The sequence below is a fragment of the Tachysurus fulvidraco genome, chromosome 1, assembly GCF_022655615.1.
Source record: "Tachysurus fulvidraco isolate hzauxx_2018 chromosome 1, HZAU_PFXX_2.0, whole genome shotgun sequence".
Lineage (NCBI taxonomy): Eukaryota > Metazoa > Chordata > Actinopteri > Siluriformes > Bagridae > Tachysurus > Tachysurus fulvidraco.
Genome location: NC_062518.1, coordinates 50717800 through 50840299, shown reverse-complemented (window position 1 = coordinate 50840299; position 122500 = coordinate 50717800). Strand labels below are relative to the sequence as shown.

Sequence of the window (122500 nt, the reverse complement as noted above, 5' to 3'; positions counted from 1 at the left end):
TTTTTAATTATAATTCCGGTGTTTTTTCTGTTTGTATATCTTGTTGTAAAAATGTCCTTTTGCAAATAAAGTCGACACATATAATGACAGACCTGACACATATAATGACAGACCTGACACATATAAGGACAGACCTGACACATATAAGGACAGACCTGACACATATAAGGACAGACCTGACACATATAAGGGCAGATCTGACACATATAATGACAGACCTGACACATATAAGGACAGACCTGACACATACAGTATAAGGACAGACCTGACACGTACAGTATAAGGACAGACCTTACACATATAAGGACAGACCTGACAAATATAAGGACAGACCTGACACATATAAGGACAGACCTGACACATATAAGGGCAGACCTGACACATACAGTATAAGGACAGACCTGACACATATAAGGACAGACCTGACACATATAAGGACAGACCTGACACATACAGTATAAGGACAGACCTTACACATATAAGGACAGACCTAACACATATAAGGACAGACCTGACACATATAAGGACAGACCTGACACATATAAGGACAGACCTGACACATACAGTATAAGGACAGACCTGACACGTACAGTATAAGGACTGACCTTACACATATAAGGACAGACCTGACACATATAAGGACAGACCTGACACATACAGTATAAGGACAGACCTTACACATATAAGGACAGACCTGACACATATTAGGACAGACCTGACACATACAGTATAAGGACAGACCTGACACGTACAGTATAAGGACAGACCTTACACATATAAGGACAGACCTGACACATATAAGGACAGACCTGACACATATAATGACAGACCTGACACATATAAGGACAGACCTGACACATACAGTATAAGGACAGACCTGACACATACAGTATAAGGACAGACCTGAGACATATAAGGGCAGACCTGACACATATAAGGACAGACCTGAGACATATAAGGACAGACCTGACACATATAAAGACAGACCTGACACATATAAGGGCAGACCTGACACATATAAGGACAGACCTGACACATATAAGGACAGACCTGACACATATAAGGACAGACCTGACACATACAGTATAAGGACAGACCTGACACATATAAGGACAGACCTGACACATACAGTATAAGGACAGACCTGACACATACAGTATAAGGGCAGACCTGACACATACAGTATAAGGACAGACCTGACACATATAAGGACAGACCTGACACATATAAGGACAGACCTGACACATACAGTATAAGGACAGACCTTACACATATAAGGACAGACCTAACACATATAAGGACAGACCTGACACATATAACGACAGACCTGACACATACAGTATAAGGACAGACCTGACACATATAAGGACAGACCTGAGACATATAAGGACAGACCTGACACATATAAGGACAGACCTGACACATATAACGACAGACCTGACACATATAACGACAGACCTGACACATACAGTATAAGGACAGACCTTACAAATGCTTTCAATAAAGTGACATTGTGTAACTGTTTTTTATATGAAGAACTGATTTATGTGGAAAATCATTGAAACTTTAAAAAAGAAAAATTCATCAATTATGTAAAGTTTCCTGTTGTTGGTGTTTTTTAGGTCAGTGTGTTGTGAATGAAATGTGTGTTTTCTGAATGAGAATTGTTGTGTGTTTGTTGGTCTGAGTTTTGTAGGTGAGACTAACTGTTTTGCACACATTAGAGTTTTGGAAATGTGGTTTGGGTATTGAACAATGCTGTTATCTTCTTAAACACTTTTACAAAAACATAGTTTTGTCTTTCTTAATAAACAATGAATACATTCTTTATTAAATGCTTTACAAAACCAGTTGTCTCTCATTTTTAATGAGTAATTAATATACGCTTTAATAAATTTGTTACCCCAATTTTCTTTTTTTCTAAACCGAACATCTATTTCTTCTTTAAATAAAAAGTTATCTCTTGTAAATCACTAATGTCTATTTTTCCACACAGACAAGCTATTTTTTCTTTATCTTCAAATCACAGTTGTGTTTGTCCATATTATTACTTTTATAACTGATTTATCTCAATAAGTGTTTTTGTTCTTAAATCTCAGTTGTGTTGTCATTATTATTCTTTATAAGCACAGAAGAGTTACATTTCCTAATGAAACAGGATGTGGCTGATAACAACACTGTACACACATGAGGAAGGACCATTTTTAATTTTGTGTAGTTTCCAAACATATAATGTATTATTTATTACTGATGACAGGTTAGAATGAAACAGAAAAAAAGGCAGGCTTGTATGAATCAATAGGAGAATTTATTGGATCATCATCATTATAAATATAAACCATATGAGACACGGTACATTTCATTTTTATAAAAAAAAAAAAAAGGTTCTGTCTCGTTGTACATTCGTGAAATCAACGTTAAATTATTAAAAATATATTATCAGAAAATTCAATTAACCAACAATTAAATAACGATGAGCTACACAGTGATTGTCAGAGGCTCTAAGTTCAATTTCAGACAGCTGAAATAATAATAATAATAATAATAATAATAATAATAATAATAATAATAATAATAATAATAATAATAATAATAATAATAATAATACATATTCACATAGTAATATAAACACAGTGGCGAATCCCACACAGTCTGTGCACTGAGTAAATAACGGGATTTCCTCAGCCAGCTAAAACGGAGGCTCGTTCTCGATGTTAGTGAGCACGGATTTGAAGTGCACTTTACGGGGGTCCTCCGGGGTCCAGACCTTCGCCCTGCGAATGATGTTCTGTTCCCGGAGCTGCTTCTCATCCGTCCAGGACAAAGAGTGACCGGCCAGAGGGGGCAGGCCGTAATCTGGGTCATCAGGAGAAGGAGACCCTGTAAAGAAAAAAACAATTTATAATAATAATAAATAATAATAAATAATACTAAATAATAATAATAATAATAATAATAATAAATATTAATACTAACAACTGCATGTTAAGCATGCGTCTGCGTTCGCGCACATTGGAAGCCTCGCGTGGACAGACCTGACACAGTCTGCCCTTAGTTGAAAGACTAGTCAGAGACTTCATCACCTCCTCACTGCCTTACACACTTGACCTCAGCCCGTCTCTGTGTTCACTGGATATCTAACTTCCTGTCAGACAGACCACAAGCAGTTCAGGTGCTCCCCTCATCCTCAGCACTGGAGCACCGCAACGTTGCGTAGTGAGCCCCCTGCTGTACTCACTGTACACTTGTGTCTGACATCATCATAAACATCATCAAGTGTTGTGGTGGGCCTCATCTCCAACAATGATGAGACCGCCTACCTACAGGAGATTAAGACATGGTGCCAGACAAACAATCTTATTCTCAACGACGGCAGAAAAATAAAGGAGCTCATAGTGGACTTCAGCACGAAGCATTACATTATATTGCACAATGCACACATCAGTTTGGAACTCTTTTCATACTGGTAACTTTACATACTTTGCACATTATCATGTATATAACACACCTAAATTACATACACCATACTTATCTGCTTTCCATCCCATTCATTGCATGTTGTGCAGATATGTTTTTATTTTTACTTGTTGTATTTATCCTCTTTTTAAATCTTCATATATCTATTTTTATTGTTTCTTTTCTCTCTTTATCTATCCTTTTATTGCAGCTTTTCCTCTCGCTACAAGGAACAGTCGTAAAACACACTTCACTACATGTCATACCGTCTATGTTTATAGTCACAAATAAACACTTGAATTTGAGATGTGGGTGTAAATTAAGTAAAATTAGGATTTTTTTTAAAGCACAGTTTTAGTAGAGCAACCATGACAACTTCTGGAGTAATCTGTGCCTTCTAGGATCATCTTTGCATTAAAAAAAGCTCATCATTCATAGTAGAGAGAGATGTGCGCACCCTGGTGGTCATCAACATGAGAGATTTCAGAATACATTTGTAATTTAAAAAAATTATTGTTTAGTGGTTGTGCATATGTGCGTGTAGATTGATAGCAAAAGTTTGTGTCCATTAAATGTAGTTTAAACTGTAGGCGATTTAACCAGAAAGTTCAGTTTAATGCGCTTTAATTATTGTTTATAACCGTGCTTTATAATAAACCTTTATAATGGAGATTCCTCACCTGACAGAAGACGAAATGGCCGAAGTGAAGAAGAATGTAAGTGTTTAACTTTATACCCCAGGGTTAGGGTATATAACCCTATATATGCCCTTTATACCCTCTACCCTGACATGATAAAGAAACACAAATAAAAGTCATTATTTACATTAATACACCTTTGTATTGCTGTATAAACCTAATCATACAAATAGGTGCTAATAACTGCGTGAGAGTGTGAACACATTAGTCTGTAGCTTAGATGTGAGAATCCTGAAAGTAGAAGTTAGAGTAAAATTAAACAGAAGCTAGTTTAGTGTGATAATGGTGAGGAACCGCTTGTGGGCGCGCACGCGGTCGCGCGCACTCTCAGGCGGGTTGCCGTCATTTCCAGGTCAGTCAGCATCAAAACGGCGCTTTGGACCTGCTCATGACGTCACGAATGTTTTCAAGCCAATCCCAGATAGGTAGGGGCGTGGTCTACATTGTCAGGTACAGGTATGAGAGGTGTTTAAAGACTGGAACACATTGTCATCTGTCCTTTTTGTGTTGGTAAATCTGACAAACATGTCTTCTTTGTCTCATGTCTTCATTTATGTCTGTGTTGGTACCTGAATCTATAGCTGTTTACTGCTCCACATATTCATATTTGTATCTGTATGTACATTTTAAACATAGTCCATTTTAAACATACTTTTAAACAAAAACACCTTTTTAGGCAATTTAGTAGATCAGATTTTCTAAAATCTAATCCTAAAATGGAAGTCTGATTTAAACCATGTCTGAGGACATTAACTCATTTATAACATATAACCAAACATATGTTGCTATTCTTCTCATATAGAACCTGACAATGTTGTGCACTGACCAGGGCGATGATCACCACCCTCAACACCATGTGGATGGTGACGCAGCCCAAGAAGGCCCTGTTGATGACTGCAGTGCTCCTTTGGCTTCTTTGTGTTTTCCACACTGATAGAGGATAAGAAATAAGAAAGTTCCTTCTGAAAACATTAACAGCCAGAACATATCTGGGAAGCTTGTAGGTTTCTATATATACACCTTTATGGCTGAAAAAGCAATAATGCTGCAATACTCACACATGAAGCCAAGGAACAGGAGCAACAGGACCTCCAGAGCAATAGCCACAACAGCCAGGCCAATGATTGTGGCCACACCTCACCTCCCTAGCAATGTGGCCGATGTTATCACCCAACATTGTGAAGCCCAACACCACTTGTGCCAGGGAGGATGTGGCCTCTACTGTGTTCATGTCCATCAGCTGTGACAGAGAAGCACCACATGACCACATTAGCATGACCTACATTTTAGACCATAGGTCACTAACAGACAGACCGTGGTCCGGACCCGGGCCCAGAAGCTGCCCAATATGGACACGGACCTACAGCCCAGACAAAAGGTTCTGATTTAAAACTTGACGAGGCGCTTCTATTTTAACCGGCGCAGCTTTTGTATCTTTACAGTAGTGGTAGTGAAAACACACAGAGCAATCAAGGGACGAGTCAGACGGAGAAAGGGAGAGAGACAGACGAGTGAGACGGAGAAAGGGAGAAAAACAGACGAGTGAGACTCATTTCTGTTCACACTTCCCACTAAACCAGTGTGTCTCATATGTACAGAAACTGGGGCACTTATTAAAAGTGACAATGTGAAACACCATTATGAGACAAAACATAAAGGTTTTAAACAAACATATCCACTTAAATCTGAGACAGCGTCCCTGAGACAGCTTTCCCAGGTCTGAGGACAGTAGCCCTATACATCCTGACCATGTTTGGCTCTACATACAACTGTGAGGCAGCTTTCTCTACAATGAACATAATCCAAACTAAATATGGTTCCAGGGTCACTAATGAGCAGCTCCACATGTGTATGAGAGCGGCCCTGACTCCATTCAAGCCCAGGTTTAACCCTAACCCCAACCCTCGCGCAGGTTTAACCCCAACCCTCGCGCAGGTTTAACCCCAACCCTCGCCCAGGTTTAACCATAACCCAAGCCCAGGTTTAACCCTAACCCTCGCCCAGCTAGAGCTCAGTTCTCCCACTGAGATATAAAAAGGAAAGTTAAGCACTTTATTTAAACATACACAATTTTCACATTTTCTTTATTTTCTCTTATTTTGAAATGTAGCCCTACTTTTATTTATTTAATGAGAGTGATGTTATGCCTGATAACGTATTATGAGTTCCAGTTTGCTTGTTTCCCTACCGGACGTTAGACGAGGGAACAACAGAAATATAAGCAGCCTGCGGTACTGAAGTGTGCTAAAAGTGGTTATTAATAAAAGTTGTGTTAATGCTGAAGCTCCTGTTTTATTTGGACAAAACATAAGCTGGTGTAGTGTCTTGTACCAGTCATTTTAGATTTCATGTCCCAGGCACCCTAAATTTCAACATCTACTCCTCAATTAACCGATGAGCAACCCAGTTTTACACCCACACCTGGCTCCCGAATGTCTGGAGTCTCCACAAAGACCAGATAACCCCATGCACACACACACACAACACAATGAGACATTCCCTTTACAAATAAAACCCAAGATAAGGTACTCTAAGGTTCTCATTCTTATAACCCTTTTTGTAATGTGTTTCTTCTTTTAAGGCTTGCCTGACTTAAAATTATTTGCTCCTTAATTTCCTGACAAGGGTGTATTTTATTCATGTGTCAGAAAACAACATTGTATTTTAACATCCGTTATACTCTATCATCATATCTTACTGATCATGGCATGTTAATGTATACCTGTTCTAATGCCGTATGCCCCTTTAAGGTCTGATGTCAGAATGTATACGAAGCTATTGTTTTCTTTTTACTTCCCTAATGAAAGTGCATCTTGTTCATGTTTCATTTTTGTTTCTTTGCCTTTATCTTTGCCTTGATTAATGATCTATGTATGTAATGGCCATTACCCTTCATGTTTAGTATCCAAATGACCACAAAATTATCAGTTACTCATTTTTCAAGCACTGGTGTATTTTATTTGAGCACGAAAGGCACCATACCATCTTAATACACCCTGGATCAAACTTTAAAGTCATCTAAAAGTTTGATAGCTAAACCACACCCACAGACACCTGAAACAAAGGGAGTTTTTCCCTTCAAAATCCTGACCGAAGTATTGGTCATCTTCCCAAAGATGGGTGGAGTTCGTGACCTTTAAATTGTCACAAACACCACTAATCCGTTGTCAGACTTCAGGAACAGCTTCAAGACGACTCCATCTTCCTTCAAAGAAATTCCAGCAAGCTTCACTTCCAAGAACGACAACTGCTCTGATCTTCAGGAGAACTTGGAAGAACGTCTGACCCCACCCTAACTGACTTTTCAGAGATTTCTCTGTTGCATCCGGACTCTTGTTCAGTAAGCCAATGCAAGTAACCGTTTCCTTTACCAACCAATTTAGATGCGTAATTTTAAGTAGGAATCTTTCATTGAATCTTAAGGTGAATTTAAGTTTCTGTGACGATTTCCCAGTTAGGGTGTGATTAATTTTTGAGTCTAAGCTTGCCATCCCTTTCCTTCCTTTCTCTAATTTCTTCTTTCCAGTCTCTTCCTCCCTTTCCCCAATTTTAATTTCTTTTGTTTTATTTTATTTTCATTTTCGTTTTCCCTATTTCTTTTGTTTGTTTGTGTAGTTAGTTTTATGTTGTGTTTGTCTCATTCATTAAATGTCATAATTTTGAGCCACAGGTGATTTGTCTCTGAGTCTCGCTCACAAATTAAGGTACCTGCAATATCTGGTCTGAACTACATGCTCTATTGAGTTAATTTAATTTAAATTTCGGTATACAGTAAAAGGAAAGCGAATCTTTCTTGGCCGGGAAGATACCGCCTTCATAGAATTAATAAAAGGTACGCGGCCTGTTCACCGGACGAACAGACCAAATAAGCGTAACCTTAATTCCAGTACCGTTAATTTCAACTTAGGTTAAAATATTTGGAAGTCACTATAACACGTTATAGTCGCTTATAAATATTTACCTTGCTTCGCGAGCCAAAATCGCTACACTGGTGTCAGAATACAGGACTGGTGTACACTAAAGAGTGTGTGAGGAAATCACCAGCACAACCTGAACCATGTAGAGGGAAACAGACACGTAAAGCTTCCATAAATGGTCATGTACACGTGAGCTGCCGGGTGACGAGCCAAGTGCAGGTGAGCAGCGCATTAATACAATCAAAAGCAGTTGGAAGAGTCGGCGTCAAAACAAACAGAGAAAACTTTAGTGTTTGCCGTCATGGAAAAGCTAAATCCACCATCGCCAATGCAGCTTAGCGGCAATCTTGCTGATAACTGGAAACGTTTCAAACAGAGATTCGACATTTATCTCGCTGAGAGCGGTGCCGGTGGAGATGATGATGAAAAGCTAAAAGCATCCATCTGTTTGCATGTGATGGGTGAAGATGTACTGGATATATATATATAATAGCTCTCAACTCGATGATGCTGATTTAACACTGACTCTTCTAATGCAAAAATGTGAGGAATATTTTGTGCCACGTAAGAATGTCACATTTGAGAGAGACAAGTTTTTCTCTGCTGACCAAAAACAAGGAGTAAGTTTTGACCAGTACCTCGCTGAACTGCACACTTTCAGTAAGAGCTGTGAATTCAGACATTTAAGAGATTCACTAGTGAGAGAGACAGAATAGTCTGTGGAATTCCCGACAATGCTCTCAGGGAAAGATTGTTAACGAGAACCAGCACTGACACTGCATAAAGCTGTCAATATGTGTAGAGCTGCTGAAATTACTCATGCACAAGCTAAGGAACTGCACAGGGATGGCGCTGTTGTGCATGCAATTAAAAGAGAGGAGCAGCACACAAAACAGTCTGCTAAGCTAAAGAAACACAGGAAATGTGGCAGATGTGGAGGAGTAAACATGCCAAGGTCATGTCCAGCTTTTGGAAAAATCTGCAGTAGTTGTGGAAAAAACAATCATTTTGCAAAATGTTGTAAAGAAACACAGTACATACTGTCGAAGAACAAAGAGGACTTTCTTGTTGATTCTGTACAGAACAACACTCTAGATAAAGCTGAATGGCTTGTACCACTGACTGTAAATGAAACTATAATCCCATTTAAAATAGACACGCAATACTGAAAGTGACAGGATACACTGGTGAGAATGTTCCAGTTAAGGGAATATGTCTGGTGACTCTGAAACACAAAGGAGACGTACTACATTTACATTTACAGCATTTGGCAGATGCCCTTATCCAGAGCGACGTACATAAGTGCTTAAATCTCTGACATTGACTACATTAATTCTGGTTCACTAGGTTACATATTTACATACTCTACAACATTTTTGGAGGAGAACAAAGATGTTTGAAGGACTCGGATGTGGTACATGCATGCAGAAAAGTTCCATTTGGACTACGAGGTAAATGTAAAGAAGAGCTGACTCACATGGAAAAGCTCAATGTTATAAAGAAGATTGATGCGACTAGTTCAGATATCGGCAGATGAAGATATGAAGGCAGATATCGGTTTCTCCGTCTCCCGTATGGCATTGTGTCAGCACCAGAAGTTTACCACAAGACAATTCACACGATCTTTGAGCATTTAACTGGCTTGGAGACTATGATGGATGATATAATCATGTGGGGTTCCAGCCAACAGGAACATGATGCATGGCTAAGGCAGGTCCTAGATTTCATTAGACAGTTTTTGTTGGAGATGTACTGTCTGAGGATGGCATCAGGCCAGACCCAAGAAAGACCTCAGCAATCGTTAACATGGAACAGCCACAAAATAAAGAGAAACTGAGAAGATTCCTTGGAACGGTCACATATTTGGCCAAATTTATTCCACAACTGTCTACACCTTCTGCACATCTTCGATGTCTCCGGGAGCAAAAGACTGAGTGGGTGTGGTCTCACGAGCAGGAGGGATGCTTTCAAGATCTGAAGCGCATCATAACGGAGGAGCCAGTACTCAGATATTATGATCCACACAAGAACATTAGGATCTCAGCAGATGCCCCCGATACAGCGATGCCCAAATAGAGAAAGAACTTTTGGCTAGCACATATGCCTGTGAAGGATTCCATCAGTATGTGTATGGGCAGACTTACAGACCATAGTGGAAACAGACCCAAGTACTTTATTGAGAGTGTAGGCATCTTAGGGACCTGCTAAGTTATCATGAAGTTAAACTCACCGTAAGAACATGGAAAAAAGCCTCACTGATTGGGACCAGTTTCTTGGGCACTGCAGAGCCAGATGGGAAGAGCAGTGGCAGGGCAGTAAACACAGTGATGGCATGTTCAACTACATACAGAAATAAATAACACACAAGAGAGGATATCGATATGCACTAAAGTAAAGAGCTTAATTAATGACATTTTAATGACAATATATATTGGCACCGTACCACGTGCAGGCCGCACCACGTGCTTCACAGACAACATAAATTTAATCCAATTATTTCTCCTATAACACTCTGTTCGATATACATCAATTATCAGTGAGCTAAATCTCTTTTCTTTCTGAAACACAACTCATTAAACAACATACCTGCAAGAAAAGGACATAAACAGCTGAGACACGGGGCGTCAGCTTCTCCCTCACTGCTACACACTAGTACATATAATGCTAAACAGTTAGCATTAGTGATGGCCAGTTCGTGAACGAATCGTTCTTTTGAACCAGTTCTTTTTAGTGAACTGGATGAACCAGTTCACCAAATCGGACTGATTCGTTCTAAACAGTTCGCGACTTGAGTCAGCGCTGATCCACAAGTTATTAAAGTTACTCACTTTCAGTCATGCCTGGCAGTCGGTCTGAATCTAAATAAACTAATATCCCGGAGTATATGTAACTCCTGTACACTGAACTGAGACATGTTGTGCTGAGAGAACTGTGAGCACGAGCTGTTGATACTGCGCATGCGTGAATTACTGAACCGATACAGCGAATCATCAGTACATTGAACTGAGAACTGCTTGTTTCGGATGCATCCGAGAACTGATGAACTAGTACAGCGAATCATCAGTACCACTGAACTGAGAACTGTTTCTTTCGGACGCGTCCGAGAACCGATGAACTGTTGATACTGCGCATGCTTGAATAACTGAACTGGTACAGCGAATCACCAGTACAATGAACTGAGAACTGTTTCTTTCGGACGCGTCCAAGAACCGATGAACTAGTACAGCGAATCATCAGTACACTGAACTGAGAACTGTTTCGGACGCGTCCGACATACTGTTGATGCTGCGCATGCGTAAACCTTCAGAGCAAATTATACATATTGGGATATGCATAGTAACTAGTCATAAGCTATTAAACATTTATATATAAAAAAATAAATAAATCAATATATGTCACTCAATATATGTCAGTTAATTTTACTATTGACTATTGTGCAGGTTAGTCTGTATTTTTATATGCCGCTTTTTGTAAATTGATGAAGATTAGTTTATTAACTTTATATCTTTAAGACACGTAAAACATCCACATTTGCACATAAATGCCTGTACTGCGTGTTTTAGTTGCAAAACTTAAATGTAAGAAACGTATTCAACTAAAGTTATGATTACAAAGAACTTTTCGAATGTGTTAAATTGATTGTATTAATATCTGCCGGCAGATAGATAATGGAATTAGCGTCATTATGTCATTGTGAATGACGTCATTACGTCAGGACGTAAAAGAACTGGTGAACTGGATTTTTGAACTGGTTCATTAAATCGAACTGTCCGAAAGAACCGGTTTGCGGAAAAGAACCGAACTTCCCATCACTAGTTAGCATCACAATCACGACACGATATATCGTTTTGAATAATTAAAAAAAAAAAACACATTAACCGATACAGTTTTAACATAACTAACACAATCAACTGTCATCATGTTAATCACATTCTCTTAGCGTCAAAAATGTGTTTCAGAGAAGAAATATTAGCACAAGAATATATTGAGGGGAGGAGCGAAAAACAGCTGCGTCATCATCGGCCTCATACGCAACATAGACTGAGGCGACCGCATGGTGCACAAGAGGAAGCACCACAGAAGTGTCCCACCGATAACATTCCCTCCACAAACAAATTCCCAAAGAAAAGTTCTGCTACTTTTAAAGTTATATTCTATGAACACTAATTAAGGACAAAATTTTGTGGAGTTCACTAAACCATTCTTTTGTAAAAAGTAGGAAGATATAAAACATTAATAAACCAATCTTTAAATAAAACAATAATACAGGAAATAGACAAGGGTCAGGTTAAATCAATGAGTTCACTTTTTACATCAGTTACATTCTCCCCCTGAACTTCACAAATTTTGTTATTACAGGGATTTTACACGCATTAGACCAAATTATCCAGAACATTGTGCAACAAAATATGTTTTCCCACTTGCAGGGAAAGGTGAGTACAGCAGGTTGATCAGGCCTAATGTCATCACCTGCAAAAGGTGCCTTAAACACCATTTATCTCTGAAGTTACTAGTGTGTATGGCAAATGCTAGTAGTCTACCAGAATTTGGACTTGTGAGGAACATATTTGTCATAAATTCATCTTTGTATTGTTTTGAATGTCAGATGTACAGTACAGTCTGTTTTGACTGAGACTACATGTCTTATAAAATTGAGGTTCCCAACCTGGCAGAAACAACTGAACTAGTAAATGCAGACAACCTTGTAGACTTCACACCGTACTACAGTTTCAATCACAGGGACGTTACATACGTTCTTATGAAATATTAATGTGTGTTCTAAATTTAATACGTTTTGACTTATTTTGGATGTATAACAGTGATGTTTTGGAATAATCTGCTTTAAATACAAGTTAAATCGACAGCAATATTGATCAAAAAAAAAGTTGTCAATTATATAAATATATATATCAACAAATGCTGCTTATGAGCTCACCCAGAATATTTCTTGAATAAACTTTAATAGTCATGTTAAGTGCTGTCTGTTTTGACAGCCCCAGGAATAAATCAATCTGTTACTCCTCTTACCGTTCGCCGTGCCGTGCATGGCACGAAAGTCAAAATGACCACTAGGGGATGAGCCAGAAACAAGATTCGTTGTAGCTTTTAAGCATTAAATCCTCTAAATACACGGTTAAACTTATTTTTCTAGTAAAGCTTAGACTCTCAAGATTTTTTTAAGCCCACACACAAAGCATAATAGGATTCATAGCCGTCATACTATTTGAAACAAAATTTGGAGTAAACTGACCTAGGTGGCGCTAGACCAGTTGTTCCCTTACCTTTAGACGTTTCCCTTTCTTCACTGGGGTTATATTTTCCAAAACAAATGCTTCACAAAAATCCCCAAAGGTCCAAGGAACTGGAATCTGTAAGCCTTTTAATCCAAAACGCCTCGCAAATATTCCACATGTGATCCGAAAACTGGAAACAGTAGTGCGCCACCATACTTTGTTTCGGCTCTAACTTCTCATTGGAGGTTTCAAAAATTACACTGATGTGTCATTTATAGCCCAGGGCCTAACGAATCAAACAAGCCCTCACTTGAGCCAATCGGTGCTTGTATTGCAGAGATAGACGGCTGAGAAGCCAATGATGTCATGACATCATTTTTGGGAACCCTCCCTTTGACTGACAATTGCTCCTTCCAATAGCAATGAAATGGTCCGGGACCTCTACAGCTCTTTAGCCAATAAGGAGTCGATTCGAACGGTATGCAACATGCCACGTCTCCGAGGCCTCTGGCTGCGCAAACAAGTTGCGCAAAGGATTTATTGCGCAATCCTCGACCTTTTCACACTCTCACAGCTCAGGGTGTCAGGTTACAGGCCTTTTTTCACACCAGACTTGTAGACAGAGAGGCTCTGTGTGTTTTAGGCCTTTTAAACTGAGCATGCAGTCTTTTAATTCAAAGTTATACAGTAAACAAGTACACAAAAACACATGACCGGACGGACATGTCCGTAGAAAAATAGTTTTATTGAAGCCATTTTTGGTTCTTTTGACTTGAATTTCTTTTGGTGAAAGCCAAGACATGTGGCTATGACCCTCAGTTGTTATTTGGTCCCTAACATGTTCCAGAGCAATAAGATTAATCAGTTTATCAGGTAAACAACTAAGGCGGAAATGAAAACCTTCCATTCTAGCCTCTGTAACTTTGTGCCAGTAAGGCCTAGAATCAATCTGAAACAAGTTTCTGAAACTAGAGAATATCTTCTTTTACAGGCTCACCCCTGTGTGTCAAAGTATGTGGGAGCTGTACCACTTTTTGTTGGGTAGGTCATATACGCGAAAAACCTGCAAAAAGGGGGCGAGGTCCTGAACAGGTTAAATTTGTATTTGTTCTGAATTCTGCGTGATGAGATAGAAAGTCTATTCCAAATAGATATTGCTCTGTAAGGTGATGTGCGTTTCAAAAAATTTGTCCTGGGAAGCGTAAGTTTTATATCACCACCTAGTGCCTGCCTGGTGGCGTATGTGTCCACTTCCTACAAAAACAAACTGCTCAGAGAGAAACTGTGGCTGTTTCATGTGGCTGTGAGCCAAGAAAGATGTTTATGCATCAGGGTCACGTTAGTCTTTAACGAGCACTGGAGGACAGTCCTTGCCACCCTATTTTGTGCCACTTGAAGCTTAAGAAGGTGTGGTCGATGTACTTCACTTCGTATGGATGAGGCTTCACATGGGCCCTCTTCATCAAGTTAACATACTCGGCTGGGAGATACACATCCTGGTCCCTCAGACGCCTCTCGATGACGCCGTGAACGGCGTCGCATTCCATCTGAGTATGCCCTTTCTCGAGGTACTTCTGAATGACGACTTTGTTTTTCTTCATGGAGAACAGAAGTAGTGCGTTGCTTAGAACTGCATTCCTGTTCCGATACCCACAGCTGTCACTCCACAGAATAAATGTGTCAGGCTCGGTTTGTGCAGAGACATAGTCAACAATGCATGAAGCAAACTCACTGGCAGACAGGGAGGTCTAAGTTGTCGGTCTTGAAAGCACAACAGATGTTGCACTGGTCCTTGTTTGGGTGGAAATGCCTAGATTGAGACGCTTGAACTCATCTGTGAACACTTGCGTTGACAAAGGTGTTACATTCTTCTCTGCTGCAGCGCAACAATACACTGCATACAGATCAGCCATCGACTGAAACACAGGTTCCAGAAACTGTTTGGATGTTGTGGATCTACAGTAGTGTGTGGGCACCTTTGGCAGGTCATGCAGAAAGCTGCGAATGAATTCATGTCCTGCCGCTGAATGACGTGCGTCACTGTGTGTTTGTCCCTCAGTGTCTGCTTGCGTGTATCCCTCCTTTGCCCAGTTTAGGGCAGACCACTCGCCTATTCCTAGGGTAGACAGAAACATACTTTTGCAGACATGTCTTCTCTATCCGCTGACCTGTAAAAAAAACAACAGGGAATTTTATCTTTGGGAATTTTCAGCACCCCTTCTCCTTTGCACGGGGACCACGTCAATTAGACCATGCACATACATCCTCTTCTCCTCCCAAGTCATATGTTGCCAAAAGTAATTGAAAATGCTATTCCTCTCAGGCTCACTGATTGGACTGCAGTGATGTTTAGCTGACTTGGCACATGCTGCTGATGAACATCTAGGCCCCATAGCCTGTGGCTCCCTCATTATTTCCTTCTGCTTCTGTTTTCCAGTGCATGAAAAAAATAAATGTTGGGGAGGCGGCAGGGTGAAGCGGAGGAAAGGCGGCAGCGTGTAGAGGAGTCGCCGCTGCAGAATGAAAAGAATCCAGTAAGTCTGTCTTTATTTGTGCAGAAGTATAGAAATTTCTATGTAATTTATATATTTTCTCTCGTTGACCTGGTGCAGAATAGAGAACTACATATTCTTGCCTTGGGGGAGTCTGTGGACAAACTGGCGCTCCATTTGGCCAACCTGGCACTGAATTTCGCCAGTCTGCAGCTGCATCGCACAGTAAGTCTGTCTTACAGAATTGCTTTAGAAGTCTGTCCATGAATAAACTGATGAACAACTAGTGAGAATTGGACAGTTTACCTTTTAAATCCATGTGCATTTGTTTTTACTCTCTTGTCGACCCACCACAGGATATATTCGACCTGGCGATGTTGGCGGTCTACCGAGCACAATACATTCTGTTCTTGTGGTGTGTAGGCCCAATATTTTCTGACAACCAGCAGCGTGAAGTGCGTCTTTATTTTTGCAGAAGTGCTTCAAATGTACATACAGATACAAATATGAATATGGTAACGAGCTGGTAATGAGCCGGGCACAAGAAACCATTGCACTGATACGTCAGTATGACCCCATGTGGAATGCCTCCGAGGTGCTCGAACTGAGTGGGGTCCAGAGAGACCACCTGAACCACGAAGTGGGTCTTTATTTGTGCAGAAGCATAGAAATTTCTATGTAAATTATATATTTTCTATAAATTTTATTTTTTCATCAACTAAAGAGATTATTGTAAAACATGGTATAGCTGTTTGGAAGACTGGTGTCTGCACTGAGGTAAAGCTGGTTTTATATTCACACTTCTGGGTTCAATAACTTTCTAATTTAATGTGCAATAAAGTCATTTTTGACTAATAGACGTGTGATTTTAATGTAACAGTGTACATACTCACTAAAATGTTCTTTTTCTTACAAAATCATATGTAATTGAAGTAAATTACTGTATTTTATGTTGTAATTTTACTTTTGGATGAAAAAAATATATTTTGTTCCTGTTTATTTAAAGGCTTTCATGCCAAATGTCCTGCGGTGTGACTGTAACATAAATGAGACATGAAATATAAACAGCTATAAAATAAACCAGCAACAATTGGAATAATTTATAAGAGCTTTGGCATTATTTTACAAATATTAACTTAATAAAAAAAGGTTTTTACATACAAAAACAATATACAGGAATATTTACAAGCAAAATTTTGTACCACAAATGCCGTCCTGTGGCGTGACGTGGAAATCACGTGGTGTGACATCGCTTTAAATGCAACTAAATGCCTTAATTAAGTTCATTCAATTTTTATCATGATGTAGCTTTTAAAGCACTGCATAATTTAACTATCACAAAAAAATAAACTGCAGTAAGACTCTCATTTTACAAAATATTTCTATGCGAGTGTGTGAGAAAAGACGGTGCAAGTAAGGAGTGGAACTGAAAAACAGTAAAAGGCTTCTTAAACTTTAACATATATGATTTGCAGTTGAAATCAGTAATATCTGTATATTTTCTCTTTACTGTAGTTTGGTTTCACACCGCAGGACATTTTACCTCTGTCGCTGAGAAAAAGGCTTAGAAAATAGCATAAAGAAAGGGAAATTCTATAAAACAGCAACAGTGACACCAACTTCAGCCTTTGAACATTATAATTTCATATATTTTGTTTGAAAAATATATATTTTGTTTGTCACATAGAAAAAAAACCTACTGTTTCACCTCTATTTCTGAAGTGCCCTAATTCATTTCCAGCCATTGTGGAAACTGATAAACTGATCTCTGGGATGCCATCAGGACCCGCAGCCTTGCGGATGTTTACCCGTCAGAAGGATCGGGTTACATCAGAGACGGAGAACGCACTCACATATTAACAGTAGCTGGTTTGTTCCCTTTAAAGTTTGTGATGTTGCTGATGACCTGCCAAATGCTTCTTGCATCGTTGGTGTTGAAATGTTCTTCAACTTTATTTTTATATTGTCTTTTTGCGGCTTTGATGGTTTTTTGATGGTTAGCATGTTAGCTTGTTAGCATTAAGTTTGATCAAAACTAATAACTATTCAGCATAGGCTCTGATTTGGCCACGTGTTGTACTTGACTATCAGCCTAGTTGAGATTTAATAGTCTGATATTTTTTTTAGACTTTAGATTTTTTTAGATTTAGAGTTTTTAAAAGATCAGATTATTGGTTTAAATTCTCTGTAATCTGATTTATTGATCACTGAAGCACAAAGAATAAACAATACAGTGATTTTAAATTTAAAAAAGTAGCAGTGCATATCATTTAAAAACAGTCGAAAGTAGAAATTATAGTGCTGATTGTTAAATGACATTCATTGATTACATATTAAATAATAATAATGTTTGTAACTTGACGCTCAGTCCGCTAACTCCGGATACGGCCAGCAGGCCGCTTCCTCAGTCCGCTAACTCAGGATACGGCCAGCAGTATTAAAAAGTTGTAAGTGCAGAAGTTGCTGTGAAACCTTTAAATTAGTCTCAGCATAAGCAGTTATGTGCTATAATAAGCTTAATTCAGTGTTGTTGTTGTTGTTTGAATTAAAGATCACATGATCTCACTACAGATACATGTTTATGGTAAACAACATGAACTCCAAGGAGCAATAAAAAAAAAGTCAAAGTCCTGGAAAAGGATGAAATGAGGTTGGATTATTAAACAATTGTACATTTTACACACACAAATAAAAAATAAAATCTATTATTATAAATGTAAAATACGGTTAAAAAAAGATTAAAAGAACAGGGGTCTTCTGGAATTATAGTTGATGGACATGAAAACACTGAAGGTCACAAACTCAGTGGCACAAGTGTTTCTGGGCCTCACAATGTTGGGTGATAACATCAGCCACATAGCGAGGGAGGTAAAGTGTGGCGGCAGTGTCGCAATCATCGGCCTGGCTGTTGTGGCTGTTATCCTTGAGGTCCTGTTGCTCCTTTTCCTTGGCTACATCTATGAGTATTGCAGCATTATTGTTTTTTCAGCCATAAAGGAGAATATATAGAAACCTACAAGCTTTCCAGATATGTTCTGTCTGTTAATGTTTTACAGCGAAGGAGGTATTTAAGAATTTTTTTTAAAGGTATTTAAAACTCCGAAATTCCGATCACTTATAAAAGTCATAGCACAGCTCTCCTCAATGAGCCGGTCGATTTGACACCTCATTCATGGGTCTAGAACAAAAGCTGCGGGACAAGTTACAGCACAATAACAAGAATGTTGCTTTGCAAGCACCATTAATAATGTGGCGTAGAACAGAATGACGGACTGAGGCCGTAATTCTACGGCGTGTTTCGGATTGGTCACAAGGATCTTAGCCAAGTGTGTAGGAGGAGCAGGAGGAAGAGGGATAATGAACAATAACACACATTTGATTTGTGCTTATAGATAGAGCAGCCGCTAGGTGGGTGTTAGACATTCTCTCACAATTCACCATGGCATGCACGCACAAAAGGAACAAGTAAGTCCGTCTTTATTTGTGCAGAAGTATAGAAATTTCTATGTAATTTATATATTTTCTATTAGTTTTATTTCTATCAGCTTACTCTCGAGTTTCTCTCGAAGATGCACTAAAATGTAGGTCATGCTAACGTGGTCATGTGGTGTTTCTCTATCACAGCTGCTGAACATGAAAACACTGGAGGTCACAACCTTGATGGCACAAGTGTTGTTGGGCCTCACAATGTTGGGGGATAACATCAGCCACATAGCGAAGGAGGCGAAGTGCAGCGGAAGCGCTACAGTCATCGACGTGGCAACGGTGGCTATTGTTCTGGAGTCCATGTTGCTCCTATTCCTTAGGCTTTATCTGTGAGTATTGCAGCATTATTGCTTTTTCAGCCATAAAGGTGTATATATAGAAACCTACAAGCTTTTTACTTTTAGCAATAACTTTCTGTTTTTAAATTTAGCTTTAACAGTAACTTTCTGTGGTAAATTAAGCTTCTACAATAACTTTCTGTGGTTCATTTAGCTTTAACAGTAACTTTCTGTGGTAAATCTAGCTTTAACAATAACCGCCTGAGGTACATTTAGCTTTAACAATAAACTGTGATACATTTAGCTTTAGCAATTACTTTCTGTGGTAAATTTAAATTTAATGTTAACTTTCTGTGGTAAATTAAGCTTCTTCAATAACTTTCTGTGGTACATTTAGCTTTAACAGTAACTTTGTGTTAAATTTAGCTTTAACAATAACTTTCTGTGGTAAATTTAGCTTTAACAGTAACCTTCTGTGGTAAATTTAGCTTTAACAGTAACATTCTGTGGTAAATTAAGCTTCTACAATAACTTTCTGTGGTAAATTTAGCTTTAACAATAACCGCCCGTGGTACATTTAGCTTTAGCAATAAACTGTGGTACATTTAGCTTTAGCAATTACTTTCTGTAGAAAATTTAGCTTTAACGTTAACTTTCTGTGGTAAATTAAGCTTCTACAATAACTTTCTGTGGTAAATCTAGCTTTAACAATACCCGACCGTGGTACATTTAGCTTTAGCAATAAATTGTGGTACATTTAGCTTTAGCAATTACTTTCTGTGGTAAATTTAAATTTAATGTTAACTTTCTGTGGTAAATTAAGCTTCTTCAATAACTTTCTGTGGTACATTTAGCTTTAACAGTAACTTTCTGTGTTAAATTTAGCTTTAACAATAACCACCCGTGGTACATTTAGCTTTAGCAATAAACTGTGGTACATTTAGCTATAACAATAACTTTCTGTGGTAAATTAAGCTTCTACAATAACTTTCTGTGGTAAATTTAGCTTTAACAGTAACATTCTGTGGTAAATTAAGCTTCTACAGAAAATTTCTGTGGTAAATTAAGCTTCTACAATAACTTTCTGTGGTAAATTTAGCTTTAACAATAACTGCCTGTGGTACATTTAGCTTTAGCAATAAACTGTGGTACATTTAGCTTTAGCAATTACTTTCTGTGGTAAATTTAGCTTTAACGTTAACTTTCTGTGGTAAATTAAGCTTCTACAATAACTTTCTGTGGTACATTTAGCTATAACAATAACTTTCCGTGTTAAATTTAGCTTTAGCAATAACTTTCTGTTTTTAAATTCAGCTTTAACAGTAACTTTCTGTGGTAAATTTAGCTTTAACAGCAACTTTCTGTGGTAAATCTATCTTTAACAATAACCGACCGTGGTACATTTAGCTTTAGCAATAAACTGTGGTACATTTAGCTTTAGCAATTACTTTCTGTGGTAAATTTAGCTTTAACGTTAACTTTCTGTGGTACATTTAGCTTCTACAATAACTTTCTGTGGTACATTTAGCTTTAACAGTAACTTTCTGTGTTAAATTTAGCTTTAACAATAACTTTCTGTGGTAAATTTAGATTTAACAGTACCTTTCTGTGGTAAATTTAGCTTTAACAATAACTTTCTCTGGTAAATCTAGCTTTAACAATAACCGACTGTTGTACATTTAGCTTTAGCAATAAACTGTGGTACATTTAGCTTTAACAGTAACTTTCTGTGGTAAATTAAGCTTCTACAATAACTTTCTGTGGTAAATCTAGCTTTAACAATACCCGACCGTGGTACATTTAGCTTTAGCAATAAATTGTGGTACATTTAGCTTTAGCAATTACTTTCTGTGGTAAATTTAAATTTAATGTTAACTTTCTGTGGTAAATTAAGCTTCTTCAATAACTTTCTGTGGTACATTTAGCTTTAACAGTAACTTTCTGTGTTAAATTTAGCTTTAACAATAACCACCCGTGGTACATTTAGCTTTAGCAATAAACTGTGGTACATTTAGCTATAACAATAACTTTCTGTGGTAAATTTAGCTTTAGCAATAACTTTCTGTTTTTAAATTCAGCTTTAACAGTAACTTTCTGTGGTAAATTTAGCTTTAACAGTAACTTTCTGTGGTAAATTTAGCTTTAACAATAACTTTCCGTGGTAAATTTAGCTTTAACAGTAACATTCTGTGGTAAATTAAGCTTCTACAATAACTTTCTGTGGTAAATTTAGCTTTAACAATAACCGCCCGTGGTACATTTAGCTTTAGCAATAAACTGTGGTACATTTAGCTTTAACAGTAACCTTCTGTGGTAAATTAAGCTTCTACAATAACTTTCTGTGGTAAATTAAGCTTCTACAATAACTTTCTGTGGTAAATTTAGCTTTAACAGTAACTTTCTGTGGTAAATTTAGCTTTGACAATAACTTTCTGTGGTAAATTTTGCTTTAACAGTAACTTTCTGTGGTAAATTTTGCTTTAACAGTAACTTTCTGTGGTAAATTTAGTTTTGACAATAACTTTTTGTGGTAAATTTAGCTTTAGCAATAAACTGTGGAACATTTAGCTTTAGCAATTACTTTCTGTGGTACATTTAGCTTTAACAGTAACTTTGTGGTAAATTTAGCTTTTACAATAACTTTCTGTGGTAAATTTAGCTTTAACAGTAACTTTCTGTGGTGAATTTAGCTTCTACAATAACTTTCTGTGGTAAATTTAGCTTTAACAGTAACTTTCTGTGGTAAATTTTGCTTTAACAGTAACTTTCTGTGGTAAATTTAGTTTTGACAATAACTTTTTGTGGTAAATTTAGCTTTGACAATAACTTTCTGTGGTACATTTAGCTTTAGCAATAAACTGTGGTACATTTAGCTTTAGCAATTACTTTCTGTGGTAAATTTAGCTTTAACGTTAACTTTCTGTGGTACATTTAGCTTCTACAATAATTTTCTGTGGTACATTTAGCTTTAACAGTAACTTTCTGTGTTAAATTTAGCTTTAACAATAACTTTCTGTGGTAAATTTAGCTTTAACAATAACTTTCTGTGGTAAATCTAGCTTTAACAATAACCGACTGTTGTACATTTAGCTTTAGCAATAAACTGTGGTACATTTAGCATTAACAGTAACTTTCTGTGGTAAATTTAGCTTTAACAGCAACTTTCTGTGGTAAATCTATCTTTAACAATAACCGACCGTGGTACATTTAGCTTTAGCAATAAACTGTGGTACATTTAGCTTTAGCAATTACTTTCTGTGGTAAATTTAGCTTTAACATTAACTTTCTGTGGTACATTTAGCTTCTACAATAATTTTCTGTGGTACATTTAGCTTTAACAGTAACTTTCTGTGTTAAATTTAGCTTTAACAATAACTTTCTGTGGTAAATTTAGATTTAACAATAACTTTCTGTGGTAAATCTAGCTTTAACAATAACCGACTGTTGTACATTTAGCTTTAGCAATAAACTGTGGTACATTTAGCATTAACATTAACTTTCTGTGGTACATTTAGCTTTAACAGTAACCTTCTGTGGTAAATTAAGCTTCTACAATAACTTTCTGTGGTAAATTTAGCTTCTACAATAACTTTCTGTGGTAAATTTAGCTTCTACAATAACTTTCTGTGGTAAATTTAGCTTTAACAATAACTTAAGATATACTAAATAAATACCTAAATAAATACATAAATACCCATATTTTTTAATTGCACTTATGCCACATGGTGTTGAGGGTGGTGAACATCGCCCTGGTCAGTGCACAACATTGTCAGTTTCAATATGAGAAGAATAGCGTTTAAAATTGCTTCAAATGTACATACAGAACAAATATTTATATGGTAACGAGCTGGTAACGAGCCGGGCACAAGCAACCATTGCACTGATGCGTCAGTATGACCCCATGTGCAATGCCTCTGAGGTGCTCGAAATGAGTGGGGTCAGGAGAGACTCTCTCACTCTCTCACTCATTTTCTACCGCTTATCCGAACTACTCGGGTCACGGGGAGCCTGTGCCTATCTCAGGCGTCATCGGGCATCAAGGCAGGATACACCCTGGACGGAGTGCCAACCCATCACAGGGCACACACACACACTCATTCGTCAGGAGAGACTATGCTGTAAAAAATCTTAGTAGAAATAATTAAAGTATTATTCCTTACAATACTATAACCAAAGTAAAGTATTAGGCCTTGCAAAATATTACGATTGGTGTCATAAGACATATGTAGGCAATGTTGTAGGCCAAAGATGTTTATTGTAATCATAAACTTAGTAAAAGTAACCAGATTCGGGGCTGTCAGGCCTAGTCAGTCTGAGCACATTTGTAATAACAAATACAAACTTGTTATGTAAAATGGAAAAGACCTTGGTTCCCAGACCTTAGCTCATAAATTGTTATGTAGAATGAAGAAGACCATGGTTCTCAGACCTTAGCTCATAAATTGTTATGTAGAATGAAGAAGACCAGGGTTCCCAGACCTTAGCTCATAAATTGTTATGTAGAATGAAGAAGACCATGGTTCTCAGACCTTAGCTCATAGCTATAAATTGTTATGTAGAATGAAAAAGACCTTGGTTCACAGACCTATGTCCTGAGAACTAAAGGGAGGAAAATCCATGAATGGGCATGTGAGAAAAAGGTGATGGGAAATAAGGGGAAATTAGGTCAGTGTATTTAGAAAACATAGGAGGTGATGCCGGTAAATAAGGTGGTATGGCACCGTGGGACTCCAAGAAATACTGGGAACCAAAGAGGAGGCTCTCAGGAGCACCAGGGTATTTATTGAGAAGATATCTGGGGCTTGGGGGTGTTTTTTTTTTTACTTTTGCAAGAACATCGCTAGAGTTTTTGTTTTTGATTGATTTTTGCATGACATGCTTTTTTTGGGGTTTTCGTTTGTTACTTTCAACTTGGCAATTTCTCTTAGAAGATTGTTGGCTGATTGATCACAATAAAGAAGTTTGCTCATTCTCATCCAGGTCTGAGGAGTTTTCTCAGTGATTTTTGTAGTAATTATAGAGTTATCAGTTAAGTCTAACTAAAACAGTTTTTAGTAACCAAAAAGTCTAAGTGTAAAGATCACCCTGCGATGTGTCAACTTGGAGGCGGCTCTAAGTTCCGACAACCACCTGAACCGCGAAGTGCGTCTTTATTTGTGCAGAAGTATAGAAATTTCTGGGTCCTGACCCAGACCACGGTCTGTCTGTCAGTGACCTATGGTCTAAAATGTAGGTCATGCTAATGTGGTCATGTGGTGTTTCTCTCTCACAGCTGATGGACATGAACACAATTGAGGCCACATCCTCCCTGGCACAAGTGTTGTTGGGCCTCACAATGTTGGGTGATAACATCGGCCACATAGCGAGGGAGGTAAAGTGTGGCGACAGCGTGGCAATCATTGGCCTGGCTGTTGTGGCAGTTATTCTGGAGGTCCTCTTGCTGTTTTTCCTTGGCTTCATGTGTAAGTATTGCAGCATTATTGCTTTTTCAGCCAGAAAGGTGTATATTGAGAAACCTACAAGCTTTCCAGATATGTTCTGTCTGTTAATGTTTTCAGAAGGAACTTTCTTATTTCTTATCCCCTATTAGTGTGGAAAACACCAAGAAGCCAAAGGAGGACTACAATTATCAACAGGCCTTCTTGGGCTGCATCACCATCCACATGGTGTTGAGGATGGTGATCATCGCCATGGTCAGTGTACAACATTGTGAGGTTCTTCTGTCACAAGGATCTTAGCCAATAAGTGTGTAGGAGGAGCAGGAGGAAGAGGGATAATGACCAATAACACACATCTGATTTGTGCATAATTATGATGTCAGCTTATAGATAGAGCAGCCGCTAGGTGGGTGTTAGACATTCTCTCACAATTCACCATGGCATCCGATCACACAATAATTTTCGTTCAGCCAAAGGTGGTGTAGGACAAGAGTGGAGGAAGGGTGTCAACCGACCAAACTGGGCAGCCATTTCCACCTGTCTGCAACTGCAGTGAGATGACTTACTTCCCAATGCAGTGAAGCAGGCGGTGGAAGCGGCACAGCCGACAGTGTGGCCTAATGGGGCAGTCGTGGCCTAGTGGTTAGAGAGTCTGACTCGTAACCCGAAGGTTGTGGGTTTGAGTCTCGGGCCGGCCATGACTGAGGTGCCCTTGAGCCAGGCACTGAACCCCCTAACTGCTCCCCAGGCACCACAGCATAAATGGCTGCCCACTGCACCGGGTGTGTGTTCATGGTGTTTGTGTGTGTTCACTGCTGTGTGTGTGCGCACTTTGGATGGGTTAAATGCAGAGAACAAATTCTGAGTATGGGTCACCCTACTTAGCCATATGTCACTTCACTTTAATAAGAACTTTTTTTTGCTAAGGTTTGCATATGGTGGTGTTCTTGACAGCTTCCCTAAAACTTTATCCTATAATTAAAATAAGAAATATCCCAATATATCGCCTTGCTTACAATATTGCAATGTATCACAACATATCGTAACGCAACCCCATATCGTGATACGTATCGCCAATACACAGTCCTATGGGATATGTAGTTTTCACACAGTGTAGATATCTATGGCTGCTTACCGAACATTAGCCACATGCTAACAGTAGCCCGCCCACAAAGCATATGTTCATGGGATATGTAGTTTTCACACAGTGTAGATATCTATGCACCCTTACGAGCTGAAATAAAATAAACAAATCACCTGAATGGCTTCCCAGGCGGCTGGAACACCAAATTCCCTCCTCTGAAGCTGTAGATCTTTCTGTAGTCCCTCTTCTACCGAACCGATCCTTTATCGCCATAGCAACGATACTCCAAAGCACATCCGAGGTAAGTCCCAACTGGTCCATGAATTCCTCCCAGTCACATCGTTAACTAAACTAAAGTGTAGGAAAGCAGTTAGATAGTCACGAGAATTAGCGTAGCTTCGGCTGGCTGTCTGTCTCAGAAGAAACAAGTCCGGATCAATATATTTCAATATATCAATATATCAGAAAAATATTTAACATAATTTCTTAAAGCAAATTTCAGACACTGGGGAAATACTTGTACAATCTACCCAGATTTGTGTCATGTTCTTGATGTTCTGTCAGCAACTTTTGGGGTTTTAATGTTGTAATCTGTGTGTTTTTTTTAGTTTTGAACCTTCCATAAACCTATGTTTCATCTTTGTGGTTTTTTTAATTCTCATAGGCAGTTATACTGGACATCAGAACTACATTTACATCTCTACTACTATGTCATGGCTTCAAGCTCAGACTTACTGTAGACAGCATCACACAGACTTGTCAAGCTCAAGTGATGCAAATGAAGACTCAGTTATAAAGGGACTGGTCTCAGGCTGGGCTTTAATTGGTCTGTTCAGAGACTCCTGGAAGGTGACAGACCAAACCAATTTTCTCTACCATCAGCTGGATGACTGGAAAACCTGATCATGCCCTGAAGAATGAAAACTGTGGTTATATAAATAACGGTCAGGCTGCTGATGCTCTGTGCTCAGACATAATGTGTTTCTTGTTTTTGTGATTTTTTCCATGTCAATGTTTTTTTTTTTGTCATTTTGTTTTGGTTATCCCTGCATTTGGGTTGTTTTTTATTCTTGCCATGTCAACTGCATCTCTGACAGGATAAAGGAATCTGCCAAGTGTCATAAATATAAATGTACTTTATTCTTTTGAGAATAAAGACTTGAGCAGTTTCACCATCCTGTTTTCTGTGTACAACAAGACTCGATGCTCCCAAACATGTTCATGCTATTGCCAAAGAAAGTGTCACTCACCAAACGCTTCCAGTCACACTCCAGGTCAGACTTGTTTGTTTTTCTCCAGATTAAGGACACCAGGCCTAAATCTCTGTTGGGAGGAAATATAGCACACACACATTTTATTAAACAGAGTATAAAATTGGCTGTCACTTCCTTGCTGTTATTTACTATTCCACAATATGTATATATTTGTATTAATGTGTGATATTTATGTACTGTACTGTGTTCTGTTGTTCCTCACTCAACATATTTGTGGTGAGATAAAATGACAATAACGTTGACCAAAATTCTGATTTGGTTTAATCAAATGTTTATGTAAAGTAGCACAAAGGAAGTAAATGGTTTGCATAAAACAAAGAAATCATGAAATCAAAATGTAGCATTTATTTTAAAGACTATAATCACATGAATGCCTTTAAAGCAAAAACATTTCCCAAATATAGATTATGTTCAAAATCAAACAATTATATATAAACAAATTAAAAATAATAGATACATTGTGCTGTTCAAAATATGAAGCAAAAGACACACAGCTCTTCTTGACAATAGCCTATGGGACCTCCGTGAAGTTGGCACCCCATAAAAAGAAAAAGAAACTATGCCATTCGTTTGTGCCGCAAAAACGAACGATTGTGCTGGTTTGGTGTTTGACATGTTAAACAATATTTTGATATCCCAATCGCTCAATACCGGCTTAGTTCGTTTGTGCTCGATTTGTGCACATTTGTGCCGTTAAAACAAAACTGTATCTGTTTTCCTTCCTGAGATATAACCAAAATATTTTCAGGAACTGTGAATAACACTATACTATACAATACACACATAACACTATACTATACAATACACACACAAATAACACTATACTATACAATACACACACAAATAACACTATACTATACAATACACACACAAATAACACTATACTATACAATACACACACAAATAACACTATACTATACAATACACACACAAATAACACTATACAATACACACATAAATAACACTATACTATACAATACACACACAAATAACACTATACAATACACACACAAACAACACTATACTATACAATACACACACAAACAACACTATACAATACACACATAAATAACACTATACTATACAATACACACATAAATAACACTATACTATACAATACACACATAAATAACACTATACTATACAATACACACATAAATATCACTATACAATACACACATAAATAACACTATACTATACAATACACACATAAATAACACTATACTATACAATACACACATAAATAACACTATACTATACAATACACACACAAATAACACTATACTATACAATACACACAAACAACACTATACTATACAATACACACACAAACAACACTATACAATACACACATAAATAACACTATACTATACAATACACACATAAATAACACTATACTATAAAATACACACATAAATAACACTATACTATACAATACACACATAAATAACACTATACTATAAAATACACACATAAATAACACTATACTATACAATACACACATAAATAACACTATACTATACAATACACACATAAATAACACTATACTATACAATACACACATAAATAACACTATACTATACAATACACACATAAATAACACTATACTATACAATACACACACATTTCTGTGCTGCCCTCTGGTGTCTTCTCTTGTACCTGTCAATTGTTTTCAGGAAGGCGGGCCCTGGAGTTAATATGAGGAAGGCTCTGATTGGTTATCATCTCCACCTGTTCCAGATAAAAGGACTGCCTGGATCCCTGATTGAGGCCTCTTTACCTTTTTGTGTCATCGTGATTGCTTTGTTTGTGTTGTGCTTTAACATTGCACATTTGTATGCTCTATTCTCTAACTGTTAATCCATTTCATGTATCGTTGATTGTCTCGTCTGAGAAAGTTTGTAAATTTGTGTTCAGAGTGTGTTGAGCCTGTGCGTTTTGTTTTGTTCTGTTCTGTTTATTCTTTCAACTGATAGATTTGTTTGTGCTGGACCCATGCCTGATATTGAGAGGGAGTTAGGTAAGTGATGATTGTATTTTATTTTCTTTCATTTTGGGTTAGTAAGAGAGAGGGATTTTGAGGAAGATTTGTTCTGTTAGTTATTTTGGCCTTGTCCTCCCCTGAAGCCTAAAACCCTTGTCAAATAGTGAGTAAAAGATTGTGAATTATAATATTTCTGTATGGAGACTTTTTCATTTGTCCATTCTGTTGCGATTGACCCCTGTTACGGTCGTAACAAATATAATAAACACAAATACATTTAACTGTTTTCATACAGAATCAAGACTAAATCCAGGGCTAAATGTGTAGGGATTTAAATGTTTTAACCTGGTAAGAAAAGAATGAAGCCACAGAGAAAAGACAAGGACGGAACCAGAGCAGGACTCTACCCCACTCAGTGAGACACAGACACACTTGCGGCATGTGGCAGCATGGGCCTAAATTTCATTTAACAGTAGGGGGGACACAATAAATAGAAAATCTCATGTGCAATTTTTGAAGGGGGGGGGGGGGGACACAAATAATAGTGTAATTGTACTTAAAGACATGTCCCCACAGTGAAAAACTTTGCTTTTATTATTGTAACATGGAGACGTGTCATTATGGTTATTTTCAAAGTTTTTCTCAGGGTCAAATTTTCCCTTCCTCTGTCATTTTATCTAGTCTATTACACTGCAAGGCAAGTTTATTTATACTGTAGCACATTTCATACACAATGGTAATTCAAAGTGCTTTACATAAAGTAAAACTATCATAAGTCACAACAATAAAAACAAGGAATTAAAAAAGGTTTAAAATTTTAAAGTTAAGACACAACGTTAACTAGCTATTGTAAAGTCAGATTTTAATCACCAATATAGCAGATTCATGGAAAATTACATCGGTAATCAGTAAACTAATTTATGAATGAATCTGCATCAACTACATTAAAGAGAATCTCTTTATTTAAAGTGAATAAAATCCCTGACTTAATGGAGTAGAACATTAATTGAGCTGCAGCCACACACCTGACTCGTGTGTAGAGTAGGTGAGATGTACTGGGAAAGGAGGCAGTGGGTCAAACCACTGTGAGGAAGGGGAGGGGGGAGGGTCTACATTGTCAATGTTTTAAATCTAATGCAATGGAGAGAGTGCAGTAATGGTTATCTATATAACAGGTATAACTGTAATATCTGACATTCGGAATATGTTTTATACATTATGAAGTAGTTATATTGATATACGTATCCTCTAGTGACACTTGTTTTCGGATTGCGTGGGAAACCCTTCCACAATCCCACTAAAGGATGTGTCCTAGTTTGCACGGGTTAGTATTGAAAACAAGATCAACAATTAGAGTTGCTCTTACCTTGAAAGCAGGAGTCCTTCGAAGTCCCTCGGTCTTCTAACAAAGGTTCTGCTCCAAGTTCTTCTACCTATTCTATTGATTGAATCTTTAGATGAAGGAGTCAGACTTAAACCTTTTTGTCTTTTCAGGATCCTCACAATGGGAGACCTTTTTGTTTTTATTAAAATAAATGTAATACAGATAGATGTGTGTGTAATATATGTAAGGTAAAAGAAAAGAAAATTACAAATCTCCTTCAAATAGTCAAACAATTCTAGTGTAAGTAGAAATAAGTAAAATGCAAAGATAAAACAAACCAAGAAACTCTCTCCAAGTGTAAGCCTGAGTTTGTTCTCCTGATGCACCCTCTATAAGCAATAACAGAGTATAACACAATGAGCTTGGCTCTAGGTGAATGCACACCGATAACTGGTTCTAAAACCCTATTTATACCATTTATTAGTATGATCTCATAACGTCATTCTGCTTCTTGTCAGCTATTGTCAGGTCTCTCATGATCTCATGCTTCTGCAAAACATCCTCATTAGTCTCCTAGGCTGCACGGCCTATTGTGTGTTCTTATGCTGCTGACACAAAGCCTTGTGATTTCCTTTTTAAGCTTTCACTGTTACTCTGTCTTAATATCTAAACATACCAATGAAAATTATATAATTTCTTAATCACATAATGGTTACATAAATTCATATAAAGGTAAATGAAACTTGTCATTATGAAAATGGAAAAGAAAACTTAACAATTCTATAATCTTCTTTCAGCAAGATGATGGGTCTTGATCCAACTGTCTAGGTACAGTGTCTGTTCCTCCTTCGTCTTTTTCTTTACAGTTTTTTAATCAGATATATTACATTTCTTTGTCAAATAACATTTCTTTGTCAAATTCCCCATTTCTATTAGTTTATTTTCCACAGCTTCCTTTTTCCTCGCTCTCTGTCTGTTGTCTTTTATTTCTTTTCTCTCTTTTTGCTCCATTAATTTCACTTTGTTTCTTTATAGTATTGGATGAGATGGTTATCCTTATCTAACAATGTGTATGTTGTATGGCAGTTACATGTGATATGGCAGTTACTCCACTCCTAACATTTCTATTCACAATTAGTAACTTATATTATCGCCAGAGGAGGGAAGTAACTGAGTAAAAATACTTCGTTACTGTACTTAAGTACATTTTTCAGGTATCAGTACTTTACTCCACTATTTATTTTTCGGACAACTTTTGACTTTTACTCATTACATTTTTACACAAATATCTGTACTTTTTACTTCTTACATTTCCCAAACGGACTCGTTACTTTTAGTATTATTCCTTCTCATTGAGCGCTGTTTCCAGCCTATCCTTGTGCGGCTTTTTCCCCATGTGACTGGTGTACTGTATTATTTACTGGCTATCAGACATAGACTAAGGATAGCGGAGCTAACAATGAGCAGCACACCTACAAAAGGAATGGCTAATGTTCATTCAGAGGGAGTCACCGATGTTAAAATAACTAACAACGAGGACATTCCTGAACACACATGGCCATATATGAGGGAGATGTTTGTAATAATCTGCGTCAAAAAGGATTCCTGGCGAATGCGTTGTGAATTGTCAACCAGGGGGGGTTCTAGCCCTTTATAAGGGTGGCTTCAGCCCCCTGTCTGTAATCTCAGCCACCCTAAAACTATAAGGATCATTTTTACTTTCATAAATAAACAATAAAAATGACGTTAAAATGCAGGACATGTCGTCGATGGGAAAGAAAATTATCAGTTTGATCCAAAAGCGATTTTTTTACTTTGTTTTTACACGCGTGTTGTCTTTCGAAAGTGCGTCTTCAGCTGTCTGCTTTATTAGAACAGAAAAGCACAGGTACGCGCAGCGTGCACGCGCAGTCAGAGCTGGAGGCGTTTATCTATAACGTTAACCTGTTACCTCTCGCCCCCCCATTTTCATGATTTTCGCCTAGATGACATACCCACATAAGTGGAACAGCTCCCATATACTTTGAGGTGAGCTTGGTCTCATTGGAAAGAAGAGAGTCTCTAGTTTCTGACACAAGTATCAGGGTGATTCTAAGCCTTACTGACAGTTATAGAGGCTAGAATGGAGGATTTTTATTTCCGTCTGAGTTGTTTACCTGATAAACTGATTACATACATTGCTGTATTTAATGATGGTTGGTAAACAACAACTGAGTCATAGCCACATGTCTTGGCTTTCACCAAAAAAAAAAATGAAGTCAAAAGACTCAAAAATGGATTTTATATGAATATTCTTCTACGGACATGTCTGTCCATTCATGTTTTTCTTGTTTACTGTATAACTTTGTATAAAAAGACTGCATGCTTAGTTCAAAAGTCCTATAACAGAGAACCCCTCTGCCTAGAAGTCTGTTTTGAAAATATGCATCGGTAAATGTTCATCTGTATATAAAGTGCAACACTGAATGTGTACTTAACTCCTTATTGATTTCACTTTTACATTGTTAGCTCTTCTGTTTTAGCTCAGATTAGCAGTTAGCACATCGCAAATCACCTCCGGTTAGTTACCTCACCAACCTAGTTTATATTAATCACCTCAGGTTTACCTCAGAGTTGTACATTTCATGTTCACATAAACGTATGAACAGCTAGGGAGAATTGGACAGTTTACGTTTTAAATCAATCTGCATTTGTTTTTACTCTATTCTGCACCAGGTCCAGCCTTTGGATATTTCTGAAACAAAGGACGGAAGTGAACTACTGTTTACAGTTTTCGGTCAGAAACATAATACTTGTGAGGCGAGCAAAGCGTTTTGGATTAAAAGGCTTACATATTCCAGTTCCTTGGACTCTTGGGATTTTTTTTTTTACAAGCATTTGTTTTGGAAAATACATTAACATTAGTGACAATGTGAATTTGTTTTTACTCTATTCTGCACCAGGTCCAGTCTTTGGATATTTCTGGGTTTGGGGAGGCTGTGGCCACTCTGGCCCTGTGTGTGGCCAACCTGGCAGTATTTGATCCAGTAAGTCTGTCTTACAGAATTGCTTTAGAAGTCTGTCCATGAATACATTGTCAGTTTAAAATCTAATGCAGCAGAAACTGGAAACCAATGAAGAGTGCAGGGATGGGGGGGCAACAGTGTCCATGGTTACCAATATATAACAGGTGTAACAACTGTAATATCTGACATCTGAAATATGTTTTGTACATTGGTAATTTTACTCTCTTGTCGACCCAACGCAGGATTTATCGGACCTGGCTCAGCTGGTAACGAGCCGGGCACACACCACAATTTCGATGATGCGACAGTATGACCCCATGTGGACCCATGAGGTGCCTGAAATGAGTGGGGTCCAGAGGGACCACGGGAACAGCGAAGTGCGTCTTTATTTGTGCAGAAGTATAGAAATTTCTATGTAATTTATATATTTTCTATAAATTTTTTTTCATCAGATTAGGTGGTTGTTACGAAGTTCGGAGCAGCTGGTCGAACGGATGGCGGAACCGTCTGCACTAAGGTAAAGTTTTATATTAACACTTCCGGGTTCAAAAACTTTCTAATTTAGTAGTAGTGTGAACGAGTAGTGTGAACACTCAAATCTGGCCCAGATCTGTTTTTTTTTTTTTTAAATCCGATCTGAGCCACTTCCATATGTGGTCCTGAATCAGACCCAAATCTGATTTTTTTTTCCAATGTGGCCGCAGTGTGAACAGCCAAGGCGGATTTGATGCAACTTTTACATCGACATTCATCACAATTATGCGCTGGGCGAAGACTTTTTTATTTTTTTTTTTTTTTTTTTTTTTTTTTTTTTTTTTTTTTGCTTAACACACACGCGTTACCAGTCACGTGTTCGCCGGCGAAAACTTTTTTTTTTTTTTTTTTTTTGCTCCGGCGAAAACGTGACACAAATGTGACTGGTAACGCGTGTGTGAGTGTTATATAAAGTGGTTACGTGAACCAGCTAATAATGTTTGCATTGAATACATCACATTGCTTCCTCCATAACCTCGCCAACTTTTTAGCACAACGGCGTGCTGCGTGTGACGTCATTGTTATTGTTCGTTTGCGCATGCGGGTCAGTTCGAAACCACAAACTGTTCACACTGGTATCTGATATAGGTCAGATTTTAAATGGTAATGTATAATCAGTGTGCGTTGTGATGTGTGTTGTAATGTTGTGTATGTAACCCAGTTAAAAAATGTTAGTTTAATTCTTAAATATATAAAAATATGATTTTTATTTGTTGTTGTTTATTATTTTAACTTTAAGACCAGTAATATTTCACTGTGATACTTTGTCCCGTGTTTTCATTTTAAACCAATCATATAGTGATCTAACACTTTGTCCCGCCTTCTGGCGTTGCTGATTGGTTAGATGAGTTTTGTGAGCAGCGGTGTAGGCTGATACTGCACAGATGGAGCATGTTTCATTGCAGCGACAGGTTTAAGAGAGACAAAGCTGGATTATATTGATGTTATTGAGATTTCTGGTGAACCAAGTTTCATGTTTATCTTGGTGAGTTTATATTCTGAGTTTGATTATGCTTTAATAATATTGTTTAAATGACTTGTTATAGACTGTGCATCATAACTGTGGATTCACATTACAAAGTAAAGATAATTCATTTTAATGACTTCTTATTTAGTTGAACTCTCAAATTGTATTTTTCTTTTGATTATATAAATCGTCTTCTGTTGGTTTTAGTTATCAAAGGAGGAAATATTAAACTTGGAAGCAAATGGTATGGGCCGAATGGGCCAATGTTGGGAATGTATGTATATTATTCCTTAGTTCTTATGTATGTGGATGCATGTTTTCTTTTCATATTTTCATTTCACTGTAAAAAAAAAAAAAACTAGTGTGTTTTTTTTTTTTTTTTTTTTTTTTAAACTTATTCAATGTTCTGCAGCTCAGCATATATTTAAGTCATTAATGGTCATACATACAGTATTTCTCGGTTTATTTGAATGTGATTAGGCCCAATAGTAATGTAAATGAGGTTTAAATGAATGCTCTACAACTGTTTTGTACAAACACCTGTTTTGTAAATGCAGGTCAGGTCTTTTGTAGAGGTGTTTGTTCAGCACAGAGATTTGGATGGTGAACCAGATGGCGAGCCACCCAGTTTGATGAGGAATCTATCGTATCCAGGAGGAGACTTTTCCTTACAGGTTTTCCTTACAGATCCAATTTTGAGACCTATCAAAGGAACTGCAGTGTTTGGTATGACTGTTACCTACACAAGTCCATCTCAAGTCTATTTGGAAGGATGTTGAGGACAAAGGAATTCAATTCTCATATTGACTATTTTGATACACACACTGATAAACATTCAATTGTTTTTTTGCCGGCTAATGTTTTGTAATTTGTACTGTTTTGTTAGCTCACTAAAGTGAATCTATTTGTTGTGTTGCTTTGTCTTACTTGAACTCCAACGAACCTAGCAGCGGTGTATTTTTCCCATAGATGGGTTACATGTATTTTTATAATCTGTGTTTGTGTTTATAATCAGTGTGTTGTGATGTGTGTGAGTATTGTGATGTTTGTGTGTGTGAGTATTTGTTCTCTTGTGCATAATTTTAATGTCAGTTTATAAATAGAGCAGCCCCTAAGCTGCTGTTACTCATTCTCTCGCCATACAAGTCACACGAGGAAAGCGCGAGTGAGCCGCATGCAAAGGCGAAACTGCAAAGAAAAGCAAATAAGATCCATGAAAAGAAGGCAGAAGCAGATAAGCAGCATCAAAAGGTGGCAGTCCTGCGGAGTAAAGCGGGTGACTTGCTTGCAGAGAAGGTGAAGCTGCTGTGTGATGTGGATACGCAGCGTATAGAAGAGGAGCGACTGCTAAGTACAGCGGATACGCTGCGTTTAAATGAGCAGCGGCTGCGGAATGAAGGGGAAACTGCGTGAAGATTTTGTGGTGCTGCGGTTTCAAGCGTGTATGAAGAAGAAAAAGGAAGAACAGCTGCTGTGTAAAGTGGATGAGCTGGAACAAAAGGAGAGGCAGCTGCGGAGTAAAGCAGATGAGCTGCATACAGAGGTAGTGCAACTGCAAAGTAAAGTGGGTGATGTTCGTTAAGAGGTGGTGCAGCAGCGGAGTAAAGCGTTAAAGGTGGCGCTGCTGCGGGTTAGAGCATATAAGAAGCGTGTAGAGAAGGAGCAGCTGCTGTGTAAAGTGGATGAGCTGGAACAAAAGGAGAGGCAGATGTGGAGTAAAGCGGATGAGCTGCAAAAAGAGAAGGAGCAGCTGCAAAGTAAAGTGAATGATGTGTGAAGAACAGACGCTGCTGCTGAGTGGTGCGAATTTGCAGCGTGAAAAGTTGGCGAAGCTGCTGCTTAAAGTGAATTCGCTGTGTGAAGAACAGGTGAAGCTGCAGCGTGAGATAGATGCGGAGCTTGAAATTGAGGCGGCGCTGCAGAGTCAAGTGAATGTCCTGTGTGAAATGGAGGCGAAGCTGTGGCATGAAACAGATAATCAGCATAAACTGGATCCGAATCTGTGTCCTCAAGCGGCTGCGTGGCAAGATAAAGTAAGTCTGTCTTTATTTGTGCAGAAGTATAGAAATTTCTATGTAATTTATATATTTTCTATTAACTTTATTTTTTCAATAGCTTAGGCGGTGGTTGTTCTCGGCATCCTGGTGGATGTTGCTGGCAGCCACATGTATTTTATACATCAGTGTGATCCTGGACGGCGAGGTCAACATCCACAAGGCCGTGAAGAGCAAGGATCCCTCCATTAAATGGCTGACCATCTGCTGCGTCATCTTAGAACTCACCAGCTTGATGTGCTCTATTTTAATTGGTGAGTGTTGCAGCATTATTACTTTTTCACACCATAATGTTTCTTATGTTTTCTTATCCCTATCCCCTATCAGCCCTTACAGAGCATTACATTATCCAGGAGATGAAGCCACACGTCACAATTCTAATGAATGTTATTTTACTTTCCATTGATTTATGTTTGCATGCTGTGCTGCTTTATTTTGACATAAATGGACATTTTTGCTCTAAATTAATATTCAGAATCATTTTTATTGCTAACCCGAAATGTTATTGTTCATTTTAATTTTGTTGAATATTAATAATGAAATAAATGTTTTTAAAAAAATTGTTGTGGATGCAATTTTTAATTTTTTTTTTTAAATGTTCACTTTTACTCAAGAATACTCACACACAATACTCTCTCACACACACACACACACACACACACACAGAACTCACACGCACACAGAGAGAGAGAGAACACGGTCAGCTTCAAACCAATGACAACACTGAAACAATGGCTTCACACTGCACCACTTAATTTTAACTCTGAGACATGAGAGATATTGCATTATTCATAAAAAATGCTTTTATGTCAATATTAATTTACTCCTTCATCACAACATCAGCATCAGAATTTAACTAAATTTCTTTCACATCAGTGTTGAGATTGAGGTTAGAACAATAGTGTCCTAGTGTTCAGATATAATAAATATTAATAATAAATAAAGTCCTGCATTGTGTTACAGCTACCTGTATTAAAAGATCTTGCCTTTTATCTTGTAATTATTTTTGACAATTTCTCAGAACTTTTTTTCCTCAATCTATTCAATTTTATTCTCAAAAAAATTTTATTTATAAAAACCCCACTGACCCTAAAACCCCACTGTTTTCTGATTCCTTCCTGGTTCTAGTGTTAATAACAAGGCAAGGACCTAAACCGAAGCCCAGTGTCTTGGACCTTAAGAAAACAAACTGATCCAAAGTGCTACTGAGACTATGAGGACGCCCTCCTGTGTTCTCTGGATGCGCTCGTCCACTGAGGCATGGTTGGCTTGGTCTTCTGGAGGCGAGTTCTGCTGCATAGCTGAGGACAGAGAAAGGAGAAATAACTACATCACGCCTCATTCGTGGCCTGGAAATTATTCAGGCAGAAAATGCAATTTTTATACAGTACAGTTGAAGTGTTTGACCTTTGACCTGCAGATCACAAACAATGCACACATTGGTAGGAAACTGAAATGAGGTGTAAGGAGTTTGTAATCCTGCAGAGGTTAAACAAGTAAAAACATACTTGAGTGTAGACCAGAGGTTTACGTGTATTATTGAGTGTGTACGCACTTTCGTCAGGGTTGGGAGCTGAGAGGATCATACTGTGCTTCTTTTTCACTTCGTTCACCTGCGAGGAAATTTTATAAATGTTAACACCTTACTTCCTCCACCTGAAACACATTCAATACTTTTGGTGGTGAGTGGACAGATAGGGTGGCAATACTTTTGGTGGTGAGTGGACAGATAGGGTGGCAATACTTTTGGAGGCGAGTGGACAGATAGGGTGGCAATACCTTTGAAGGCAAGAGGATACGAGTACGTGACATTGCGAGAATGCACATAATCCAGCTCACCTTATTACATCGAGTGTTTTCATACGTCACACGTGAACGTTGCGGCAATTTTGCGATTCAGTTCATATAGGGGGTTGACGTGCACGTGTGTGTTGTCACGTGACATCATTAGAACACCCGTGTCGAAGTTCTCGACATTGTGCTGAGCATTTTAAGATGTCACGTGTGTCTGGTGACGTAACATTGTGTTAGCTGGTGTTTCTAACTAACAAGACAGGAATAGTGCCAGTATGTTCAATCAAGATTGCAGCCAGGCCTTTTCACATGCTTGTTGCAGATCCCATTTTTGACCACAAGGTGCAATAATAAGTGTCTGCAGCTACATGGGGCAGACTGCAAAGCTGCCCCTAATGATTACGCAACATCTAGAATAGAAAGAAATCAGCTTGTAAACAGATAGCAACCGTTTTACAATGGCTGGTCACTCGAAATATGTCTGTATTATTAGTGCCTCATGTAGGGAGCTGGAATTAAGGACTTTATGAAGATTAAACTTTTGACTCTGAGATATCTTGAACCTTTTAGAGGACGTGAATTTCTCCAATCATAGTTCTTAAGTCTGCACACTGTACACAGTCAGTCAAGGTGTGAGTCAGACATTCAATCAGACAACTAATTAAACCTGTCCATTAATCAGTCAGACAGTGATAGAAAGCCAGAGAACCAGTCAGACACTCTGTCTGCCATTCATTCAGTCAGATATTCAGTCATACAAACTTTAGAAAAACATTCAATGCTAATCCTAAATTTCACAGAATGACAAAAGTGTTCAAAATATACAGAGAAGGTACAAACAAACAAGATCCCATACTACAAAACTCTTGTTTTTGAGTGTGTATGTAAAAATGTGGGTGTCACTTAACCCCCATATGCTATGTGTAATTCACTGCGTAAATCCTGCGCTGCTCTGCGCTGCGTAAAAGCTGCGCTACTCGAACACATCCAAGGCCAAATCCTACACAATTCTCTGATTCCTTCATAACCGCAATTCCCCACGGATCACAACTGTGTTCTGTTCACTATTTAGTGCACTACTGATCAAAAATGGCCGTCGTTTGGGCTTCAGCCTGGATATTAGAACTGACCTGACGATAGCATCCGAAAAACAGTTTAAACCCGGCTTTAAACAATAAAAAACTGTTGGAATTTAAATTTTTTTTTATTAATCCAAAACAACAAACACAAAAAACACATTTTGTTCAATGCCATACAAACAAGAGGTATCAGTCACATTGGTCACCAGAAAAGAAAGGAAAAGAAAGGGGGAAAAATGACAAAAACTTGAATTCTTTTAAAATATCACGTTTTCTGAGCTTTTTTGTTTTTTACTTTCTCCAAAAGATTACTGTATAACTTGAAATCATTTATAAAATGGGACAGATGTGGTTTACAAAGGGCCCACTTTGTTTTGTGTATATGGAATGTTCCTAATACAATGAATAGTTGTATTATAATATGTATTATGTAATATATTGTTCATTAATTTCCAAATTATCTCCCTCAAAATAAAAAACACACCACATACACCAATTTCTACCACCCAATTTCTACGAATATAATTTTCCATATCCTTCCAAAAAAGTCTTGAGTAGATACGATGATAAAACAGATGCAAAATTGTTTCCTTTTCATGACCACAAAACAAGCATAAGAAATATTAAGCTTAAATCTTTCCAACACATGTTTAACAGGATAAATCCTATGTAGAATTTTGTAAGACACCTCCTTGATTTTATTGTTGACACAAAACTTGTTCAGTATTTTCCATGTTTTGTCCCAGTATATATGACCAAATAAGGAAGACCAAAAAAACCTTGCAGCAGGGAAATAAAACACAACAGAGGGCATTTCTTATAATATTATTGTTACACTTTTGTTTCAAGATATTAACATTACCGATGTATAAACAACCACAAAAGTCATCTATATTAATTTGCAAAGAACTCGAATTATTTAAAAGAAATACAACACTCTTTGTAATTGCATCGAAACAATAGCAAGATCTCTTGGTTTAACTGGTACAGTAGTTGGAATTTTTCAAGAAACTCTGTAAGACACGGCTGGGTGTCTTTCGGTGTCTGTTTCAGCCCTTCCAATTACGTCACGTTTTGCCTGTAGGGGAGACCAGGTATGGTTGTAACACTTTTTTTCTTCAGCACCTAAAACTACCTTTTTTAGGCTACACGTCTGAAACTTTTAGGCAAAGTACCCAAATTTGTCTACTACAAATGGCAACAATTTAAATGTATTCAACTATGTCACAGACTTTGTGAGATGATGACAAATACAAGGTGGTCCTTTGTTACAACCTATCCCACTACTGGGGTAGGTTGTAACACATACTGGGGTAAGTTGTAACAGGTAGACAAAATGCAGGTTTGTGGATGCTGTATGTTGAATTCCACCGCGAGTTGATAGGCAAACTTTCTGACCTAAAAGAAATCATAACATGATGTCTGAGTAGGGACACATTTTTTAGAAATTGTCTAAATGTCAATCAATCAATATAGGACGCGATTTGTCCCGTATGTTACATAAGTCCACATTATACACCGTCCCATGCAAATCACCCCACATAGCTCCACATTAGACGCCGCCTCGCCGGGTCTTTTGACAGAGTTACTGACAGAAAACCCATATGAAACGATGGTATCTGATACACTGATATACACCCACTGATGATATTATGTTCATGGAAGATCTTTTGCAAGTTTGCAAGTTATAATTAAGTTATGGATCTGTTAATTTAATAATAAGTTAATAAAATATTATTAAAAGCTAATAAAAGCTTATTTTTGTGTTCTCAGTCACACTTTGTTGGCTTATATTTATTATTGTCATAGCTGTGTATTCAATATGACCACTTAAGTTGTGACAGTGAGAGACTGAGTGCATCTGTTCACACTGATTTCAATAGCAGATATCTTATTATAATGTCCATTGTTTTAAGTTATGATATACCACTGTCACGCCATCGGGACTGTGGTCATCGTGGCCCCGAGGGGTGACGTGACGTGACATACGGCTAAGTACGGTGACCCATACTCAGAATTCGTTCTCTGCATTTGACCCATCCAAAGTGCACACACACACCGTGAACACACACTCGGAGCAGTGGGCAGCCATTTATGCTGTGGTGCCCGGGGAGCAGTTGGGGGGTTCGGTGCCTTGCTCAAGGGCACCTCAGTCGTGGCCGGCCCGAGACTCGAACCCACAACCTTAGGATTACGAGTCAGACTTGCCCGTGTGTGGCCCCCGCTGTGGTAGGCGTCCCTTATTTTTCTGTATTGAAGGTGGCAACCCTACTCCTGCTCACTGGTGAAGACCTGGTGAGGATTGTAGTATCCTACACGAGGAAGGTCCCTCGATCCCTGGTCTTTCAGTTCTTTATATTTCTGCCAATATCTGTTCAAGGTTACATGGCAGATTCCATGGGATTTTGCCACTGCGCTAACAGACTTTCCTTTCCTAACTTCCTCTGCTGCTCTTTTTAAAAGACTGGCATCGACTCCACGATCTGTTTTTCTCACCCAAGTTCTAGGCATTCTGTAAAATGATTAAAATCACAAAAATGTTCTTAGTTGTATATAAGGGGATGATTGTAACACGTTTAAAACACGTGTTAAACCTACACCACTGTCACCCATTGTTTAGCTGTATTAGCATGGTGCTTTGAAATTGGCAGGAGGTTGATACACGATTCTTTACTAGAGAAACTGTCTGGTTCTTGTTTCAGCCCCTCACAATTACGTCCACATATCCTCCGCCTGCATGCCATTGGACGATCATCATGACACTCTATTGCCCCCGCCTCTCTCGTCGTGCTATTGGCTGGCAGCGAATTTCAGGTGGACATTTAAACCACGTCGGTGAAAGTGAAAAGGGGGCGGTTTTGAATGGTGGTATGCTGTGGCTTGCCGTAGCCGTACTACCCCGTTGTGCAAAGCACGGTGTATTGTCGAAATGGTGGGTTGTTTTATCATTTGTGTTTTCTGCCTCGTTGTATGCAGTTTGTCCTGTTGTATGTGTTTTTCATGTAGATTTTTTGGTAAATATGGTTATATGTGGACCTGTAAATACACACTATTCGGTGGTTTGTAGGAAGTCGGTGCCAGTTTTGTTATTCGGTTTATTATTGTTTTTTGGCGAGATAGGGAGCCGAGGGAAGGACATGTATTTCTTTTCTTTTCTTTGGATTAGGTTCAGGGAGTTGTACTTGTTGAGTTAGAGGGAGTTTTATTTATTATTTTGGCCTTTCCGACTTCTGAAGCTGACACCACCTAAATAAAATAATTACAAGAAGGAAACTGACATGCCACGTTCTGTTATTTTTCTTTTTTCTTTTCTATTTTTGTGCTGAGTTTCATTTTTACCTGTATGTTACGGTCTGACCTAGACCCGGTCGTCACAGAATTGGGGGCTCGTCCGGGATGCGCTCCGTGTGTTTCGTGTGTTGTTCTTTTCGTGTACGTTTGCCGGCGGTTTTGTCTTGGCGTTGGGGGTGTGGGGTTTATTTTATGAGAGATGGCTACAAAGTTTGATATAGATCAGTTTGTTATTTGTCCTACGTTTGAGCAGTTTGAACGATGTCGTAAGGATGACTTATTAACCCTTGCAGACTTTTTCCGCATATCGGTTCCCCGGAGTGCCAATAAGCGCGACATCAAGGAGCTGCTGTGTGCGGAGCTGATAAAACAGCGAATTCTTGTTGAGCCTACCGAGGAGGGTGTTGCATTTGATTTAGTTGGGTCTGAGGATTTACCAGCAGCGGAGGCTGGACGTAAATCTGAGGACCCAACGCGCATAGATCCCGCAGTAGCAGCAGGCTCACCGCTGGAGGAGCCCGCGCTAGCGCTCCAACTAAAACAACTTGACCTTGAGTTAAGTCGTCAGCAGTATCAGTCTCAACTAATACAGCTACAAACCTTGGAGTTGGAGGCAAAGAAGGAGATAAAACTCAAGGAGCTTGAGTTAAGGTTTGCTCTTGGAGAGAGGCCAGAATATGGTCCTAATGTACCTCCTGCACCTGCGTCTCCTGCACCTGCGCAGCCTGTGCCTCTACATGAATCATCACCGGTGTTACAGCGTGCACACCAAGGAACTCCGTCTGTAAGTGTTGGTGGGTTTGATGTTAGTAGGCATATTGCGTTAGTTCCTATGTTTAGGGAAAGTGAGGTGGACACATATTTCTCTGTTTTTGAGCGCATTGCCGCCACTCTGCAGTGGCCTAGAAACATTTGGACGTTACTATTGCAGTGCAAGTTTGTGGGAAAAGCTCAAGAAGTGTGTTCTGCGTTATCATTAGAACAAAGTATGGATTATGAAACTGTGAAATCATCTGTCTTGAGGGCGTATGAACTTGTTCCAGAAGCCTATCGCCAGAGATTTCGTAAACTGGCCAAAACCACCAGCCAAACGTACGTTGAGTTTGCGCGTGAGAAATCTGCTTTGTTTGATAAGTGGTGCGCTGCAAACAAGGTGGTTACTTTAGAGCAGTTAAAAGAATTGATTCTGTTGGAAGAATTTAAGTCGTGTCTTTCTGATAAAATGGTGGTTTATCTGAATGAACAAAAAGTCTCTTCGCTGGCTGATGCTGCCGTTTTGGCAGATGAGTTTGTGCTTACTCATCGAACCGTATTTTCGTCTCCGCGGCGTGATGTTTCTGAGAGGGTCTCGGTGAATACTCCTAAGAATGCTAGTGAGTTACGTGAATGTTTTTATTGTCGTGAGTCTGGACATCTCATTGCTGCTTGTCCGGTGTTAACACGCAAAAACCGACGGAAAGCACATAGCAGTCCGAAAAGTGTTGCTTTAGCACATACTCCGCCGCAACACTCTGACAGTTTACTTTCACTTGACTCAGTTGATTCTACATTCGAACCTTTTATTATAGATGGTATGGTCTCTCTTTCTGACACTGGATTGGATTTTAAGTCGGTGCGCATTTTGAGAGACACTGGAGCCGCTCAGTCCTTTATTTTGGAGGGTGTTCTCCCGTTATCGGACCAATCTAGTTGTGGTACAGATGTTCTGGTTCAGGGTATTGAACTTGGGGTAGTGAAGGCACCTTTGCATAACATTTATCTTCGATCCGATGTCGTGGCTGGATTTGTTAAAGTTGCAGTTCGATCGCAGTTGCCAGTTAAGGGGGTTTCATTTATTTTGGGCAACGATTTAGCGGGTGGGAAGGTTTTTTGTTGGCCTGTGGTAACTGACAACCCAACTGTGAATGACCGTGATGAGCTGCCACGTGAATTTCCCTCTGTTTTTACTTCGTGCGTGGTGACGCGTGCCCAGGCCCGAAAAATGAATGATGCTGATGATCTTTCAGACTCATTTATGTGTAGTACAAATCCTCTGTGTGAGAGCACTCCCGAGAGTGATATGATCCACAGTTCTGAAACTGACCCAGACAGTAAAGTTATTTCCGTACTGAAGGAGGAATGTGATAAGCTTGGTGTTGGACGTTCACAATTGGTGGAAGCCCAGCAATCAGACCCTTCACTCTCTCCGTGTGTTGCTGCAGTTGTGGAAAAGTCAAACTTGGCTAACTATTCAACAGCTTATTTCTTTGATGGTGATCTGTTAATGCGTAAATGGGCACCTCCAAACTCGGATCATGATTGGAGGTCAGTCTTTCAAGTGGTGGTTCCCAAGCCGTATAGAACCCAAGTTTTAAGTGTCGCCCATGACCATGATCTCTCTGGCCACTTAGGGGTGAGAAAGACTTATAACCGTGTGTTAAAGCATTTCTTCTGGCCTGCCATGAAGTCCGATGTCAGCAGTTATTGCCGTTCGTGTCATGTTTGTCAAGTAGCGGGTAAACCTAATCAGGTTATTCCCCCTGCACCTCTTCAGCCTATACCTGTAATGGGTGAGCCTTTTGAAAGAATTTTGATAGACTGTGTGGGCCCCCTTCCTAGAACCAAGTCTGGAAATACCTACTTGCTAACTATGATGTGTGCTGCTTCTAGGTACCCTGAAGCCATACCTTTGCGTAGCATAAAGTCTAGAGCCATCATTAAGAGCCTTGTGAAGTTTTTTACCACCTTTGGGTTACCGAAATACATCCAGTCAGACCAAGGTTCAAATTTTATGTCCACGCTTTTTAGAAAGGTTATGACGCAACTGCACATTCACCACCAGGTATCTAGTGCATACCATCCTGAGTCTCAAGGTGCCTTAGAAAGGTTCCATCAGACCTTAAAGTCTATGCTTCGGACCTACTGTTACAGTCAGGGAAAGGACTGGGATGAAGGGATTCCCTTAATGTTATTTGCCATTCGTGATGCAGTGCAAGAGTCACTTGGGTTCAGCCCAGCCGAATTAGTCTTTGGTCATACTGTTCGTGGTCCTTTAAAACTGTTACAGGAAGAGTTCTTGTCTCAGAGCTCTAGGAAATCTCCAGTCAAGAGCGTCGTAGAGTATGTTAGTGCCCTTCGTGAGCGTCTTCATGCAGCTTGTGAATTAGCCAAACACTCGCTGGCTACAACACAGTCCCGTATGAAAATGCGATTTGATAAAGATGCAGTGGAGCGTACATTCCAAGTAGGGGATGAGGTTTTGGTTTTATTGCCATTACCAGGTTCAGCTCTCCACACTAAGTTTTCTGGGCCCTATTTTATTGAGTCTAAGTTGAGTGACACAGACTATGTTGTAAAGACTCCTGATCGGAGAAGGAAGTCTCGTGTTTGCCATGTTAATATGCTTAAGCCGTATGTTTCTCGATCTACCCCGGATGTTAGTTCGGCAAGTCCAGAAGAGGTTTCAGTAGCGGTTGTCTCTATGGGAGTACCACCGTCTGATTATTCTCCTGAAATGGATGGGCTCTTCCTAGGTAGTGCTTGTTTTCCAGGTGCTCATTTGAAAAATTCAGAATGGTTGTGTAATATGCAGGTCAAACTTGCTCATTTGTCACCACCGGCCCGAAGAGATGTGATTAGTCTTATTCAACAATTTCCATCACATTTTTCTGACATTCCTTCACGTACCACTGTTCTTAAACATGACATTGATGTTGGTGATAATGCCCCTGTTAAACAACATGCATACAGAGTTAATCCCACAAAGCATGCCATGATGAAAGCAGAAACTGATTATTTGATGGAAAATGGTCTTGCTGTGCCTAGCTGTAGTCCCTGGTGTTCACCCTGCATACTAGTTCCCAAACCTGATCGAAGCTTTCGATTTTGCACTGATTATAGAAAGGTTAATGCTCTAACTAAAGCAGATGCTTTCCCCCTACCCAGGATGGAGGATTGTGTTGATCGGATAGGTAGTGCTAAGTTTGTAACGAAGTTGGATCTTCTGAAGGGTTATTGGCAGGTTCCACTAACCCCACGTGCATCAGAAATTTCTGCGTTTAGTATACCAGATAGGTTCCTCCAATATACGGTTATGGCTTTTGGTCTAAAAAATGCTCCTGCTACATTTCAGCGTCTTATGTCTCAGGTCCTAGGTAATGTAGACAACTGTGAGGTCTACCTTGATGACGTGGTTGTGTTTTCAGACACATGGAGCAGCCCTGTTGGCACCCTAAGTAAAGTGTTTGCTAACCTTCAAGCTGCCTCCCTTACACTCAACCTAGCAAAATGTGAATTTGGTCAAGCTATGGTGACCTACCTGGGTAAACAAGTCGGGCAAGGTGTGGTTCGCCCTGTGGAGGCTAAGGTTGAGTCTGTCGCCTCTTTTCCTGCCCCCAAGACTAAACGGGAGCTTAGGCGATTTTTGGGAATGGCTGGGTATTATAGGAGTTTTTGTAAAAACTTCTCGGATGTTGTATTGCCTCTTACAAATCTCCTCCGTGGTTCAATCCCCTTTGTGTGGTCTTCTAGCTGCCAAGCCGCCTTTGAATCGGTAAAATTACTGTTATGTAGTGCTCCTGTTCTTTCAGCACCTGATTTCAAGAAACCTTTTAAACTTGAAGTAGACGCAAGTGGTACTGGTGCTGGTGCTGTCTTAATACAAGAGGACATTCATGGCATAGATCACCCTGTCAGTTTCTTCTCACGCAAGTTCAACCGCTACCAACTAAACTATAGCACTATTGAGAAGGAAGCCCTTGCCCTTTTGCTTGCGCTTCAATACTTTGAAGTTTACATTGGGTCATGCCCTGATCCCGTTATGGTTTTTACAGACCACAATCCCCTAGTGTTTTTAAGTCGTATGTCAAACAACAACCAACGACTTATGCGATGGTCTTTAGTTTTGCAAAGTTTTAACTTGGAGATTCGGCATAAGAAAGGTTCTGAGAATGTGGTGGCTGATTCGTTATCACGAGGCCATAATTGAAGTTGAACCTGACGTTCACTTTTAAGGGAGGGGGTGTTACGCCTTTATGTTTTGAATTTTGCTTATTATTTTTGTGACTGTCACTGGTGTCTTTCGGTGTCTGGTTCTTGTTTCAGCCCCTCCAATTACGTCACATATCCGCCTGCATGCCATTGGACGATCATCATGACACTCTATGCCCCGCCTCTTCGTCGTGCTATTGGCTGGCAGCGAATTTCAGGTGGACATTTAAACCACGTCGGTGAAAGTGAAAAGGGGGCGGTTTTGAATGGTGGTATGCTGTGGCTTGCGTGCCGTACTACCCCGTTGTGCAAAGCACGGTGTATTGTCGAAATTGTGGGTTGTTTTAGTCATTTTGTGTTTTCTGCCTCGTTGTATGAGTGTCCTGTTGTATGTGTTTTTCATGTAGATTTTTGTAAATATGGTTATATGTGGACCTTGTAAATACACACTATTCGGTGGTTTGTAGGAAGTCGGTGCCAGTTTTGTTATTCGGTTTATTATTGTTTTTGGCGAGATAGGGAGCGAGGGAAGGACATGTACTTTCTTTTCTTTTCTTTGGATTAGGTTCAGGGAGTTGTACTTGTTGAGTTAGAGGGAGTTTTATTTATTATTTTGGCCTTTCCGACTTCTGAAGCTGACACCACCTAAATAAAATAATTACAAGAAGGAAACTGACATGCCACGTTCTGTTATTTTTCTTTTTTCTTTTCTATTTTTGTGCTGAGTTTCATTTTTACCTGTATGTTACGGTCTGACCTAGACCCGGTCGTAACAATTAGTTTATATTAACTTTCGCCTCAGAGTTACGTTACCTCACAAACTTAGTTTATATTAATAATCGCCTCAGATTTACAATATCTCACTAACTTCTTTTAAATTAATAATTGCCTCAGTTTAACTTTGCCTCAATAACTTAGTTTATATTAATAATCGCCTCAGATTTACGTTACCTCACTGACTTAGTTGATATTAATAATCGCCTCAGATTTACGTTATCTCACTAACTTCTTTTAAATTACTAATTGCCTCAGTTTAACTTTGCCTCAATAACTGAGGTTTATATTAATAATCTCCTCAGATTTATGTTACCTCACTGACTTAGTTTATATTAATAATCGCCTCAGATTTACCTTTTCTTACTAACTTAGTTTATATTTATTATCACCTCAGATTTACTTTACCTCACTAGTTTAGTTTATATTAATAATCGCCTCAGTTTTATGTTACTTCACTAACTTAGTTTAAATTAATAATCGCCTCAGATTTACATTACCTCACTAACTTAGTTTATATCAATAATCGCCTCAGATTTACGTTACCTCACTAACTTCTTTTAAATTAATAATCGCCTCAGTTTTACCTTGCCTCACTAACTTAGTTTATATTAAAAATCACCTCAGATTTACCTCACCTCACTAACTTATATTATAATAATAATCGCCTCAGATTTACATTATCTCACTAATTTAGTTTATATTAATAATTGCCTCAGATTTAAGTTACCTTACAAACTTAGTTTATATTAATAATCACCTCAGATTGACGTTACCTTACTAACTTTGTTTATATTAATAATCGCCTCAGATTTACGTTACCTCACTGACTTAGTTGATATTAATAATCGCCTCAGATTTATGTTATCTCACTAACATCGTTTATATTAATAATCGCCTCAGATTTACCTTATCTCACTAAATTAGTTTATATTAATTATCGCCTCAGATTTACCTTACCTCACTAACTTAGTTGATATTAATAATCGCCTCAGATTTAATTTATCTCACTAAATTAGTTTATATTAATTATCCACTCTGATTTATGTTAATTCACTAACTTAGTTTATATTAACAATCGCCTCAGATTTACGTTACCTCACTGACTTAGTTTATATTAATAATCGCCTCAGATTTACCTTATCTCACTAACTTAGTTTATAATAATAATCGCCTCAGATTTACCTTTTCTCACTAACTTAGTTTATAATAATAATCGCCTCAGATTTACCTTTTCTCACTAACTTAGTTTATATTTATTATCACCTCAGATTTACTTTACCTCACTAGTTTAGTTTATATTAATAATCGCCTCAGATTTATGTTACTTCACTAACTTAGTTTAAATTAATAATCGCCTCAGATTTGCGTTACCTGACTAACTTAGTTTATATTAATAATCGCCTCAGATTTACCTTATCTCACTAACTTAGTTTATAATAATAATTGCCTCAGATTTACCTTTTCTCACTAACTTAGTTTATATTTATTATCACCTCAGATTTACTTTACCTCACTAGTTTAGTTTATATTAATAATCGCCTCAGATTTACGTTACCTCACTAACTTAGTTCATATTAACACTCGCCTCAGATTTACGTTATCTCAGTAACTTAGTTTCTTAATAATCGCCTCAGATTTACTACCTCACTAACTTAGTTTATATTAATAATCGCCTCAGATTTACATTACCTCACTAACTTAGTTTATATTAACAATCACCTCAGATTTACGTTACCTCCCTAACTTAGTTGATATTAATAATCGCCTCAGATTTAATTTATCTCACTAACATAGTTTATATTAATAATTGCCTTAGATTTACCTTATCTCACTAACATCGTTTATATTAATAATCGCCTCAGATTTACCTTATCTCACTAAATTAGTTTATATTAATTATCGCCTCAGATTTATGTTAATTCACTAACTTAGTTTATATTAACAATCGCCTCAGATTTACGTTACCTCACTGACTTAGTTTATATTAATAATCACCTCAGATTTACCTTATCTCACTAACTTAGTTTATATTATTAATCACCTCAGAATTACGTTACTTCACTAATTTAGTTTATAGTAATAATCGCCTCCGATTTACCTTACCTCATTAACTTAGTTTATATCAATAATCGCCTCAGATTTACATTATCTCACTAATTTAGTTTATATTAATAATCACCTCAGATTGTCATTACCTTACTAACTTAGTTTATATTAATAATTGCCTCACATTTATATTACCTCACTAACTTAGTTTTTATTAATAATCACCTCAGATTTACCTTATCTCACTAAATTAGTTTATATTAATTATCGCCTCAGTTTTACCTTGCCTCACTAACTTAGTTTATATTAATAATCGCCTCAAATTTACGTTACCTCACTGAATTAGTTTATATTAATAATCGCCTCAGATTTACGATATCTCACTAACTTCTTTTAAATTAATAATTGCCTCAGTTTAACTTTGCCTCACTAACTTAGTTTATATTAATAATCGCCTCAGATTTACGTCATGCCACTGACTTAGTTGATATTAATAATCGCCTCAAATTCACCTTACCTCACTAACTCAGTTTATATTAATAATCGCCTCAGATTTACCTTACCTCACTAACTTAGTTTATATCAATAATCCCCTCAGATTTACATGAATTCACTTACTTAGATTGCATTAATAAGTGCCTCAGATTTACGTTACCTCTCTAACTTAGTTTATATTAACATTCACCTCAGATTTAACTTACCTCACTAAGAGTTTATATTAATAATTGCCTCAGATTTACCCTACCTCACTAACTTAGTTTATATTGATAATCGCCTCAGATTTACCTTATCTCACTAACTTAGTTAATATTAATAAGAGCCTCAGATTTATTTTATCTCACTAACTTAGTTTATATTAATAATCGCCTCAGATTTACCTTACCTCACTAACATAGTTTATATTAGGTAACCAGTACAGTTCCTGTACAATAGGCGTGATTTGGTTACTAACTGTAATGTATAAAGGGTTTTATGTGAAATACATAAAAGAGCGTTACATTAATCTAATCTACTTGGAATGATTGAATGTATAAAATTTTTTTCTATAACTTCTTTACATTAAAATGGACAAATTCGAATATTTAGAGATTTAAGCACTTATGTACGTCGCTCTGGATAAGGGAGTCTGAGTGACAATAAACTGCAGGATTCAGGAGTGAAGCTGCTCTCTGATGGGCTGAAGGATCCACACTGTACTCTGGAGATACTGAGGTACACACACACACACACACACACACACACACACACACACACACACACACACATACACACACACACACACACACATAAACACAAATACACACAAACAAATGCACATACACACATACACACAAACACACAGTTTTAATAAACACTACAACATCCAGTTCTCCTCTGTGGTAACTGTCACTGTAGTGATCTGATATATTGTCATTGTTGTGTGTGTGAGATGGAGAGTAAATGTACTGTATATAAAGATTTTGTGTAGTTCATGTTTTCTATACTGCAATAATGCACTAAATTAATGTCAAATAAACTAAAGGAAATGTGGACACTGTTGTATGGAATAAAGAAAGTGAATGTATCTGATTAAACCTGTGAAGAAGAGATCCAGAAGGAAGCTGATACAACAACAGGAGGAACAGACACTGTACCTAGACAGTTGGATAAAGACCCATCATCTTGCTGAAAGAAGATTATAGAATTGTTAGAAGTTTTCTTTTCCATTTTATAGAAGGATAAGTTTTCTTTACCTTTTATACGAACTTATGTAATCGTTTCTCTGCTGAAGAAATGATGTAATGTTCAGTAGCATGTTTAAATGTCAAGATAGAGAGTAACATTGAAAGCTTGATGTGAAATCACAAGGTTTTGTGTCAGCAGTATAAAAAACACAGTCGGCATAAAAATACAAAAAACCTGAAGAACTGAAGAATATTTATCTATATACATTATTTTTCACTTATATTTTCACATTTTATATAGTTTTTTATACAGTTGATACTTTTTTATTTATTTATCCCCCTTCGGTTTATTTTTTTATCCTAAATTGTGTTCCTTTTTTTATGCTTATATACCAGACAGTTGTAAAAAGCATGTCACTGCATGTCGTACCCTGTATGTACGTGTATGTGACACATAACTTTTGGTTTTTAACTTGGAAACAGTTTCTTGGTTTGTTATTTTATTTTCTTCTACTTACACTAGAATTGTTTGATTATTTGAAGCAGATTTTATTTGTAATTTGACTTTACATATATTACACACATTTATCTGTATTACACTGCTTTTAATAAAAACAAGGCCTCCCATTGTGAGGATCCTGAAAAGACAAGAAGGTCTAAGTCTGACTCCTTCATCTAAAGATACTAACAATAGATTAGGTAGAAGAACTTGAAGAGGACCGAGGGACTTGGAAGGACACCTGCGTTCAAGGTAAGACCGACTCTGATAGTTGATCTTGTGTTTTCAATACTAACCCAGTTAGGTAATAATAGTGTGGAAGGTTTTCTACACAATCCCAAAACAAATGTCACTGAGGGACACGTACGTCAGTATAAATGACTTCAGGTGTAATATCTTTTTGGTCAGAGCAGCGTGTCACAGCAGGTTAGAGTACAGTTATAGTGTACAAGGGATTAAAACCTTCATATTGTACATAATATGTGGACTCGGTGTATAACTACGTTATATTTGCACATAAAGACAATTTCACCGACTATTATTGGCTTTACGGACGTGACGTTTCCCAACTGGAGTCTTCTGAAGCTGACCTGTCCTGTATTATACAAGGGTAAAAGTGCATGAAGAGAACTATGAACGTAGACAACTCATTAATAAATATATAGTAATATTAATGTGATGATTAGGCTTTTTTCTGGATATAACAATGTTATTCATGTTGTGTTCAAATTAACATTCATCCAAGACTGACAGCAATTACCAGGAATTATTTATAATGGTCCTTGTTACATCAGGTAAGACTATTGCTAAAGATTCTCTTCAGTTGTTGTTTTGTCTGAATAAAAATCTAATATTTTGAAGCTTTGAATTCAAATGAACAATTTGATGGATAACATTTGAGTTTATATGAGTAGGAAAGGGAAAATATCTATAAAATGATAATTCTATAAGCTGTCTATAAGACAATGAACATATAGGAGAATATTCACATGTTGCTTCCACACAATCAACAATTATTGCTGATATTTTCTTAAAATGTTTCATTTATACAACAAACTATGTCTATAGAATTAGTAATCAATGCACATGACCTCCTTTTTATGTCCACTAAACACAATGTGAGTGACTATCTAAGGAAAAATCAGAGTAAACATTTATTAGATAAAGATGTATTGGGCATGAATTTGCATAAATCTGTGTCACTAATCTGTAAACATGTCTGACTGATCTAACATTACAAAAGTAAGAATGAAAATAGCTCCGTCATTCTTTTTCTAGTTGTTTTTATAAAATGAGATCATGGCCTTTTACAATCACACAGGCAAACATACACAAGGCATTAGCAGCTATCTTAGGGGCAGCTGTCAGTAAGTAACATACGACCCCAACATCTACACCCCGGCACATGACAAGTAAAGTTAGGTTTGTGTGATACAACTGTACTAGTTGGAATGTAGTAATAGCACATCCTGTCACATTTGATTATACACTCTTAAAGCCTTTATGTTCATTACTAGATTTTAAGCAGTAGATGTCTAGTGAGTCTTCTGTATAGAATTGTTCTATTCAAATCACATCTCTATTAAAATGCTGCCATCAACTGCTGCTATTGTATGTTTATTATTTCCATCTGCTTATTTACCCAATGGTCAATTACAGACTGCACACTAGTGTGAGTGTGTGTGTGTGTGTATATGTGTGTGCATGTGTGCTGTTACGTCCTGCTATGGGTCTAGAGCAGGGGTGTCCAAACTGCGGTCCGCGGGTCAGTTTTTATTGGCCCGCAGCAAATTCTGAAAATATAATTGAATATGGACAGCACATGGCGCTTGAGCTCAACTCTGTTGCACTTCTCAGTTTCAACACTAGATGGAGCCAGTCACAGAAAAGGTGCTTCTCCACTAAACAAAATTAAGCAAAGAAAAATATTAACAAAACAAAATTACACTAAACAAAATTAAGCAAAGAAAAATATTTACCATGAGTCACCAGAAATGGCAGCACCGAAGAAACGCAAGATAGCAAGTGAGTGTAAAAGATTTCAAACACAGTGGGTTTGATTTGCAATGAAGATGTTGCCGTGATGAAAGAGTATAATGTCCGTCGGCACTATGAGACCAAGCATCAGAGCTACGCATCGTACACAGGTGCCGAACGAGCACAGAAATTCAAGCAAATGGCAGCTAGCCTGCAAGCTCAACAACAGTTTTTTTTTTCGTGCTAACAAAATACAGGAAAACGCCACAGCAGCAAGCTATGAAGTCACACAACTTATTGCCCAGCATGGCAAACCGTTCTCAGACGGTGATTTCATAAAGCTGTGCCTCATCAAAGTCACAGATGTAATGTGCCCGGAAAAAGTGCAGGATTTCAACAACGTGAGCTTGTCCAGAAATACAGTGGTACGGAGAATCGAGGACTTGTCAGCTAACCTGAAATTTCAGCTGAGAGAGAAAGCTTGTGCTTTTGATTTTTACTCGATAGCATGTGATGAGAGCACAGACACCACACAGCTTTTAATTTTTTTGCGGGGGGTCGATGATAGTTTTTGCTGTACGGAGGAGCTGCTTGATACGATGAGCCTAAAAGGCACAACGACGGATGGAAATATTTTTGACGCTGTGTCAGAGGCAGTTGAAAAGATGGGGCTTAAATGGGACAAGCTCTGTGGGGTAACAATGGATGGAGCTCCGGCCATGACGGGTGAGCGCAAAGGAATGGCATCCGTGGTGTGCGTCAAGGTAAAAGAGAGCGGAGGTGAGGCTGTTAGGATGCACTGTATAATCCACCAAGAAGCACTGTGTGCCAAGACTGTCCAGCTGGGCGATGTGATGAACACTGTTGTAAAAAACTGTCAACATAATTCGAGCTAGAGGACTGTACCACAGGGAATTTCAAGCTTTCTTATCTGACGTGGATGCTGAATACGGGGATGTACTCTACCACTCTGATGTGCGCTGGCTCAGCCGCGGCTCTTTGCTGCAGCGGTTTTATTCGCTGAGATCAGAAATCGAAACACATGAAAGCCTTCTGTGTAAAGCTCCGCCTGTTTGAGACAACTACAAAGCTTTAATACTGCACACTTCCCTGCGCTGTCTGAAATCAAGTCTGCTTTTCCAAAGGCAGACCTTTCTGCTAAAAAGGAGAAATATGCTTCTGTAATTACATCTCTCGTGACAGAATTCAACCAGCGTTTAAGATTTTTCTGTCATTGAAAAACAAATCAAGCTGTTCTCGACCCCTTCCTGGTGGATGCAGAAGAAGTGGAGGAGAGTCTACAGTTAGAACTGATTGAAATGCAATGTGATGATTCTCTGAAGAGTCAACATCAGCTTCTCTCCCTCCCTGACATCTATCAGAGTTTGGATCATGCCAAGTTTCCTCTGATGAGACGCCACGCAAAAAGAATGATGAGCCTGTTCGGCTCAACATACATATGTGAACAAACATTTTCTCTGTTAAATCAGAACAAAAGCAGACTGAGATCCAGAATGTCTGATAGCCATCTCTGTGAAGTCCTTCGTGTCTCAACCACCAAACTTTCTCCTGACATCCCAGCCATCCTTCAATCCAAAGGACAGCATCACTGCTCCCACTGAGAGCAATGTTCTTCACATTATAGGTGAGTTAGAAATACACACAGTAATCATGTGTCAATATGTCACCTCTTGTGTGTGGCCCGGGCCTTTGCTTATTTTTCTGTATTTGGCCCTCACTAAAAAAAACTTTGGACACCCCTGGTCTAGAGAATATGCGGACGTAACACGTGAAAAAAAAATGCGGTCCTAAGAAAGCCTCCGTTCAATTGGTAAATTGTGGTGTGTGTTCAAGTAAACAGGCAGAGACAGAAGCTGAGTCTGGTCGAGCGTGTGTATTTACAAACTATATACAAACACGAATGTGTATTTACAAACTATATACAAACACAAAATATGACAATAATAAAGTGAGGGACAAGAGCGGTGCTAAAGAAAAGAACTCAACAAAACAAAACACATCAACTAGATCTCAGGTACGAATACTTAACTAACAAAAGAAAAACAGGAAAGCAACATCTTCAGCGTAGAACACCACTAACTACGCTGCCTAATAACAGAAGTACAAGGATTGGCATCCGCTCATAACCTAGTGTGTCTAAACAGTTTCGCTCTGTGTGATGAAATGTAAGTCACGTGACAAACTAACCTGGTCCCAATCACTATGTATCGGAGAAGGAACGGAATAGACACCGTTAAAGTGAAAGTCGAGTCACAGCATAGACCTCGATAACTGTATAGAACAGTTCACAAAGCGAACAACTTAACACACAATAACTAAACACAGAATTAGAAATAAACCAAAGCAAAACAACAGGTGAGCAAACAACCAGGTAAGTCAACGCCCCTCTCTCGCGCTCGTGTCACATCCGGGTCTTCATACCTGGCCAATAACACCGGATTGGTTCCTGGAGTGGTTCATGGAATGATGACTGGCGGCTGAATCGTACGATCACAGGACCTGCAATGCGGGACAGTGAATAAAGGAAGAAAGAGAGAGAAAACAATACGGGACATAACGTGCGTATTTGTGTGCGTATTTGTGTGCGTGCTTATGTGTGTGTGTGTGTGTGTGTGTGTGTGTGTGTGTGTGTGTGTGTGTGTGTGTGTGAGCGTATATGTGCATGTGTGTGCATGTGTGTGTGTGCGCGTATGTATGCATGTGTGTGTGCATATGTGTGTGTGTGTGTATATGAGTGTGTGTATGGTGTATGTGTGTGTATATGTGTGTGTGTGTGTATGTATGTGTGTGTGTATATGTATTTGTGTATGTGTGCGTGTGTATGCGTTTGTGTGTGTGCGTATGTGTGTGTATATGAGTATACGTATGTGTGTGCTTGTGTATGTGTGTGTATATGTGTGTGTCTATGTGTGTGTATACGTGTGTATGTGTGTGTATGTGTGTGTGTGTGTGTGTATGTGTGTGTGTGTGTGTACTTGTTTCCTCCTATTTTTAAGCTATCCTTAGGAGTGTGAACATGTGAAAGCATCTGAGTTTGACCCACACGTGTGTTTTAGGAGTACGAGCGAGAGCAGGAGGCTCACAGTATCCTCCAGGCTGAGAACAGTGAGTCCATCACTCACCTGGAGGAAGAGAACAATGAGAGGAAGAGGACTGTGATTGACCAGAAGGAGTTACTGAAGGTAAACATTTCTTCTCACTAAACTACGACTGCTAAACCTGCTTGTTTCTTCACGTTTTAGAACATTTTGTCCTTTTCAGATTTTAGACTGTTCTCCTGAGTAATGAGTCAGTATTTAAAAGTGTGTAAATGTATGTGTTGTTCCCTCAGGTCAATCTGTCTGAAGGTGAGGAGAAACAGCAGATGCATCAGGAGATCATCATTCAGCTGGAGGAGGAGAACAAGATGAAGACTGAGTCACCAGGAGGAGTTACTGAAGGTAAACATTTCTTCTCAGGAATCTGAGTGTGAACTTGTTGCATCACATGAACATGTTGTTGTACATGTGACAGATGTTGACAGGGACGTGTTCAAAAGTCAGGTGTATAAATGACTAGCACATAGTGCAATGTTTCTTCAGGCTGGAACTACAATTTCTAAGAGATTCACAGTTTAACTCCAACTTTTTAAAATATTTTTATTAATTTGAATTTAATATAATTAAACAATTAACACAACTCATAACTCAAAACCTTGTTTCATCACATACAGAACAATAAACTTTAATTAAAACATGCATAGCAATACTTAATATACAAACCAAAAAAAAAAAAAAACATAAGTAACAGTGAGAGGAAGAAGACTGATGTACAAGGTAAACTTTTTATTTAAAAAAAAAAAAAACATGAACAATAACAAAATATTTTTTAATTTTAACCAAAGTAAGAAAAAGAAATAAAGTCCATGAATCAGATGTTCCTTCTGAACGCTCAAAGTCACCGTACAAAATAAAAAATTGTTAAAATTAATTATTAATTTGAACTTAAACAAAAAAGTAAACAATGAACAATTAAGACAAGAGTCTGTGAATTAATCAGACTGAACAGCTGTTTAACCTAAAAAAAGAACAATAATCATAAAAAAAAAAAAAAAAAATCTTTTTACAACAAAAATAAAACCAACAAAAGAAAATAAAAAATATCTCAAATAAAATGCGTGCGGTGTGTCGCTGCATCTGACTTCCATTGTTCAGATCTGTAAGTGCCGATAGGGGATAAGAAAAAAGAAAGAAAGCAAGTCCACTAATCAGATGTTCCTTCTGAAGACATTAACAGCCAGAACATATCTGGAAAGCTTGTAGGTTTCTATATGTACACCTTTATGGCTGAAAAAGCAATAATGCTGCAATACTCACCCATGTAGCCAAGGAACAGGAGCAACAGGACCTCAAGGATAATCACCACCGCGGCCACGTTGATGACTGCGACACTGTCGCCACACTTCTCCTCACTGGCGATGTGGCCGATGTTGTCACCCAACATTGTGAGGACCAACACCACTTGTGCCATGGAGGTTGTGGTCTCAAGCGTGTTCATATCCATCCGCTGTGAGAGAGAAACACCACATGACCACATTAGCGTGACCTATATTTTAGACCATAGGTCACTAACAGACAGACCGCGGTCCGGACCCGGACCCAGAAGCTGCCCAATACGGACCCGGACCTACAGCCCAAACAAAAGGTTCTGATTTAAAACTTGAAGCGCTTCTATTTTAACAGGCGCAGCTTTTGTATCTTTTCAGTAGTGGTAGTGAACACACAGAGCAATCAAGTGACGAGTGAGACGGAGAAAGGGAGAGAAACAGACGAGTGAGAAGGAGAAAGGGAGAGAAACAGACAAGTGAGATGGAGAAAGGGAGAGAAACAGACGAGTGAGACGCAGAAAGGGAGAGAAACAGATGAGTGAGAAGGAGAAAGGGAGAGAAACAGACGAGTGAGAAGGAGAAAGGGAGAGAGACAGACGAGTGAGACGGAGAAAGGGAGAGAAACAGACGAGTGAGAAGGAGAAAGGGAGAGAAACAGACGAGTGAGAAGGAGAAAGGGAGAGAAACAGACGAGTGAGAAGGAGAAAGGGAGAGAAACAGACGAGTGAGATGGAGAAAGGGAGAGAAACAGACGAGTGAGAAGGAGAAAGGGAGAGAAACAGACGAGTGAGAAGGAGAAAGGGAGAGAAACAGACGAGTGAGACTCATTTCTGTTCACACTTCCCACTAAACCAGTGTGTCTCATATGACGAGGTCAGTTTTAACAGGAGGTGGGATAGAAACAAGGGGTCAGAGCTGAATATAAAGCTGTCTGCATGTAGAAAGCATCTACACCACCATGCGTGTTTGTCTGATGAAGCAGCACAGCCCAGCTCCGGGGCTGGGTCGCGGGGGCAGCAGTCTAAGCAGGGACACCCAGACTCCCCTCTCCCCAGACACTTCCTCCAGCTCTTCCGGGGGAATACCGAGGCGTTCCCAAGCCAGCCGAGAGACATAGTCCCTCCAGCGTGTCCTAGGTCTTCCCCGGGGCCTCCTCCCGGTTGGACATGCCCGGAACACCTCCCCAGGGAGGCGTCCAGGAGGCATCCGAAACAGATGCCCGAGCCACCTCAGCTGACCCCTCTCGATGTGGAGGAGCAGCGGCTCTACTCTGAGCTCCTCCGAGTGACTGAGCTCCTCACCCTATCTCTAAGGGAGCGCCCAGCCACCCTACGGAGGAAACTCATTTCAGCCGCCTGTATCCGGGATCTTGTCCTTTCAGTCATGACCCAAAGCTCATGACCATAGGTGAGGGTAGGAACGTAGATTGACTGGTAAATAAAGAGGTTCGCCTTACGGCTCAGCTCTCTCTTCACCACAACAGATCGGTATATCGACCGCATCACTGCAGAAGATACACCGATGCGCCTGTCGATCTCCTGCTCAATCCTTCCCTCAATCGTGAACAGGACCCCAAGATACTTAAACTCCTCCACTTGAGGCAGGAACTCTCCACCAACCTGAAGGGGGCAAGCCACCCTTTTCCGGCTCAGAACCATGGCCTCGGACTTGGAGGTGCTGATTCTCATCCCCGCCGCTTCACAATCAGCTGCAAACTGTCCCAGTGCATGCTGAAGGTCCTGATTTGAAGAAGCCAACAGGACAACATCATCTGCAAAAAGCAGAGACAAAATTCTGTGGTCCCCAAACCGGACTCCCTCCGGGCCCTGATTGTGCCTAGAAATCCTGTTCATATAAATAATGAACAGGACCGGTGACAAAGGGCAGCCCTGTCGGAGTCCAACATGCACTGGGAACAAGTCTGACTTACTGCCGGCAATGCAAACCAAACTCCTGCTCCGGTCATATAGGGACCGGACAGCCCTTAGCAGAGGGCCACAGACCCCATACTCCCAGAGCACCCCCCACAGGTCACCACAAGGGACACAGTCAAATGCCTTCTCCAGATCCACAAAACACATGTGGACTGGTTTGGCAAACTCCCATGAACTCTCCAGCAACCTGGTGAGGGTATAGAGATGGTCCAGTGTTCCACGACCAGGACGAAATCCGCATTGTTCCTCCTGAGTCCGAGGTTCGACTATCAGCCGAATTCTCCTCTCCAGTACCCTGGCATAGACTTTCCCGGGGAGGCTGAGGAGTGTGATCCCCCTGTAGTTGGAACACACCCTCTCACATGCTTTCACCCCCTTCTTAAACAGAGGGACCACAACCCCAGTCTGCCAGTCCAGAGGCACTGTCCCCAACCGCCACGTGATGTTGCAGAGTTGTGTCAGCCAAGACAGCCCCACAACGTCCAGAGACTTAAGGTACTCAGGACGGATCTCATCCACCCCCGGTGCCTTGCCACCAAGGAGCTTCTCAACTACCTCAGTGACCTCAGCTTGGGGGATCGACGAGTCCACAACCGAGCCCTCTGCCTCTGCTTCCTCACTGGAAGACATGTTGGTGGGGTTGAGGAGATCCTCGAAGTACTCCTTCCACCGTCCAAGAATGTCACCAGTCGAAGTCAGCAGATTCCCACTCCCACTGTAAACAGTGTGCGCAGGGCACTGCTTCCCGACGGGGAGAAACAGATAACATGAAATAGTTAGGAGTGTCAGAACTTACCCCATGCCACAATCCATCGGGCCACGACCTCGAGGTCTGCCACGCAACTCTGGCCTGTCGTAGCCATCACGACCGCCGCCGCCGTAACCTCCATGCTGGGGTGGCTGAGAGCCTCCGTAACCTCCGCTCACACCACCCTGATTGTAACCACCTGTATGAGGTAGCAGCAAATCTATGATTACTACACCAGATACTACATACATCTAATATAAAAAATTAAAATGTCTTATAACTGGTCCGATATCTGGATCATGAAGCCGAGTGTTGTTTGTGACCCAGAGTGTGGGAGCAGTGAACCTCACCATAGGGTCCAGACTGGTCGTAGTTGCCCTGAGAAGCTCCAGGCTGGCTGTACTGAGAGTGGGAGTAGGATACCTTGGGAGGAGGGTAGGCGGTAGAGGGAGGCTGTTGGGGTGGGACTTGAGATGGAGGCTGTTGGGGTGGGACATGAGATGGAGGCTGTTGGGGTGGGACTTGAGATGGAGGCTGTTGGGGTGGGACTTGAGATGGAGGCTGTTGGGGTGGGACTTGAGATGGAGGCTGTTGGGGTAGGCTGTTAGAGTGGGACTTGAGATGGAGGCTGTTGGGGTGGGACTTGAGGGTAGGCGGTAGATGGAGGCTGTTGGGGTAGGACTTGAGGGTAGGCGGTAGATGGAGGCTGTTGGGGTGGGACTTGAGGGTAGGCAGTAGATGGAGGCTGTTGGGGTGGGACTTGAGGGTAGGCGGCCTGCTGATGCCCACCGTAGGCTGACCGCTGGGCCTGGTATCCCTGGGTGTAGGCGGACTGAGTGCTGCTGCTGTATCTAGAAGCAGGGAAGGAGAGATCAGAAGCTTCTCCACTGTTAACTAAAGAGACACTGAACACCATCTGTGCAACACAGGAACCTCAAGCATAAACAGAAGTTCCTGCGCTGCCACGGCATCTCTGCAGTACCTCTGAGGAGCCGAAGCGGCCTGCTGGCCGTATCCAGAGTCAGTGGACCGAGGAAGCGGCCTGCTGGCCGTATCCGGAGTTAGCGGACCGAGGAAGCGGCCTGCTGGCCGTATCCTGAGTTAGCAGACTGAGGAAGCGGCCTGCTGGCCGTATCATGAGTTAGCAGACTGAGCGCTATAGACAATCGGTGTATGCATTTTGTCTGACTGAAGACATTGTATTCTTCTAACCCTTTTTGCCCATCAAGTTACAAACATTATTATTATTTAATATGTAATCAATGAATGTCATCTAACAATCAGCACTAAAACTTTCGACTGTTTTTAAATGATACGCACTGCTACTTTGACCTGCCAAAGGTGCCCTCACACTACTGTAGATCCACAACATCCAAACAGTTTCTGGAACCTGTGTTTCAGTTGATGGCTGATCTGTATGCAGTGTATTGTCATGCTGCAGCAGAGAAGAATGCAACACCTTTGTCAAGGCAAGTGTTCACAGATGAGTTCAAGCATCTCAACCTAGGCATTTACCACCCAAACAAGGACCAGTGCAACATCTGTTGTGCTTTCAAGACCGACAACTTAGACCTCCCTGTCTGCCAGTGAGTTTGCTTCATGCATTGTTGACTACGTCTCTGCACACACCGATCCTGACACATTTATCCTGTGGAGTGACGTCTGTGGGTATCGGAACAGGAATGCAGTTCTAAGCAACACACTACTTCTGTTCTCCATGAAGACAAACAAAGTCATCATTCAGAAGTACCTCGAGAAAGGGCATACTCAGACGGAATGCGACTCCGTTCACGGCGTCATCGAGAGGCGTCTGAGGGACCAGGATGTGTATCTCCCAGCCGAGTATGTTAACTTGATGAAGAGGGCCCGTGTGAAGCCTCATCCATACGAAGTCAAGTACATCGACCACACCTTCTTCCAGGACTTCACCAAGCTGAGGTTCTGCAAGTCTTTGTGCCCTGGAGTAAGGCCTGGTGACCTAACTGTCCATGATATCGGAGCCATCAGGTAATTACCAATGTAAATCTTATGTCTTACCAATATACTGTAGGCATGACATTGTGATGTTGCATATATTTAATGAAACAGTGATTACTTTGTTGTGTTTTGTGCTATTAGGTACAACAACAATGGAACGATGGACTTGAAAATAAACCATTCTGACGACTGGCGTCCACACTCGAGTCCCAAACTCCGAAACTCCACCTCAGACAGCCACACAGTCACCCCACTCTATTCAAACAGCCTGAAGATCACAGAGCTGAAATTTAAACACCTCAAAGACCTGAAGGAAGTCATCCCAAAGGACTTTCACAGTTTTTATGGCAATTTGCATCACTAGTTTAATACACACAGAGCCTCACAGATACATGCACACGGACACACAGACAAGGGCTTAGTAAAGCAAGCATTAAAGGGATAGTTCACCCAAAAATAAAATAAAAAAAGACCATGCAGTGCCTTGTATGTTAGCATGAGGACTTTAAAATCTACTCGGAACCTGACCGGAAGCCAGTGTGAGGACTTGAGAATTGGTGTAATGTGCTCATTAGCAGCTGAATTTTGCACACATTGTGGATTTAGGAACCCCAGCTAGAAGTGCACTGCAATAGTCACAGCGAGAGAACACAAAAGTCTTAATAAGCCTTTCAGTCACTGAGCGAGATAACATAGGGTGAAGTCTAGCAATATTTCTGAGATGAAAAAATGAGTTCTTTACAATGTGCCGAACATGAGGGTCAAAAGACAAACTTGAAACCAAGATGGTTTGCAAAGCTGGTGAGGGGCGACCAATAAGCAAGACAAGTTCTGTCTTATCAGCGTTGAGGCACAAACAATTTTGAGACACCCACTTTTTTATCTCATTTATAATTTAAATAAATTATATAAAATAAATGAATATTAAATAAATTAAATAATTAAATAAAATATTAAATAAATTTATAACATTTATCACACACACACACAGACCCCTCCACACACTCACACACACACACCCCTCCACACAACACACACACACACACACAGACCCCTCCACACACACACAGATGTTAATTTGAACACAAGATGAATAACATTGTTATATCCAGAAAAAAGCCTAATCATCACATTAATATTACTATATATTTATTAATGAGTTGTCTACGTTCATAGTTCTCTTCATGCACTTTTACCCTTGTATAATACAGGACAGGTCAGCTTCAGAAGACTCCAGTTGGGAAACGTCACGTCCGTAAAGCCAATAATAGTCGGTGAAATTGTCTTTATGTGCAAATATAACGTAGTTATACACCAAGTCCACATATTATGTACAATATGAAGGTTTTAATCCCTTGTACACTATAACTGTACTCTAACCTGCTGTGACACGCTGCTCTGACCAAAAAGATATTACACCTGAAGTCATTTATACTGACGTACCTGTCCCTCAGTGACACTTGTTTTGGGAATGTGTAGAAAACCTTCCACACTATTATTACCTAACTGGGTTAGTATTGAAAACACAAGATCAACTATCAGAGTTGGTCTTACCTTGAACGCAGGTGTCCTTCCAAGTCCCTCGGTCCTCTTCAAGTTCTTCTACCTAATCTATTGTTAGTATCTTTAGATGAAGGAGTCAGACTTAGACCTTCTTGTCTTTTCAGGATCCTCACAATGGGAGGCCTTGTTTTTATTAAAAGCAGTGTAATACAGATAAATGTGTGTTATATATGTGAAGTCAAATTACAAAAAAAATCAAATAATCAAACAATTCTAGCGTAAGTAGAGGAAAATAAAATAACAAACCAAGAAACAGTCTCCAAGTTAAAAACCAAAAGTTATGTGTCACATACACATACATACAGGGTACGACATGCAGTGACATGCTTTTTACATCTGTCCGGTATATAAGCATAAAAAAAGGAACAGAATTTAGGATAAAAAAATAAACCAAAAGGAGATAAATAAATAAAAAAGTATAAACTATATAAAATATGAAAATATAAGTGAAAATAATGTATATAGATAAATATACATATATAAATATAATTAGTTCTTCAGGTTTTTTGCCGCTGCTGATTGTGTGTTTTTATGCTGACTGTGTTTTTTATACTCTCCAGTTAGACTCTGTGGTACTCAGGAGATCAGAAGTCCTTGAACCTCACACCAATACAACATTTAACTGACTGTATATTACAATCACACCCCCAGTGTCACCCATATGAGGATGGGTTCCCCCTTGAGTCCGGTTCCTCTCAAGGTTTCTTCCTTTACCAATTTAAGGGAGTTTTTCCTTGCCACTGCTGCCTGAGTCACCTCAGACTTGCTCATAGGGGAATAAATACATACACACTGTGAACTATATACATCTAATAATAATCTAGAATTTTTATTCTGTTAATTCTTATTTCTTTTATTATTCATTAATTCCTTTATCATTAATTATGTTTACCTTTTGCTCTGTGTTTATGTTCTGTAAAGCTGCTTTGAGACAATGTCTATTGTAAAAAGCGCTAAACAAATAAACTTGTATTGAATTGAATTGAATACTGCTGACACAAAACCTTGTGATTTCACATCAAGCTTTCAATGTTACTTTCTATCTTGACATTTAAACATGCTACTGAACATTACATCATTTCTTGAGCAGACAAATGATTACGTAAGTTCGTATAAATGGTAAAGAAAACTTATAACAATTCTATAATCTTCTTTCAGCAAGATGATGGGTCTTTATCCAACTGTCTAGGTACAGTGTCTGTTCCTCCTGTTGTTGTATCAGCTTCCTTCTGGATCTCTTCTTCACAGGTTTAATCAGATACATTCACTTTCTTTATTCCATACAACAGTGTCCCCATTTCCTTTAGTTTATTTGACATTACTTTAGTGCATTATTAACCCTCACAGTGTCTTGATAGAAATGTTAAGAGTGGAGTAACTGCCATACCACCAACATCTGGTTATCCTTATGTGACAATCTCATCCAATACAATAAAGAGACAAAGTGACATCAATGCAGCGAAATGAGAGAAAACATATAAAAGACAACAAAGACACAAAGCAAGGAAGAAGGAAGTTCTGGCAGACTCAGAAGAGACAAGTCGTAAACTTTACTCTTGTACACATTATATACACAAAAGTAGTAATAACACTCGGTCAGACAAATACAGACGCTTTAACACACTTTATCAGTAGTTAATTACTCTATATTAGCTCTAAATACAATTATTTTATCAATAATATAATTATCCACATATTCATATTTGTATCTGTATGTATAAAGTCTGATTTAAACCATGGCTAAGGACATGAACTCATTTATAACATATAACTGTTAAAAAGTCTGAAGCTGAAGACTTGTTTTAATAGTTAAATTGTTCATTGTTTACTTCTGTTTGTTGTTATCATTATTCAGGTGCAGCAGGGTGGATGTCCAACTTCACAGCAGAAAGGTGGATAATTTTTTTCATGTTGTTAAGTGTTTAATTGTTCATTTTATGTTTTGTATTTATTTTAATGTTTTGTGTGTATATTTCTTTTTAAAATACACAAGTTGAAAGGTTTGTTGTGTGTTTGTTTGTTTAAAATATACACAAGTTCACTTTATGGTTTGTTGTGTGTTCGGCTTCTTATTCTACTGGGTCACGGGGAACCTGGAGTCTATTACAGGGTACAAGGCAGGGTAGACACTGGACACAATGCCAGTCTATTGCACACACTTTTACTACAGACAATGTAGAGATGCCAATCAGCATATAATTCCTGTCTTTGGAATGAAGGAGGAAACCGGAGAACCCTGAGGAAACCCTTAAACCCCCAAGGTGTGAGGCTGATGTGCTAACCACCGAGCCACCATGTCTCCTTTTACTTCAGTCCACATTCAAGCTGTTTAAGCAACACAAGAAGTCTGAAGTAAACCTACACCATTGTGTTTGTATTTTTGCACTGAATCTACAAGACTAGTAATAAAACACAATAACGCAGAGCCACACTGCTTATTCATCCTGAGAACACCATCCATACAGTGAAGCCCGGAGGTGGAGGCATCATGCTTTGGAGAAGCTTTTCATCAACAAAATGTACAGAGTCGTTGCAGTTGTAAAAGTTGTAAGTGCAGAAGGTGCTGTGAAACCTTTAAATTAGTCTCAGCGTAAGCAGTTATGTGCTATAATAAGCTTAATTCAGTGTTGTTGTTGTTTGAATTAAAGATCAGATGATCTCACTACAGATACATGTTTATGGTAAACAACATGAACTCCAAGGAGCAATAAAAAATGTCAAAGTCCTGGAAAAGGATGAAATGAGGTTGGATTATTAAACAATTGTACATTTTACACACAAATAAAAAATAAAATCTATTATTATAAATGTGAGTAAATAAATGGGCCACTCTCATACACATGTGGAGGTGCTCATTAGTGACCCTTGAACCATATTTAGTTTGGATTAGGTTCATTGTAGAGAAAGCTGCCTCACAGTTGTATGTAGAGCCAAACATAGTCAGGATGTATAGGGCTACTGTCCTCAGACCTGGGGACACTGTCTCAGGGACGCTGTCTTCAGATTTCAGTGGATTGGTTGAATTGGGCAGCTTCTGGGTCCGGACCCGGACCACGGTCTGTCTGTTGTTGACCTATGGTCTAAAATGTAGGTCATGCTAATGTGGTCATGTGGTGTTTCTCTCTCACAGCTGCTGGACATGAACACTATTGAGGCCACGTCCTCCCTGGATGTTGGCCGATAATTGTGGCCACATTGCTAGGGAGGCGAATTGTGGCCACAGTGCGGCAGTCATTACCCTGGCTGTTTTTGCTATTGCTCTGGAGGTCCTGTTGATCATCCTCCTTGGCTTCATGTGTGAGTATTGCAGCATTATTGCTTTTTCAGCCATAAAGGTGTATATATAGAAACCTACAAGCTTTCCAGATATGTTCTGTCTGTTAATGTTTTCAGAAGGAACTTTTTTATTTCTTATCTCCTATCAGTGTGGAAAACACCAAGAAGCCAAAGGAGGCTTAAAATGATGAACAGGGCTTCTTGGGCTGCGTCGCTGCCCACATGCTCTTAAGGGTGATCATCGCCGCCCTGGTCAGTGCACAACATTGTCAGGTTCAATGTGAGAAGAATAGCAACATATGTTTGGTTATATGTTATAAATGAGTTAATGTGCTTAGCCATGGGTTAAATCAGACTTTATACATACAGATACAAATATGAATATGTGGAGCAGTAAACAGCTACAGATTCAGGTACCAACACAGACATAAATGAAGACATGAGACACAGAAGACATGTTTGTCAGATTTACCAACACAAAAAGGACAGATGACAATGTGTTCCAGTCAGTTGTGTTCCAGTCTTTAAATAAGCTTCAGACTTTTTCAAGGTCAATTATTTCTTTGTCCTTTTTGAGTTGGCAGATTTGCCATGTGCAACAATGAACAATTTAACTATTAAAACTATTAAAATTAACAGAACACAAACATATCTTCTGTGTCTCATGTCTTCATTCATTATTATTTAATAATAATAATAATAATAATAATAATTATGTGGTGTAGAACAGAATGACGGACTGAGGCTGGAATTCTACGGCGTGTTTCAGATCGGTTCTTCTGTCACAAAGATTTTAGCCAATAAGTGTGTAGGAGGAGCAGGAGGAAGAGGGAAATGACCAATAACACACGTTTGATTTGTGCGGAATTATAATGTCAGCTTATAAATAGAGCAGCCGCTAGGTGGGTGTTACTCATTCTCTTACAGTTCACGATGACATCCCCTCGCCCAATTAGTCCGGTTCGGCGTAGAAGGGTGGTCTCCGACCAAACTGGGCAGCAGCTTCCACCCGTCTGCAATTGCCAGGAAACGGTAAGGGGAGCACTCGAGGAGTTACTTCCCAATGCGGTGAAGCAGGCGGTGGATGCGGCACAGCCGGCAGCGATGCATCAGCAAGTGCAACAGCCAGATCAAGTAAGTCCATCTTTATTTGTGCAGAAGTATAGAAATTTCTATGTAATTTATAGATTTTCTATTAGTTTTATTTTTATCAGCAAGGATTTGAGAATTGGTGTAATGTGCTCATTTTGCCTGACTCCAGTCAGGATCCTAGCAGCTGAATTTTGCACACATTGCAGTTTATTATGTGTGGATTTAGTCACAGCAGGAGAACACAAAAGTCTTAATAAGCCTTTCAGTCACTGAGCGAGATAACAGGGTGAAGTCTAGCAATATTTCTGAGATGAAATAATGAGTTCTTTACAATGTGCCGAACGTGAGGGTCAAAAGACAAACTTGAATCCAAGATTATTTTTTCATTTGGTTTGTACTTCCAGAACAGAGACGTCTACGTTTAGAAACAGTGAACCAGCTTTGTGAAGCTGGTGAGGGGCGACCAATAAGCAAGACAAGCTCTGTCTTATCAGCGTTGAGGCACAAACAATTTTGAGACACCCACGTTTTTATCTCAGCAATACAGTGAGTTAAAAAAGAAAGGTCTAAATTTTGATTAGGCTTAAAGTGAATATAAATCTGAGTGTCGTCCGCATAAAAGTGCTAATTAAGCCCAAGTGATCTTAAAAGCAATCCAAGTGGAAATATGTACATGCTAAAAAGTAAGGGGCCTAAGATGGAACCCTGAGGAACACCCGTACAGACAAAACCAGTCACCAGTCAATGCTGCTGGCACAACACCAGTATGCAGGGAATCATTTACAATACTGAGAACAGCAGGGCACAATGAATACAAACAGGATTTAAACAAGCTTGTAGGGAGGGGAACAAGTAAGTAAGTGGTAACTTTCATACGTGATTCCTCCCTAGTGAGCAGCTCAGTGTCCATTTGTGTGAAAAGGTAGAGAAGGATGTGCCAGACAAACTAGGTGAGCAAAATGTGGAGGATGGAACAGGTACAGCATCAATAAGTTTGTTAACATTGTAAACATAACAGAATTGATCGTATTAACACCTTATTAAATGTTTTATCATATAAGATCACAGCACTTTATCTAATAATACAGTGGTGTGGGACGGACTTATGTGGTTTAATTAGTTAATCCTGAATGGAGGAGGGCTGAGACTGAAACACAGTGATGGGGAACACATATCAGACATTGACTTTACAATGGTGAGTAAAAAGATGGATCAGGCTAAATAACACTCACCAGGTGTGGTGGTGGTGGGCGAATGGGGCATGACATGATGGTATGCCCCGATGCTCCACAGTATAGACACGATCCTAGAGTAAGTCTTCCATGACGCTCTGACAGTGAGAGACCAGTAGGATCCATCTGCATGGGTTCTGGTTCTGGAAGAGCGGACTCTGGTCGGCTGAAAGAAAAGGGTGGCGAATTATCCATAGATAGCAGGGGATAACCCCATAGATAACCCCAGCTGGGCTACACTAATGTTTCGGTAATTAAATAACGTTTGTTTTGAAACAGTTTTTGAAAGTGGTGTTTACTGAATTAGTTTAGTTTCTCTACCTCTCATGATGTATATCTGTTGTTTTTTTTCTTCCCCCATTAAGGGAATTGTGCGAGTTCCTGTACCGTGTCAGTACGCCCACAAACTGGCCTTCCTTTTCGGTCAGAGCATCCACAAAGAGCCCAACGTCAACCTGGACGACTTGCTTTACTATTTGTAAAAGGTGTTCTGTGTTGATCAAGAGAAGAATTCTTATTAAGAATTAATTTGCAATTTGCAAAAATTGTTGTAGGTTAAAAGTAAAATGCAGTCTTCGAGACTGAAACTTGTTTGTTTCAAGAACAATTTTGCGTTCCTAACTTGTTTTTTCTTGTACTAAAATAAAAGCCCTTTGCCTGCTGATTGCCTGAACATGCCCACTCTTTGCACTTTTGTGGTTGTTGAGGTGCCATTGCTTAAAACATAAAACTGATCATATAAAATACTTCTAGATAATTGCCTCCAACATTTATTTATCCAACGGAACCCCTTTAACTAATACTCCTAGCACTCAAGTTGCACTCTATTTGTTAAGAGGATATGAATAGTACGGAAGCGTATTGCATTCACTCAAGGTAAAAAAATTCTACTTTGTTTTTATGAATTAATGAGTTAATTATCTCAGAATTATGAGAATAATCTTCATTATTTTGCTCTGTTTTTCTGAATTAATGAGATCCCTTAAACTTAAAATGTGGGACATGTTTACTATCATCCAATCCACCTAAAATAGAGCTCCTGGCAAGATTTTGAGGGATCTCCTTAATTCAGAAAAACAGAATAATTCATTTTTCTTTTTTTTATGAAAAAATGATCTCATAATTCTGAGATAATTAAGTCGTTAATTCAGAAAAACAGAGTAGATTTTTTTTCCTCAAGTGAATGCAATACGCTTCTGTAGAATCGGCTCCTTCAGAGACAGAAGACAAAGAACGCTCCTGGCCCAGACGGGGTCTCTCCATCCTGTCTCAAAGCATGTTCTGACCAACTGGCTCCTATCTTCACCCATATCGTTAACAGATCCATTTATCTTTCTATGCCAATTAAGGAAGTTCGGTCTGCCACAGGAGCTGTTGATGCAGTTCTACACTGCAGTCCTTGAATCTGTCCTGTGCAAATACATCCATAACCATCTGGTTTGGAGCAGCAATTAAACAGGACAGAAACAAACTGCAACACACTGTAAAAATAGCAGAAAAAATAATTGGTGCCCCCCTGCCCACTCCCCAAGACTTGTATAAGAACCAGAAACCGGGCAGGAAAAATCACTACTGACCCTTAGCACCCTAGACACAACCTCTTTCAGCTCTTTCCTTCTCTCAGACACTACAGAGCTTTGCTTATCAGAGCTGTCAGTCATCACACCATCCGTATATGTTACACACACTACTGCTGCTGTATATTGTACAAAAGCATATTACACAATATTGTTATTAGCACTACCATGCACTTCTCACACTTTATACACATAACTGATCAGTCATGTATTCTATATTCATATTTAATACTCATTCTGTCTATATTGTATGACATCGTCTACATTGTCTTGTACAGTTTGTATAGTATAGTGTTATTTATGTCTGTACTTTTAGAGAGTCACAAACAGCTGGAACCAAGTTCCTCGTGTGTCAACACACTTGGCCAATAAACCTGATTCTGAGTCCAATAATTAGACAACAATGACTTTTTCCTTCATGTATAATTTACATAAAAGAAAAACAATAACAAGTGGAATTCTGGGAAAATTACTATAAACTAGTTTTATTGTCATTAAAATGTATCAAGTATTTTTTCATAATTGCCTAATGAATTGCTTTATTTCTGTCATTTAACCAACGTGTTAATTTACCAATAAATGCGAGAAAATTAAATAAATCCATTATCAATTAATTGAAATAAATTCACAAAAGAGAAAAAAGCAGCAATGAATGTGTTTTTATTTATGCTTATTTTAGATTAAAAACCTAAGTGGAATTCTGGGAGAAATATTATATATATATATATATATATATATATATATATATATATATATATATATATATATATATATAGAGAGAGAGAGAGAGAGAGAGCGAGAGAGAGAGAGAGAGCGAGCATTTTTAATCTATTATTATTTATATCCATATTAGAGAGATACAGAGATAATATGGATATAAATACTATTAATAGATTTTATATATATATATAATTTAATAATACGACTACAGACTTGAACTAAACTTATTTGTGGTTCTTTTATTTATTTATTTATTTATTTGTAAGTATTTATTTTACTTACAACCCGCTTGTTGATGTGTGACTCGGAGTTGGCATAGAAACGGACCGATACATCTTATTAGCAGGAAGCTAATCAACTTTTGTTTATTTGTTCACTTATTTTGGAAAATGAGGGACCGTCTGTCTGAGCTGAAGTCGGTAAGTGACGTCATATGAAATGCAACAGTTTTTTATTGTTTAAAGCCGGGTTTAAACTGTTTTTCGGATGCTATCATCAGGTCAGTTCTAATATCCAGGCTGAAGCCCAAACGACGGCCATTTTTGATCAGTAGTGCACTAAATAGTGAACAGAACACCGTTGTGATCCGTGGGGAATTGCGGTTATGAAGGAATCAGAGAATTGTGTAGGATTTGGCCTTGGATGTGTTCGAGTAGCGCAGCTTTTACGCAGCGCAGAGCAGCGCAGGATTTACGCAGTGAATTACACATAGCATATGGGGGTTAAGTGACACCCACATTTTTACATACACACTCAAAAACAAGAGTTTTGTAGTATGGGATCTTGTTTGTTTGTACCTTCTCTGTATATTTTGAACACTTTTGTCATTCTGTGAAATTTAGGATTGAAATGTTTTTCTAAAGTTTATATGACTGAATATCTGACTGAATGAATGGCAGACAGAGTGTCTGACTGGTTCTCTGGCTTTCTATCACTGTCTGACTGATTAATGGACAGGTTTAATTAGTTGTCTGATTGAATGTCTGACTCACACCTTGACTGACTGTGTACAATGTGCAGACTTAAGAACTATGATTGGAGAAATTCACGTCCTCTAAAAGGTTCAAGATATCTCCGAGTCAAAAGTTTAATCTTCATAAAGTCCTTAATTCCAGCTCCCTACATGAGGCACTAATAATACAGACATATTTCGAGTGACCAGCCATTGTAAAACGGTTGCTATCTGTTTACAAGCTGATTTCTTTCTATTCTAGATGTTGCGTAATCATTAGGGGCAGCTTTGCAGTCTGCCCCATGTAGCTGCAGACACTTATTATTGCACCTTGTGGTCAAAAATGGGATCTGCAACAAGCATGTGAAAAGGCCTGGCTGCAATCTTGATTGAACATACTGGCACTATTCCTGTCTTGTTAGTTAGAAAGACCAGCTAACACAATGTTACGTCACCAGACACACGTGACATCTTAAAATGCTCAGCACAATGTCGAGAACTTCGACACGGGTGTTCTAACGATGTCACGTGACAACACATACGTGCACGTCAACCCCCTATATGAACTGAATCGCAAAATTGCTGCAACGTTCACGTGTGATGTATGAAAACACTTGATATAATAAGGAGAACTGGATTATGTGCATTCTCGCAACGTCACATACTCGTATCCTCTCGCCTGCAAAGGTATTAGCACCCTTTCTGTCCACTCGCCTGCAAAAGTTTTGCTGACCCGTGGTCCATTTCTTGCTTCCTCAAGCCAACATCAAAGTTTAAAAAAATCTAGTTTTCTATTTTAAAACCAAGAAATTTCTATTTTATTTGAACAAATCAGCAGTGTATTCTATGATTCCTGATTGTAGGGGAGGCCTATCAATGAAGATGGCAGCGTTGTGGTTCCACTGGATTGAGGTGGCTTTATGGAAGGCTTTTTCAGAAAGGTACAAACATCTTTGTTTACATTCATCACTAAAGTCATTTATAAATGATGCAGAATTTCGGTCAAATCACTAAACTGTTAAAGGACATAGTGTAAGAAATGTAAAAACTATTAATAAAAACATGACAGCAGGTAAATAAAATGGAATTGAATACATAAGATTGTCTGAACAAATTGACTGAATGTGTTTCAGGTGGAGGAAGTAAGGTGGGAACATTTATAAAATTTCCTCGCAGGTGACCGAAGTGAAAAAGAAGCACAGTATGATCCTCTCAGCTCCCAGGGTCAGTGGAGTTTTTTTTAATAAAATTTTTTGAGAATAAAATTTAATAGATTGAGGAAAAAAGTTCTGAGAAATTGTCAAAAATAATTACAAGATAAAAGGCAAGATCTTTTAATACAGGTAGCTGTAACAATGCAGGACTTTATTATTAATATTTATATCTGAACACTAGGACACTATTGTTCTAATCTCAATCTCAACACTGATGTGAAAGAAATTTAGTTAAATTCTGATGCTGATGTTGTGATGAAGGAGTAAATTAATATTGACAAAATAATTTATGAATAATGCAATATCTCTCATGTCTGAGTTAAAATTAAGTGGTGCAGTGTGAAGCCATTGTTTCAGTGTTTTCATTGGTTTGAAGCTGACTGTGTTCTCTCTCTCTCTGTGTGCGCGAGTATTGTGTGTGTGTGAGTATTGTGTGTGTGAGTATGTGAGTATTCTGTGTGTGTGTGTGTGAGTATTCTGTGTGTGTGTGTGTGAGTATTCTGTGTGTGAGTATTGTGTGAGTAGTGTGTGTGTGTGTGTGTGTGAATATTCTGTCTGTGTGTGAGTATTCTTGAGTAAAAGTGAACATTTAAAAAAAAACACATTTTTAAAAATTGCATCCAGAACAAATTTTTTAAAAACATTTTTCATTATTAATATTCAACAAAATTAAAATGAACAACAACAATTCGGGTTAGCAATAAAAATTATTCTGAATATTAATTTAGAGCAAAAATGTTCATTTATGTCAAAATAAAGCAGCACAGCATGCAAACAAATCAATGGAAAGTAAAATAACATTCATTAGAATTGTGACGTGTGGCTTCATCTCCTGGATAATGTAATGCTCTGTAAGGGCTGATAGGGGATAGGGATAAGAAAACATAAGAAACATTATGGTGTGAAAAAGTAATAATGCTGCAACACTCACCAATTAAAATAGAGCACATCAAGCTGGTGAGTTCTAAGATGACGCAGCAGATGGTCAGCCATTTAATGGAGGGATCCTTGCTCTTCACGGCCTTGTGGATGTTGACCTCGCCGTCCAGGATCACACTGATGTATAAAATACATGTGGCTGCCAGCAACATCCACCAGGATGCCGAGAACAACCACCGCCTAAGCTATTGAAAAAATAAAGTTTATAGAAAATATATAAATTACATAGAAATTTCTATACTTCTGCACAAATAAAGACAGACTTACTTTATCTTGCCACGCACCCGCTTGAGGATGCTTTATGCTGATTATCTGCTTCATGCCACAGCTTCGCCTCCATTTCACACAGGACATTCACTTGACTCTGCAGCTCCGCCTCAATTTCAAGCTCCACATCTATCTCACGCTGCAGCTTCACCTGTTCTTCACACAGCGAATTCACTTTATGCAGCAGCTTCGCCAACTTTTCACGCTGCAAATTCGCACCACTCTGCAGCAGCGTCTGTTCTTCACACACATCATTCACTTAGCAGCTGCTCCTTCTCTTCATCAACCTCACCCACTTTACTTTGTAGCTGCTAATTCTCTTTTTGCAGCTCATCCGCTTTACTCTGCAGCTGCCTCTCCTTTTGTTCCAGCTCATCCATTTTACACAGCAGCTGCTCCTTCTCTACTTGCTTCTTATACGCTCTAGCCACCTTTACCGCTTTACTCCGCTGCTGCGCCTCCTCTTCACACAGCAGGTGCAAATCATCTACATGCAGCGAAACCGCTTGCCTCCGCTGCTGCGCCTCCTCTTAACCAACATCACTCACTTTACTTTGCAGCTGCACCACCTCTGTATGCAGCTCATCCGCTTTACTCCACAGCTGCCTCTCCTTTTGTTCCAGCTCATCCACTTTACACAGCAGCTGCTCTTCCTTTTTCTTCTTCATACACGCTTGAAACCGCAGCACCACAAAATCTACACACAGAGTTTCCCCTTCATTCCGCAGCCGCTGCTCATTTAAACACAGCGTATCCGCTGTACTTAGCAGTCGCTCCTCTTCTATACGCTGCGTATCCACATCACACAGCAGCTTCACCTTCTCTGCAAGCAAGTCACCCGCTTTACTCCACAGGAATGCCACCTTTTGACGCTGCTTATCTGCTTCCGCCTTCTTTTCATGGATCTTATTTGCTTTTCTTTGCAGTTTCACCTTTGCATGCGGCTAACTCGCACTTGCCTCGTGTGACTCGTATGGCGAGAGAATGAGTAATAGCAGCTTAGGGGCTGCTCTATTTATAAACGGACATTAAAATTATGCACAAGAGAACAAATACTCACACTCACATCACAATACTCACACACATCACACCACAGATTATACAAACACACAGATAATAAAAATACATGTAACCCATCTACGGGAAAAATACACCGCTGCTAGGTTCATTGGAGTTCAAGTAAGACAAAGCAACACAACAAATAGATTCACTTTAGTGAGCTAACAAAACAGTACAAATCACAAAACATTAGCCGGCAAAAAAACAATTGAATGTGTGTTTATGTTTATCAGTGTGTGTGTGTATCAAAATAGTCAATATGAGAATTGAATTCCTTTGTCCTCAATATCCTTCCAAATAGACTTGAGATGGACTTGTGTAGGTAACAGTCATACCAAACACTGCAGTTCCATTGATAGGTCTCAAAATTGGATCTTTAAGGAAAACCTTGTCTCCTCCTGGATACGATAGATTCCTCATCAAACTGGGTGGCTCGCCAGCTGGTTCACCATCCAAATCTCTGTGCTGAACACACCTCTACAAAAGACCTGACCTGCATTTACAAAACAGGTGTTTGTACAAAACAGTTGTAGAGCATTCATTTAAACCTCATTTACATTACTATTGGGCCTAATCACATTCAAATAAACCGAGAAATACTGTATGTATGACCATTAATGACTTAAATATATACTGAGCTGCAGGACATTGAATAAGTTTAAAAAAAACCCATAATACTGTTTTTTTTTTTTTACAGTGAAATGAAAATATGAAATGCAAGAAAACATGCATCCACATACATAAGAACTAAGGAATAATATACATAGATTCCCAACATTGGCCCATACCATTTGCTTCCAAGTTTAATATTTCCTCCTTTGATAACTAAAACCAACAGAAGACTATTTATATAATCAAAAGAAAAATACAATTTGAGAGTTCAACTAAATAAGAAGTCATTAAAATGAATTCTTTACTTTGTAATGTGAATCCACAGTTATGATGCACAGTCTATAACAAGTCATTTAAACAATATTATTAAAGCATAATCAAACTCAGAATATAAACTCACCAAGATAAACATGAAACTTGGTTCACCAGAAATCTCAATAACATCAATATAATCCAGCTTTGTCTCTCTTAAACCTGTCGGTGCAATGAAACATGCTCCATCTGTGCAGTATCAGCCTACACCGCTGCTCACAAAACTCATCTAACCAATCAGCAACGCCAGAAGGCGGGACAAAGTGTTAGATCACTATATGATTGGTTTAAAATGAAAATAACACGGGACAAAGCATCACAGTGAAATATATTACTGGTCTTAAAGTTAAAATAATAAATAATAACAAATAAAAATCATATTTTTATATATTTAAGAATTAAACTAACATTTTTTAACTGGGTTACATACACAACATTACAACACACACACCGATTAAACACACATCACAACGCACACCGATTATACATTACCATTTAAAATCTGACCTATATCAGATACCAGTGTGAACAGTTTGCGGTTTCGAACTGACCCGCATGCGCAAACGAACATTTACGTTTACAGCATTTGGCAGACCCCTTATCCAGAGCGACGTACATAAGTGCTTAAATCTCTAACACTGAATACATTAATGCTGGTTCACTAGGTTATATACTTAAGATACCATGAGTGTAAAACATTTGTTCAAAGTTACAATGAAAGTGTCAGGTTTTTTTTTTTTTTTAAATGCAAAAGATAAGGAAAGAAGTGCTAGTTGAAGTGCTTCCTGAATAAGTAGGTCTTCAACCGCCACTTGAAAATAGCCAGTGACTCAGCTGTCCGGACCTCTATGGGAATTTCATTCCACCACCTTGGTGCCAGTACAGAGAAGAGTCTTGTAGTATACTTGCCTCTTACCCTGAGAGATGGTGGAACCAGTCGAGCAGTGCTGGTAGATCGGAGGTTGCGGGGTGCAGTGCGAGGAATGATGAGGGCTTTGAGGTAAGAGGAAGCTGGTCCATTTTTGGCTTTGTAGGCCAGCATCAGTGTTTTGAATTGGATGTGTGCAGCTACCGGAAGCCAGTGGAGGGATCGCAGCAGCGGGGTGGTATGCGAGAACTTTGGCAGGTTGAAAACAAGCCGGGCAGCTGCATTTTGGATCATTTGCAGAGGACTGGTTGCGTTCATAGGTAGACCTGCCAGCAGTGCATTGCAGTAATCCAGTCTAGAAATAACAAGAGACTGAACAAGTACCTGAGCAGTCTGTGTGGGGAAAAATGGCCGAATCCTTCTAATGTTGTAGAGAAGAAACCGACATGAGCGAGTCACATTTGCATTATGAGAGGAAAAGGACAGTTGATTTTCCATGGTTATCCCAAGGTTGCGAGCTGTGACTGAAGGGGAGATCAGATCGTTGTGCAGGGATATAGCAAGATCATGACCTGGGGATGAATCACCTGGGATGAACAGCAGTTCAGTTTTGCTAGGATTGAGCTTTAACTGATGAGCAGTAATCCATGATGAAATTTCTGCCAGACATGCTGAGATCCGGTCAGAAGCTGTGGTATCTGAGGGTGGGAAAGAGAAGATAAGTTGTGTATCATCAGCATAGCAGTGGTAAGAGAACCCATGTGATGAAATAACTTCACCAAGAGAGTGAGTATACAGGGAGAAAAGAAGAGGACCAAGTACTGAGCCCTGTGGGACGCCAGTGGAGAGTCTGCGTGGAGCAGATGTCACTCCCCTCCATGTTACTTGATATGAGCGTCCTTCCAGGTAGGAGGCAAACCATTCCCAAGCTGATCCGCAAATCCCAAGACTCTTGAGGGTGGATAAGAGAGTCTTGTGGTTGACCGTATCAAATGCTGCTGAAAGGTCAATGAGGATAATGATGGATGACAGTTTGGCTGATCTAGCAGTATGTAGCTTCTCAGAGACATCCAAAAGGGCTGTTTCTGTAGAGTGAGTGGCTTTAAAGCCAGACTGTTTGGGATCTTGGAGGTTGTTCTGTGAGAGATAGACAGACAGTTGATTATAGACAATGCGTTCAAGAATTTTTGAAAGAAATGAGAGAAGTGATACCGGTCTGTAGTTACTGATGTCTGATGGATCCAGAGCAGGTTTCTTTAGGATGGGAATAACCCTTGCTCTCTTGAAAGTAGTTGGTACCTGACCAGATGCTATGGATCTATTGACGATAGTGGAAATGAAGGGCAAGAGGTCTTGTGAGATGGTCTGGAACATAGTGGTAGGGAGTGGATCCAATGGGCAGGTGGTAGGATTGCAGGACTGGAGGAGTTGTAAAATCTGCCACAGTTGAGAAATGTGACAACGAAGGTGTAGGGGAATGCATACTCTGAGATGCAAGTGCAGTCGGGGCTGAAGTGAAGGTCCGGCAGATTTCCTCAATCTTCTCCTGGTAGAAAGAAGCAAAGTCTTCTGCAGTCAGGGAGGATGAAGAAGGTGGAGCCGGGGGGTTGAGCAGAGAAGAGATGATGTGGAATTTCCGAGGGTCATGTGAGGAAGCTTCAAGCTTTTCCTTGTAGAAGGAAGTCTTGGCAGAAGTCACATCTGAGGAGAACTTGACAAGAAGTGTTCTGTAAAAATCAAGATCTGTATCAAGTTGTGATTTCTTCCACTTTCTCTCTGATGATCTTAGCTCTCTTCAATTGTTGCACAGCACATCTGAAAGCCAAGGAGCAGAACAAGAAGTTTTCTTGGGTTTAGTGAACATAGGGCAGAGGAAGTCCATAGTTGAGGAAAGAGATGAAAGTATCTGTGGCTGAGTCTAAGGGTAGTGAGGAAAAAGACTTAGCATCAGGAAGAGAAGAAAGAGTGCCAGAAGCTACAGATGAAGGGGAGGGCGAGTAAGAGTGAGGGGGTGAGAGGTAGTTTTAGGTAAGATAGGTAAAGTGATGGTGAAGGATACCAGGTGATGATCAGAGACGTGGAGTGGGGTAGCAGTCACGTCTGTAGCTGGAGAAGGACGGGTGAAAACCAGGTCCAGGACATTGCCTCCTTTGTGTGTGGGGATGTAACTGTTGAGTGTGAGGGAGAAAGAGTCGAGAAGAGACAGGAGGGAAGAAGAATGTAGCTTGTCAGAGGGGAGGTTGAAGTCACCAAGCACTGTCAGGGGGGAGCTATCGGAAAGGAAAGCACTAAGCAGTGAGTCCATTTCTTCCAGGAAGTCTCCTAGGGGACCAGGAGGGCAGTAGACAACAATGATAACAAGGTTGATAGGAGAGGTAACTGAAATGGCATGAAATTCAAAAGAAGAGATGGTTAAATGAGAGAAGAGTAGAGGTGTAAAGCACCATTTCTTTGACAACAATAAACCTGTACCACCACCCCTGCCTGTTTCTCGTGGTGAGTGAGAGAAAGCATAGGCAGAGGATAAAGCAGCTGGTGTAGCAGTGTTCTGTGGGGATATCCAGGTCTCTGTTAGAGCAAGAAAATCAAAGGAGTAATGGGAAGTTAAAGCAGAGATAAAATCAGCTTTCTTTACCGCAGACTGACAATTCCAGAGCCCACCTACCCCCACTGTGTGAGACTTACACAACAGAGGAGGGTAGATGAGGTTATTGGGATTGTGACCTCTGCTTTGTGGATGAGAGCGTCTGCGAGAGTAGGCCTTGAGTACAGAGATGGGTTTAAGGAACATATTTGTAGTCAAACAAGAGTGAGAATTAAGGTATGGTAGAATATATCAAAACAGTACTAGACACTAATGTTAGAGAGAGAGATACTGAGCGGAGAACCTTCAATTTAAATAGGTAAGCCCTGCCCCCAATTCACACCTTAAGGGAGACTGAAACTACTCCTGATTAATCAGTTGAGAGAACAACAAAAACCAACACTATAAAAATCAACAATGCTAAAGAATATAACAATTCAAATCATACTACTCTAGAACAAAGTGAGTTAAGCAGATAGTATAAAAAAGACAGGAACATACTTTACCAGAAGACAATATAATCAAATGTAGAGAGTTAAAGCACACACATGAACAATAACAATGACGTCACACGCAGCACGCCGTTGCGCTAAAAAGTTGGCGAGGTTATGGAGGAAGCAATGTGATATATTCAATGCAAACATTATGAGCTGGTTCACGTAACCACTTTATATAACACTCTTAACACACACGCGTTACCAGTCACGTTTGTGTCACGTTTTCGCCGGCGCAAAAAAAAGTTTTCGCCGGCGAAAACGTGACAGGTAACGTGTGTGTGTGTGAAGCTAAAAAAAAAAAAAAAAGTCTTCGCCCGGCACATAATTGTGATGAATGTCGATGTAGATCGACGTAAAAGTCACATCAAATCCGCCTTGGCTGTTCACACTGTGGCCACATTGGAAAAAATCAGATTTGGGTCTAATTCAGGACCACATATGGAAGTGGCCCAGATCTGATTTATAAAAACACAGATCTGGGCCAGATTTGAGTGTTTACACTACTCCTGAAGAAGTCTGGCCTGGTCACTTGACCCCAAAAAAATCGGATTTGGGCCACTTTTACCTGCAGTGTGAACAGGGCCTTAGATGGTCCCTATCTTGTTTGCCACACTACGTTGGATATTCAGTGGACGTTCGCCAGTACATATGCCATTAAAACAATACTTGGGCATTTTGATTGTGAAAAATGTAGGTTGAGAATCATGTCGCTGAATAGAATTAGCCAAAAATGACTATTGCACATTAAATTAGAAAGTTTTTGAACCCTGAAGTGTTAATATAAAACCAACTTTACCTCAGTGCAGACTTTTCCGCCATCCGTTCGACCAACTGCTTCAAACTTCGTAACAACCACCTAATCTGATGAAAAAATAAAATAAAATAGAAAATATATAAATTACATAGAAATTTCTATACTTCTGCACAAATAAAGAATACATACATACAAATAAAGAGCACAGAATAAGTGTAGATGAGACAGTGACACCGGTGGTACATGCATGCAGAAAAGTTCCATTTGCACTGCGAGGTAAATGTAAAGAGGAGCTGGCTCACATGGAGAAGCTCAATGTTATAAAGAAGATTCATGAAACAACAGACTGGGTGAGTTCACTAGTCGTTGTTCTGAAGAAAAATGGAGCGTTAAGGATTTGTCTTGACCCAAGAGATCTCAACAGGGCCATAAAACATGAACAGTATAAACTGCCCACCAGAGGAGATTAGGTCTCAGTTTGCTGGAGCTAAGTGGTTTAGTAAGCTAGATGCATCATCTGGGTTTTGGCAAATGAAGCTTGAGGAGGAAAGCTTGAAACTGGGCACCTTCATTAAACCAGAAGGCAGATATCGGCCAAGGCAGGTCCTAGATTTGATTAGTCCAATCTGAAACTGAACAAAGAGAAGTGTGAGTTTGCAGTCAAGAGCTTAACTTTTGTTGGAGATGTACTGTCTGAGGATGGCGTCAGGCCAGACCCAAGAAAGACCTCAGTAATTGTTAACATGGAACAGCCCCAAAATAGAATAGAGAAACTGAGAAGATTCCTTGGAACGGTCACATATTTGGCCAAATTTATTCCACAACTGTCTACACCTTCTGCACATCTTCGATGTCTCCTGGAGCAAAAGACTGAGTGGGTGTGGTCTCACGAGCAGGAGGGATGCTTTCAAGATCTGAAGTGCATCATAACAGAGGAGCCAGTACTCAGATATAATGATCCACACAAGAACATTAGGATCTCAGCAGATGCCCCCGATACGGCGATGGTGTGGTGTTGTTGCAGCAACATGATGAGAGATGACAGCCAGTAGCCTGTGCATCACGAGCTGTGACAAGTGCAGAGACTAACTATGCCCAAATAGAGAAAGAACTTTTGGCTAGCACATATGCCTGTGAAAGATTCCATCAGTATGTGTATGGGCAGACTTACAGACCATAGTGGAAACAGACCATAAACCTCATGTGTCAATAATGCAAAAGCCCTTGAATGACTGTCCCATGAGAATCCAACGAATGTCCATCAGACTTTAGAAATATGATGACAAAATGATCTACACAGGAGGAAAATTAATGTTTGCAGCAGATACTCTCTCCTGGGATGTTGATAAGCAGGAAAGTTCAAACAATGATAAAAGCACAGATATACAAGCGTATGTGGACATGATCATGACATCACTTTCGTGGTTCCATGGTGTAAGACCGGGTTGAGGTTATTATTTTTTATTTTTATTTTGCATGGCCAATTTTTGAATAGCACAATTAGGATGTTGTTTAACCAAGTACTTTATTGAGAGTGTAGGCATCTTAGGGACCTGCTAAGTTATCATGAAGTTAAACTCACCGTAAGAACGTGGAAAAAAGCCTCACTGATTGGGACCAGTTTCTTGGGCGCTGCAGAGCCAGATGGGAAGAGCAGTGGCAGGGCAGTAAACACAGTGATGGCATGTTCAACTACATACAGAAATAAATAACACACAAGAGAGGATATCTATATCGATATGCACTAAAGTAAAGAGCTTAATTAATGACATTTGAATGACAATATATATTGGCACCGTACCACGTGCAGGCCGCACCACGTGCTTCACAGACAACATAAATTTAATCCACTTATTTCTCCTATAACACTCTGTTCAATATACATCAATTATCAGTGAGCTAAATCTCTTTTCTTTCTGAAACACAACTCATTAAACAACATACCTGTAAGAAAAGGACATAAACAGCTGAGACACGGGGCGTCAGCTTCTCCCTCACTGCTACACACTAGTACATATAATGCTAAACAGTTAGCATCACGATCACGACACGATATATCGGTTTGAATAATTAAAAAAAACACATTAAGCGATACAGTTTTAACATAACTAACACAATCAACTGTCATCATGTTAATCACATTCTCTTAGCGTCAAAAATGTGTTTCAGAGAAGAAATATCAGCACAAGAACATATTGAGGGGAGGAGCGAAAAACAGCTGCGTCATCATCGGCCTCATACGCAACATAGACTGAGGCGACCGCATGGTGCACAAGAGGAAGCCCCACAGAAGTGTCCCACCGATAACATTCCCTCCACAAACAAATTCCCAAAGAAAAGTTCCGCTACTTTTAAAGTTATATTCTATGAACACTAATTAAGGACAAAATTTTGTGGAGTTCACTAAACCATTCTGTTGTAAAAAGTAGGAAGATATAAAACATTAATAAACCAATCTTTAAATAAAACAATAATAATACAGGAAATAGACAAGAGTCATTTTTAATCAATGAGTTCACTTTTTACATCAGTTACATTCTCCCCCTGAACTTCACAAATTTTGCTATTACAGGGATTTTACACGCATTAGACCAAATTATCCAGAACATCGTGCAACAAAATATGTTTTCCCACTTGCAGGGAAAGGTGAGTACAGCAGGTTGATCAGGCCTAATGTCATCACCTGCAAAAGGTGCATTAAACACCATTTATCTCTGAAGTTACTAGTGTGTATGGCAAATGCTAGTAGTCTACCAGAATTTGGACTTGTGAGGAACATATTCATCATAAATTCATCTTTGTATTGTTTTGAATGTCAGATGTACAGTACAGTCTGTTTTGACTGAGACTACATATCTTAGAAAATTGAGGTTCCCAACCTGGCAGAAACAACTGAACTAGTAAATGCAGACAACCTTGTAGACTTCACACCGTATTACAGTTTCAATCACAGGGACGTTACATACGTTCTTATGAAATATTAATGTGTGTTCTAAATTGAATACGTTTTAACTTATTTTGGATGTATAACAGTGATGTTTTGGAATAATCTGCTTTAAAGACAAGTTAAATCGACAGCAATGTTGAACAAAAAAAAGTTGCCAATTATATAAAATATAGATCAACAAATGCTTCTTATGAGCTCACCCAGAATATTCCTTGAATAAACTTTAATAGTCATGTTAAGTGCTGTCTGTTTTGACAGCCCCAGGATTAAATCAATCTGTTACTCCTCTTACCGTTCACGAAAGTCAAAATGACCACTAGGGGATGAGCCAGAAACAAGCTTCGTTGTAGCTTTTAAGCATTAAATCCTCTAAAAACACTGTTAAACTTATTTTTCTAGTAAAGCTTAGATTCTCAAGATTTTTTTAAGCCCACACACAAAGCATAATATGATTCATAGCCGTCATACTATTTGAAACAAAATTGGTGGTGAACTGAACTAGGTGGCGCTAGACCAGTTTTCCCCTTACCTTTAGACGTTTCCCTTTCTTCACTGGGGTTATATTTTCCAAAACAAATGCTTCACAAAAATCCCCAAAGGTCCAAGGAACTGAAATCTGTAAGCCTTTTAATCCAAAACGCTTTGGTCGCCTGATGCGTCAAAACGCTTTGGTCGCGCCGCAAATATTCCGTTTGTGTTCCGAAAACTGGAAACAGTAGTGCGCCATCATCTTGTTTTGCCGCTCTAACTTCTCATTGGGGTTTTCAAAAAATTCTAAATTTACGTCATATTTATAGCCCAGGGCCTAACGAATCAAACAAGCCCTCACTTGAGCCAATCTGTGCTTGTATTGCAGAGATAGACGGCTGAGAAGCCAATGATGTCTTTACATCCTATGTGGGAACCCGCCTTTGACTGACAATTACTCCTTCCAATAGCAATCAAATGGTCCGGGACCTATACAGCTCTTTAGCCAATAAGGAGACGATTCCAACGGTATGCAACATGCCACGTCTCCGAGGCCTCAGGCTGTGCAAACAAGTTGCGCAAAGGATTTATTGCTCAATTCTCGACTTTTTCACACTCTCACAGCTCAGGGTGTCGGGTTACAGGTTACAGGTTACAGGTTACAGGCCTTTTTACACAGCAGACTTGTAGGCAGAGAGGCTCTGTTTGTTTTAGGCCTTTTAAACTGAGCATGCAGTCTTTTAATTCAAAGTTATACTGTAAACAAGAAACACATGACCGGACGGACATATTATTTTTATTGAAGCCATTTTTGGGTCTTTTGACTTGATTTGTTTTTTGGTGAAAGCCAAAAAACATGTGGCTATGGCCCTCAGTTGTTATTTGGTTCCTAACATGTTCCAGAGAAATAAGATTAATCAGTTTATCAGGTAAACAACCCAGGCGGAAATGAAAACCTTCCATTCTAGCCTCTGTAACTTTGTGCCAGTAAGGCCTAGAATCAATCTGAAACTAGTTTCTGAAACTAGAGAATCTCTTCTTTCCAATGAGACCAAGCCAATCACCCCTGTGAAAAGTATGTCAAAGTATGTGGGAGCTGTACCACTTTTTAAGTGGGTAGGTCATATAGGCGAAAATTATGAAAATAGGGGGTTATATTTCCCCTATTGTCAAATTTTAATGTGATTGTTCTGCATACAATACATTGTTGTATGTTTGTTGATGATAAGAAATATAATAAATCAGAATAAAACCACTTTTTGACCAAGTGTTTATATTCACACAAGCAATTTGTCATGATTTTTCAAATACATGAACAGACACAAACAAAATATCACTAAAACAACAACAAAAAACAACTCTTTGACCTTATTTAATTAAGATTCTTGAAATTAGAGTTTTTAGGGGTGGTATTATTCTTAAAATGAGCACAACAATCTAATTGAACATGCACCAAAACTTGCACTTTATAGCTTTCACTTGTTTCTGGTAAAATCTACCTCAAAAGGAGTTAACATTTACTTGTCAAGAAAGAAGAAGCAATTTTCTTAAATTATGATTTATGAGCTAGTGTGCAATGTATTTTATAAGACTTAAAAAACAAGACATATTTTCTAGAAATAAGTTTGTTTTACTTTCTTAGATTTTGTATTTTTGCAGTGTATGTTAATTCCTCTCCACTGATTCTCTCTTTCTACCATCCCGAGGTACCCAGAAACTGTACCAGCTCCGATCCTCTTCCAAGCCATGAAGATTTTGGACCTCCACTGAGATGAGGGCGACTCTGTGAGAATCCTGAGACATCTACAGATCTACCAGCTCCAGTTGGACTCTGTGATACTACAGAGGAGATGTGAACTCCATGTGATCTTTTACATCACTACAACATTTATCAGACTGTATATATATAATCACACCCCCAGTGTCATACATATGAGTCCGGTTCATCTCAAGGTTTTTTCCTTTACCATCTAAGGGAGTTTTTCCTTGCCACTGCTGCCTGAGTTACCTCAGACTTGCTCATTGGACATAAATACATACACATTGTGAACTAAATCTGTTTAATATTAATCTTGTATTTTATTAATCTTTATATTATTCTTTATATTAACCTTGTGTTCTATGTTTATGTTCTAGCTGCTTTGAGACAATGTCAATTGTAAAAAGCGCTATACAAATAAACTTGAATTGAATTGAATTGAAAATATCCTTTTATGGACGATCATCGGGAGAGGATTTTGAGGCCCAGAGTGGATTTTTATGTCATATCCCTATGTATTTTTATTTGAGAGGTACCGTTTTTCTTTACAGTTAATAAGATACATCCATAATCTCATCCATCCTTACATCAGAAACATCAGCCATGGCGGCAATGCTCTTACATCCGAGCAGATGCTTTGCGTTGCCTTACGTTTCTTTGCAAATGGTAGTTTTGTGTATAACATCGGGGATACAGAACATATTAGTAAGGTTGTATATTAGTAACTGTTTACAGAGCGGTCAGGAAAGTGTGCCTCGCTCTTTAGCACTATCTGACCATTTTGTGTTGTTTCCTGATAAAATAAAATACTGTTCTTCTGGTTTCACCTCTGATATTATAACAGTCTGGAATTTACTCTAAAATAATTCTTACTAACTACAAATTACATCTTTAACCAGTCTAATTAGATTAATGTAATAATTACTATTTCTAGAAAGTATTGGTCTACTAACTAATTTGGTCTCTTTACTTATTAATTACTTTCTAAATCCCAAATCAACATCACCCACTTGAACAATAAGGAGAGACAAGAAACTGCACTTCTAATGCTGTCACATAAACAATATACAATTGCATGAATTATCCTTGAATTGACCAAAGTGTGTAACTAGAGGGAGAAGTTTACATTAAAAATATACCTTTTAAAATGTGATGATAAATACACTATTGTTTTATACAGCAGTGTTGCTTTTTTTTAAAAAAAAAACAAAGTGTTCATATTCTCCATATGCTTGCATAAGCACTTCCAGTTCTGCACTTTTTTTTGTCTGACGCTGTTGCCATGGTGACCCGTTATATCTGCGCTCCATTGATAATAGCTTTTTATAGTGCACGCGCTTAACTCAGAGTCAGTCAATTTAGAGTTAATAAAACTAACTCATTTCAGCTGTTCTGTAACCAAAAACTCACACTCAGGGTTTGTCACCTCACAGTTCAAGTTTAAACTCACAGTTAGTTTGACATCATTTCTGAAACAAGCTACTGAATAATTAATAATAACAACAAACAAAAGTAAACTATGAACAATTTAACTATTAAAACAGGAGTCTTTGAATAAGCCTCAAAATTTTTAAGAGTTATATGTTATAAATGACCCAATGTCCCAGCCCAGGTCCTTAATCGGGCTAATTTTCTCCCTGAGGGTGAATTTTCATTTGACATTGTAATTTATTCATTATTTTATAACTAACACGTCACAAAAACACTTTTTCTCTATCTTTTGTCATTCTGGAGTTATTAGTTAAAATGTACCCCAAAAATGACTTCCCATAATTCCATGGGGCGGAGTTATGTAAATTATAGGTCTAAAACCTCTTATCCAACATTTAACTGGTTGGAATTGGGTCAAAGCCCGTCTAAAGTTGAATTTAACGAGATTTTGGATCGCTGCTAAGGTAAGATTTTAATGCTTTAAATTAAAATAGCTGATAAATGCCTCTGATTTAAAGTTCAGGCCAAAGTTTCCGGTCTAAACATTATTTTCGCAGGACAGAGCACAGTTATTTACCTGTAGCACCTTATTTTTAATCTAATCCGTGATTATTTACCTATTTAGAAAATTAATTATTATAATTAAATTAATTTTAGGCCTAATAACCTATGACGTATTTTTCTTTGCTTGAATCTCTGTATTCATGCCTGAGCTTTAACGTGCTGAATGGGGTAAGATTGGACCGGCAGGTGCTTATTTTAGGGTCACACAAGGCCAGCGGAGATCCATTAAGGGTTATCTGAGGCAAGCATCGGCTTGGTGGTCGAGACACCCGACTAGAGCCTAAGCTAACGATCGCCTTTCACCTCAGGGTGGACCAAACCTCTGAGGGTGGCATGAAATCATGGCTCATCTGTTACTACGCTTTTTCAGCCTATCGCAGCATCTCGGCCTACAGGCAGGGTACACACACACACACACACACACACACACACAATCTCACACACACACACACACACACACACACACACACACACACACACAATCTCACACAATCTCACACACAATCTCACACACACACACTGCTGCTGTAACTTTCACTCATTGAGAAATGTTTCTCTGATTGCATCAAGCCCAGCCGATGTCCCGCCCCCAAGAGCCATATACCCCACCGTGATTGGTAGGTTCGTTCAGCTCCACATTCAGCACTGTAAAGTGTCATACATATCAAACTTGCAGGCCGCACTAACATTAAACATTCATATTAAAACGGGGGCCACAAACTATCGTCACGTGGGCCACGATTGGCCGCGAGTTTGAGACCCCTGATCTAGATTCGGTTACAGATTAATGATTAGTAAAATTTTGTGTATTGTCCCAGGGACAAAAGGAGGGAATTGAGGTGGAAATTTCTAATCTAAAGATGTTTATAAGGTTTTGTCCTTCTATGCTTTTACCTTGTATCTGTAATGACCAGAGACTGACGTTGTCATCGGTTGTTTTCTTAAGATTATGACAAGGGCAGTAGGGACTGGAGACGAGTTGTTGGGAATTAGGCATAAACAATGTCCAGTAAACCTTCTAGTAGGCCTTGTAGGCCTTGGCCCAGTTCACATTAGCTTGATCAGGAGATGAGCATGCGGTGATTTTGAGCCAATGATTTTTTTTTTTTTTACTTTTTATTACACAAACAGACAATTACAATATTTACAGAAGAGAAATTATACTAATACAAAGACCAACCAAACAAAACCTGTGTGTGTGTCTGACCAGTATGCCACAGCCAACCAGGGTCCAGAAGCAGCGAAGAGAGAGAAAGAGAGAGAGAGAGAGAGAAAGAGAGAGAGAGAGAGAGAGACAGAGAGAGAGAGAGAGAAATATACTAATATATTTGATATTAGTTTGTGTTGCTGCCTTTTCCTGACCCCCCTCCCCCCAATCATGTGTGATTATTGATGGTGTATCATTGAGGATGACAAAGAAGGTCAGTGGATTCATGACTGTTTGAAGTTAAAGAGAGACGACCAAGACGGGTGTAATTCTGATGTATTATTTTGAGTGGAGGTAGACAAGTTTTCCATGGAGATGTACTCTATTAGTACATTTTTCCAAGTTGTAATGTGTATGGTGTTCCTTGATTTCCAGTTCATGAGGATAGTTTTCTTGGCGATAGTTAGAGCCACTAGGAGTAACTGAGTGTTTGTACTGTTTAAATTGATTATGGATGTGTCACCTAATATACAGAGGGAGGGAGACAGCAAAGCCAAATAGTGTGTAAATAGGTGTGTGGGGTGTTTTGTGTGCAGTGAAAGTGACGTGACATACAGCTAAGTACGGTGACCACGACTCAGAATTCGTTCTCTGCATTTAACCCATCCAAAGTGCACACACACACCGTGAACACACACCGTGAACACACACCGTGAACACACACCGTGAACACACACCGTGAACACACACCGTGAACACACACCCGGAGCAGTGGGCAGCCATTTATGCTGCGGCGCCCAGGGAGCAGTCGGGGGGGTTCGGTGCCTTGCTCAAGGGCACCTCAGTCGTGGCCGGCCCGAGACTCGAACCCACAACCTTAGGGCTATTGTTGGTGATTTAAAACAGTGGTGCTTTTTGATTGTCTGACTATAGAAAGGTCGTTCTGAAATGTTCATCTGTTCAACATCTGGCCATGTGCTTTCTGATGGGTTAGGATGAATCCATTTGTATATGTTTTGGAGCTGATTGGCCAAAAAGTAGTGGTAGAAATGTGGTGCTTCCTGTCCTCCTTGTGTTTTTGGTTTCTGTAGTTTAGTCAATTTTATTCTTGGGGTCTTATTTTTCCAATAGAATTTAGTGACGATTGAATCTAGTGATTTAAACCAGGTGAAGGTGAGTAGTGCTAGAGTCATTGTAAATATATAGTTTAATTTAGGGACTATAGTCATTTTAATTACTCATATTCTGCCCATAATGGATAGTAGTAAATTCATCCAGCGATGAAGGTCATCATTTATTGTTTTAAGTAATGGAGTAAAGTCCAAACAGCTCTGACAGCCTGGGGGGGTAAAACTCTTTACTTGAGTTCTGTCTATAAAATCTTGATGTAATCGATGATGGTGGCCCTTCATCTCCCATGCTATATGCAGAGTGTTGGGTCCTGCGTCTGAACACAATAAATTGTGAAACCTTTTTTACACATGCCCGTGTCTACCAGTGTGATACTTTATACTGTAAATCTCTCAAACCTCAGAACTTCCACGACCAGCTACAAACCTCACACACAGTACAGCAATCTACAGCCACTATGGATCACTGGTGAGGAAAATTAACTCTTGTGTTGAAGTGTAGAAGATAAAAGTGTGACTGTAAGATCAGATTAATGCAGAATTGATTAAATAATGCCTGTATGAGGCAGGTAAAGAGTCCTAAGTGCAGGTAGAGGATTATTTCATCATGTCTCCTCTCCTTGGTGTTTGGTCATTTTTCTTGGTAACACGGCAATTTACAGCAAAATCCTTTCTTTCTGCTCAATATTTTGCACATTTCCAATTTCAGTAAATATATAAATGTGTATGTACATTTATGGCTGCCGTTTTAAATTATCATTCATTATCATAAATTTCCCTTAGTTCACATGTACATCAGATGCTTAGATGTTAAATATATTTAATTTTCTTTATTTTAAATTTACTGGTTTATTTATTTAGATACAGAGGTGCATTTAAAGAACTTATACAGGTTGTTAACATCACATATTCCAACAAAATACACTTCCATGTGAAGTCCCCTGTGGGATTCCTTTATCCAAAATCTACCTCTTTCTATATTCACCCATTTTTCATTTAGAGAACACACCACTACTTTCGTAAAGATACTGGATCATTTTCATGAAGGATAATGATGGCGGAATGAAGGAGGGACCAGAAGTAGTTTTGGAAGCACTTACGTTATCACTGTATTTGCAGTTGAATCTATTTGCCAGAAGATGGCGCTAAGTTACACGATGTTATAAAAGTTGGGTTGTACAGTGTACAGTCTGCCACACACCATGAAAGCGTTTGGCACTTTGTTCTTCTGGATGTTGGTCTCCCAGCTTCTGATCACTCTCATGTTTTCAGGATCCAGCTGTGAGATAATGATGAGCCTCCACGAGCCTTTTCTGTGCTGTAAATGGCCCACAGTCCCTTGTCACCCACAGCCAGGTCGATGTCGGTGTAGCCACCCCAGGAATAAGGATACTGGCCATGAAATCCTTGGTGTGGCAGCTCTCTCCAGGCCACGATGTTCTCAGCAGCAACGTCATAACCCAGCAACGTGGGGCTCTGTCTGCGTCGGTAGTAAAGCAATCCGTGGTATACGGTGGCCCCGGTGCTCCCCATCGACTCTGGTAAAAGCAGGACCTTGGTGGGGTAGTCACGGGCGAGCTGCTCCAGGTTTTCATAGGCGTACAGTTCTCGTACTTCACTGCTCACAGTGTCGATGCACCACACCGTGTCTGGCCCATACGGAGCTCCTGGAGACTCTGGGTCCTGGAACCACATTCCGTATTTACCTGTGATGCTGTTGGCCTTCTGATGGGTCTTAGGCTCACCGACAGAAACAAGTTCCCTACAGGCTTTTATACATAGAATAAACAAAACAGATTATTATCATAAAAATCAAGTTGTTTGTAGGCACATTTCAAATTTCATGTCAATTCATGTCAAATTTCATTGTTTTTTTTAATGGCTGGTTGCTAATTTATAGATTTAAAGCCATGTTTATATTTAACAATCTTCAAAAATGAAGCTGTCAGACCTGCATTGTCCTGAAGGTTCTCCTGGACTTTGGGAGGAACTGGAACTTCAGACACGGTGATTAAAGCAGATCTGATATATGACAGAAAATAAATATCAAACATATTTCATTGCAATTACAATTTCACTTAGATTTTAAAGACATGTTTATAGAAGGAGTCTCCAGTGTCAGTGCTTTGGAATGGTCAGAGTGAAGTGTTTAAACTTGAGGGCAAATGACACAAAAAGGAGACATTTAGTGTATTTTATTTTGTTTTTGTTTTGTGTGTGTGTGTGCGTGTGTGTGTGTGTGTGTGTGTGTGTGTGTGTGTGTGTGTGTCCCTTAGTTCACATGTACATCAGATGCTTAAATGTTTTTCAAATGAAAATGTTTTATTTATTTCTAAATCTATATATTTGTCTTTAATTATATATTTATTAATATTTCTAATGCATATATTTAATGTTCTTTAATTTAAGATCCCATTTCCCTTGGTATCTTTTTAATATGAATCACTTTGTGCTGCTAAAACCCTATATTGAATGACTTTGTTCTGCTGAAACATTAGTGTAGCCCAGCTGGGGTTATATTAAGTATCATTTCTTTTATTTTCATGTAATGGGGCATTTATGATTGTTTGTGGTTCATATAATATCATAACTGTGTCTGTGTATTGTGATAAAATAATTGTGCACGTCCCCTTTAAGAGTTTGTTAGTAATACACTGTCTAAAAACGTGGCTTTGCCCAGCAGGTTAGTTCATTTCTTTCTGATTGGCCCTTGTCCTTCTTATTCCCACCTCTGCAGGTATACTGAGAATTATGATTGGATGAAGGGGTGGAGTTTAGAACTGCAGATCGGTGTGAGAGGTTTGTTGTTAGTCTCCTGCGAGTTTTAAGGCTAATATATAGAGTAAATAACCACTGACAATGTGTGTTAAAGCGTCTGTATTTGTCTGACTGAGTGTTATTACTACTTTTATTTGTGTATATAATGTGCACAAGAGTAAAGTTTATGACTTGTTTCTTCTGAGACAGACAGCCAGCCGAAGCTACGCTAATTCTCGTGACTATCTAACTGCTTTCCTACACTTTAGTTTAGTTAATGATGTGACTGGGAGGAATTCATGGACCAGTTGGGATGTGCTTTGGAGTATCGTTGCTATGGCGATAAAGGATCGGTTCGGTAGAGGAGGGACTACAGAAAGATCTACAGCTTCAGAGGAGGGAATTTGGTGTTCCAGCCGCCTGGGAAGCCATTCAGGTGATTTGTTTATTTTATTTCAGCTCGTAAGGGTGCATAGATATCTACACTGTGTGAAAACTACATATCCCATGAACATATGCTTTGTGGACGGGCTACTGTTAGCATGTGGCTAATGTTCGGTAAGCAGCCATAGATATCTACACTGTGTGAAAACTACATATCCCATAGGGCTGTGTATTGGCGATACGTATCACGATATGGGGTTGCGTTACGATATGTTGTGATACATTGCAATATTGTAAGCAAGGCGATATATTGGGATATTTCTTATTTTAATTATAGGATAAAGTTTTAGGGAAGCTGTCAAGAACACCACCATATGCAAACCTTAGCAAAAAAAAGTTCTTATTAAAGTGAAGTGACATATGGCTAAGTAGGGTGACCCATACTCAGAATTTGTTCTCTGCATTTAACCCATCCAAAGTGCGCACACACATAGCAGTGAACACACACACACACCATGAACACACACCCGGTGCAGTGGGCAGCCATTTATGCTGCAGTGCCCGGGGAGCAGTTAGGGGGTTCAGTGCCTGGCTCAAGGGCACCTCAGTCATGGCCGGCCCGAGACTCAAACCCACAACCTTCGGGTTACGAGTCAGACTCTCTAACCACTAGGCCACGACTGCCCCATTAGGCCACACTGTCGGCTGTGCCGCTTCCACCGCCTGCTTCACTGCATTGGGAAGTAAGTCATCTCACTGCAGTTGCAGACAGGTGGAAATGGTGCCCAGTTTGGTCGGTTGACACCCTTCCTCCACTCTTGTCCTACACCACCTTTGGCTGAACGAAAATTATTGTGTGATCGGATGCCATGGTGAATTGTGAGAGAATGTCTAACACCCACCTAGCGGCTGCTCTATCTATAAGCTGACATCATAATTATGCACAAATCAGATGTGTGTTATTGGTCATTATCCCTCTTCCTCCTGCTCCTCCTACACACTTATTGGCTAAGATCCTTGTGACAGAAGAACCTGACAATGTTGTACACTGACCAGGGCGATGATCACCATCCTCAACACCATGTGGATGGTGATGCAGCCCAAGAAGGCCTGTTGATAATTGTAGTCCTCCTTTGGCTTCTTGTTGTTTTCCACACTAATAGGGGATAAGAAATAAGAAAGTTCCTTCTGAAATCATTAACAGACAGAACATATCTGGAAAGCTTGTAGGTTTCTCAATATACACCTTTCTGGCTGAAAAAGCAATAATGCTGCAATACTCACACATGAAGCCAAGGAAAAACAGCAAGAGGACCTCCAGAATAACTGCCACAACAGCCAGGCCAATGATTGCCACGCTGTCGCCACACTTTACATCCCTCGCTATGTGGCCGATGTTATCACCCAACATTGTGAGGCCCAACAACACTTGTGCCAGGGAGGATGTGGCCTCAATTGTGTTCATGTCCATCAGCTGTGAGAGAGAAACACCACATGACCACATTAGCATGACCTACATTTTAGACAATAGGTCACTGACAGACAGACCGCGGTCTGGGTCAGGACCCAGAAATTTCTATACTTCTGCACAATTAAAGACGCACTTCGCGGTTCAGGTGGTTGTTGGAACTTAGAGCCGCCTCCAAGTTGACACATCGCAGGGTGATCTTTACACTTAGACTTTTTGGTTACTAAAAACTGTTTTAGTTAGACTTAACTGATAACTCTATAATTACTACAAAAAACACTGAGAAAACTCCTCAGACCTGGATGAGAATGAGCAAACTTCTTTGTTGTGGTCAATCAGCCAACAATCTTCTAAGAGAAATTGCCAAGTTGAAAGTAACAAATGAAAACCCCAAAAAGAGCATGTCATGCAAATATCAATCAAAAACAAAAACTCTCGCGACGTTCTTGCAAAAATAAAAACCCACACCTTCACACACACACACCACTCACGCACACACACCCCACACACACACACACACACACACACACACACACACACACACACACACACACACACACACACACACATCACACACGCGCGGCTGCCTCCTTCATCTGGCCAGAAGAATTTCACACACACATACCCACACACGGACACGCGCACACACACACGCGCGCGCAAGCTCACGCGCCCACACGCACCCACGCACACCCACGCGCATACACACCTTCACCTGCGAGCCCCAGATATCTTCTCAATATATACCCTGGTGCTCCTAGCCTCTTCTTTGGTTCCCAGTATTTCTTGGAGTCCCACGGTGTCATATCACCTTATTTACCGGAATCACCTCCTATGGTTTCTAAATACACTGACCTAATTTCCCCTTATTTCCCATCACCTTTCACCCATATGCCCATTTATGGATTTTCCTCTCCTTATTTTTCATGACCTCAGACTAAACACCTGGGCCTTCTTCAGTCTGCACAACAAGTTATGAGCTAAGGTCTGGGCACCACATGCCCATTTATAGATTTTTCTCCCCTTAGTTCTCAGGGCCTAGGTCTGTGAACCAATGTCTTTTTCATTGTACATAACAAGTTATAGCTATGAGCTAAGGTCTGAGAACCATGGTCTTCTTCATTCTACATAACAATTTATGAGCTAAGGTCTGGGAACCCTGGTCTTCTTCATTCTACATAACAATTTATGAGCTAAGGTCTGAGAACCATGGTCTTCTTCATTCTACATAACAAGTTTGTATTTGTTATTACAAATGTGCTCAGACTGACTAGGCCTGACAGCCCCGAATCTGGTTACTTTTACTAAGTTTATGATTACAATAAACATCTTTGGCCTACAACATCGCCTACATATGTCTTATGACACCAATTGTAATATTTTGCAAGGCCTAATACTTTACTTTGGTTATAGTATTGTAAGGAATAATACTTTAATTATTTCTACTAAGATTTTTTTTACAACATAGTCTCTCCTGACGAATGAGAGTGTGTGTGTGCCCTGTGATGGGTTGGCACTCCGTCCAGGGTGTATCCTGCCTTGATGCCCAATGACGCCTGAGATAGGCACAGGCTCCCCATGACCCAAGTAGTTCGGATAAGCGGTAGAAAATGAGTGAGAGAGTGAGAGAGTCTCTCCTGACCCCACTCATTTCGAGCACCTCGGAGGCATTGCACATGGGGTCATACTGACGCATCAGTGCAATGGTTGCTTGTGCCGGCTCGTTACCAGCTTGTTACCATATAAATATTTGTATCTGTATGTACATTTGAAGCAATTTTAAACGCTATTCTTCTCATATTGAACCTGACAATGTTGTGCACTGACCAGGGCGATGATCACCACCCTCAACACCATGTGGCATAAGTGCAATTAAAAAATATGGGTATTTATGTATTTATTTAGGTATTTATTTAGTATATCTTAAGTTATTGTTAAAGCTAAATTTACCACAGAAAGTTATTGTAGAAGCTAAATTTACCACAGAAAGTTATTGTAGAAGCTAAATTTACCACAGAAAGTTATTGTAGAAGCTTAATTTACCAGAGAAAGTTACTGTTAAAGCTTAATTTACCACAGAAAGTTACTGTTAATGCTAAATGTACCACAATTTATTGCTAAAGCTAAATGTACCACAGTCGGGTATTGTTAAAGCTAGATTTACCACAGAAAGTTATTGTAGAAGCTTAATTTAACACAGAAAGTTACTGTTAAAGCTAAAAGTACCACAGTTTATTGCTAAAGCTAAATGTACAACAGTCGGTTATTGTTAAAGCTAAATTTACAACAGAAAGTTATTGTTAAAGCTAAATTTACCACAGAAAGTTACTGTTAAAGCTAAATTTACCACAGAAAGTTATTGTAAAAGCTAAATCTAACACAGAAAGTTACTGTTAAAGCTAAATGTACCATAGAAAGTTATTGTAGAAGCTAAATGTACCACAGAAAGTTAACGTTAAAGCTAAATTTACCACAGAAAGTTATTGTAGAAGCTAAATGTACCACAGAAAGTTAACGTTAAAGCTAAATTTACCACAGAAAGTTATTGTAGAAGCTAAATGTACCACAGAAAGTTAACGTTAAAGCTAAATTTACCACAGAAAGTAATTGCTAAAGCTAAATGTACCATGGGCGGTTATTGTTAAAGCTAAATTTACCATAGAAAGTTATTTTTAAAGCTAAATGAACCACAGAAAGTTATTGTAGAAGCTTAATTTACCACAGAATGTTACTGTTAAAGCTAAATTTACCACAGAAAGTTATTGTAGAAGCTAAATTTACCACAAAGTTACTGTTAAAGCTAAATGTACCACAGAAAGTAATTGCTGAAGCTAAATGTACCACAGTTTATTGCTAAAGCTAAATGTACCAGGGGCGGTTATTGTTAAAGCTAAATTTACCACAGAAAGTTATTGTTAAAGCTAAATTTACAACAGAAAGTTATTGTAGAAGCTAAATTTACCACATAAAGTTACTGTTAAAGCTAAATGTACCACAGTTTATTGCTAAAGCTAAATGTACCACGGTTGGTTATTGTTAAAGCTAGATTTACCACAGAAAGTTATTGTTAAAGCTTAATTTACCACAGAAAGTTACTGTTAAAGCTGAATTTAAAAACAGAAAGTTATTGCTAAAGCTAAATTTACCACAGAAAGTTATTGTAGAAGCTTAAATTACCACAGTTTATTGCGAAAGCTAAATGTACCACGGTCGGTTATTGTTAAAGATAGATTTACCACAGAAAGTTGCTGTTAAAGCTAAATTTACCACAGAAAGTTACTGTTGAAGCTGAATTTAAAAACAGAAAGTTATTGCTAAAGCTAAATGTACCACAGAAAGTTATTGTTATAGCTAAATGTACCACAGTTTATTGCTAAAGCTAAATGTACCACGGGTGGTTATTGTTAAAGCTAAATTTACCACAGAAAGTTACTGTTAAAGCTAAATTTACCACAGAAAGTTATTGTTAAAGCTAAATTTAACACGGAAAGTTACAGTTAAAGCTAAATGTACCACAGAAAGTTATTGTAGAAGCTTAATTTACCACAGAAAGTTAACGTTAAAGCTAAATTTACCACAGAAAGTTATTGTAGAAGCTTAATTTACCACAGAAAGTTACTGTAGAAGCTTAATTCACCACAGAATGTAACTGTTAAAGCTAAATTTACCACAGAAAGTTATTGTAAAAGCTAAATTTACCACAGAAAGGTATTGTAAAAGCTAAATTTACCACAGAAAGTTATTGTTAAAACTAAATGTACCACAGTTTATTGCTAAAGCTAAATGTACCACAGTCGGTTATTGTTAAAGCTAGATTTACCACAGAAAGTTGCTGTTAAAGCTAAATTTACCACAGAAAGTTATTGTCAAAGCTAAATTTACCACAGAAAGTTACTGTTAAAGCTAAATTTACCACAGAAAGTTACTGTTAAAGCTAAATTTACCACAGAAAGTTACTGTTAAAGCTAAATTTACCACAGAAAGTTACTGTTAAAGCTAAATTTACCACAGAAAGTTATTGTAGAAGCTAAATTTACCACAGAAAGTTATTGTTAAAGCTAAATTTACCACAGAAAGTTATTGTTAAAGCTAAATTTACCACAGAAAGTTACTGTTAAAGCTAAATTTACCACAGAAAGTTACTGTTAAAGCTAAATTTACCACAGAAAGTTACTGTTAAAGCTAAATTTAACACAGAAAGTTATTGCTAAAGCTAAATGTACCACAGTTTATTGCTAAAGCTAAATGTACCACGGGCGGTTATTGTTAAAGCTAAATTTACCACAGAAAGTTATTGTAGAAGCTTAATTTATCACAGAAAGTTAACTTTAAAGCTAAATTTACTACAGAAAGTAATTGCTAAAGCTAAATGTACCACAGTTTATTGCTAAAGCTAAATGTACCACGGGCGGTTATTGTTAAAGCTAAATTTACCACAGAAAGTTATTGTAGAAGCTTAATTTACCACAGAAAGTTAACTTTAAAGCTAAATTTACCACAGAAAGTTATTGTTAAAGCTAAATTTAACACAGAAAGTTACTGTTAAAGCTAAATGAACCACAGAAAGTTATTGTAGAAGCTTAATTTACCACAGAATGTTACTGTTAAAGCTAAATTTACCACAGAAAGTTATTGTAGAAGCTTAATTTACCACAGAAAGTTATTGTAAAAGCTAAATTTACCACAAAGTTACTGTTAAAGCTAAATGTACCACAGAAAGTAATTGCTAAAGCTAAATGTACCACAGTTTACTGGTAAAGCTAAATGTACCACGGGTGGTTATTGTCAACACTAAATTTACCACAGAAAGTTACAGTTAAAGCTAAATTTAACACAGAAAGTTATTGTTAAAGCAAAATTTAACACGGAAAGTTACTGTTAAAGCTAAATGTACCACAGAAAGTTATTGTAGAAGCTTAATTTACCACAGAAAGTTATTGTAAAAGCTAAATTCACCACAAAGTTAATGTTAAAGCTAAATTTACCACAGAAAGTAATTGCTAAAGATAATTTACCACAGAAAGTTATTGTTAAAACTAAATGTACCACAGTTTATTGCTAAAGCTAAATTTACCACGGTCGGTTATTGTTAAAGCTAGATTTACCACAGAAAGTTGCTGTTAAAGCTAAATTTACCACAGAAAGTTACTGTTAAAGCTAAATTTACCACAGAAAGTTATTGTTAAAGCTAAATTTACCATAGAAAGTTATTGTAGAAGCTTAATTTACCACAGAAAGTTATTGTAAAAGCTAAATTTACCACAAAGTTACTGTTAAAGCTAAATGTACCACAGAAAGTAATTGCTAAAGCTAAATGTACCACAGTTTACTGGTAAAGCTAAATGTACCACAGGTGGTTATTGTCAACACTAAATTTACCACAGAAAGTTACAGTTAAAGCTAAATTTAACACAGAAAGTTATTGTTAAAGCTAAATTTAACACAGAAAGTTACTGTTAAAGCTAAATGTACCACAGAAAGTTATTGTAGAAGCTTAATTTACCACAGAAAGTTAACGTTAAAGCTAAATTTACCACAGAAAGTAATTGCTAAAGCTAAATGTACCACAGTTTATTGCTAAAGCTAAATGTACCACGGGCGGTTATTGTTAAACCTAAATTTACCACAGAAAGTTATTGTTAAAGCCAAATGAACCACAGAAAGTTATTGTAGAAGCTTAATTTACCACAGAATGTTACTGTTAAAGCTAAATGTACCACAGAAAGTTATTGTAGAAGCTTAATTTACCACAGAAAGTTGTTGTAGAAGCTAAATTTACCACAGAAAGTTATTGTAGAAGCTTAATTTACCACAGAAGGTTACTGTTAAAGCTAAATGTACCACAGTTTATTGGTAAAGCTAAATGTACCACGGGTGGTTATTGTTAAAGCTAAATTTAACACAAAGTTATTGTTAAAGCTAAATTTAACACAGAAAGTTATTGTTAAAGCTAAATGTACCACAGAAAGTTATTGTAGAAGCTTAATTTACCACAGAAAGTAATTGCTAAAGCTAAATGTACCACAGTTTATTGCTAAAGCTAAATGTACCACGAGCGGTTATTGTTAAAGCTAAATTTACCACGGAAAGTTATTGTTAAAGCTAAATTTACCACAGAAAGTTACTGTTAAAGCTAAATTTACCACAGAAAGTTACTGTTAAAGCTGAATTTAAAAACAGAAAGTTATTGCTAAAGCTAAATTTACCACAGAAAGTTATTGTTATAGCTAAATGTACCACAGTTTATTGCTAAACTTAAATGTACCACGGGTGGTTATTGTTAAAGCTAAATTTAACACAGAAAGTTACTGTTAAAGCTAAATGTACCACAGAAAGTTATTGAAGAAGCTTAATTTACCACAGAAAGTTAACATTAAATTTAAATTTACCACAGAAAGTAATTGCTAAAGCTAAATGTATCACAGTTTATTGCTAAAGCTAAATGTACCTCAGGCGGTTATTGTTAAAGCTAAATTTACCGCAGAAAGTTACTGTTAAAGCTAAATGTACCACAGAAAGTTATTGTAGAAGCCTTATTTACCACAGAAAGTTACTGTTAAAGCTAAATTTAAAAACAGAAAGTTATTGCTAAAAGTAAAAAGCTTGTAGGTTTCTATATATACACCTTTATGGCTGAAAAAGCAATAATGCTGCAATACTCACAGATAAAGCCAAGGAAAAGGAGCAACATGGACTCCAGAACAATAGCCACCGTTGCCACGTCGATGACTGTAGCGCTTCCGCTGCACTTCGCCTCCTTCGCTATGTGGCTGATGTTATCCCCCAACATTGTGAGGCCCAACAACACTTGTGCCATCAAGGTTGTGACCTCCAGTGTTTTCATGTTCAGCAGCTGTGATAGAGAAACACCACATGACCACGTTAGCATGACCTACATTTTAGTGCATCTTCGAGAGAAACTCGAGAGTAAGCTGATAGAAATAAAACTAATAGAAAATATATAAATTACATAGAAATTTCTATACTTCTGCACAAATAAAGACGGACTTACTTGTTCATTTTGTGCGTGCATGCCATGGTGAATTGTGAGAGAATGTCTAACACCCACCTAGCGGCTGCTCTATCTATAAGCACAAATCAAATGTGTGTTATTGTTCATTATCCCTCTTCCTCCTGCTCCTCCTACACACTTGGCTAAGATCCTTGTGACCAATCCGAAACACGCCGTAGAATTACGGCCTCAGTCCATCATTCTGTTCTACGCCACATTATTAATGGTGCTTGCAAAGCAACATTCTTGTTATTGTGCTGTAACTTGTCCCGCAGCTTTTCTCCTAGACCCATGAATGAGGTGTCAAATCGACCGGCTCATTGAGGAGAGCTGTGCTATGACTTTTATAAGTGATCGGAATTTTGGAGTTTTAAATACCTTTAAAAAAAATTCTTAAATACCTCCTTCGCTATAAAACATTAACAGACAGAACATATCTGGAAAGCTTGTAGGTTTCTATATATTCTCCTTTATGGCTTAAAAAACAATAATGCTGCAATACTCATAGATGTAGCCAAAGAAAAGGAGCAACAGGACCTCAAGGATAACAGCCACAACAGCCAGGCCGATGATTGCGACACTGCTGCCACACTTTACCTCCATCGCTATGTGGCCGATGTTATCACCCAACATTGTGAGGCCCAAAAACACTTGTGCCACTGAGTTTGTGACCTTCAGTGTTTCCAGAAGACCCCTGTTCTTTTAATCTTTTTTTAACCGTATTTTATGTTTATAATAATAGATTTTATTTTTTATTTGTGTGTGTAAAATGTACAATTGTTTAATAATCCAACCTCATTTCATGCTTTTCCAGGACTTTGACTTTTTTTAATTGCTCCTTGGAGTTCGTGTTGTTTACCATAAACATGTATCTGTAGTGAGATCATCTGATCTTTAATTCAAACAACAACAACACTGAATTAAGCTTATTATAGCACATAACTGCTTACGCTGAGACTAATTTAAAGGTTTCACAGTCACTTCTGCACTTACAACTTTTTAATACTGCTGGCCGTATCCTGAGTTAGCAGACTGAGGAAGCGGCCTGCTGGCCGTATCCGGAGTTAGCGGACTGAGCGCTATAGACAATGGGAGTATGCATTTTGTCTGACTGAAGACATTATATTCTTCTAACCCTTTTTGCCCATCAAGTTACAAACATTATTATTATTTAATATGTAATCAATGAATGTCATTTAACAATCAGCACTATAATTTCTACTTTCGACTGTTTTTAAATGATATGCACTGCAACTTTTTTAAATTTAAAATCACTGTATTGTTTATTCTTTGTGCTTCAGTGATCAATAAATCAGATTACGGAGAATTTAAACCAATAATCTGATCTTTTAAAAACTCTAAATCTAAAAAAATCTAAAATCTAAAAAAAATATCAGACTATTAAATCGCAACTAGGCTGATAGTCAAGTACAACACGTGGCCAAATCAGAGCCTATGCTGAATAGTTATTAGTTTTGATCAAACTTAATGCTAACAAGCTAACATGCTAACCATCAAAAAACCATCAAAGCCGCAAAAAGACAATATAAAAATAAAGTTGAAGAACATTTCAACACCAACGATGCAAGAAGCATGTGGCAGGTCATCAACAACATCACAGACTTTAAAGGGAACAAACCAGCTACTGTTAATATGTGAGTGCGTTCTCCGTCTCTGATGTAACCCGATCCTTCTGACGGGTAAACATCCGCAAGGCTGCGGGTCCTGATGGCATCCCAGAGATCAGTTTATCAGTTTCCACAATGGCTGGAAATGAATTAGGGCACTTCAGAAATAGAGGTGAAACAGTAGGTTTTTTTTCTATGTGACAAACAAAATATATATTTTTCAAACAAAATATATGAAATTATAATGTTCAAAGGCTGAAGTTGGTGTCACTGTTGCTGTTTTATAGAATTTCCCTTTCTTTATGCTATTTTCTAAGCCTTTTTCTCAGCGACAGAGGTAAAATGTCCTGCGGTGTGACACCACACTACAGTAAAGAGAAAATATACAGATATTACTGATTTCAACTGCAAATCACATATGTTAAAGTTTAAGAAGCCTTTTACTGTTTTTCAGTTCCACTCCTTACTTGCACCTTCTTTTCTCACTCACTCGCATAGAAATATTTTGTAAAATGAGAGTCTTACTGCAGTTTATTTTTTTGTGATAGTTAAATTATGCAGTGCTTTAAAAGCTACATCATGATAAAAATTGAATGAACTTAATTAAGGCATTTAGTTGCATTTAAAGCGATGTCACACCACGTGATTTCCACGTCACGCCTCAGGACGGCATTTATGGTACAAAATTTTGCTTGTAAATATTCCTGTATATTGTTTTTGTATGTAAAAACCTTTTTTTTATTAAGTTAATATTTGTAAAATAATGCCAAAGCTCTTATAAATTATTCCAATTGTTGCTGGTTTATTTTATAGTTTATATTTTATGTCTCATTTATGTTACAGTCACACCGCAGGACATTTGGCATGAAAGCCTTTAAATAAACAGGAACAAAATATATTTTTTTCATCCAAAAGTAAAATTACAACATAAAATACAGTAATTTACTTTATTTACATATGATTTTGTAAGAAAAAGCACATTTTAGTGAGTATTTACACTGTTACATTAAAATCACACGTCTATTAGTCAAAAATGACTTTATTGCACATTAAATTAGAAAGTTATTGAACCCAGAAGTGTGAATATAAAACCAGCTTTACCTCAGTGCAGACACCAGTCTTCCAAACAGCTATACCATGTTTTACAATAATCTCTTTAGTTGATGAAAAAATAAAATTTATAGAAAATCTATAATTTACATAGAAATTTCTATGCTTCTGCACAAATAAAGACCCACTTCGTGGTTCAGGTGGTCTCTCTGGACCCCACTCAGTTCGAGCACCTCGGAGGCATTCCACATGGGGTCATACTGACGTATCAGTGCAATGGTTTCTTGTGCCCAGCTCATTACCAGCTCGTTACCATATTCATATTTGTATCTGTATGTACATTTGAAGCACTTCTGCAAAAATAAAGATGCACTTCATGCTGCTGGTTGTCAGAAAATCCTGGGCCTACACACCACAAGAACACAATGTATTGTGCTCGGTAGACCACCAACATCGCCAGGTCGAATATATCCTGTGGTGGGTCGACAAGAGAGTAAAAACAAATGCACGTGGATTTAAAAGGTAAACTGTCCAATTCTCACTAGTTGTTCATCAGTTTATTCATGGACAGACTTCTAAAGCAATTCTGTAAGACAGACTTACTGTGCGATGCAGCTGCAGACTGGCGAAATTCAGTGCAAGGTTTGCCCACAGACTCCCCCAAGCCAAGAATATCTAGTTCTCTATTCTGCACCAGGTCAACGAGAGAAAATATATAAATTACATAGAAATTTCTATACTTCTGCACAAATAAAGACAGACTTACTGGATTCTCTTCATCCTGCAGCGGCGCCTCCTCTACACGCTGCCGCCTTTCCTCCGCTTCACGCTGCCACCTCCCCAACATTTATTTTTTTCATGCACTGGAAAACAGAAGCAGAAGGAAATAATGAGGGAGCCACAGGTTATGGGGCCTAGATGTTCATCAGCAGCATGTGCCAAGTCAGCTAAACATCACTGCAGTCCAATCAGTGAGCCTTTTCAATCAGAATCAGAATAGCATTTTCAATTACTTTTGGCAACATATGACTTGGGAGGAGAAGAGGATGTATGTGCATGGTCTAATTGACGTGGTCCCCGTGCAAAGGAGAAGGGGGGCTGAAAATTCCCAAAGATCAAATTCCCTGTTGTTTTTTTTACAGGTCAGCGGACAGAGAAGACATGTCTGCAAAAATATGTTTCTGTCTACCCTAGGAATAGGCGAGTGGTCTGCCCTAAACTGGGCAAAGGAGGGATACACACAAGCAGACACTGAGGGACAAACACACAGTGACGCACGTCATTCAGCGCCAGGACATGAATTCATCCGCAGCTTTCTGCATAACCTGCCAAAGGTGCCCTCACACTACTGTAGATCCACAACATCCAAACAGTTTCTGGAACCTGTGTTTCTGGAACCTTTGTCAACGCAAGTGTTCACAGATGAGTTCAAGCGTCTCAACCTAGGCATTTCCACCCAAACAAGGACCAGTGCAACATCTGTTGTGCTTTCAAGACCGACAACTTAGACCTCCCTGTCTGCCAGTGAGTTTGCTTCATGCATTGTTGACTATGTCTCTGCACACACCGAGCCTGACACATTTATTCTGTGGAGTGACAGCTGTGGGTATCGGAACAGGAATGCAGTTCTAAGCAACGCACTACTTCTGTTCTCCATGAAGAAAAACAAAGTCGTCATTCAGAAGTACCTCGAGAAAGGGCATACTCAGATGGAATGCGACTCCGTTCACGGCGTCATCGAGAGGCGTCTGAGGGACCAGGATGTGTATCTCCCAGCCGATTATGTTAACTTGATGAAGAGGGCCCATGTGAAGCCTCATCCATACGAAGTGAAGTACATCGACCACACCTTCTTAAGCTTCAAGTGGCACAAAATAGGGTGGCAAGGACTGTCCTCCAGTGCTCTTTAAAGACTAACGTGGCCCTGATGCATAAACGTCTTTCTTGGCTCACAGTTGACGGCAAAATTAAATTACGATTAATTTTAATGTTGTGGAATGCAGTATTTATGAAACAGCCACAGTTTCTCTCTGAGCAGTTTGTTTTTGTAGGAAGTGGACACATACGCCACCAGGCAGGCACTAGGTGGTGATATAAAACTTCCGCTTCCCAGGACAAATTTTTTGAAACGCACATCACCTTACAGAGCAATATCTATTTGGAATAGACTTTCTATCTCATCACGCAGAATTCAGAACAAATACAAATTTAACCTGTTCAGGACCTCGCCCCCTTTTTGCAGGTTTTTCGCGTATATGACCTACCCAACAAAAAGTGGTACAGCTCCCACATACTTTGACACACAGGGGTGAGCCTGTAAAAGAAGATATTCTCTAGTTTCAGAAACTAGTTTCAGATTGATTCTAGGCCTTACTGGCACAAAGTTACAGAGGCTAGAATGGAAGGTTTTCATTTCCGCCTGAGTTGTTTACCTGATAAACTGATTAATCTTATTGCTCTGGAACATGTTAGGGACCAAATAACAACTGAGGGTCATAGCCACATGTCTTGGCTTTCACCAAAAGAAATTCAAGTCAAAAGAACCAAAAATGGCTTCAATAAAACTATTTTTCTACGGACATGTCCGTCCGGTCATGTGTTTTTGTGTACTTGTTTACTGTATAACTTTGAATTAAAAGACTGCATGCTCAGTTTAAAGGCCTAAAACACACAGAGCCTCTCTGTCTACAAGTCTGGTGTGAAAAAGGCCTGTAACCTGACACCCTGAGCTGTGAGAGTGTGAAAAGGTCGAGGATTGCGCAATAAATCCTTTGCGCAACTTGTTTGCGCAGCCAGAGGCCTCGGAGACATGGCATGTTGCATACCGTTGGAATCGTCTCCTTATTGGCTAAAGAGCTGTAGAGGTCCCGGACCATTTCATTGCTATTGGAAGGAGCAATTGTCAGTCAAAGGGAGGGTTCCCAAAAATGATGTCATGACATCATTGGCTTCTCAGCCGTCTATCTCTGCAATACAAGCACCGATTGGCTCAAGTGAGGGCTTGTTTGATTCGTTAGGCCCTGGGCTATAAATGACGCATCAGTGTAATTTTTGAAACCTCCAATGAGAAGTTAGAGCCGAAACAAATGATGGTGGCGCACTACTGTTTCCAGTTTTCGGATCACATGTGGAATATTTGCGAGGCGTTTTGGATTAAAAGGCTTACAGATTCCAGTTCCTTGCACCTTTGGGGATTTTTGTGAAGCATTTATTTTGGAAAATATAACCCCAGTGAAGAAAGGGAAACGTCTAAAGGTAAGGGAACAACTGGTCTAGCGCCACCTAGGTCAGTTTACTCCAAATTTTGTTTCAAATAGTATGACGGCTATGAATCATATTATGCTTTGTGTGTGGGCTTAAAAAAATCTTGAGAGTCTAAGCTTTACTAGAAAAATAAGTTTAACCATGTATTTAGAGGATTTAATGCTTAAAAGCTACAACGAAGATTGTTTCTGGCTCATCCCCTAGTGGTCATTTTGACTTTCGTGCCGTGCACGGCACGGCGAACGGTAAGAGGAGTAACAGATTGATTTATTCCTGGGGCTGTCAAAACAGACAGCACTTAACATGACTATTAAAGTTTATTCAAGGAATATTCTGGGTGAGCTCATAAGCAGCATTTGTTGATATATATATTTATATAATTGACAACTTTTTTTTGATCAACATTGCTGTCGATTAATCTTGTATTTAAAGCAGATTATTCCAAAACATCACTGTTATACATCCAAAATAAGTCAAAACGTATTCAATTTAGAACACACATTAATATTTCATAAGAACGTATGTAACGTCCCTGTGATTGAAACTGTAATACGGTGTGAAGTCTACAAGGTTGTCTGCATTTACTAGTTCAGTTGCCTCTGCCAGGTTGGGAACCTCAATTTTCTAAGACATGTAGTCTCAGTCAAAACAGACTGTACTGTACATGTGACATAATCTGGATAATTTGGTCTAATGCGTGTAAAATCCCTGTAATAGCAAAATTTGTGAAGTTCAGGGGGAGAATGTAACTGATGTAAAAAGTGAACTCATTGATTTAACCTAACCCTTGTCTATTTCCTGTATTATTATTGTTTTATTTAAAGATTGGTTTATTAATGTTTTATATCTTCCTACTTTTTACAAAAGAATGGTTTAGTGAACTCCACAAAATTTTGTCCTTAATTAGTGTTCATAGAATATAACTTTAAAAGAAGCGGAACTTTTCTTTGGGAATTTGTTTGTGGAGGGAATGTTATCGGTGGGACACTTCTGTGGTGCTTCCTCTTGTGCACCATGCGGTCGCCTCAGTCTATGTTGCGTATGAGGCCGATGATGACGCAGGTGTTTTTCGCTCCTCCCCTCAATATATTCTTGTGCTAATATTTCTTCTCTGAAACACATTATTGACGCTAAGAGAATGTGATTAACATAATGACAGTTGATTGTGTCAGTTATGTTAAAACTGTATCGGTTAATGTGTTTTTTTTTAATTATTCAAAACGATATATCGTGTCGTGATCGTGATGCTAACTATTGATGGTTCGATTTAATGAACCAGTTCAAAAATCCAGTTCACCAGTTCTTTTACGTCCTGACGTAATGACGTCATTCACAATGACGTAATGACACTAATTCCATTATCCAGCTGCCGGCAGATATTAATACAATCAATTTAACACATTCGAAAAGTTCTTTGTAATCATAACTTTAGTTGAATACGTTTTTTACATTTAAGTTTTGCAACTAAAACACGCAGAACAGGCATTTATGTGCAAACGTGGATGTTTTACGTGCCTTAAAGATATAAAGTTAATAAACTAATCTTCATCAATTTACAAAAAGCAGCATATAAAAATACAGACTAACCTGCATAATAGTCAATAGTAAAATTAACTGACATATTGTAATGTGTCTGTCTGTGTTTTCCCCTTGTTTCTGTCTGCCGTCTCTCCCTGGTTTTAATTGTTTTGCTCCGCCCACTCATTGCTCACCATGGACACTAATCACATTCCATCTCTTCCCCAGGTGTCTTGTCTTTGTCTCTAATCGTCTCTGCTTGGTTATTGGCTCCTGTCCACTATATCTACTCTGTCTGTTCACTTCCCTGGTGTTGGTCGTTGTAGGTGTTTGGTTCATGTTGTTCTCTGTTCCTGTTCCGTGTCCTGATCTGTTTTGCCTGCCTGTATGTTTGTTTCTTGTTTTTGTCCAGTAAAGTCCTATCTGCATTTGGATCCTCTCTTGCCTTTTGTTTCACCGTGTCACATCGTGACACATATATTGAGTGACATATATTGATTTTTTTTTTTTATATAAATGTTTAATAGCTTATGACTAGTTACTATGCATATCCCAATATGTATAATTTGCTCTGAAGGTTTACGCATGCGCAGCATCAACAGTATGTCGGACGCGTCCGAAACAGTTCTCAGTTCAGTGTACTGGTGATTCACTGTACCCGTTCAGTTATTCAAGCATGCACAGTATCAACAGTTCATCGGTTCTCGGACGCATCCGAAAGAAACAGTTCTCAGTTCAGTGTACTGATGATTCGCTGTACTAGTTCATCAGTTCTCGGACGCATCCGAAAGAAACAGTTCTCAGTTCAGTGTACTGATGATTCGCTGTACTAGTTCATCAGTTCTCGGACGCATCCGAAAGAAACAGTTCTCAGTTCAGTGTACTGATGATTCGCTGTACTAGTTCATCAGTTCTCGGACGGGTCCGAAACAAGCAGTTCTCAGTTCAATGTACTGATGATTCGCTGTACTAGTTTATCGGTTCTCGGACGCGTCCGAAAGAAACAGTTCTCAGTTCAGTGTACTGATGATTCGCTGTACTAGTTCATCAGTTCTCGGACGCGTCCGAAACAAGCAGTTCTCAGTTCAATGTACTGATGATTCGCTGTATCGGTTCAGTAATTCACACATGTGCAGTATCAACAGCTCGTGCTCACAGTTCTCTCAGCACAACATGTCTCAGTTCAGTGTACAGGAGTTACATATACTCCGGGATATTAGTTTATTTAGAGTCAGACCGACTGCCAGGCATGACTGAAAGTGAGTAACTTTAGTAACTTGTGGATCAGCGCTGACTCAAGTCGCGAACTGTTTAGAACGAATCAGTCCGATTTGGTGAACCGGTTCATCCAGTTCACTAAAAAGAACTGGTTCAAAAGAACGATTCGTTCACGGACTGGCCATCACTAATGCTAACTGTTTAGCATTATATGTACTAGTGTGTAGCAGTGAGGGAGAAGCTGACGCCCAGTGTCTCAACTGTTTATGTCCTTTTCTTACAGGTATGTTGTTTAATGAGTTGTGTTTCAGAAAGAAAAGAGATTTAGCTCACTGATAATTGATGTATATTGAACAGAGTGTTATAGGAGAAATAATTGGATTAAATTTATGTTGTCTGTGAAGCACGTGGTGCGGCCTGCACGTGGTACGGTGCCAATATATATTGTCATTAAAATGTCATTAATTAAGCTCTTTACTTTAGTGCATATCGATATCGATATCCTCTCTTGTGTGTTATTTATTTCTGTATGTAGTTGAACATGCCGTCACTGTTTACTGCCCTGCCACTGCTCTTCCCATCTGGCTCTGCAGTGCCCAAGAAACTGGTCCCAATCAGTGAGGCTTTTTTCCATGTTCTCACGGTGAGTTTAACTTCATGATAACTTAGCAGGTCCCTAAGATGCCTACACTCTCAATAAAGTACTTAGGTCTGTTTCCACTATGGTCTGTAAGTCTGCCCATACACATACTGATGGAATCCTTCACAGGCATATGTGCTAGGCAAAAGTTCTTTCTCTATTTGGGCATCGCTGTATCGGGGGCATCTGCTGAGATCCTAATGTTCTTGTGTGGATCATAATATCTGAGTACTGGCTCCTCCGTTATGATGCGCTTCAGATCTTGAAAGCATCCCTCCTGCTCGTGAGACCACACCCACTCAGTCTTTTGCTCCTGGAGACATCGAAGATGTGCAGAAGGTGTAGACAGTTGTGGAATAAATTTGGCCAAATATGTGACCGTTCCAAGGAATCTTCTCAGTTTCTCTTTATTTTGTGGCTGTTCCATGTTAACGATTGCTGAGGTCTTTCTTGGGTCTGGCCTGACGCCATCCTCAGACAGTACATCTCCAACAAAAACTGTCTAATGAAATATAGGACCTGCCTTAGCCATGCATCATGTTCCTGTCGGCTGGAACCCCACATGATTATATCATCCATCATAGTCTCCAAGCCAGTTAAATGCTCAAAGATCGTGTGAATTGTCTTGTGGTAAACTTCTGGTGTTGACACAATGCCATACGGGAGACGGAGAAACCGATATCTGCCTTCTGGTGTAATGAAGGTGCACAGTTTCAAGCTTTCCTCCTCAAGCTTCATTTGCCAAAACTCAGATGATGCATCTAGCTTACTAAACCACTTAGCTCCAGCAAACTGAGACCTAATCTCCTCTCTGGTGGGCAGTTTATAATGTTCATGTTTTATGGCCCTGTTGAGATCTCTCGGGTCAAGACAAATCCTTAAAGCTCCATTTTTCTTCAGCACAACGACTAGTGAACTAGTCGCATCAATCTTCTTTATAACATTGAGCTTCTCCATGTGAGCCAGCTCTTCTTTACATTTACCTCGTAGTCCAAATGGAACTTTTCTGCATGCATGTACCACATCCGAGTCCTTCAAACATCTTTGTTCTCCTCCAAAAATGTTGTAGAGTATGTAAATATGTAACCTAGTGAACCAGAATTAATGTAGTCAATGTTAGAGATTTAAGCACTTATGTACGTCGCTCTGGATAAGGGCGTCTGCCAAATGCTGTAAATGTAAATGTAGTACGTCTCCTTTGTGTTTCAGAGTCACCAGACATATTCCCTTAACTGGAACATTCTCACCAGTGTATCCTGTCACTTTCAGTATTGCGTGTCTATTTTAAATGGGATTATAGTTTCATTTACAGTCAGTGGTACAAGCCATTCAGCTTTATATAGTGTGTTGTTCTGTACAGAATCAACAAGAAAGTCCTCTTTGTTCTTCGACAGTATGTACTGTGTTTCTTTACAACATTTTGCAAAATGATTGTTTTTTCCACAACTACTGCAGATTTGTCCAAAAGCTGGACATGACCTTGGCATGTGTATTCCTCCACATCTGCACATCTGAATTCACAGCTCTTACTGAAAGTGTGCAGTTCAGCGAGGTACTGGTCAAAACTTACTGCTTGTTTTTGGTCAGCAGAGAAAAACTTTTCTCTCTCAAATGTGACATTCTTACTTGGCACAAAATATTCCTCACATTTATGCATCGTCGAGTTGAGAGCTATTATATATATCCAGTACATCTCCACCCATCACGTGCAAACAGATGGATGCTTTTAGCTTTTCATCATCATCTCCACCGGCACCGCTCGCAGCGAGATAAATGTCTAATCTCTGTTTGAAACGTTTCCAGTTATCAGCAAGATTGCCGCTAAGCCGCATTGGCGATGGTGGATTTAGCTTTTCCATGACGGCAAACACTAAAGTTTTCTCTGTTTGTTTTGATGCCGACTCTTCCAACTGCTTTTGATTGTATTAATGCGCTGCTCACCTGCACTTGGCTCGTCACCTGGCAGATCACGTGTGCATGACCATTTATGGAAGCTTTACGTGTCTGTTTCCCTCTACATGGTTCTGGTTGTGCTGGTGATTTCCTCACAAATTCTTTAGTGTACACCAGTCCCGTATTCTGACACCAGCTTATGTTTTGTCCAAATAAAACAGGAGCTTCGGCATTAACACAACTTTTATTAATAATCACTTTTAGCACACTTCAGTACCGCATGCTGCTTATATCTCTGGTGTTCCCTCGTCTAACGTCCGGTAGGGAAACAAGCAAACTGGAACTAATAATACGTTATCAGGCATAACATCACTCTCATTAAATAAATAAAAGTAGGGCTACATTTCAAAATAAGAGAAAATAAATAAAATGTGAAAATTGTGTGTGTTTAAATAAAGTGCTTAACTTTCCTTTTTATATCTCAGAGGGAGAACTGAGCTCTAGCTGGGCGAGGGTTAGGGTTAAACCTGGGCTTGGGTTATGGTTAAACCTGCGCGGGGTTTGGGGTTAAACCTGCGTGAGGGTTGGGGTTAAACCTGCGCGAGGGTTGGGGTTAGGGTTAAACCTGGGCTTGAATGGAGTCAGGGCCGCTCTCATACACATGTGGAGCTGCTCATTAGTGACCCTGGAACTATATTTAGTTTGGATTATGTTCATTGTAGAGAAAGCTGCCTCACAGTTGTATGTAGAGCCAAACATGGTCAGGATGTATAGGGCTACTGTCCGCAGACCTGGGAAAGATGTCTCAGGGACACTGTCTCAGATTTGTGTGGATATGTTTGTTCAAAACCTTTTTGTCTCATAATGGTGTTTCACATTGTCACTTTTAATAAGTGCCCCAGTTTCTGTACATATGAGACACACTGGTTTAGTGGGAAGTGGGAACAGAAATGAGTCTCACTCGTCTGTTTTTCTCCCTTTCTCCATCTCACTCGTCTGTTTTTCTCCCTTTCACCGTCCCACTCATCACTTGATTGCTCTGTGTGTTTTCACTACCACTACTGTAAAGATACAAAAGCTGCGCCGGTTAAAATGGAAGCACCTCGTCAAGTTTTAAATTAGAACCTTTTGTCTGGGCTGTAGGTCCGGGTCCATATTGGGCAGCTTCTGGGTCCGGACCCGGACCGCGGTCTGTCTGTTAGTGACCTATGGTCTAAAATGTAGGTCATGCTAATGTGGTCATGTGGTGTTTCTCTCTCTCACAGCTGATGGACATGAACACAGTAGAGGCCACATCCTCCCTGGGACAAGTGGTGTTGGGCTTCACAATGTTGGGTGATAACATCGGCCACATTGCTAGGGAGGTGAAGTGTGGCCACAATCATTGGCCTGGCTGTTGTGGCAGTAATTCTGGAGGTCCTGTTACTCCTGTTCCTTGGCTACATGTGTGAGTATTGCAGCATTATTGCTTTTTCAGCCATAAAGGTGTATATATAGAAACCTACAAGCTTTCCAGATATGTTCTGTCTGTTAATGTTTTCAGAAGGAACTTTCTTATTTCTTATCCCCTATCAGAGTGGAAAACACCAAGAAGCCAAAGGAGGACTGCAGTCATCAACAGGGCCTTCTTGGTCTGCGTCACCATCCACATGGTGTTGAGGGTGGTGATCATCGCCCTGGTCAGTGCACAACATTGTCAGGTTCTATATGAGAAGAATAGCAACATATGTTTGGTTATATGTTATAAATGAGTTAATGTCCTCAGCCATGGTTTAAATCAGACTTTATACATACAGATACAAATATGAATATGTGGAGCAGTAAACAGCTACAGATTCAGGTACCAATACAGACATAAATGAAGACATGAGACAGAAGACATGTTTGTCAGATTTACCAACACAAAAAGGACAGATGACAATGTGTTCTAGTCAGTTGTGTTCCAGTCTTTAAACACCTCTCATACCTGTACCTGACAATGTAGACCACACCCCTAACTATCTGGGATTGGCTTGAAAACATTCGTGACGTCATGACCAGGTCCAAAGCGCCGTTTTGATGCTGACTGACCTGGAAATGACGGCAAGCCGCCTGAGAGTGCGCGCGCCCGCGTGCGCGCCCACAAGCGGTTCCTCACCATTATCACACTAAACTAGCTTCTGTTTAATTTTACTCTAACTTCTACTTTCAGGATTCTCACATCTAAGCTACAGACTAATGTGCTCACACTCACGCAGTTATTAGCACCTATTTGTATGATTAGGTTTATACAGCAATACAAAGGTGTATTAATGTAAATAATGACTTTTATTTGTGTTTCTTTATCATGTCAGGGTATAAAGGCTATATATAGGGTTAAATACCCTAACCCTGGGGTATAAAGTTAAACACGTTACAATCCTTCACGCTCTCAGAGATCACAAAACTCAGGGCTTTTGGTAGTTCCCAGAATATCTGTCTACTAAAGGTGGTAGAGCATTTTCTTATTTAGCTCCCAAACTTTGGAATAGTCTTCCTGATAGTGTTCGGGGCGCAGACACACTTTCCCAGTTTAAATGTAGATTAAAAACTCATCTCTTTAGTCAGGCGTACACATAATACATCCCATAATATCATGCACCAGTACATCAGACCAGCACATTTTTATGAACGGCAGATATGTTAATCCCTTTCCACTGCTTCTCTCTTTGTACCCATCCCGAGGCATCCAGACACTGTACCAGCTCCCAACGTCCTCTGTGGGACGAAGCCTTTGGACGTCCACTGAGCCGAGGCCGACTCTAAGAATCCTGAGACATCTCCAGTTAGACTCTGTGGTACTCAGGAGATCAGAAGTCCTTGAACCTCACACCAATACAACATTTAACTGACTGTATATTACAATCACACCCCCAGTGTCACCCATATGAGGATGGGTTCCCCCTTGAGTCCGGTTCCTCTCAAGGTTTCTTCCTTTACCAATTTAAGGGAGTTTTTCCTTGCCACTGCTGCCTGAGTCATCTCAGACTTGCTCATAGGTGAATAAATACATACACACTGTGAACTATATACATCTAATAATAATCTAGAATTTTTATTCTGTTAATTCTTATTTCTTTTATTATTCGTTATTTCCTTTATCATTAATTATGTTTACCTTCTGCTCTGTGTTTATGTTCTGTAAAGCTGCTTTGAGACAAAGTCTATTGTAAAAAGCGCTATATAAATAAACTTGAATTGAATTGAATTGAACTTACATTCTTCTTCACTTCGGCCATTTCGTCTTCTGTCAGGTGAGGAATCTCCATTATAAAGGTTTATTATAAAGCACGGTTATAAACAATAATTAAAGCGCATTAAACTGAACTTTCTGGTTAAATCGCCTACAGTTTAAACTACATTTAATGGACACGAAGAACAAACAAGAAAAGAACTTAAAGAGAAGTTCTCTCCACTTCCTTATCGAGCGCAGTGACGTCACACACCCAGGCGACAGAACAAAGGCGGTTGTGGAAGGCCATCAGGGCAAAACGTGGATAAAATGTACGCTGTATTACACTATGGAACAATCGATGTAGACTAGTTTGTATTCAAAGTCCTTCAATTGTGACTACAAAAGAGGTTTTAATTTCGGTTTAAACTTTTGCCATCAATCTACACGCACATATGCATAACCACTAAACAATAATAAGTTTTTTAAAATTACAAATGTATTCTGAAATCTCTCATGTTGATGACCACCAGGGTGCGCACATCTCTCTCTACTATGAATGATGAGCTTTTTTTAATGCAAAGATGATCCTAGAAGGCACAGATTACTCCAGAAGTTGTCATGGTCGCTCTACTAAAACTGTGCTTTAAAAAAAAAAATTCTAATTTTACTTAATTTACACCCACATCTCAAATTCAAATGTTTATTTGTGACTATAAACATAGACGGTAGACATGTAGTGTAGTGTGTTTTATGACTGTTATATGAAATAGATATATGAAAATAGATATATGAATATTTAAAAAGAGGATAAATACAACAAGTAAAAATAAAAACAGCACAACATGCAATGAATGGGATGGAAAGCAGATAAGTATGGTGTATGTAATTTAGGTGTGTTATATACATGATAATGTGCAAAGTATGTAAATTTACCAGTGTGAAAAGAGTTCCAAACTGATGTGTGCATTGTGCAATATAATGTAATGGAAACCGTTCACTCTTGCAACTATTTGTTCATTAGCAGTTGGAATTTCCTCTCCTGCTTCGTGCTGAAGTCCACTATGAGCTCCTTTTATTTTTCTGCTGTTTGTCTGGCACCATGTATCATCATTGTTGGAGGTGAGGCCCACCACAACAGTGACATCAGCAAACTTGATGATGTTTATGATGATGTCAGACACAAGTGTACAGTGAGTACAGCAGGGGTCTCACTACGCAACGTTGCGGTGCTCCAGTGCTGAGGATGAGGGGAGCACCGGAACTGCTTGTAGTCTGTCTGACAGGAAGTTAGATATCCAGTGAACACAGAGACGGGCTGAGGTCAAGTGTGTAAGGCAGTGAGGAGGTGATGAAGTCTCTGACTAGTCTTTCAACTAAGGGCAGACTGTGTCAGGTCTGTCCACACGAGGCTTCCAATGTGCGCGAACGCAGACGCATGCAGTCCATCAACGACGGGTTTGAAGGTTGTCGCTCACACATCCCCATCCTGCCTTATGGGAAACGTCTTTCCAAAGTAGACACCAGCCGTCAGCTACATCAACTTCTTAGCTGAACTCGTGCAGTCCGAAAACAAGTCATCATCTGCTACAGAGGAACAAGAATTGTTCAAACATGACCGCACTTAACATGCAGCTGTTAGTATTAATATTTATTATTATTATTATTATTATTATTATTATTATTATTATTATTATTATTATTATTTCAGCTGTCCAGTCTGAAATTGAACTTGGAGCCTCTGGCAATCACTGTGTAGCTCATCGTTATTTAATTGTTGGTTAATTTAATTTTCTGATAATATATTTTTAATAATTTAACGTTGATTTCACGAATGTCCAATGAGACAGAACCTATTTTTTATAAAAATGAAATGTACCGTGTCTCATATGGTCTATATTTATAATGATGATGATCCAATAAATTCTCCTATTGATTCATACAAGCCTGCCTTTTTTCTGTTTCATTCTAACCTGTCATCAGTAATAAATAATACATTATATGTTTGGAAACTACACAAAATTAAAAATGGTCCTTCCTCATGTGTGTACAGTGTTATCAGCCACATCCTGTTTCATTAGGAAATGTAACTCTTCTGTGCTTATAAAGAATAATAATGACAACACAACTGAGATTTAAGAACAAAAACACTTATTGAGATAAATGAGTTATAAAAGTAATAATATGGACAAACACAACTGTGATTTGAAGATAAAGAAAAAAAAATTGTCTGTGTGAAAAAATAGACATTAGTGATTTACAAGAGATAACTTTTTAAAGAAGAAATAGATGTTCGGTTTAGAAAAAAAGAAAATTGGGGTAACAAATTTATTAAAGCGTATATTAATGACTCATTAATAATGAGAGACAACTGGTTTTGTAAAGCATTTAATAAAGAATGTATTAATTGTTTATTAAGAAAGACAAAACTATGTTTTTGTGAAAGTGTTTAAGAAGATAACAGCATTGTTCAATACCCAAACCACGTTTTCAAAACTCTTCACACAGCCAGCATTACCAGCACCAATGTGTGCAAAACAGTTAGTCTCACCTACTAAACTCACTCAGATCAACAAACACAACAATTCTCATTCAGAAAACACATTTCATTCACAACACACTGACCTAAAAAACACTAACAACAGGAAGCTTTACATAATTGATGAATTTTTCTTTTTTAAAGTTTCAATGATTTTCCACATAAATCAGTTCTTCATATAAAAAACAGTAACACAATGTCACTTTATTGAAAGCATTTGTAAGGTCTGTCCTTATATGTGTCAGGTCTGTCCTTATACTGTATGTGTCAGGTCTGTCCTAATATGTGTCAGGTCTGTCCTTATACTGTATGTGTCAGGTCTGTCCTAATATGTGTCAGGTCTGTCCTTATATGTGTCAGGTCTGTCCTTATATGTGTCAGGTCTGTCCTTATACTGTATGTGTCAGGTCTGTCCTTATATGTGTCAGGTCTGTCCTTATATGTGTCAGGTCTGTCATTATATGTGTCGGGTCTGTCCTTATATGTGTCAGGTCTGTCCTTATATGTGTCAGGTCTGTCATTATATGTGTCGACTTTATTTGCAAAATGACATTTTTACAACAAGATATACAAACAGAAAAAACACCGGAATTATAATAAAAAAACAAA

At 38.9% G+C, this 122500-nt stretch overlaps 1 protein-coding gene and 4 long non-coding RNA genes across 9 annotated transcripts; 1 reads left to right on the top strand and 4 right to left on the bottom strand.

Annotated features, from left to right (window-relative positions):
* The first annotated feature begins 29151 nt into the window (after positions 1 to 29151).
* Positions 29152 to 38807, top strand: LOC113651654. 5 transcript variants are annotated; one of them, XR_007140742.1, is made up of 7 exons: positions 29152 to 29377; positions 33608 to 33691; positions 33913 to 34047; positions 34123 to 34187; positions 35729 to 37204; positions 37287 to 37479; positions 37553 to 37779. XR_007140742.1 is itself a non-coding variant. In XM_047814535.1 (4 exons), exons 2-4 carry the CDS (start codon positions 36938 to 36940, stop codon positions 37741 to 37743), a joined length of 651 nt encoding a protein of 216 aa, XP_047670491.1. In that variant the 5' UTR covers positions 34952 to 35189; positions 35729 to 36937; the 3' UTR covers positions 37744 to 37779. The 5 variants fall into 5 exon arrangements, 4 of the variants coding, with proteins under 4 accessions (XP_047670491.1, XP_047670492.1, XP_047670495.1 ...); XM_047814535.1 differs by lacking the exons at positions 29152 to 29377; positions 33608 to 33691; positions 33913 to 34047; positions 34123 to 34187 and adding an exon at positions 34952 to 35189; XM_047814536.1 differs by lacking the exons at positions 29152 to 29377; positions 33608 to 33691; positions 33913 to 34047; positions 34123 to 34187 and adding an exon at positions 34952 to 35189 and having other exon boundaries at positions 35379 to 37204.
* Positions 38006 to 40196, bottom strand: LOC125141493. Its single transcript, XR_007140882.1, has 2 exons — positions 38781 to 40196; positions 38006 to 38526 (listed from the first exon to the last, which is right to left on the bottom strand). It is a non-coding gene; the product is annotated as an uncharacterized LOC125141493 (long non-coding RNA).
* A 36454-nt stretch (positions 40197 to 76650) lies between these two features.
* On the bottom strand, positions 76651 to 79816 carry LOC125141460. Its single transcript, XR_007140840.1, has 5 exons — positions 79270 to 79816; positions 77584 to 79082; positions 77199 to 77542; positions 76924 to 77116; positions 76651 to 76850 (listed from the first exon to the last, which is right to left on the bottom strand). It is a non-coding gene; the product is annotated as an uncharacterized LOC125141460 (long non-coding RNA).
* Positions 79817 to 94153: 14337 nt separating this feature from the next.
* LOC113635094 lies at positions 94154 to 107460 on the bottom strand. The gene is made up of 6 exons (XR_007140880.1): positions 104952 to 107460; positions 104603 to 104792; positions 97756 to 97945; positions 97525 to 97627; positions 95282 to 95352; positions 94154 to 95099 (listed from the first exon to the last, which is right to left on the bottom strand). It is a non-coding gene; the product is annotated as an uncharacterized LOC113635094 (long non-coding RNA).
* A 104-nt stretch (positions 107461 to 107564) lies between these two features.
* On the bottom strand, positions 107565 to 119641 carry LOC125141494. The gene is made up of 4 exons (XR_007140884.1): positions 119399 to 119641; positions 108396 to 108492; positions 108233 to 108317; positions 107565 to 108101 (listed from the first exon to the last, which is right to left on the bottom strand). It is a non-coding gene; the product is annotated as an uncharacterized LOC125141494 (long non-coding RNA).
* Between the last annotated feature and the right edge of the window lie 2859 nt (positions 119642 to 122500).

Bases quoted from the DNA above. Each gene is read 5' to 3' on its own strand.
- LOC113651654 (XM_047814535.1), top strand. From the start codon at position 36,938: ATGATGTGTGAAGAACAGACGCTGCTGCTGAGTGGTGCGAATTTGCAG. The intron at 37,205-37,286 runs GTAAGTCTGTCT...TTTTTTCAATAG, and splicing joins CGGCTGCGTGGCAAGATAAA to CTTAGGCGGTGGTTGTTCTC. The intron at 37,480-37,552 runs GTGAGTGTTGCA...ATCCCCTATCAG, and splicing joins GATGTGCTCTATTTTAATTG to CCCTTACAGAGCATTACATT.